A 131668-nucleotide genomic window follows, 5' to 3' on the forward strand; every position below is an offset into this window, starting at 1 on the left:
CACTTTAAACAAAAATCACAAAGTCATTTTCTGAAGGGTAGAAAGAAACTGTAAATTCAGAAAAGCCTTTCCTAGAGTAGCTTGCTCTCCTAAAACACTATATTTAAGATCTTTTTCTTAATGTTTTTGGAGAAATTTCTTAGTCTGCCATGTTCCAGCCTCAGGCRGTTCTGCCTTTGCTGGAAGGGTGTTTGGAGGAAAGGCACTGCATGCTCCCAACTTGCTCTTTCCCAAAACACCTCCCTGGGGTTCCTGTCTGGTGTCCTGTCTGGAYACTGAGCGTTTGATGTGACTGCTACCACATGCCATTGTAGGCCTGGGCCTAGAGATTGTGGCTGCTGGGCCACACTCTTCTCACTTCATGCYTTTCTGGCACTGCTTCCTATTTGACAGTGCCTTAAAGATGACAAACACACGACAAGTCTAACTTAGAAACAAAGTCTCACCTTAGAGCGCTAGAGATAGCGCTGGAYGGACAGGCCTCAACAAAGCCCTCACCTGTGGCAGCGAAGTGGCCWTGGTCTCCCACAAGGCCACCTACTAGATTAACTAAGAGAGAAATCTTTTCCTCCACAATTCAGCACAAAGCTTCCCTGAGGAAGGTACGAGCAAACGATGGGGCAAACCTGCCTATTCGTTTTTGTTTTCTCCTTCCTTTTCGTTCTGTACTTTGAACCTGGAAAACAAACAGCAGTCTGTAGGATCTAGGGACAACAGGTAACAGTGAGATTGGACCTCATTCATTCATGCAAACACGGACACTGGTTTATAGGTAACTTGCTCCGAAAAGGACAACTTCCAATTCCTGGATTCCCATTTCTCAAAAGGAACAAAACCAAAATAAACAAATACTSAAATCACTTCAAGGACCTGTTCATGGAGARAGAGCCCTCAAAAAAAGAAGTGGGATGAGTTTTACAAGTCTTCATGTTTTACACAAAAAAGTTCAGATTATCTGAAGTAAAATCACTCCTCATGAGGATGATACTATGAAATACGTGATTGTAAGCCCCAGAATTACTGCTCATAAGTTAGTTATTTCAAGAAAATATTGACATCCTCAAACATTGTGTTTATATACACTTGTATGTCTGGGCTACTCCAYGAACTTTTCTTTCAATGAAACGCTTTTACAATAGGGAGAAAAACTTTCACAGTTGCTGCTCTCTCACAAGCTTTGATCTTCTGTGCTCCTATTATCATAGGACAAGTGCACCAGAAGTTGAGAGCGGGGCAAAACCAAAGATCTGTTTTCAGATACTTGTAAGAACAGGAAACAGCCTACCACTGCAGGCAGATCCTARCTGCTGATATGCGAGCGATCCTGCAAACTCTGCTTCATTTGCAGTCCCAGGCTGAGTCACACCTCTGCAAGCACAGCTATTTTTCCCCCCTCTCGTTCAGAAAAACAAGCAAGTTTCAAGAAATTTTTCACCAACCAAATATTCCTTGGCCTCAGGGGGAGTTTCCAAGAGCCAGGATGCTTGTGACTCTGCTAAGAGGTTTCTCCACCTGGAAGGATGCCTAGAGGACCATACCCCAAATGTATGGATCATAATTCCTGGCTAGTCATTGCAAGGCAAGTCTGATCTGGCCTGCAGACAATTTGACAAGAACAGGATTGCAAGAGAGCCTACTGCTTTCTACATATTCTGTAAAGACAAGTGAGCACATAGAAAGAAAAAGCATTTTTCTAGGAATGCTGCTCACGGTTCCCTAGGAGGGACATTACAAATGGTATTTCTACTCCTGTACAGCAAGACTCAAGTAGTGCRTGTTCTTGAGCACCATCTGCTGGCTTTTTCTCTGTGAACCAGCTTTTCACACTTCCAGGTAGCTTAGTCAGCCAGAACCACGTGATTCAGGTTGAAGATTACTCACATCACGTCTAGTAACCCAGACACGATACAATGAGAGCAGAATCCCAGAAATGTTGAGATTGGAAGAGATCTCTAGAGATCTAGTCCTGCCTGCTCTAGCATGGCCACCTAAGGCACATTACCCAGTATCCTCTCCAAACAGCTTTTGAACAGCACAAGTATGGACATCTCTGCTCCAGCTGACCTGCTCTCCAGCAAAGCCCATGCTAATGCACAGCAGCTCCATGTGACACTAGCTCAGACATCCAATTCCTCCAGCTCCAGAGCCAGGAAGGTCTCCASAAAAGCCTGTAAGCAGAGGAGGTGATGGGGAGTATCTGACAACAGTAACACGTGGGTGGGAGTGAGGTAGCCGGCATTTTCCCACCATGAGGAAAATCTTAGCAGATTAAGAAATCTCATGTARACAACCTGAGATTTGCTTACTTTGGTCACCTTGTTCCTCAGGCTCTGTATTCATGCAAGTTTTCCAGTAAATAACTCATCACAGCTCATCACTAACTTAGATGAAAAAGGAGAGTACTGGGAACAGTTTGCTTCTTTGGAAGTCCTAARTGCATTTCCAAGTTTCTAGGGTGCTGAAAAGGAGTGGAAGGAGTTTCCCAACAGGGAGAGTTTCACAGTAGAGAAGTCAGACAGGCACAAGTGATCATGTAAAGTAATTCCAGTAGAAATGTCATTCTCTGTTTTTTTTAAATCAAATGTTTCTCATTAAGCTAAGCAAGAAAAGTCTATAGTAAATGTGACACTGAGTCATTTGAGGCCTCCAACTGGAGCTAGGTCTTTCCGGAATATTACAGAAAATGATTCTAAATGCAGTTTTTCTGGGAGATAAATTGTGAGCAATCCTGCATTCCAGGACAAAACTTTACAGCTTAGCACGGACCTCTGGACTAGGGAGGTTTAATAGTGCCAACAGTCTTAAGCAGATTTTCACAGCTTGCAGWACTAGAACAAGAACAGAGGATTTCCCCAAAGCAGCTATTAGTTCAGCAGCATCTCTAACCTCAGTCAGAACATCCGACTTAGTTTCACAAATACAATACTTGCTTGCAAGACGCTGGCAGCCCAACACTGAAGTTCATCCTGTGAATGAAACACTTGAAGATGTGGTAAATGTTTTGCTTCATTATTTTGCTCTCAGTTTGGAGAGAAGTGTCCTACTTAGCGCTGTTTCCTTTAAAGATAATTAGCACCTAGGAATTATGAGACCACATACCTGTACCAGGAGAAAGAAGAGAAACAAGAATCAGTGTCTAAGAGATCCTTGCAGGTTTTTTTTCCTCTCTCCCGGAGAGATGGCAAAAAAATCACTAGCCTACACATTGGAATGCACTCTTCGTCCTCTTGGCTGGACTCACCAGGGTTCTGGTTGCCTCCTTATCCCATCACAGAGTCAAACCCATGGAGTCTGACAGGCAGGTTTCTTATTCTGAAACAACAAGACGAAAATTCATTGACCAGCTCTGAGGTAAAACTCACAAAATGCTAATTCTCAGAAACAGTGAGGGAGGAAAGCCAATCCACCACAAGTCACTCAGCTGAGCAAAAGTTTGGACTATCAGTTCCTGATATGCAGCTCTCCCCTGCAAAGCACTTCCTCGAGGCAAATGCAGAAGTACTGCTTGCTCGAATGGCTCTCTTCCCGGCATTACATGATTTGGGGAGAAATTAGCCCTTGTTTCTATCTGAGCTTTATAGAAACATAAGAGGCCATTACCAAATTTGAGAGGGATGGGCAAGAACAGAGAAACATAAAGGAAGTTGAAAGTAAAATGAATCAGCATATTTATCCGCTAGGAGAAACCTGTCCCTTATGGAAGGAAAGTCCAGGGAKACTTTTCCCTAATGTTGTGATTTTCTTTAAAGCCTAGTGCGAGACCCCTACCATGTTTGAGGCAAAGGSACTCTCCTCATGCAGCTGGCACCCAGGGACAAGGCTCGGGGCAAAGTGCTAGATTTGCACAGGCATATCTAYGTTGGCAGGATCCACGCTGCAGAAGGAAGATTTCGGCAACACTTCTGCAAAGGCAAGGCCCGAATTCAGCTTTGTCTGCAGAATGAGCACAGAAGTGAAGCAAGCACTGTATTTCTTTCTGATAAAACTGAGATAGCCCTCAAGCCCCATGCCCCTCCCCACTTCATACACAAGGCAGATAGGCTTGTCAGCATTCCTGTATTGTCCTCCTTCCTTGTTTTTTGTACTTTCGTTATGACAGAGCCACATTTACCTGCAGCAGCTGGTGGGAGCGGTTGCAGTGGGTGGGAAGGCTGTCCAAAGCAAAGAGCCCRTGCACGAGCTCACAGACCTGCATGTGCATCGTCTCCCCTTCACCCTCCCTGCATCCCACACCGCTGGGCCGGGCTCAGAGGCCAGGTTGAACCAAGGCTCTGCAAGGAGAGCATCTTGCCCTGGTTGTACCATGGACTGTTTTGCTTTTGCCTGCTGGAGGGATAGAGGGGTGAAGGATATTCCTGTGCTTCAAAAAGTACGTTCAAGCAGAGGCAGCAGAGGAGAATTATCATCAAYAGGCTCTTCTGCACAATGGCCAGAGTTAAACTACAGCCGAGCGCTTCCCTGATCCACCCGCAGATACCGGTGCCGCCTTCCAYTCAACATAGCTGCACTTATTAATACTTGTCTTTGAGCCACACTTGATTTTAAGTGCATGGGGTAGAAAAAGAGCCCATCACGTGACTACATACAGGGCGATGCACCGTGCAAAAAGGCTGGGGAATCTCTTCTCTGTCCTTAGTCAAAAGAACCTGGGACAATACTGAAATATAAGCATATTCCTCTTGGGAACAAGTGCCTCACGTTTCAGGAATAAATTGCCTTTGAAATACTACAACTGAGGGAGGGGGGTGGAAAAAAAAGAGGAGTCAGGCATACTGAAGGAGGAAGGGAAGATATGTTTCCTTTCCTAGTTATCTTGAATATTTTAATTGCAATCCTACTGAGATAATTTAGAGCTCCTAATTAGGATATTTCAGGCTGGTAATTTGCACAGTGATTTTTTCAAATGACTCCAACTCATGCAGCTGATTGCTGCCCTTTATGTCCTGCATTCTTCTCTCAACTTACCCCAACCACTTCCCTTCCTACACAACCTTAGGGGGTCTAGTGAGAAGGGGAGAAAAAAAATAGACCTACAAGGTTTTCAAATTGGCAAGTGCTAAAGAAAAACCCAAACATGTTGGTTTTCCAATGCCCAACTTAAGCAAGCGAGTTTTTATCTGAAACAAGCTGAAGGAAGCTGACAAAAGGTGCCAGATTTCTTCTGCTGTTGCAATTCTGACATCTTTATTTTTGAATGATTCACCTCTATCTTCTAAGTGATGCCTTTCCTTGCTTTATAAGGTTACACATCAGGGGCTTCTTTGCATCAACCAGATGCAGAGAGACAGCCAAAGGAATATGTTGGTCTGTGCCACCTCCTGGAACTTGCTAGGGTCTTTTATTCTTTGCTGATTTGAAGCCATGTGAGAAAAGACTATTCAGCAATCAATGATATGAAAAAAAAGTGGAAGGTAGTCGATGAAGAGAGCTCTGCTCGCACTCCCTGATCAACAGCAGCCCTGAGCAAGGCGATCAGCCTCAGTTGCTAAATGATGCATTTTGTTCAGCAGATGGAAGGAGGAGTCGGCAGAAAAACACCACATCAAGCTCATTATTTTTGGGCTGTTCCAGCTGTCATAAAGCTGCACAACATCCTAGTGACCTAAGCTAAGGGTTAGAGAGGTTCAGGTTCTTTAATCATGCAAAGAGGGTCCCCARCTATGGGTGTACGTCCCCCTTGGTCTTCCAAATGGATCACTAAGCAGCATTGTGCTCACTTACACCAAAGCAGTGGCCCGAGAAATTCTTGGTCAGTCTGACACTCAAACTCCTGCCTCTGTGGGTCACAGTTGTAGCGTCCCTCAAAGTCTCAACAAAAATAATCATCAACAGAAATAAGGAAAGAAGGGGGGAAAAAAGATGCTAAAGCAACGCAACAGATAAGAATTTTCCACAAACCCACTATTTTTAGTGGAAAAGGTAAATTTCTCCACTCTTGGTACTGGAATTTAGTTAGGAAGATGAGATGTACCAGGCTCACATGCAGCCTTATTTATTCTTTACAGGCCACAGGCTCTTTGGGAACACGAGCTGCCTCCAGCAGCTGACAGCAGGAGCCCTGTTTTCCCAAGGACTGCAGGGAAGAAAGCCAGAATTAATGCCGAGAGCTTTCCCTTCCCAAAGCTATAAATGTGAATCATTTCTCCATAAGCACAGGCTGAGGGAAGTAAACATGCCTGCCTGGAATTTATGTCCCCAAATCTCTGCACCAGAAAGACTCTGAGCAATCATCTGCCAGGGCACAGGCTGGGAAAAGTGGCATTTGTTTTTAGAAGATGCAGAAGGGGTTGTGTTTGAGGGACTGCTCTTCCCCCCATCCATCCTCTTTGGGCTGTGGTGGCATCAGCCGTAAGATTTRGAAAGGACAGGGAAAGCAGCAATTCCGCAGGATTTTTTCTCTAGCCATGTGATAGATACATAACATAAAGTTCTGGGACGGGAATTGTAGACATTTACCCTTGCTGCTGTTAGGACAAGCCATCTGGAGAAGGGACCTGGATAGCACCTCTCCTGCTTTCCCACAGGACGTATGCAAAGCCTCTTGCTGCCCAGAAGATGGACCTGCCTCTGCACAGCACTGCCAACTCACTGCCAGCCCGAACCCAACTACCTGATAACACAGAGTGTAAAACTGCCTCAGAATCTGTAAAGACATCAGGGGAAAAGYGAGCAAGCAGGGGTAAAAAAAATGGCCTGTTCTTCTGCACAAACACATGCACACACTTACCCCAACGCTTTTTACCAATGAGGTTTCCCCTTATTAACTGTCTTTGTATTTGAGAAGTTTCACAGCACAAAAACCCTCCTCTTTTCTCTTTCCGCTACTGTTCTGTATTCACCCCTCTCTCTCCTCTCTCTTCTACATTTTATTATTCAGTTTTAATCGGCTTGCAAAAAAAATTCTTTGGGGCTCTTTTCTGCAGAGCCCAGGTGAAAACCTTTGCTGGTGTCCGTGGGAAAGGGCTGTTTCTCAGAGCCATTGCAAGACATTTATCTTGTTGTGTACTTCACCCATGGGACAGTATGCAATACACTGAYAGAGGCATTGCAAAAAAGTCCATTGATTTTTCATCCCAAGGCACTTTGCAAGGTGAAGCTGCCACCTGTCCACAGTGCCTCCTGTCATTACCTCARTCTTGGCAGTAAAAGACACACAAAGTGGAAAGGCCATTGAAGCACCTTCTCCTRTCTTTAAGCTGGGTATCACTCCTCRTCTCTCTCCACCTGTACCAGTGATCAAAGAATCCAAATCAAATTTCTGCTTTGACCTGGGACATCTAGGTCCCACGCTACTTTGGTGTCCTTAGCCCTCAAAAGTTGCTCCAGATCAGGCACAGCAGATCCAGACAGCAGCCCAGTGCAACAGAGTGCAACAGTGCAGTATAGGAAGATAAGGGTCAGACGTACCCTTCTCCAACAGAGGAAGAAAACATTTAGCTACACCAAGCCAGGGCAGACATGGAAGAATCAATCCAGCCTTTGCAATTTCTACCTTCATCTATCTTCTCCAAAGAAAAGGCAGCAGAATGGAGGGGAGGCAGCCTGTCAGCGGGTCCACACTGAGGTGACAAAAGCCTTCTTCAGCCACCTGTAAGGCTTGTGCAATGCGTCAGCCAGGACACACATCCAAGCACTTTTGCACTAGTAAGTTTAAGTGACTCASTGCGGGCTGAACCATAACAAAGCTCTCATCTTTTACCTGTTGCCAGAAGCAGCAGCAAGTCACTTGCATCGCTTGCAGTGATCATGGGAAGGAAACACCCTTAACTTCATGTCATGTCCTATGCTCCGAACACTGGTATTTTTTAGCATGCTTAAGTATAGTGCAGCTAGCTGCGGCCTGTCAATTATAAAACCAGAAACTGAATGGTAAAAAAAAAAGAATGGTAAAGTAAAAAAAAAACAAAAAAAAACTTGAAATAGCTCAAACAAAACTGGGGGGAGAGAGGAAATCTATATTTATTTGCTGCAAATGTGTCTCTGAAATCTGCACCCAGCTGTTGAGACCCCAGGGCAGCTGACAAGCCTTGTATTGGCTTAAGAMTAATGTGTACCATCTGTCAAAGATGAGGGAAAATGCAACTTTCTCACTTCCAGCTCCAGAATGCTTAGGGTGGATAACCTGGCCACTGCTCTGCCTGAATTTGTTTGCAGCAGCTAAGTGATCTGATTTCTCACTAGAAAGTCAGGGCCTGGAATTAAGAAGTGTTTTCATACCTACAAGGAAGATGATCCATTCTCTGAACTGGTCTTCAAAGGATGATTCTTATGGAGGACTACCTTGAAAGGAAGGATTCCTGTGGAAAAGGAGCCCACACATCCAGGCACAGAACAAAGCACACACCAACTCCCAATTTCTTTTTTTAAAGATCTGGACGGGAACACGAGCAGCAGTAGCAGGCTAKATATTTTATGGTGTAGAAGAACAGATCAGCAAAATGAAGGACTAGAATTAAAAAGCAAACAAGTAAGGTCTTCAGCTGTCCTTGGGAGCAATGGAAGGTTTCATTGCATAGGACCAACAAAAAYGTTCCTACAGCCCAACTCAGGGAGATTTCTAGGATAACAATCCTAGAAGAGCTTCCAGCACATGTTGCCTTAAGCCATACCAGCAAAAAAGGAAAGCAGAGGAACTGGTCAGGCAGCAGCAAAACCAAACCCTCTCTCCAAGAACTTCCTTCATATCAAAAGCAGCACAGTTTGGACTCTCATATAGAAAAGTGACCCTGAGATACTTTCCTCCTCTCCTCTCACAGATCTGTCCTTCTCTGATAGAAATGACCCTACTTAGGGATTTCATCCAGAAATGGAAACCCACAGGATCAAGCCATCTGTGCCTCCCTGTCTATCAGTGATCACTTAGTCAGAGAAGGACTAAAAGTGTCCTCCACGCATCAGTCACTGGATTACTCATCTCTGCACTCAGACCTGTGCAGCATTTGAAGACAGGCAATCTCCAACCAGGCTGTTCAGTGGCTGAAGCAGGAACTCCTATTCCTGCTCTTGTTTGTGATTGTGCATCAGTGGTGCATTAAGATCAAGGATGCTTTGCTCACCTGCATGCACTTAGAAAGTGAGGATTTCTCCAGAGGGAACTTTTTTAAAAGCAGTGGTTCGTATSGGTCAGAAGCCAGCTCAAGTATAAAAATCTCAAATACCAAGTTCTAAACCAGCAAAATAAAATCTTCTATATGGGGAATYTGAGAAGATAAAAAGTTGCCAAGAGCAGCAGAAACACTTCTTGTATTGGTTGGGCACATACCAAAGTCTGGTTGGAGTTCTCATCAAAGCAGGTTAAAATCCTGAATTCACCATGCAGGTGTGAGGTTGTKGAGGACAGACAGGCCTTGGGGGCCCCTACAAGAACGTCTCACTAAAATTTTTGCATCTTTTTTCAGGCTGAAGAACAGCTCCTCTAGGAAACTGCTTGGCTGCATGAGAAAAGGAAAATTTTAAATAGTGAGAAGCAAGGAATAAAAAGAGGCGGGRAGTGGAAGAAGGAGAAAGAGAAGCCACGACAAATAACTATTCATGTTGCACAAAGAAACCAAGATGTCAAGAGCAACGTTAATCAAGTCACCACGGGATGAACAAAATCCTGTAATTGCCTCTACGCCAATGCTAGGTGCCTGGGTAATAAACAAGAGGAATGGGAATTGCTCATTTACAGAGCATAAATTTGACCTAGTCGGTATCGCTGAAACCTTCTGGGAAAAATTTGCATGATTGGAATATATAAGAGAAGTGAGTGCTCATAACCTGCTTGAGGAGGGGAGGAGCGCTCGGAAAGGGCATTATCTCTACATGCCACGGGTGGCTGGAGGACCGTTATCTCCAGCGCTTGGTCTGGCAGCTCTTGAGCCACTAGGGTGTCTGACGATGGGGTCATTAAGCTCCTTCTACGCGACACATGGAGTAAATTCTTACCAGGGGAGCAGTCAGAGTGATTCATCTTGACATTTCCAAAGCTGCTCCAGGACTGTACGTCTTATCTAAAAGAACTTTCATAATTTACCAAAAGCGTCTCAAATGCAGGGTCCCCTGCAGAGTCATGCTGACAAAGACCTTCATCTGGGCAAAGAAATATGGAAAGACAGCTGAACCGAAAGTCATCCTTTGCTTCAGTACAACCAATCACACTAATCTTTTAATGCACAGATGGAGCAAATGTCAAACTAGTGAAATACTAGCTTGATGTTTTCAAAGGGGAAAACRTACGGAACATAGGCAAGAGAAAAAAAGTTGAGAGAAGTTAACAAAAGTTTGAAGGGGGCTTTTTTTCCCCCCCTCCGAAAAACATAGGTACACCAGACAAACAGAAATCTCCTGACTCAGGGAGAGTGCTATTTTGCAAAGCCGGCGGATGAAAGATCAAGATCAGTGATGAGAGAGATGTAATTTTCTGGAGCGGAAAGGAGAGATGGTTTTGACTGAAATCCATTTCTTTTGAGAAGAAAATGGACTCAAACAACATGCAGCAGAGTTCACAAGAATAGACAGAATCCTTGCAAAGGCACTACAAGAAATGGCATCATCAGAAATAACACAGAGTAATTCCTCGTTCTGGATTTGGGAACAGATGCACAGACATTGAGTTCTACTTCATCTCTTGGCTAGTATCACTGGGAATAGATACTCTACCATGCTTATTTTACACCTTCCAGGAAAAGTCATAAATTTTCCACTTACCATAGGACCATTTGTTCCAAAAGAACATGAAATAGGTTGGTAGGAACCCAAGTTACTTTCTGTACTGAAGCCTTGCAGTCCCAAACCTAGTTTAACACATACCAGTACTCCCAGTTTTTGCAGTTTTTATTAAGTAACTATTAGTGATGAATTTTAATTTCTGGGTGAATTTTCTAGAGATCTAAAGAAGGTGAAAGCTCTCACTAATGTCTTTCATAGGTTGGATGTGACCCTGAAACAACTAGTTTCTATGYAGGAAAGCACATATCCCAGCGAGCCCACCACACAGTTCCCTGTATGCCAATACTGATAAGGCTTTTCTCCTCTCCAAAAAGTCTTCTTCAAAAGACTGGAAGGACTTTTATGTCTCAGAGAAACCAGCTTTTCTAGCTAACTTCAACTCAAATTGATAATGGGGTTGAAAGCTATTGAGGTACAAGGAAAAGGAACAGCTTAATCATAAACCTCATTTCCTTAGAAAATCAGACTAAAAGCAGCATTCAAGTCACGCCGAAAACCTTTCCATTCCAAGCAGTGATAAAAGAGAGGTGGCAACTACTGTTAGATAAGACTGGGAAACGGATTTTTTTTTTTTTAAAGAAACCTCTGACCTGATCAGATTGGCTTTTGAAATGTCTTTGAACTAAGGTACTCTCAAGATAGCTGGAAGAAACGTTCTGCTTCATTTAGGGAGTTCCACAGATTCCAGGGAATCTTGTAGGATTAAACTTTGCTAACTCAATATTCCAAAGTGATCAGCTGCCCAAGACATTTTCAAACATAAGCAAATAAGGTCWTATCTAGGAACGCTCTCACAAATTGAGACTGGACTAGCCATCATAGCTGAAGAACCAAGCAAACCTAAGTTGTCAGCCAAAACCATGTTCTCCATAAAAATCACTAGGTAAAAATAAATCCAGTCATTTGACACCTGACCTCAAGGCAAGGAAGAGAGAACTCTTTTCACTCACAGTCTCTCCTGTTAAGAACCCCTCTCTCACTAATCATGTCAGGGACTTGGTCATGGGAGCTCTGCACCTTACGTTGTTCAGGGGATCATAGTAGACCAGAACGAAGAGCTGCCACCTAAATAGCCTCCTGGCCTCAAAACCTTCACTACTGAGTCACAATAAAGAGAAAGGCAGCAAATACACTTCTCTGTTCTTTTTTACTTCAGTTCTCTTTCATTATACTTTTAATGCAGCTACGTGCTCAATGCTTCATTGTTCATCTCCCAGAAAGAGTACATATTGTCTCTTCACATAACAAGGAGATGACATAAAGGGGGTCTATTACTTTAATGAGTTGCAGGAAAAGTAACTGTACATGCACTTGACTACCCAATTTGTATTAAGCAAGTTGTCTACCAGCTTGATCATTTCTTTCATCATCTCTAAGCTTGTTAAAGTGCTCTTATCTCTTCCACTCCAGATTGTTTGTAATTCTATTTCAGTAACATTGCTGAAGATGTCTACTCACAGAAGGCTTAGCAACTGTTTTTCTACAAAGTAATTCAGTGTTCAGCTTCTTAAGCATGCTCATTCATTGAAAGAACCATGGGTGCAGTTAATCCTGGGCACAGTCCAGGACTGACATATTGCTACCTACAGAAGCCTCAACTTATCTCTTTGTAGAGGACTAGCATATCTTACAGGTGGTAGTCCATCCAAGAGGCACAATCTTATCCTTTCAAATTCTGGCACTGGCTGCTGGGATGTGTTTTCTTGTATTGAACAGTAATCATAAATGKTTTTTTTCAGTGTAAAATAAATAGAATTCATTTAGACAGTTCAACAATCACACCTTTCGCTTTGCATCGCAGGAGCAGTCACCGAGTTGATGACTGTGCTTCAAAGCTGCTGACTTTTGCACTGAGGTAGCAGCTTTTTTCTTTCACTTCAAAAGATTTTTTTTGCAATCATCTGTTGCTCACAAATCCTGCACTTGCATCCATTCCATCACTACAACAAGCAAATTTGCCTTAAAGACTGAACGTCAAGATGTTAAAGGTAGCCCCACATCGTGCTGAGATCTGAGACCGCACTAGACCAATTAAGCAGAAGCCTTGCACGTTGCGCCTCGTGTCAGGAGGACCCCTCTCTCATCCCTAAACAGAAGACAGCAAGGTGATGATGTATTTCAAGTGGAAACACAGAGTCACTAGTAGTTTCTTGTAGCATGCAGATCCAACAGCTTAAGGCAATATATTCAGGGCATGGAATTTTCAAGTACGCAATAACTATGATTAAAGGTGTCACCAGAGCAACAATAAGGTCTATATCATGAGAGACAACAACAGTGCAGCCAGGAGAAGCATTTTATATGTGCTTGTCATGCTTTCTAATTTAGGTTCGGTATTTAGAAGGAAAACACACATACACAAGCCCTGGACAAGAGGCTCTGTATGGATGGAAGAGATCATCCTGTTCTGATCAGGCCCTGTGTTTTATGCTCTTGCAGGCTCTGTTGTGTCAAGACAACATTTAAAGAAGCCTCTTTACAGCAGTCCCTAATGTAGGCCTGACAGACCCAACAGGAGGCTTAAGCTGCATAGCTGTAAATAAAGACCTTAGAGGTGGGGGTGGGTTGAGGAGGGGGTATAAAAAATCCATTCCCTAGTAAACTATCCTTAATCATGTGCAAAAAAACAAGTCAGGGAAGAAGCGAGGGCTGCTAGGAGAAAGAATATAACCACATTCATCTGAGCTCAGTTTTCTTTTGGACACACATTCGTACACAAAGGAAAAGCAGGATAGGCTCTTCTTTGAATGTCATGGAGAGGTAGCAGCCTAATGTCTAGAGGCAGGTTACAGATCTCTGGGAACCATCTCACAACATCCCTTGGACAAGTCGCTGTCAAGAAAGATTCTGCTGATGAGCTTGAGGTGCTTGCTCTAATTGCACTAATTAGCTGCTCAGAGTGAYGTACACTGTGCAATGCAGTCAGTTTCCAGTTAATTGCACAATATGCCCAGTGATGGCACAGAATCCATGTCAGACAAATCGCTTCCATGTAAAGCTCATGGGCAGTATAAGTCCATCCTCTTTTAAACAGCTGGGGAGTGGTGTAGCGCTGAAAGAAGAGGCAGAAGATGGAAGGTCCCCAGCAGGAATGACAGAGCCTTGGCCAAGTCAATGGGTGCTGTGGCAGGGAGACAAGATGCCAGGGGACAGGACTACAGGTGCATGTCCCCTCTTGGCATTTTGCTGGGGAACTACCCAGCACACTCCTCACTGTGCTGGCTCTTATGATGCCAGCTCATGGGCACTGCTTGTGGACTCTAGACTCTGCCCTTAGGGATGGCAAATCCCTGAGACAAAGAGCGGCARTTCAGGAGCAGCCACCTATTTGTGGATTTCTTCCCCAAAAAGCCAGCAAAGAGAATGAAACACGGGCTAGTGCCCCTGTCATCCTGGATGTACTGATTCCTATAGATCCCTAAACCTTGCTGTTGAGCACCTGCATGACGGTTTCTCAAATCCTGACAAGCAGATAAACAGTTACTCTGATGCCTTTTGCTGCCAGTACAGAGGGCATGAGGATGATAAAACTATTTTATTACAGGTTTTCAAGTCAAATTCATGCCTGTGTCAGCAGCTGAAAATTCTGCACCATTCCCCCTCCCAAGATGGTTCTTGCTTGTATATTCATTTCTTCACTAAGGCATCTCAAGCCCTCACTATTTCATTTTACATGTAATGCACGTTGAACTGCTTCCACTGAAATTCACTGCTCTGCAACCCCACTAGATGTGCAGTTTTATGGGGCAATTGCTTCGAGAGATAGCAGCGTTAGAGAAATAGAAGTTTAGGGAAGAGAGTGAGCCACTGAGATTCAGAGAGAGTCCAAAAAATCTCAAGAGAGCTCCTTAGAGGAATGCAATTGATTGTGCAGTCATGCCACAAGTCTTTTAGAGCAAGTATTTCAATTAACATCTACCCTACCTACTTAACTGCATGCATCTGTGTAATGTTAAAACTGCAGAGTTCGACCATCAAAGCTGTTCATCCTGCCTACACTGGCACCTCTTTACTCCAGATGCAAAGTAAAACCTACAGCAGAGAACAGGTTTATTTTGCAAACTTCCACATGTGCTGAAAAAGAAACAACGGCTCTAATACAGCAGGCACTCAAGCAGATAAAACATTATGACAGAGGAAAGCTTCCCACATCCAACACTTTTTGAAGCATTGGATTTGTGCTTCCCACCCCCCCAGCATCTGGAAGAAGTGCCTGCTGTCAGTCTAACAAAAACTATTTAAGTCAGTGCTTTGCAAAGCAAACAGCAGACAGRCCACCAAAAAGCCCTGCTGAAAGATTCAGCTCCTGATGCTCTACAGCTGAACTCAAGCTACATAATACCTAGAAATAAGGAGCAGGCACAATGACACAAACCAGTTGTTCTCAGGGAGTACTGGCAGCTGCCTGCCCATGGTGCACTGGCCGTCAAAGCCAAATCAGATCCAAAGCCACAGTAGAGGTTTCAGCAGAGAACTAGCTCATTTGAAAGACCATGGAACAAACAGACTACATGCAAGGAAGAAGATAGTCATGGCTATACCCAGCTACCAGAAAGAGCAGAGCCCTCCAAGGTCCTCAGAGAGCTGGCAGGAGCCTTCAAGACAGCCACTGGGCCAGAGAGTGTGAGGACCACTGGCCTCAGAGTKGCAGCAATCCCAGTTCTTCAGAATGGCTGAAAGGCAGAAGAGACTGACTGGATCTCTCTTCGGTGGAGGCACTGAAAGGAAATATCAACCCAAACTGCCAGGGATTTAAGCCTCAGATTTGATATGAAATGGAATCCATTCAGGTGTGACCCTTCAGTCATTCTCCTCTCTGCTCCATGGGGCAGTCTCCTCCTCCTGCAGTCTGATAGATTTGGGATAGGAGCTTCGTTCCACAAGAAAGAAGTCTGCACCTCCGAAATGGTCCACACACCACTACCTCAGTAAGGCCAGAAATCACAGGAATGCGCTGTGCTATAGGCAGTGATCCTGCCTAGAGGCAGGATCTTCAGCTGTGAAGTCTGAGAAATTTCACAAGTGAGAAACAATTGAGAGTTCTGCTACATAAAGGCATTTTTGTTGCATTTAAGTCCATATTTCTTCATCAAGCCCATCTCCAGCCAGTCCYATCTGCCTCAATGCAGCCTACACCAAGAGGTGCTCCTCTCCTGGGGGAAGAGAAGCCCACAGCTTAGCCACAGCCTGAGCTACAGAGTGTGAGAAAYTGAAAAATCCTGAGCCGTATCAGGGGGCCCTATTAAACTCATCATCTGCTGTCAGAAAGTCTTCAAGGCTGCAGGAAGCCTGTTCTAAATATAGAGTCACTTAAAGCTCTTCTCAAATGAAACTCTGAGTGGGGAATGGTTTGAAGACAGACCCCAGGAGCAGAGCCAGMCGCCGCCAAGGTGATTTTTAAAAGCAACCTTTGTACCTGCATACGGAAACAGGCTGAGCAGGGCTCCTCGGGGAGCGCAGAGAGCAAGCTCCCTGGTGCTGCACTGCATCCAGCCCTGCAACACTGTCAGCAATTCCTCCTCCCTGCTCTGGCAGACACCGGCCAAATCCCTTCCCAGGAGGCAACCTGCATTCCTTAGCTGCTCTGCAAATAGCTCACCTGTGAACGCCTGTGTGACCTGTACCTTGAATCAATTCATTTTCTTGACTTTCCTGACTCTTTACCAAGGTCTCTACAACCCCATAGGTCCCAAGGGTTGGGTACATCCCTGTTGCAATTGAACTCAGCAGAAGCACAAATCTTTCCAACTGCCCTTGTCTTTAAGGAAACTAGGCAGGTTTTTATAACAAAAGGACAGCAGACTGCACCAGCAGGAAAGGTAGGAAGGTCAAACATAGCAAACATAGCCAGACAACCTCAGTCCCTGCTATTTTTTTCCTGTACTTTGTCAGAGCTCTGGCATAGCCAAGGACACTCCTSCCTGTACAAGGAAAGGCTAAAGGTGTTCAGCGCTGAACAGCCCACTTCCATACACAGCAAACACCTTTTTCTCCTTGTGTAGCTGCAAAACTCAGCATTGCTTACACTGATGAAAAGCATCAAGCTAGCTCTGACATGTCCCTCTGAGGGACAAGCCTGTAGTTTTGGAGAAGAAAGACTATCCCATGCCCGACATGCTGCAAATCCAGCAGCATCCCTGATTTTCTTCTGACCACAAACCTGTAGAGCCCTCCCCATCCTTCCAGGCTGAATGGGACTGTTGAGAGGCCGGGTAAGATCTAGCACAGGCTGTGGAAACCCATCAACGCTGCCATCTGGGCTCAGATCCGGGCTCTTTGGACTAGATGATCTCTAGAGGTCCCTTCCAACCTTGAATATTCTGTGATAAGCAGCCTCTGTGGTCCCCAGCCACACTCTATTGCACCTCTTCTACTTTGAAGAGGCTGGTGTCTGTGGGGGGAGAACTCCCTTCAGTCTGCTAGTTGTTACAGGTGGCAGAGCCCCAGACGTGAGGGCTTAGACACTTTTCAAAACGCCAGTTCACTTTAATATTTACTCGGAGGCATATTATTGTCATTCACCTACATAATCCCTTCGGGAATCCTGAAGCCCGGGCTTGTCAGAGAGCCTCACAGCAATAAATCCCCTGGGTGAGTTACGAAGTGCAAAAGTGCTTTTCATCACGGGGTATCTCCTAGCCTGCAGTGGTGTTTCGTGCCTGTTCTCCTCGCAGAAAGATAAGCAAGGAATTTGCTTTGTCCTTTCTGTGCCAGTCACGGCATTACAGCCCTCTTCCTTTCCTGCACTCATTAACTGAAGGTGCAGAAGAGAGAAAACCTCTGTTTTGAGGCMTTGAGAATGATTCCTATGCTCTCCTTACCTGCAAGCAGAGGAAAACAGCATCCACTGAGATTCAGGGAGCAGCCTTCACCACCTCCAGCATCCCTGGTGAGAATAAACCTGGAGGACAGATTTCTACTTGCATGGTATAATATTGTTAATGATAACTATCCCATTCACAGAGAGGAGGGAGAACTTTTCTTTCAGAATGTCTCTTTCCAGAGACTTTGCTGGTTATGAACCACCTATTGAGAACAGCCAGCTCTGTAAAGCAAATTAAAGGAACTCAAACAAAAAGCTATTCTGATTCCAAAAATAACTAATTTAATGATGTTTAGTTTCCCAAATTAATCTAGGTTCATTTTCAAAGCTGATATAAGATACTATATTCTTACATCAATACACTGTCCTGACTAGGGCAGAAGAAAGAAGATTACCATACTGATGGGAATGACTTTGCTTTTCCTGCATTTATGTAACAGATTCCGAGTCCTCTCTGAGTATCAGGAACTTGCAGACAGGCAAGATGTTTACTGCAATTTTATACTTGTCTCCTTCCATATTGACCATCCACCTAATTTACAGAGACACTGTAAAGAGCTGCATAGCTCCCTGCCATTTATTTTCAAATTACATAAAATYACATGGTACTCTAACAGCTACCTATCTTCTTGAGGGAACTATTTGAGTCTCTGAAACTGAAGCCCACATATATAAACCTCCCCAAATCATCAGATTTGCCTGCCCCCAGGCTAGCAGGCAACTTGGTGAGTGAAACTTGTTCTGAGCTCCACAAGTAGAAATGCAAGAAAACCATCCATCATCATCACCAAGCAGATATTTAGTAGCAGGCTGCAACCTTGSCACTGCCTGCAAAGTCAATGTCAATGCAACATAGATTTGCAGGCAAGATTAAAAATGCACCAGACTGCAGCAAGAAAAAAAGATGGAGTCAGCTCCCGAGTCCTTCTAACAGGGACATACAATCCTGATTTGGCATTTGCTCTTTAATGCAGAAGTCTTTTTTGAGACTTCTGAAGCAGCACCAAATCTTATGGGGCCTTGCACATGCACAGACAGTTATTCATGGCCAGAAAACAGCTTTATACTCTTTCCTATGAAAGATGCTTAAAGCAGCCTTGAATCATTTTTGCATTTGAAGTAACTCACTCCATAAGTCAAAGAGCATCCTCCCCTTTGCAAGGGCACCCTAGAAGAAAAATAAAATCATTGAATCACAAAAAGATATCCCAAAACACTGGCAAAGAACACCCAGTCTCTTGCAAGTAGCTTCACAGCAAAGCTGAAAACAGAATATTGCAAGATCTTTCCTGTTTCCTTCCTCCCGTTGGGTCATAAGCAACTGGATACCTTTCCCAGTCTTAGGAGAAACCTCAGTTACCTCGTTATGTTATAATCACCTGTGCTGCAATAGTGACATTGCATTTCCCAGGTGTGAAGCAAAGGAAAACACCATCTGAACAGACCTCTGCTTGGGTGGGTCGGCAGCGCGGTGGGAGAGGCGGTGCAGGCTGCCCAGGGAATAACCAAGGTTGCCTAGAACGAGATGAAACTTATTTCCTCTTTARTGGAGCTGCTCGAGTCCCAAGAGGTGTCAAAGAACTGTTCTGTGCTGGCTGAACTAACTTAAAGCAGCTGTTAAGGAAAGCCAGGTCTTTGCAGAGTACAGGCTTGGCTAAGGAGGCTGGGCAGCCCTGCAGTGCACCCTTCAAGCACCACTTCACCTCCATCTGCTGTCCTGCACGGGCACAGCTTTCATACTCCTGGGCTCAAGGGGTTAAGACAGCTGGGACTTTTTACACTTTAGCAGTGATTTATAGCAGCACAGAGACAGGGGAAATTTCAAAGACAAAAGAACAAGAACCCAAAAAATGKGCTAAGGCAGTAGGTCCCCAGGCTCTCCTACTGCATGGGGTTATTCCAGTCCAGGGCAGAAGTTTGCCTTTGCTTTTGTTGAACTGCAAGAGGCTCCAATCTGCTAATTTCCTCAGCCAGTCAAGGTCCCACCAATGATTAGCCCAGCCCTCCAGTTTATTCGTCCTTTGGTGTCATTCACAAGTGCTGAGCATGCTCTCCATCCCATGCTCAGCTTGCAGTGATGGAACTTCTGCCTTTTTCAAGACAGAGGTCCTGAAATTTGTTCTGGCAAATAGGAAGCAGTTTGTTTACATAGAGGCTGCAACGTTGCACGTGCATGTCAGTCATCTAATCATAGCATTTGTAATGAAGGACTCTTCCTAGAGCTTGAAAAACAACAARATTACTGGAGGAGCCCCCTCAAACACATCCAAGTAGTAGTAGAACAGACATATTAGCAGAGGTTTATGGCAGAGCAAGGATATTTTAATCTATGCCTGTCAGAAACTACTGGCTTCTTCATCCTTTCCAGTGGAAATAAAAACTTCAAAGTCCCAGCAAGCTCCTGAAAGGATACTTGATTGCAAAGCAGATACTAGCTGAAGCAAAGGAAGAAAGCCAAGTCAGGGCTGCAAGCCCAGGCAGCCTTGCTTTGCACCTTCAAGAGAAGCTGTTCTGCTTCTGACACACAAAGCAAAATAAAGTGGATTTCTTCTAGCAGATGACAGCTACAAGAAAGCCTGGGCTGCAGTCCACCCTTTTTCTGTCTCCATTTACTAATCACATCCCACTGCTCAGCCAGCCAAAGCCTTTCCGGTAATGCCCGCAGGAGTCATCATTCCTGGTAGCTGAGCATCCGTCTAGATGCCTGGAGACTGCAACAAGAGTCAGAGCTACTTCACAGCAGACAGCAAATGGGAGACCTGGCTATCTCCCAAGAGCATTTCAAGAAATCCCACGGAAAATAAAATTAACAGGGAATATACCAGCCCTTGGAAGGCTGGCTAGGTGATCTGTACCTAAATTGGAAGCAAGACTCTGCCCCATCGCCAGGATATTTGGGCAAATAGTGGGACCCTCACTTGGCTGAACGAGCAGCAGCAGATGCTCTATACCTAGCACCGAAGCTTAGGAAGCATCTCTRCGTTCTCCAAAAGCAACCAGCTGGCTCCATAGGCCTCCCAGAAGATCCCGGCACACATTTGCTAGAAGGAGCTGCTTTTCTTCTAGGAACAGCCTTTGGCAAGGAAGCAGGACACCAAGAACACCTTTTATGTTGGGCTGAGGGTAAGTGGAGGCAAGGAGGGTACTGCTTGCTAGGTGACTTACTCAGCATGGTGATGGAGGAAGGAGCAAAATCYGGCAGGGTTTTGGGCAGACAGAGACTGTCCCCATCTAAACAAATCCAAATCTGGCAGTGTTAACACAAAGAGAAAAGGGCAATTTGTCATTTTCATTCCTCATATCAAGGTCTGGAAGGAATCACAACATGCTGCCCCGTGCCTTCCTGCTCCACAGCAGGATCCCTTCCACTTCCGTGACTCCTAATATCTCCCTTTACCACAAAATGTGACTGTGCAAAGCAAGCAGAAGAGATGCTCTCACACTGATGCAACCTGAATGTAACTAGGGAATATCAAGCATCCAGTGCTGATGTCAGAGCATTTAATCTCACTCATGAAAAACCTCARAAAAACTCTTAAAGACCCCAAGGAAAAACAGTCTGGTCATAAAATAAGCTGCACTTTGCCAAGGTTGTTAACCTTGCTGACACTAGAGATCCATCTCGCAGTGGAGCCTGTACAGACTCCTACAGCTYTGGCTCCCACACAGCGGAAGCTATTCCCAAAGCAAACAAGGGCATCCRATTCCACTGCACCCCAACAGTTTCTCTTGGCCATAAAAGCAATTTCAACAGGCACAGTGCCCATCCACACCTACCAGACTTTCTGAGCAGGCACCAGTAATTGTTTGAAGGAAGAACTAGACCATATTTGTCCTTAACAACCTGGACACTTCCACAATTTTAAAACAGACCTGCATAGTGCTGCAAATTAACATAGTCAGGACCAYGGTAAAAGCAGGTGTGATAATCACTGGCCAGCTTTTCCTCACTATCTTGTATGAATTTTTTCAATTAAGTACAGAACAGAATATGTTGCCTCTTGGTTTAAAGGCAAATGCTCTCTCATTAGCTAAATAGAGGGAATAGGGATGCTTCAAGTGATCCAAGAAATTATAAGTGTACATTTCACAATGAGCACCAGTAAGCAAGTGGCAGCTCAACATAAAGGCCATCTGTAACCCACCAACAACCTGAGTTTGAGAGATATGAAGCTCTGTTTCTAAGCCGAGTCCCACAGCAAGGATTTTTGACATTCTGTTCAGCTCTAGAAGCAAAATACTTAATATAACAACTGAAAAAAAAATCCAAACAAATATGGGATGCTTTCAATTGCTTGTACACAAAATTTTTGAAACAGATTAACAAAAGCCATCCATCTTCTTTTAGAAGTCATGGCTTTTGTCTTTTATTAAATTTAATTGCTTCCCCCATGGCTTTAAATCAAGGGCAAATTCTATTTAAAGTAATTACTTTGCCATGCAGCTGGCATGGCAAAGTCGCATGATAAAGGTTAATCTACTAAGTGACAGCAGCTGCTAAATGAGGGTGAAGATTTTTATTAATAACTTCATGGTAAAGATGAAGCTGCAAGTTGTACATACATTGAGATGATACCCCTCATGACAGCACCTGCATGTTGTGTTGGCCAGAAGACACCACACCAGCTAGCCAGGGCTCCAGGACACATAAGATGCTCTTGCCCTTTCCATGGGTCTGCTGGCATCACACAAAACAACAACAACAACAACAACAACAAAATTTTCATATTTTTTCTAATCCCAACATTTGGCAGCTTGACTGGGCAATGTTCTGCTTCTACCACTTACAACCTGAGTGTTCAGTTATGCAGTAACAGCATCAGCAATAATTTCTAGACTAACCCAGCACTTTGAGATATCATCATTCAATCCAAGACAGAGTTATCCACTGTCTACTCTGGCAGTGGACCTTCTGTTTTAGAATAATAATATTCAGCTTCTGGAAACACAGCCTTTGATTTTGTAAGAAAGTTGTAGACATTTCATAGAAAGCCAAACTTACTCTCTTACCTGCAGAGAAGTTTCACAACATAAATCATAAGTGACTCTGAAATCAGTGCTAAGGGGCAAATAAAAAGGTGAGAATTAAAAGCTAAACAGGCAGTAGTTATTTTTATTACAATACCCTGCAAACAAYACTTACACACGTTTGATGAATAAAGCAAAAAAACAGTTTTCTGAGCATGCCTGCCCCTAACTGAACGAAGTTGCAATCTGCATGTTTATGGAAGGATTATTTTCCATGTGGGAGACCAGAAAGAAGGAACAAACCCCCCATCTCTGCTAGCAAACACAGTCAAAAGGGCAGGTTGTCTCCCACTTCAGGAAGCAGAGTGGTCCATGTGCAACAGCTCCAGTAGGCAGGTCTAACAAAGGGACRTGCTGCTTTTTCACCTCTATACCATTAATCCTATGTGAAGGATTATAGGATTGCACACTGCTTTGGGCCCAGTGGGAGTAGGGTCTTCCCACTCCCCCTCTCATGCAGCTATCAGCAGCAAGACCCTGCTCTGAGCCTCTTCTGCCCGACAACGTGACTTGCTGATCACGTCCCATGCGTCTCAAGAAGGGAGGGGACAGCTCATCCCCAGCTGAGAACCACCTACGATCGAGAGCATGGGTTTCCRCCATGGGTCTGGAACACGTCAGACCCTTGTACAGGCTGTCACTTGACACAGGAAGAAGCTGCTCTGAAACGCTGTGCCTGCTCCCAAATGTAAACCAGAAACCACTCGACTGATATCGTGCTCCTCCGTAGTCACTCTAAGGGAACAGCAAGAATTAGAAAGGAAACCTAAAAGTACCCAGAAGCATTTGGACAAAATTAAGCACTCTCCCCGAGTTGCAAGGGTTTTTTTAAGGGCATTTGAGAAGGAGGTGCATGTGTTGTATGGGTCCCGCACCTCAGAGGCAGGGAAGACAAGTGTGCCTCAGAGAAGCAAACACCCTTCTGCTCTGTTCCTGAAAGGCACATTACAAGATTAAGCATCTTCAGGGCAAGGATCAGAGCTATGTCATGATTCAAGGTCTTTGGGAACGTGGCAGTGAGAAAACCCACCGATCCTGAGGGAGTTCTGCATAGGACAGTGCCTGGAAACAGCAGGCTGCAAATGCTTTCCTCCACCCTCTAGGGAGCTGAGGGAGGGAAAGCCAGAAGAAGATGAAGCAGCAGTTAAGTTAATCCTGACACTGCTGTGACGCTTGCCGGTAGAGCAGATCAGAGGGGATACACTGAAAGGGGGTGGAGTGGAGAGCAGCTGCCTGCTCTTTCATGAGCAGAGATGTTAGGTGCTCTGATACACACCCTATGCTGCATCCTCTGCTTGCAGCACCCTTTGATCCAAGTTCTTCTGTAATAAAAGAAATCTGAATTAAATACCCTGCCACAACACACATCTGTCCAATTCCATTTTAGAGGCAGCATCCTGAAAGTTTTAAGTGCAATTTTAAGCCACAACCCATTCAAGAGCCTAGCTTCACACAAAAGAGCGACTACTGGTCTTTGGTTTCCATGCCCAGACAAACCTTGCCTTTCTTTCCGAGACAAGAGATTTGCTGGGAGTTAATACTTCAGTGGCATCAGTTCTCATTTGCAGTTTTCACTCCAGAACAATAAGAATATCAGTGTATCCCCCAGCCAGATGCAAACAAACAWATGGCTACAACCACTTACAAATCAAGTTCTGCTAGGAAGTCATGGGAAGCTCAGTTATCCCTGGGAGTTGAGAAAAAGCAAGCAGTCTGCTATTCCTGCACTTAAATCAAGTGTGAGCTGAAAAGGTGTTACATTGCTGCCAGCTTAGCTACACGTTCAAAAATAAATCTGTTTTCTTGGTGGTGGAGAGAGAGTGCAAAGTCATCAGGGAAAGCAAACTCGAAATGGAAAGCTGTTGAGGAAGAGATTTATCCAGACCACGTTGTCAGGAGGGTCTGCTCCAGATAAGAGCTGCTCTAGTGCCCATAGGCCACCCAGGAAGAGTGACCAGCCTTATCTGCAACTAGCAGGGGCATTTGGGAAAGCCTAGACACTCATTTCTCCTCTCCATGGGTCAGGCACACAACAGATCAGGCCTCGCTGCGCTGGCCAGTAACCGCAGCAATCCCTGGWACAGAGCATAAACGTAGAGGTTTTAAACCTAACTCCAATCAGCCCCTGGAGCCAGTAAAAATGAATGTTTTGAGCCACTGTTTCAATGTGACTGATTATGTGGGTAATAATCATATCATTAACAGCAGGACACAAGTATATCCTTCTTCTYTCCCCACAAGGTTCCTCTCCTGCCCACATCTACAGCATTCTTGCTAAGCAAGTTAGAGCCCTAGATTACCAAAACTGAGAGAAAAATGAGCTGTAAGAGACAGACAGAAGAAAACAAAGGAGCTTAATTGTTCCTGGCAAATGTAAGGACACTATGAGCTAAGGTACAGAGCAACTGAGTTCAATGACTATTTCAATTTCGCAGCCACTTCTACCGGATCCCAATATTTGTACTACAGCCCAGCTAACCATCAGTGACGTGTCTGGGATAGTGACTGCAACACGTGCTGCTCCAGGAGCAAAAAAGCACCTAAAGCTTTTGAAACTGAGAAAGCGCATTGATGTCAAATATGCCGTGATGCCAAAGCCACGACTGTGTCTAACAAGAGCCCTAAAAAGACTGGCCTCCGGGGGAGCCAAGACAAACACACAGCTGTGTCTCCAGGGCATGGGGYATGCACACACATGTCAACACCAAGTCCTTACAAATGGAAACATTATCCGAATTGCAGGCTCATTTCTGTCTGCTCATGATTACCCATCACGGTACATCCTAGATATCATTTGCCAAGAGAACACCTTAAAGTATTCTGAGCACATTCTCAAACTTAAGTTCTATGCGCATGTGTCCTTTAAAGGTGAAAGATTTACGGGAAACTATTCTTAGTGCCACAGACCTGAAAAAATAGTACATTTTAAGGAAATTTGATGTTAAGACCTTCATTCTGGATAAAGGGGGAAAAAAAAGGAGGTAAAACAGAATGTTTCATTACTTATTTTTATGGCCACTTTATCTTTAAAGCTCTTACAAGGGTTGTTAATGAAGAGCAATCACTAGCGTATGAGCAGAATATGATTTCTGTGCACCATTTCCCATGTCCTACACAGTTCTTCCTTCTGTCCTCAAGTGCAAACAACCTTGGTGAGTTTCTATCTGTGTTATACTCCAAGAAGGGAAGGTAAAAGGATTAAAAATAYTAAAATGCAGCACCTCAACCCCCCAAAAAGAAAAGCCCTGCACGGTATTTCTAATAAGAAAGAAATGGCCTTGCCCCAGCCTGCAGAGGCAACTGCTGCTGCCCTCTGGTTCACTGGAGATCCAACTCCAGCGAATGGACATAGCTGGAAGACAAAGCCAGGGAGGAAGAGAAGATCCATCTTGTATTGTAATGGAAAGATGAGCATCATCATTRTAAAAGCTACATGCCAACTACACACTTTAAGCCTAATTTAAGAGAATAAAGCAGTCACCCCAATTTTCACTCCCTAAATTGCCGCAGACTCGTTGCACTAAAGAGATGCTGCATATGAGGAGAGACTCCAAGGATGTGTGTTAGCAGAAGGGTTTTTTGTTTGTTTTCTAGACCAACAGGAGAGCGTGGAGAAGGCTCCAGGCTCAAGGACCTCAGTCAAACCTGCCGCCGTTTGATCGAGTCCTTCAGCCCCTGTTGCAAATAACTTGGCAATCCTTACCCATAGTAAAATAAAATAAATTTTAATAGAAATATCAGCACGTAAAGACAAGAATTTCTGCATTGTAGGAGCGGAATAAGCTTTGTGTTGACTTTAGAAGCAAAAAGCACCTTCTCCAGGAAAAACACTGCCAAGAAAATCTACCTCTTCCCCCACTGACATACACAGAAACTGGACCAAAAGATCCTCATAAAGTTTTAAAGTAATCGTAATCAGCATAAGATTATGGCTTCCACGCTCCATACCCTCTAGGCAGGTGGCAGTGCTAGGCAGAGGTGGAAACCATAAAATTTTAGTAGTTTGTTTCTTAATGTGGAGGAAATGAAGGAACCCATTAAGCCAGCGTCCACGAATCTCCAAGGTGCAGTGAAAAGAACCCTGAGAGCTGGGAGGAACGGGCACGTGGTATCAATGTGCTCTTTGGCATTTTCCTTTTATAGATGTATGTCTGTGTTAAATGCTCTGTTCATAGCAACCAAAGCAATGTCAAAACTGCATCCTGTATTCACAAAGATCTTCTAGGCTAACAGAGGCAGGCTGAAGACTTCTGTAGCCATACATAGGTTAGCAGGGTTGCATCTCCAGGCAGAATTCCTGCAGATGCTAGACCAGAGCATCTGAGGTCACACAGAAACACAGGCAGCACAGCAAGAACTGTAGGGGCAAATCCATTTCTTGACACAGTGACAATTGCCGAGGACTCAATAGAAAACAGCTGGTGATGCCAGAGAAAGAGGGAAGGAGATCAAGGGGAACATGTACACACACTTGAAATAAAACAAAACAAACTGTTTTCCCCACAAAATAGAAAAAAAAAAAAAGCTCTATTTTCTAACACAGGAAACAACTTCAAAACTCTCCTGAAGAAGATGCAAGTCTAACTTACTGCAGCCTAGTACTTTTGCCTCTGGGACAGAGCCCTGGGGCTGGCCCTCACCAGGGAAGTGTCAGCAAGATATGACATTTTAGCAGTGTTAATACCACAATATCAGATAACAACAGAGCTCCCTCATCTTCAGTCTCCATCTAAATTGGAGAGCTCAAGCAGGATCCAACCTCATTGTCACCTGCAAAGCCTCATGCTAATGAACGTCAAGATTTAGAGCTAACTCAAAAGCACAGCCTGATTTTTTTCTGAAATTTAATTGCTTTCAGTCTGCAGAGAAATAGTTCTGAAGCTCTGAGGGACCTGACAGCTATGTAGGGGTAAGAAAAAAGGCACCCAACATTTCTAAAGAGAGATCATGACACTGTAAAACTAAACCTTGGGCACATCAATTGGTTTCTGTGAGAAGGTAGTAATGAAATTTCATGGTTCTTTTACAGCCACAGTAGAGCTGACTGAATTTGTGTAGCCTTCAGTGACAAAAAAAATTATATAAAACCAATCCCTTTTTGTTCCCCTCCAGAAAAAGAGCTTTCCACTTTAAAAATGCAGTTGAAGAAAAATTTTAAAAGAAAGCGAGTGTGCGGGAAAAAAAAACAGCAAAAATATTTTTATTAATCAAAGGGCTTTTTCCTTCCCTTGAGGCACCAGATAGTCTTGGAAAAGCTGAATGAAGCAAAAGTTTTGTGAAGGCTCACGTGTGGACCTGACCTAGATACAACCCCTTTCTTGTGATTAATTCATAGGTTGTAACTTTATACTAGTCTGCTCAAACCCTGGCTTTATAGCAAATTGGACAGAGTGCTATATTATTCTCTTGTACCCCTTAATATATCACTAAATATCTGAARATTATCTTTTTTTGCAATAGCCCATGATTCATTATTTTTCCTTTTAATCCTGCTATGAAGCCAAGCTCTCTTTTACACCCTTAAATCTGCATTAGACTATAATGGACTCRGACAGTAAAGGCAAATTAAACTCTATGCCAATATGTGACAAGCTGTCAGGCAGCCAGGTTAACAGTGTGGGTTATACAGGTTAAACTACACAACCTGCGAGATTATTTAAGGCTCTTAGGACTAAAAAGCAGAACTAGGCGAGCAGCAGCATCACTTCTGAAGACTTGCAGGTCCATGAGTTTAAATAAAATGGAAGTCACCTTGTTTTCCAATGGAGGGATGATTTCCAAAATTAGGAATTTATTTTGAAGATGGTCCCAAAATCTTCAGCCYCATACAGATTACAACATCCCTGGGAAGTCCAAGACATGAGAAGGCAGCTCCTGGAGATCCCTGCACTACCACCAAGGGGCCCAGGGTCATTAAATGCAACTGTTGGCACATACCATGTGGCTGGTACATCGACCTCCCCACACCACAGCCTGGCACCTGAATCTCTCTGGCATCTCAGGCAGCTGTGCAAAACTGCATAGGCAGCTTCTCGCATCAACAGGACGGGCTGCAAGCCAGAGATAAACATTTGCTGTAGACACAGTGGGGAAGAGGTGAAGCAGTTTTCATTAGAAAAATTARGTCTCCACAGATGCGGGTTTATTTCCTATGAGAGACAGTCTCCAAGATCTGAAAGCAGGGAAAATACTCTCCCCTCCCACACAGATTATTGCCACACTTTAGACAACGATTGCACTGAATCAGATGAAAAATAATGTATTGTAACAACTCTGCCAGGGGAGAGCTAATCAGAAGGCTGTTCTGAAGATTAAAAACCCTTCTCCGTCTTGACAAATCTAGCAACTAATCATATCATGATTCTTAACCCCACTTGAACTAGCTACTGAAGCTCCATTCGTTTGCACCAATTAAAGTTTTCCAGCTCACCTTTTCTCATCTTCTGCTGTCTTGTTAATATTCTGCTGGTTATATAGAATCCACAGCTAATGTTGTAGTAATGTAATGTTGTACCAGTTGTAGACTGGGCTTGTTCCTATCTTTGAGAGGAGACAGGAGGGAAAAAGTCTTTCAGAACATGATTTTATGTTAATTAACTTAATGGCACATTTATCATCAGTCTCACTCTGCAGGCCTGCATGCATCTGCAACCTCACATGGTTCTAGGTGTGCTGCCAACATATTGGCCAAGCCATTCCAAAGCCCAGGCTTTACTTTAACCATTTGCTGTATGCAGCATGAGCCAACAAGGACAGATCAAGATGTTTCTGCTGTGAAGGAACAGCACAGTGCCTTCTGTGGGCCCACTAGCTTTGCACCAGTGTTGTGAGCYTGCCTTTGGCAAGCTGCCACACTCCTCAAGAGCATAGGATTCATGTCAGAAAACATGGTACAAGGAGTTCAATCAACTTTCTGACAAGTGGTTGCTAGCTTTGACAGTGCCTTTCCAGGATCTCAAGCTGCCTGCACCAAAGCATTTGCAGGTTCCCTTCCAAATACCCTATTTCTGAGCACAACAGTTTTCTCAAGGCAATTTGTGAGAAGAGAATAAGGTTGATGCAATGTTCTGTAGACCTTTCTTGCAGGAGGGAGGGTAGTCACAGCAGAGRGACAAACAACTGAAGACAACAGCTGGCTCACATCGAGACTTCCATCTACTTCCAGCTTTAGGTTTCACCTGGCTTAAGTTTGTCTTGCACTCCAGATAGTGTTTTAGATAAGCCAGAAGATAGAAGGAAGGCGCTTTTCTTCCTACTTTGTGCCCAGAAAGCCAAATTCAACATATACTTGAAAATAGACYGAGATAGAAACTAAACAGCTCAAGAATGTGGTTCACCCGAGGTTATATATGTCTAAATGGCATTTGAGTCTACTAATGRCAAACTCATTAGTATTTAGAAAAACAAGTGCGGAATGCAAGCTTATTTTGAACAAGATGAGTATCATGGTAGCCAAAGTTCATTAATTATGAATTTTATCAACTGTTCACTGAAATTTGTTCTGCTAGCACAGCATAATTGCCTGCAAGTGATGCACATGAAATACGAAGCTGGAAAATAACCCACATGATTCTCCCTTCCACCTCATTCCTTTTCCAATAGATGGTTTTTATTTGTTCCCAAACAATTACACGGCTGCAAGAATCCTCCAGGTTCTTTAAGCATCTGATTGGAGTCATCATCGTAATGAAAATTACTGAAGGGCATCATTTGGTGAAACATGAACACCGGAATTATCTTTCCTCTGCTGCACAGCTGTACAGGGCACCAAGAGAGAGGAAAGCCAGAGGGCCCAACAGGCTGCTTGGCACAGTCATGTAGCCCAATTAGGATAGGAGGCTCCAGCAAGAAAACTGTCATCAAACCCTCCCTTATCTGAASGGGAAGGAGAGGAACAGGGAAAAGTGACTGCAAGGGAGAATATTTTGTGTTATTCTGCAAGAGTTGGGTTTTGATTCAAAGACCACAGACCACCCCATATCTGATTGCATCAAGKACGCTGTGTCAGTCTCCACTTGGGTTTAATGTTAAAGGGGAGTCTTAAAGGTAAGTGATGAACCAACAGAAAAGACCAACCAAACTACTCAGGGCACAGGAGGTGTTTAAAGGTAATTTATGGCCACTGGTTTTAATCAGCAARCCTGATCCCCTTAATTCCATTTTCACACGCACAACACAGTGACAGATGTGCAGGCAGGCAGACAGACAAATAGCTATACACATGCATGTAACTTTACAAAAGAAAAACAGCTTTTTAATAGCTGTGAAGGCAATGATTACAGCTGAACAGCACCTTTACAGTATGCACTTTGTTAACCAAGGGGAGATGTGACATACACCAGTTTTCATATTATTCATATTCATAACAGCTTTCATCTTGGGATGTGCTGATATAAATATCTCATTTAAATCTGCGTCTAGCTGCACTGGACCAGAAATTGGCAGTTAAATGCAGAAATTGAGTCTTTTACATTTTATTTTACTAAATAACTRTTTCAAATATGCTGGATAAGCATTTCTGTCTATGAAAACAAGCTTTGCATTGAAAAGATTGATTAAAAACACTACCTGCAGCTGAAATGAACCCAACTCTCAAGATCAGAGTTTACAGATTCCAAGAACTGAATTAACTCAAACCAGCTGAAGGGGAAGTCTTTCTGCACTAACAGAAAAGGACTGGCCACTAGGTTACACCTAGGTTAGATGTTCTTCTCTGAAATTGTGAAAGGAATCATTTCGGAGTGCTTTACAATGGGAGAAGTTCACTTCAGGACTGGACAGACATCAGTAAAACATCAGATACAAAAAAAAACAGAAAAAAGTGTTCCAAAATAAGAGAGTTATGAAAAAAATTAGTTAGAAAATTGTCTGAGAAAACTATGAATAATAATTATGAGTTGACCCAGCAGTGTGTGAAGTGACCACAAAGCACAGCTTGAGAGAAGTTGCCTGTAGCCACATGACAAGTGGGAGTCAAGGTCACAAGTGAAAAACGAGTTTCAAACGTGGAGGAAAAGTGTTGCTTACCTTTGCTTTACATCACTTGAGGGAGGGCATTTGAAAAAAGATCTGTGAGTAGAAAGACTAATGAGAAAAATCATTTCCCTCCGATATCAGGCATTGCAAAGGCTCAACAGTATTGCACAGCACTCACCATTCAGTGCTCCACGAGTGCAAGGAAGGCATCATGTCTTGCACTTCAGTATCCCTTGGACCTGGCAAGACTGCTCATCTGAACTATAGATAATTTATCCATATCCAAAAAGCAGGTGTTGGATTAAAACAGCTACTTCCACCGCAGAGTAATAAAATGCTACTCCAGTGAATCCCAATGATTTAAAAGTAGCCTGGATAATGACAACTTGGGAGTCCTACAAAAATTGGTTGAGAACACGTTCATTTTCCATTTAGAGTTTCAACATTAGGAAAATTTCAAGGGTGGAGCTCATTCAGATCCAGCAATTGAGATGACCTATGTAATTGCATTCCTGTTAAACAGACGCACTGAAAACATGCAGTGAGATTTACCTAGCCTCCTTTGTTATCCCAGGGAAGACATGAATATAGTTGATCACAACAAAGTCCTTGGTCAGGTGTGCTAATGACTACTTAAAGACTTTGTGTTCATCAGTGCAACAGTATTTCTAGGACAATTTTCAGATGCTAATCTGTTAAAGAATATTTTCAGCCATGTTCTACATTTCCTCCTAATGAAGTTCCCCGGTGATATTTTGATTGGGGTGAAAGGAGATAAAGGAGCAATACTTGGGTTGTAAGCACCCTATTTCTCCTGCTAAGTGACACCCATTCAAATGAAATACATTTTCAGAGGGTGAGATGCCACTGAGAAGACGACACATCCTACCCCAGTGTGGCAGAGAAGGGCAGTGGAGAGGCAAATTTGAGCTACCTCTTCAGTGTCACAGCAAAAGAAAACTAAAGCAAACCCTGCATGGTAAAGTTAGAAGAAATAAAACCCCGTATAAAGGCACTGTATAATCACTGTGTCCATATTTTTCACATATTCAAAGGAAAAGTCTGTATTTATGAAGAAAAGGCTTTTGAGCAGTGGAAGGAATTAATTTGTTTCCAGCCTTCCTTTTGACAGGGTCTTTTCTGTTGTACTGAGGCCTTTGGTGCCTGGTATATTAATCTATTTTTTTCCTCAAGCTATCAGTTTTCTCAATAGACCGAAGACAGTAAGGTATTCATTCCACCGTAGGCATGACCAGCCACAGCCATGGCAGAAAAGACAGCGTTTAAAACCAACACTAAAATGCCTCCCTTTCTTAAACCACGCAGGTACAACGCACAGCTATTCCCGGAGGGAACGGTCTTCCAAACCTGCTAGAACAAGTTGCACAAAATGCTCCCGAGCTGCAAATGATGGCGAGTTAGCGCTCCAAGGAGGGCTGCCGAACGGGCAACCATCTGTGCCTGGCTTTGGAGCTGCGAGCCTGCCAAGGACTGTGATTARCGCCGTCCTGACAGCTCCTCTCCTGCCTGCTGTCAGCAGCGCTGCCTCTCCCGAAGCCTGCCTGTGGCACTAGGAACAGATGTCTCTGGCACTTCAAAAGCTTGCACGAGGCTTCGAGGTTACATTTCAGTTTTTATGGTGCACACACTATCACTGAAAGATACGAGGAAAAAAAAGTTTTATACATTTTCTTCCATGTGTGTTTTTAAGTAACCTAAATATTGGACCTGGAAGGCCTCCCAGAGCTACCACCTGCTGGGCCACTGAAGGAAAGAGCTGAGAAGGGCAGAGATGCAGCCAGAGCAGAGCTTCCCTYCCAGGAAGGGCCTGACAGGAGCTGGGTCCTCCCTCAGAGGCAGCTGGCTGCAATGTTCCCAGTGCCCTTCAGTAGGACTACAAAGATCTCTGGCTCTAATCTAGCATTTCTTGCTGTCATTCCTGTAAGGTRCCCTCCATTCCACTGTCATTCCCCCCATTTCTGTGTCAAACGCACAAACACCACCTCAAAAATCTCCCAGGAGATAGTTTTCTAGTTGCAGAGGAAGGCATGGTGCTTGTTGGCAAAGCTTCAAGTCCAGTTAGGTTAGATGACTTGTTCAAGGCAATATGTCAAGAGGACCATGGCCAGAACTAAGCTGGTCTCCCCACTCATGCTTTCCTGGTTAACTGTTGAGAATTTCATACCTCCTCCAAGAAAGGGAGATAGARAGGGGGAAAKAGAGAGGGGGAAAAAGCCCACAAACAGATAGTCACGTAGGAARTGAGCAGCCCATAAGCACCACAGTGGCTTATACATATTTACATATTTATTATAATATTTGAAATGCCCAACAGCTAAGAGAACTTAACTATGTGACTTGGTAACACCTCTAAGGGAATGTGCTCAGCTGCATGACATCAGAAAAAGAGTCATCACAGAGGTGTGACAACAAACATGGATATGGAAAGGCCTCTACAGCATCACAGATAACTGTCAAGGAAATAGTTGCYTCCTTTTGAAGGAAAGCAGCACGAAAGCTAGTGGCAAGCTAGAAGATGAGAACTGCCAGATATAAAAGCTGAGTTTCTSGAATGTATTTCAGAACTGATGGAAATAATTACCTTACAGTGCAATTAGCTATTGTTGCCAGAAGTTAATTAATGCTAAATTGTCTGTGCATTTAACTATATATATTTATATAGGCCTGTTTCAAATAGCAAGTCCAAGTGTTAAAGAATCCCTTGACAAATGCCAAAGCATTTCTCGCTACATGCATTTCAGAGGAGTCATTCTTCAGGTATGCAAGTAGGTGGTCAGGTTAATCTCATCCCATCAAGGCAACCAACAAACAATATTTACTACGATGTTTTCCATGTGGCATTGCATTAGTCTTATCTATTACTTCTAGATACACATAAGATCCGTAGCTTTGAGGGGGAGTCAGGCCATACGTTTTTGGAGAGCAACCACCTGTCCATATCTTCTATTCCAAGCCCTGAAAGAGCTGGGACTTTGCGCTACTGTTTTCCTCACCTCAGGTAGAGAAGAGCAGAAGGCAAAAAGGAGATTATTTCAAGATTGCTTGCAGGCCACTGTGTTCAGGATCTGCAGTAATCACTAAAAAACAGGTTCCCACAATTACTCCTGGAAGAAGAGGGAAAAAAATGCTTTCRAAATGGAATCTGAGAAGTAGATTCCATCACTTCAGTTGAGCAGTGCCAGGCAGCAAGCTGATCCTGATTTTGGATCTACAAGTAAAGTTTAAAGCACAAAGCTGGGCGCTTTATTGTGACTTTCTGGAAAAATGCCATTCATGTAACCAAAATAGAGAGTTTAGGTGTGATACAGAGTTGTTTGCATAAGAAAGCTGAAGCATAATTGGAACTGTAGGAACTGTGTAACAAGGAGATTTGACAGGTCACCCCTCAACACTATTTCCAAATAAAAACCACATTGGACCTTATGGCTTGTTAGAGGTTGCCCTGACTCATCCCTCATGCCCAGACACAAGGATGTCAGCCTAGSAAGGTGCTGTTTTCATTTCCCGTGGGCATCAGCATCTCTCCGCCACCACACCAGCCTTAGTGCCTTGCAGTCACATGCCCTAGCATTCCTTAGTTTTCACATGGCAAGCATGGATGACTTTGTGGAGCTCAGTTAAAACTGATGCTTTAAATCAGTGGGGATTTCAGAGAATTGAACAATTAACAGGTAGAAGAATTACCAGAAATCTAACAGGTAAGTAGAGTGGCTCCCAGTATGAGGGTTACTGAAGATAGATCTCATACTTGATAGAATTAGTGATATTTTTGGATCAAGTCCACCTCTGAGCATCTATCCACTGAAGTCACACCATTTACAGCAGCCTCTGTCACCTGCCTCTGAAAGGATGGGCCATTCRCCTGCTTCCCATGTCCACAAGTGTGTGGCAAGCTGCCCTGGTACTGTCCTATCCTGCAATATTCCCATAGCTTGTACACTTCCACTTTTTAACAGRATGCCAGTGATATGGGATATTCATTTACACAGTATGACTAAGGGGAAATTCATTTGTTTTCATTTTCCACATACTCCCAAATGCTGGCCTCAAATTTCCCCATTTTCACCCTGCCCTTACGCTCTGAGCTCCAAGAGCCTCTAGGGGCACTGCCAATTTACAGTGAGAGAGTGCAAAGTGAGAGAGTCAAATTTCCAGAGTCAAAAAAAACCCACTCCCTAAAAATACCAAATCTGATAGTGATTCAGTCAAACACTTTGGGTTCAAGATTAAAAATGAAGCACTTCCACAAATTAGTACAAGTTTTTGAAGAGCTCGCTGAAAGTTTTTCAAATGCGAGAAATTTGTCAGAAAACAAAATTTCAAGTGAGTTCATTCATTGGTGCATATCTGAACAGAGAGCTGCCAATTCCCAGAAATGACCTAGGAAATAGAAGAGTTTAGGAGAATCTGCCCTCCCGTAAAAATCTTCCTTATAGTGAGGAGGATATTTATACTTTCATATCAATTCACCAAATAAAAGTGATCATTGTGGATTTTAGAACAATCAAAGTTAGACTAAATAAATCAATAGCAAGGCATTACTACAAAAACTGTTAAACTGCTGTTTAACAGATTCCTGAACAGATACATGAGGTGTAAACYTCATTGACAGGTAAATCTGTTGGGGAAGAAGTTCTTGTTTAAGATCTGGGAATCAGAAACCAGCCAATAAAGGTGATCTCAGGAAAACCACAGCCGAGAAGCTCTGCATAAACAGGAGCTATATTCCATTACAACATGCAAGTTTGAGATGCACAATCCCTGTTGAATTAAACAAAGTCTACTTTTAACCRGCATGGAGGTCATTCCTGCCCACCCCAAAGAAAAACCAAGCCTGCCACAGATTTCTCTTCCTCTCCATCCCCTACACCCTGCTTTCCTATGCTGTGTAGCCCAGGAAACTAGGACATCTGCAGTAGCTTCAGGTTAAGGGTTAAAATCATGAATACAGTTATACCAGTGGTAAAATAAACTTAAAGTGACAACCTACAAAGCTGCCTCAGAGTGCTGTAAAGTATTTATTATATACTAAACTGCACATTGAGAATGAACTTGGAAACGGGTATTTTAAATAACTTGGCAGACTCACTACACTGTCAAGTAGGACAAGTATCAGTGGATCTACAAGTATTTCAGAGAGGATCAACTTTTTTTTCTACATTTGCTATAGATATTAAAGCACCAAGGAGAAATCCATTTGCCCATGGTCCCTTGGCTGGACAAATTTCTGATGTTCTCTCCCCTTGTAGCTACTCTGATTCCTCTGTCCAAGTTGCAGAGAGTTCAATTAGGGAAGCAGTGCCTGGAGCAGCAAAGCATCAGAGACCCATGTCCAAAAACGCTTTGTTAAGGCTGAGAAGTCACAACTGATGCAGCTATAATGGGGAAACATCCAAGTTACTGTTGCAGGTAAAAGAAGTCATAGAAAAAGGGACCTTTTGGTGAGAAAATCGCTTTCAGAGGTAGGGCTATTTTTGGTTTAGGGTCAGCTTTTACTCTATCACGTGCTTCTCATTTGTTTCCGTTAGCTATTCTGCAAGCTATACTTCTGACACTTTGCACAAKGCCTTTTACCTGGGAACCAGCGGACAGCAGAACCGGCTTGTTCACTGACACCTACAGAGGAGCAGTCACCACCACCTTTCACTGAAAGCAAGACAGGACAAGGTGCAATGTGCCTCACTGAAGACATGTTGTGCCTGGAAAGCTATTTCTGGACACCAATGTATTTTGTTACTGTGAGAACAAGCTGCCACTCCACTGGTCTCTTTCAGTATGCCATTTTACTTTGCTCTGCACCATTCCCTTTTTATATCCTGTCCTTTAAAAAGGAGTTACCTCCATCCTTCCATTATTCAAAGAAACCTCAAAGCAACTTCTGAAATCAAATCCTCCCACTGGCAGGATTCCCAGTGGTCTGAGACGGGAACACCATATCCAGCATAACGAAAGGAGCACACGCATGGAAAGGCTTATCAAAGGAAACAAGAGCAGCTCAGCTTTGCCCTCTGTGTTCCTAGCATCCTTGGGAACCTGCACAGATGTACTTTTGCAGGAGCATGAGAGTGGTTGCAGACGAGTTGAGGAGAGAAAAATTAGGGTACATTTTCCCTACAGCTTTGCAGTTTTACAGGAGAACAGTCCTGTAAGAAAAAGAAAGATAACTGCAGCAACTCAAACCCTACAGAAAACATCCGAGAAGAAATCAGTGCGCACTTGGCTTCTCTGCAACTCTTTCTCCTCTCTGTCTTTTGGTAATGACAAATCTTAAGAGAATGCTTTGGCCTCAAGGGCATTCCAGCCTCCTAAGCAGAGTGAGAAAGCTCCAACATTAGACAGGTCTTGATGTCAGGACACCTGGTAGCTTTTCATGCACTGGAGGTTTCAGTTGAAGGTAATTACCTGGTTATTTTGGCAAAGGACATCTTTTTAGAAGAGAATAGAACAAGATTTAGAAGAGAAGAACAAGATCTGGCTTGCTCAAGAACTGAAGTCCCAYGATCCTTCCGCAGCATCAAGATAGTACAGGTTACCTGGGGTGATCACAAGGAGGTCTCAAGAAAGCTGGAACAGCTCCTTGTTTTAATACTTTCATTTAAATAAGAAGATTTAGAAAGTGCACATAGGAAAAACATCATGACATCTGGATCTGAATCTCTTGATTTTCAGCCAAAGAGAGCCATAGGTASTGTGCTCCACTGGTATTAAACGTAACAAGACCCAAGTGCATGGCAGGAGCTAGAGCACATTCTCAGAGGTGATCATTACGGGAAGGGCTTCACAGATGTCCCATGACCGTATGCTACAGAGGCACCTCAGCAACYGTGTTCTCAACGGGAGCAAGAGAGCAGGCGAGCTGTTGCATAAAACTCTTCAAAAACTCTGCAAGAGGTTCTCACTTTGTGACATCAATGCCTTCGGCATGGACCAGCCCAATTCACTGCCTCATTGCTTCATGTTCAAACCGACAAGTGCTTGAAACCCAGCATTTGAACAGTGAAGTCACCCCGGCCGAGAGCCCCACACGGCCTCTGAAAGCTCCTGCTTCCCCAAACATGATCCCGATGAGCTGTTCTAAACAGCCGCATTCTGACCTGGGCTTTACACCACGCGCTGCAGGTGTTACAGCAGCAGGCCCYGTTACCAGCAGGGCCATTTCCCCATGCAAGGGAGCAGACCTGACTCCTGAGGAGCACTCGGAGGACAGAGCTGACACCAGAACCTTGGTTGTCTCTGGCAGAAGCAGCTTTGCAGCCTGTGACCTTGCTTTGAGGAAGACATTCCTTCAGCCCAGGTGAATTCCCAGAGCAGTGGGGTCCCTGCTCCAGTACACTCACATCTGCAACCATTAACAGTTACCAGTAAGGGTGGTTCAGAGAAGCAGTGAAGAAATACAGTTGTGTGCTAATCCATGGGAAGCTCGACAGCTCCATGAAATAGAACTGGAAAGAAAAAGAGGAGAAAAATCTTCYGGTTTTAAAAGCTGCATTTATCTTCATACGTATGTGTACACACATACATATTTAGTATCCAGCTGTCAGCTGGTGTGAAATAGCCAGAAGGTGTTGCAATTCCTGGGAGAAAGTGCATCTCTGTGGTGCAACTCAATCCATTTTTGCTGTAAGCTCCTGCAGCGGGAGGTAGCCGCCTGTTAGGACAYGCCAGCCATGGGAAGCCAGAGGATGTGTTTGCTCTTCTGGGAACCAAAAGTCATTCGATARGCCCTAGGAGACTGGTTCTTCCAGCTAGTGTCTGATGAGCCAGGGTTTGATTGGCAGCATTTTGCACTGTAAACACTTGGACCTGAGCAACAGTGATGTGTTTTGCTGGGGAAAAAGGCTTCGGGGCACAGCTATGTCACTCTGAAGTCTAGAATGATTAATCTAATGACAGATGCAACGAGTTCCCACAGTGGGAACTCTGAGCTCTGACATCTTCCCTCTCCAAGCAGTTAGAGGGGTAGGAGGAGGGATCTTGATAGATGTCATCTTTTGACTACTTTGATGCAGTTACTGGTGTCACAAATTAGCCRCTGTTTGGACAACTCATCCCATTCTGCTTTGCTGAAATAAGAAGCAAACAAAAGCAGAAAATGATCTGAACCCCAGGATTGCTACTGCTCCTATCCAGAAAATTTTATGAAGTAACCAGGATACCAGATATTCCTGAAATACCGAAAAGCCTTCTCTGGTCAGGCAGATGCGAGCAAATACCAGAGCATAAAACAACATGCCCTCTTTGTAGTCTGAATCACTTAGGCAGAAATAGAAAAGCTGTGCAGACAGCAAGGACCAAATGACAACTYAGTCCACTGAAGAGGGTAGTAGCAGGGGGCACATTTGAGACCCTGCAAGGTGCATTAAGGCAGAGGTGAGGTTCCCCGATGGACTCGCTTGCTCTCTGCGAAACACGTGCTTTTCTGCAGGKCCTGATTCGCACCCACGCAGCTCTTCCTTGTTTTTGTCTTGAGGATCCAAACAGTAAATGTGCTCCCATGATGGGCTAATCACACAATTTCATTAATCATTTATTTCATCAATCGCTTCCCACCATTTCCCTAGGGCCGCCCAGCCTTGCCTGCAGCTGCCAAATTTCAGGCTCATTTCATCTCTAACCTAGTTTGAGCTGCCTCCTCTCCCTGCCTTTCATACTTTCAGCTCACGTTTTCCTCGTGCGTTTGAGCTGACTGTCCCTGCTCAGTGAAGAGCAGGATGAGCAAGAGGGGAAAGAAGGGAGCCAAGGCTTGATTATTGTTTTTGCTAAACTTAGTGTCTTGGAACCAGATGGTCCTCAACTTATTTGATTCGATTCTAGAAACAGTCTCAAAAAAACAAGTAACCACAAACTGGGCAGTGCTCCACACCAGCCAGCATCTATAGGACTCTGACATTGCAAAGCATTTCTTCACTGCATGAAACAGCATCTTCATGCAACAGCATGCCCTGCAGTTACGTTATATGGGATTCACCCAAGACAAACTGGCAAAGTGTACTGGCCCACACTACCCTCAGCCTTTCAGAGCATCATTTACCAATTTAATCACAAGCAGCAGCAATGTTTTGCAAAACATCAGGGCTGGGGWGGTAGTTTCAGGACCCAACAGCACCAAGGTAACGCTGTGTGCTCACAKGGAATGCAGATGAGGGAGAAAGCATTCAGTGAAGGGCAACAGAAAGTGCTTACCAAACTTGTAGTTTTGGTTTACCCTTTGCTGARCTATGCTCTTATGTCAAGGACTGCTCAGAAGTATATTTCCTACTCCTGGAGAATCACACACAAGGGTAGAGAAAGCCTCCAYGGGGTTGGAAGCTAAAAACAGCTCCTCCAGACACATAAAGAACCTTTATTTTCCCCTATCCAAAAGGGGACGACATACCATTGTGAGAAATCCCATCCTTCACCAAAAAGGTCCTTAGCTCCTCCAGCTCCCAGATGGAATGAACCCACTTCCACCACCGTACGTACCAAGGCTGTGTGAAAGATGGCAGATTTGCACTGCTTAGGGCTGGATTGAAAACATTAACAACCGATCTTATCATTAAAGTAAAAGCAAGGTTGACACACTGACATCAATACTCTATACACAGCTTCRAAACTCAGAATTGATGCAAAATTGAAATTTGGTGGGGAGCTCCAATGTGCATGTGGCCAGAGATGCTGCTCTGCTCTCCTACAACACAGGCCCTTGGACATACCAGCCTCTTGCCAGGCCCAGAGCCCTGCAGTCCACACGGATCACCGGAACGAATGCAAAACAGACGGCGCTTCCCGCRTGGCAGGCAGTGTCCACATCAAAACCATGACAGACTCTGTCTACCAGCACRTTCCCATGGAACATGCAGCCTTCCCTCCAAGCTGTTCTCCAGCAGCGCCAACGCCACAAATGCCAAGAGCTTAGAGGCAGGAGCATGCACYGAGATCTGGGCTTTTGTGCACAGTGAGACCCTTCAACATCTTCAATAAACAGCAAGCTCTCCTCTAAAAATAGGTTGTAGAGGAACTAGATTATTGGCAAATTTGAGCCGAGTCGTTTCAGCCAGAGAGGAAGGCGGAACTCAGCAGCGGAACAAAGGCAACATATAGCCTGTTGCACAAGGGCAGATTGCAGAGAAAGGTCAAGCATTTTTAAARAGGATTCGCTAATGTAACTGGGGCACAAAGCCAAAGCACAATATTCCAGTACAGGCTTTTCTCCATCGCTTTCACCGAGAGAACTGAATCTGCAAGGCTCCAAACCAGAGGCAAACAGCACCAGTACCCAACGAGACTCCTCTGAATGCATTCAGACCTGTTTCAGATCAGTTTCCCTCTCTGTGTGTGGGCAGGAATCCTCCAGTCTTCCTACATACTGCACAGGCTTCAAGAGAGACTCTCTGCTAGTCTGGCTTGCAAAACACCCTGGGTATGCTCACACYTTTAAAAGTGATCTCTGCCTTTCCCCAAAGTTAAGCAGCCAAGAGCAGCAGCTGCTTCAGCTCTGCATGGTCACTGCAATTGGAGATGTCTATCCACACACTTGTGGCTTGTGTTCTTTTCCCAAACATTCCTACTTCAATATCTATATACACAGACTTYAGTGCTGAAGTTCTCATGGAGGAGAAAAAAAAAACTTTGCTCTGGCTTACCAGACCCACTGGAGCTGCACAGATCCACTCCTCCAGACCCTCTGAACAAGGTGGGCTTTGAATGCTGCTTCTGTCTCCTGTTCTTGCAGCCGTCTTTCTAGATGCAAAGGTGTTACATACTTGGAAGGTTTTCTTTCTGCTAGCAGAGAGGGTGTGAGGCTTGTGTTATTTTTTGATACTGCTTGTTCCCGAGCTGAAAATTCAACACTGAGGTGGGTGATTCCATTAAAAGCATTTACAAGTTAAGAACAGAGCTTAACTCAAGAAGTTAAGCCAAATGTTCCATGGACGAATGTTTAGTTCACCTCCTGCCACGATGATAAGACTGGGCATTAATAAGACACCATTTTTAATTAGCTCAGAGAATCAAATTAACACTTCTTGCTATCTATTTAAGCATTTCCTGTATTCAGTGCTTCTTCCTTTCAAAACACTCTGCCAAATTTTTYCACTAAAGAGGGAAGGTATAAAATACTCCTCCCTAGTCTGTGCATCAGAACCTTTCCCAAGTTTTTCTGAGCTTTTCTCCTTTAGATCTCACTAAGTAACTGGCAAGGCAAGCACAGTAATGGTTAGTATAGAGACCCTGAGCAACCCTAGCCCACTAACCTGCAGGTGTCACATAGCAGTTTTCTAGAAGCATGACACTTGCGAGAGCATCAACAAAAYTGTATGTACTGTGCTCCAGTATATACTGTGCTCCAGTCAACTGCAGAAACCTCCAACCTGCCCAAGCAAAGCTCCCACAGGCTTGTATGAAACTTGTTGCTCTGGAAATAACTCTGAAACTAAACCTTCTCCACAAACAGAATCGCTCTTTCTGAGGATGCCTTACAGCTTGTAGCCCAARGCAAGGACTGGCTGGAAATTTGATTAAAAGCTATTTTATTAGAAAGTGTCAATTTTTTTTTTATGCACAGGAGGGGGAAATCTACTGTCCTGAGAACTAATAAGCAAGAACATTTTTGTGCTTGAAGCAGAATTTAAGCTCTGGGCTCCCAAGTGTAAAACAAGCACTACAGCTTGGCCAGGAGGTTTCTTGCCTCAGGCCTTTCTCCTCCTTCTCCCCTAATCTCTTCAACCTTTAAACAAACTGATTCCCTTTCCCAACAGTTTTCATTTTATGGCACAGGAGGAAAGAAATCACAGAGAGGGAAAAAAAAAAAAAAAAAAGCCTGACAACTTGAACCCTTTCCCCTTGTACCAGCCTTGCATTTACTCCATTCTGACACCTAGCCACACTCAGAAACAGCAATTTTATTGCCCAAGTGCACACTGCCACCAGAGATGTGGTGCATCCTTTGCACAAATGGGTCTGTTTAACTCCTTCCCAGTCTTGGTGCTGAATTCACCCTTGGAAATGCACTGACAGTGGAGTCAAAACTGGAAAATGCTCAAGTCCTAATCCCAACATCGAGATACTCTATCAAGAAAAAGGCTTGGCAAGTAATGCCTATCCATTTTGGGGAGATCATCCAGGGGTCAACCTGGTTTGTCATCCACCTGAGATTAAGCTGCTGACAGGAGAGCATGTGCCAGGAAGTCTCTGCATTCCTTCAGGATSAGCAACAACCTAACATCAGTGAGGCTCCATCAGCTTTTGCTCAACATGATCTTCATCCTTGGAAAAACATAGCTTGGTTTTACTTAGTGCTAAATCCCTCTTAACTTCTGGTAATTCTGTTCATAACCCAACTAGCCCAAGCAAACAGGATTGCCATGAGGCTGACAGAGGTCCACAGCACTTACAGTGCAGGCAGAAACTAAAGCAGTGTCCAGCCCAAAACACACTACAGACATCTATTACCACCGAGCAGCAGCATRGTGGCAGTAAGAGTATCCAGGAAGGGAAATCCTGCACCATTCTGGAACACATYTATGCCTGGGTTTACATAAAAGCTGATGGAAGGGAAAGAAAGGAATCGAGCCCAGTTCTTCCAGAACACTGTGGTGTTGTGTGGTCCTTTGCCAACACAACAACATGGGTACTCCCCAGACATCATCAGCATAAAGTGTTATGATGTGCAAAAAAATGTGCATAAACAGACTGATTCAGCCGTGAATGTAGATTTTGCCATCCTTTCAGAGGGAGTAAAAAAACAGCAGTTTTCTTGCTTTCACAGAGACAAAAGAATGCACTAAATTTCTTCACAGAACAAAAAAAAAGTCTGTATGGACAGATCTTTTGGTACCTTCCATACAGCAAACTGAAGTAGAAGCTTCTACACCTCATTGCCCAAATTATTGCCTCATTCTCAAGTCACAAACTTGCATAAATTTTTTTCTTATGACTTCAGCTTCAGCACTCCAAGCAACAAAGCAACTTCAAATTTACTTCTGAGTGGAGAAAAGTCCAAGTCACCATAAGTTCTTACTGTTTCTGTCATCCTCCAGCTACCACAGAGGCTCTGAATCAAAGGGTCACTACTTGTTCACTTTCCATGAAACAAAACTGAAAGCAACTGCTGCAGAGTCCCTGCATGGAGCAAACCCCAGSCTAGTATCACATGGCTATGCTGCCTCCCTTCAGACATAGCTCTGTTGCGCTCTCAGTTTCTCAATAACCTCACAGTTAATAAAAGGACATTTTTCACTCTGTACATTCCTTCATTGCAGCTTAGCCTCTCTAAAGAATTGCAAGGGAAGCTGCCTCCCCATTCCTGCTGTTCTGCAGACCCTCACTTTCCAAGTAAAACCCAAAGACAACATCTGTCATCTGCTTATGCATCTGCTCCCTCCCTCAGTGTGCTCTACTCTGCACCTTGCTATTCATAATATACTTCCTCTCTGTGCAAAACCAGAATGTCATCTCCTTCCACAACATAGAAAAAAAGTAGCATCTTACCTCAGGCTTTCAAAGCTAACTAAAACTCCCACCTAATACCTTGGCTCTTCTCATTTATATTCTGCAAAGTTATTGCAGCTAATAAGTTGGAGAGGGTGGTGGACACCTGGAGAACAGAGGATATGAGCAGGCACTGTATCAAAGCACTGCAGGAGTACAAAACCAGCTTGATGATAAAGTTCTCCATTGCAGCTTGGTCCCTCTTAGATAGATAGGTTTAAAGTCAATAAGGATAGAGARGCTTAGAGCTCACAGGTGTGAGGATGCAGCTGAGTGGTAACAGAACTAGGATTTCAGGATGATTTCATCCTTCAGTTACCATGAGGGGATTCGCTCTTGGATGCTGTTACAGTATTTCAGACCAAGCCCTCAAAAACATGGGAGTTGGAAGGGAACATCCATAGTAACTATCACTAGCATGTTGGGATAACAAGTGCTCGAGTCAGCGATCAGAGCCCACTAAAGACTTGAGTAATGCAGAGAAAGAAATTATTACTCCCCAGCCCCAGAGAAACATCTGCACAGCAGACGTCTCCACAGCCTCTAGGTGTGAAGGYATTTACATACATGTAGCAAAGAGTCTAGAATAGCTGTAGTCCATTTYGCCGTGGAAAAAAAATAAGTGCTTGCTTTGCTTTTTCACGAAGTAGAGACCTGCACATGGGTAACCAGCATAGAGGCATCCCGTGTAAACTGGAAAGGTCTACTATTTTTGTTGTATCTACCAAAAGAGAATGCTGAATGTGTCCATACTTCCCTACGGACAAAGCACTTGTCCTTGTTCGCAGGCAACATGACAGCAAAGCCCTACCTTCAGAAGTGTTTTTGTTACACCTATGTAATCAGCATTAAAAGAAGAGCTTTTTCTTCCTATTTAGTACAAATACCACATCTGGAGGTCATAAGCAACTAGCCATTTACCAGTTAACTACCACTAAGCTTGAAGACAAGTTTTCTACCCCAGGTTTTGAAAGAGCCACTGCCAAATTCATTGATCTCTTCCTCTCAGACATGCCTTCCTCCTCTTCTGCCACCACAGTGACCTGTGCTCCTCAAACTGTTTTCAGCCTGAGAACTGCCTGTTAGGAACTGTGAAATAGGAGAAAACACAAGTATGTAAGAACAACTAAAGCTTGTTCATATGCTAAYGCTCCTCATCCACCCCATCTCATCTCATAGAAGCAGCTAAAGAAAACCTGCTGCACTTCCATGCTTTTGATTAGTATCAGAAGATCTATCTGCCTTAGATCTTAGTCAACGACCACAATCACTTGTGCTCAGCAGTTTCAGAAAGCAGCTAAGCTGCTTCTTTCTGCCAGCTTTTAAATGAAGAATCATGGTTATACCTAGAAATATCACAAAACTGTGGAGTCAGAAGATGCTTAACAAAAATGACTCAACTGCAGCAAAGAAACAGACTGTGCAAGACAGCTGGGGCCCCTACATTTGTAATGAAGGAAGGGGTGACATTTCCAATCCTGTTGGCACAAAGTAAAATCTCCATGAGAAAACAGCCCTTCCTTTGATAGGCCCCTCCTCTACACCTCATCAACACCTTCTGCCACCTCCTACCCCCTGCTGCTACTACTGCTTGTAATCATAGAGGGCTCTGATTACGTGTTGTCATGCTTATGAGACAGAAATCCCGGCAAATCAAGTCACTTCCCTGCAATCCAAAAAGAAAATTAACTGCAAGTCAACCTAGATGAGAGTGTTACTGTAGAGAACAAATCAGTCCGTTTGGAAAGGGAGAACATTCACAGAGCCAGCAAGAAATTCTGCAGCTACCATCATCATCGCTTAAAAAGAMGACCATAGGCAAAACAACAAAATTGTAAACTATATTGTGCATAATGAAAATAAAAGATGATAGAAGCAGACCTTAAAATTCAGGACATCCTTTCCTCAAAAGGCACAGTTTTGTTACGGTTTGTTCCTTTTAAAGACCACTTCATTGCTAACCAGCAATCCTGCACTCCAAGAGATACCCAATCAATTTGACTGTTATTATATAAACGAATTCACCTGTTAAATCAACCTGGTTTGGCACAAAGCCATGATGAGCAGTTACAAAAACCACCTAAGCTGGATCTCCAGTGCCATGAGCTGTTCTTAATGGGGGCAGATTTATACTTCAACCTGTCTCTAGTTAATTTTATCTTTTGCACAATCTGAACATATGCTCTGATGGACCCTATGCATATAACATGCAATTCTCCAAATATGCCTGCAGGGTCTGTAGCTATAAAAATGAAGAAAATCACAGGACTTTGCCACAACAGAGTATATGAAACCCAACATGAACTCAACTGCTGCTTCTGGATGCACAAGGAGTTACCAAGACAGCCTGAGCATCCCCAGCRTGGTGCTGCTCACAGGCACGCCCGGGCAGAGCTATTAAAAATGAAAGACTAGTTCACTAGGATCTTGGCATTGATAATGATGTCATGGAGAATCAAATCTCTCAAAAAGGTCTCCGCCGGCTGTTACCATGCCCAGCCAATACAGGTACCATCACTCCAGGTAATTGAYTCTTCATTTCTCCTGTCCTTCTAAAAACGTAATGCTGTCAATTGAGTTGGGTACTCAGATGAGCCCATTTTCTGCTCCAGTGCAACAGTTCAATTACATTTGCCCTGCACTCCTGAATTTCCACCTTCCAGGGTGCCTCCAAGGAATAAAAGCTTGAACRTTTTGCCTTATTTCTTGGTGAACATCAGTCCCACCCCGGACACAGAAAAGGTCCCCCATCTATCCTTCCTCAAAAAAAGAAATAGGTTACTAAGATCCCAGGGAAAAGACCCATCTGTTCTTAAAAAAAAAAAAAATCTATATACTTCCTGAGATTTCATTGCCCTGATCTTCCTCTGCTTCCCACATGAGTATACTGTGACGTGAAAGAGAACGAAAAGGAGCATAGAAGGCTTGCTAAATCAAGGTGCAGACATACATGAATTTTCACTAATGGCACAACTATCACACAGCGACATCCTGTTAACTAATCCACTCTATGCTCCTGTCAAATGGGAAGCAATGCAACTTAGCAGTTTGCAAGAGGTTGTATCACACAGGCTTTCCTAAGGGCCAAAGCAAGCGAGCAAACAGCTGTCACAGCTCAAATGATGCATGAGAAGGGCACATAATCARGCACAGGATGCTGATTATTTGCTTGAACTTTATTCAAGTCCTGTCTGTCTCTCACAAATTTGGAGCTGTAAGTTGCACCCTACTGTTTGGGAGGCAGCAAACAAGCTTATGCCTGAATCCACCCCAATTTGCTTTCCTAAGTTACAGAAGACAGATGATTAGGAAAATACAGATCCTCCCTTCTACATAATTTGGTATGGACACCAGAACCCTCCCTAGTGTTTTCCAGGAGGGGCACACATCCCAAGCCTGTTCACATACCTCAGGTCTGCAGAGCTAACACAGCCTTGGTCCTAGAGTCATCAGCATGTGAGGAAGAGCAGTTCTGATCTAGCTTTTCATTGACCTGCCATAATAGCAGTTGGGTGCCTATACAAAGCTGCATTTGGGGTCAGTTAACACTCACGCCTTTGGATCCATTGCAAGACTTCATCCATAGCTATTGCCCTCCAGAGAAAAAGGAATGAGGTGCTTTATTAGTTTGAATGGATCAAAAATTAGCTACAAGCATTACAGTAAATTACAGGCAACTAAGCAACCAGGGAGCAACCCAGAATACAGATGGAATAATCATCCTTTAATGGCATCATTAYGAGATGAACCTGGATATAGTTATGCTAGGTGTGCAAGAGCTCTCCTAATGAATCCTAACATCAGAATACTCTCCGGTGCCAGCTGCAAATGTTTAGCACCTTTCAAGTTCATCCAATGGACTTCTGGCATTAAAACAGGAATTGAGTTTGGAAGAAGACTGCTGCTTCGTTACACAGTTGATTTTGCTCAGAAGGCAAAAGAAATTGTATCRGGTCCTTTTTCCACATGCTGCATCTTTGAATCTTGATTCTTCTTATTCTCCACTCTACTTTGCGGGGGGCAAAAAAAAAGATGGGGAGGGAAGATATATCAGCATTTGTCTCATACTTAACAAGTAACCAGCCACCCATAGCCTAGGAAAAAAATATATGCAACTATAGCATCAGATTCATAGCCTGGGGATTCTGTAAGGAGAAGACTACATATGCAGAATATTTAACACATGCAAAAATGTGTGTATATGAAGCAGGTTGCTGTAAAATTAGCAACAGTGAAATAATTAATGCAGGAGATACAAATCAACACACGCCAGAAAGTCTCTAAATCAGGGAAGGTTAAGGTTATAAGCTGGTGCATGGTCTTCTGAGAAATGCATTTCAATTAAGAGCTACAATATGCACAGCAAATTTGAGCCGTGCTTTTTCTGAGAGAACTTGCAACTGCCTCGACAGCCATCTGTAGCCTACGCTGTATTTTCATCAAGCTGGTCACCATGGCAACCTGAAATTTTCCTGTAACACAATTTTGTTAATAAAATTTCATGGATAGGTTTGTGCCAGAAAGGAATGTCCACACATGGGGCAGTGATAGAAACAACAACATCCTGAGAGGTGGCGTTTAGCTTGCTTGGGATCACCAAAGGTCCTGTCCAGCTCCCAAGGATGAGGGATGCAGGCCGAAGAACCGGGACCAGTCGCTAAACTCGGCTTTTGGCAGCAAGAGATCCTTTGTGCTACCAGCCTCCCATCCAGATGGGAGCRGTGTCCTACTGCCTGAAGAAACAGGCAGAGCCGTTATATTTGTGCAGGGGTGAAGCCAGCAGGCTGAGGGAAGTGCTTCCTCCTCGCTAATTGACACTTGTGACACCACATCTGCAAGGTTGTGCCCTATGCTACTGGCTCCCCGGGAAAAGACAAGCATGAACGAAGCGCAGCAAGTCCAGCAGAAACCACCAGGATGATTAGGAGGCTGGATTAGAGACAGATGGATTTGCCTGGAGATGAGAAGGAGTAGATCTCCCTGATGGGAGAACGTAAGGAAGATGCACCCACACYGTTCTCATAGGTACACTGGGAAAGGATGAGAAGCACAAGCTCAAACAGKGGAAGCTCCAGCCTGATATATGAAAAGAGCTTCTTCCTGAGAGTGCTTAAGCAAGCAGATGCCAAGAGGGGTGGGTTCTTCATCCAGGGATATTCAGACCTCAGATGGAGGATCTAACTGGCCCTGCTTTGAGCAAGGGTTGGTGTAGAGGTTTTCAAAGGTCCCTTCCCACTGTTTCTCTTATAAGATCATTCCTAGTGCTTGCAAAACACTGCACTGAACAGTGGGCTGACAGCTACCAGAGCCCTTTCTGGCTCTCCACTGAAGTAGTATTGGCTTTCCTCAKCAATAATATTAAGGGGATCTTAAAATGACACAGCAAAGTCAGAAGAATCATCCAAGCCCTGCAGCTTCTAGAAGCAGGAAGAATTTCCTCGGTGCAACAGTGGGCTAAATMCTCCAAAATAAACCTAGAGGAAGCGGGCAAAGGGGGAGACAAAATCACTGCCACTCAGAATAGCAGCAAGAGCTGGGCAGAACAATTCTCCTCTCATCTCAGTGTAATACCTCTACTTCACCCCCATGCTGCGATCTGACCTGAACATCATGAAAGGTCCTCACTGAGTACAATTAAATGCCAGCCCTTCATTTCTGAGATGAGAGCCCCTGTCCTCTCTGCTGCAACGCATCACAGGTGCCAGGTGATGCCCAGCACTCCTAGCTGTGATGCTCAGCTATCACAGACTCGCTGCAAGGAAAGGGAATATAATGGTGTCCTGTCATTTCCTCCCCAGTGCTTAAGACAGATAAATTGCTCTGCTCTCCCTCTCAAAGCTGATCCGGATATGGAGGCTCATGCATTATGCAACAGATCCCATTCTGCAGGGATTTTCCTTGAGGCCTCGCTTCCCCCCTCCCCAGAAAGCTATAAGCTACTTCCAGAGAATCGAGACAGTCGGGTGGGCGAACGGAGGGAGCAGCAGGAGGGGAGAAGGGAGACTAATGCGCAGAGCCATGAGAATATAAAWGCAGGACTAAACTCCCAAAGGCAGCAGCTTCTTAATGAAGTCACCCAGGATAAAAGCTAAGCTTTCCATGCCCCAGGAGGGCAATGTGCCCTGCTCCATTATTACTTTTCTGGAATAAGAATAAACACAAACCATCCAATCTGCTCTGAAATTTGGATCCTGGATTTCTCAGGCAAAACAGCTCCAATCCTACCACTTATTCCACAATACTCAAGGAYGCCAGGCTGTTTAGTTGTGTTTCAAGCAGTTTAACCATATTGCAAGGATGCCAGTCAGGACATAAGAACTGCCCTRACCCCATTACAGCCACCAGGGAGCTATGCCAGGTAAGCTCCTTCAGAGARTAGTTTAAAGACAACAATGACTTGATGAGGAAATCACAGCCCCTTGGCTTTATACAAAAGGAACCTGATCTTCTGTTAGAAAACACTTTCCCCAYGTGATTAATGGCACTAAGAGAAAATTAGTAATTGCAACCTACGTGTATAGTGCAAGCAGAGACAGGAGTCGTCTTAATTTTCCTCTTCAAGGAAATGAAGCAATGCTGTTGACTCCAGACAGAAATAAGTCATAGGTTGGACCCCACCCTTTGCAGRAGAGTTGCCTTTGGCAGTTGATTTTGAAAGAGCAGAGCATTGGGGACCTTGTCCCTTGGCTTTCCGAGATTCAAGATGCTCAGCAAACTTGAGCCTCTTTTTTTAAGAAAAAAACTTTCCTTGTGATTCAGAGCCACAAATATCCCTTAAGCTGGTCTCAGCTTAATGGAACCTAGAATTCCACATAAAATCTCACATACCTGAGCAYATGCAGAAAGCTTTTAATCTGCTCTGTGATACACAGCATCCTTTTCCTGAGCAGGAATCCCTCCTCCCCAAGGGTTTCAGCAGGGGATTAACTGCATTGCTAACATGCCCTTTGCTGACACTGTGGCCTCGAACACAGCTCCAGCAAGCTCAGCACAGATCCTACAGGCCAAACTAACTAGTGACCTTACACTTGTTGCAGGCTGAGGTTGTTAATCAGTGATCAGCTGTTGCAGAGCAGCTGGCTCCCCTGCTGTTACTGGCTCACGTGCCAGGGGTATTTGGTGGACAGGCCAGTCCATGGCCTGACAYGCGATTTGTACAAGCTCCCCAGGTCCGGAGGTACATTAGGAAATAAATCCACAAAATCTGATTAGGATTTGTCACTGAAGCAAGCTCGTTAATCATCGATGGGGTTCTCACTGTGCATCTAGCTGGCTCCTGCAGGTGTCCACAGATCGACTGGGTCTGAAGACTGTGGATTTGACAAAGTTTTGCTTCATATAAGAATTGCACTTCCCCCCACTTCCCCTTTGAATATCTAGCACATTCTAATAAATCAAAAAAAAAAAAAGAGCCATAAGGGATCAGTGAAATGATTTAGACTAGCTTCTTGCATAAAGCCAGGCACAGGATTCCCCTGAAATAATTCCTGTGGCTGAAGGGAAATATCACGTTCAGAAATGCAAAATCCACGATCAAAAATTTAACCACTCGTCTCAGTAATCTTTGCAGCACTCAGTTTCCCACACTGTTCAATAAAAAAGAATCACACTTTGTTTCTCACCTGAACTTGTCTAGCTTTGCCTGTCAACACCGGCTTCTTTGTCTAAGAGATAAAAGTCTCATATCAAAATGCTGCTTCCCTAACCTCCTCCAAAATCTTCTTTCAGCTACATTAAGCCAGCTGAATTACTGCCATCTCAAAACATAGCATTTCCTATGCTTCATCGTACCCTGTCATCACAGAATGAATTGTAACAACGCCAACCATAATCATGCAGGTGCCAAAACGCAGGAAAATAAATTTGAAAAAATAAAACAAAAAACATGACTTTCCTGGCCTCCAACACATTAAGTAATTTGGATACTGATTGTTCCAAGTGAAGCTCACAGATGAAATCCTCAGACTTTGGACATGAGTGAAATTGAGAAGCAAACAGCTCCAGACCGCAGCTAATAATATTTCTGTTGATCAACATGTATCAACAAATGGAAGAGACAAGCACTTTCGATGGGCTTTGAACATCTCCTTCAATCTCCTGATGCAGCCACAACAGGACCAAAACAAGGGACTCTCGTCCTTGCAACCTACCTTCAAGAGTGAGCAGAAAGCATTAAACTGGCAGTGGATAGTGTCTCAAAACTATGAATTTATCACTTTTTTTTTCATATTCTCTCTCAAGAAGGTTTTATTTCTTGCTTCTCATTTAGAAGTTTGTCAGGCACTAAGTCCAGCAACAGAAACCATTTGTGACTGCTGTTTTATTAGGATGGCTCCTCTGGAGGACCAAAGAACTAGTTTTAGAGACACAGCATTTCTGAGACGCAAGGAGAAGAGATGACAGCACATTTAAAGARCATGAGGATCCTTCTCCACAGCTTCTCTAGAAGATGGTTTGAAGATGCTTCAATGCAAATTCACTGAGCCAGATGGGCAAAGTTTGGTTCACAGAAGCCAAAGGACAGGCATTTACAAAATTTCTCCCACTCTTCTCTGAAACAGAAAATCAACAGCATGTTACTGTTCAATAAGTCCCAGCCTTTCCACACTAACACCTCAGAATAAAACTACCCAAAAGGACACAATTCACACCAAAATGCCACTGCAATATGCTCTTAAAAGCTGAAAGACATAGAGAAAAGTCAGAAATCCCTCTCAGAAAAAAAAAGCCCAAATTAAAGCTGCACTTCACCTTGCACTGGCTTATGGATAAACTAAAATAGCATATGGATTTAACAAAAACATTTTTATAAGATCAAATAAAAGCCTGACTTAACAGAATTAATAGGCTTTTCCTTTCATATCTAGCTTCTAGGAAAGCGGGGAGTATATCTCCTTCAGCTCATATATGTTTATGAGGAAGATACTTATGAGTAACAACTGTTTTGGGTGACTCATTGGTGCAATCTGCATCTAAAATTGTCTTTTTTTGCAAAAATGGAGAGACTGAATCAAGTGCTACAAAGACACAGACTTCAGTTCTGGCCCTGCCACAGGGACCCAGACCTGCTGTGGGTGGGTAAGCAGAGAGCCCTTTCTACAGCAAAGGYGTAGCACTGAGATCTTTGCTCTTCCTTTCCCAAATGTTTTAGTATTAGTTAACACACTAAAGAACCATCTCCATTTGGTGTTGCTAGAACTCGTAAAAATATCTCCTTTCAGATTAACTCCATAATACAGCAGGTAAAATATCAGCAGCAATTACAGCTACTCCCACACACATTCTCAGAAGTAGGTCAGCAAAGGTGGTGTGTGCAGCATAGGCCTTGGCAGATCCAATGAATCATGGGTCTCTGTCACTATTATTCCCATTACCTGGGCTCCAAACATCACCTTCACAGGTTCTGAGACAACAGCTGCCCTGGGCAAATTGCTTCTTTGTTCTGTCAGATACATTATTAGTGCATTTATTTTCTGTTTGCTAGACTGTGTGGCCTCAGAGCCCTGTTGCATTAGATTGTGCACAGACTTGGCCATTCCTTCAAGCATTTGGAGGAAAAAGTGATGCATAAGTAGACTCTACAAGTTGTGGGCGAGAAGAACTGGCAGAATGGGCCACAAGCAGATTAYCTGAGAGCCCTTACCAAGACGCTATAGAAGGGGGCAAGGTTCAGATTCCAGAGGCAAGTGCCTCACCCCTGCTGAGTGCAACACACCTGGGAAGTTACAGAGCATCCCTGAGACCGTAGCACTCACAGAAATACCTCTCTGTAAACCAAGACAAATGGAGACAGAAAGCTTGATCCTTAAGCACCTTGATTTTGTTGGCCACTGTTTTCACACCACCTGTACACTAGGACACTAGTGTTTATGTGAGCGTGAGACAGACTGCTTAAGAATGAGCTCTGTAGATATATGTCTTTTTGGAAGTGAAACGGGTAGAAGACAAGTAGGCAGCAAAACCCTCTTCTGCTGTCTTGGCCACCCACTGAAGCCTTCTGCAAGCCCTCCCTTAAGCACCAGAGACACAGAAATATAAACCCTGCCCGCAGACTATTGATGGCATCCCAATCTGGGACAGTTGACAACATGGAATAGAGCAACTCCCACGCCTACGTCACAGTAATAGTATCTTCCATTTCTTAAGCTGGGAACTTAGTAGATATTTGGACCTCAGAGGGTCTGAATCCCCATATATCCCTCCTACCCATTTACTTCATCTCRCAGGAAAAGAGAAAAAGTAATTTTGAATTATTCTCTGCACTGTATAAAATGGGAGAACTGAGGAAGCAGAATTAMAATCCTTCAGCTCTTTACACCAGTTGGCTTTACCCTATGGTTTAGTTAGGGTTACATTCCAGGCAGAACCAGGCAGCTTATCAAAGTGCTCCCTCTATTTGTCCTTTGAATTACAAGAATTGCATGGGTTGCCTCACATTTCAGCAACATTTGGCAAGTGACCAATTGATAGTGCTATTTGTCTTCCTCCCATGCCTCTGCATTTCCCCATAAGCAAGTCCTACAAACGCCTAGGACAAAATGTCTTTTAACACGCTTGCAGCCAAGAAGCACATTCTCCCAAGAGATCCTGAGCAGCTACATTCCTGCTCTCCCCAAAACTCTGCAGCCTTAGCCTGCCTGAAAGCCATCCTTTCAAGTGTACTTACCCAGATCACGTTATTCAGTCTTGTCAGAGCTGACATAGCTGCGTTTACGCCAGTTTCCATAACTGCTGCTACCTCTTCTTGAAGGGAAGGTTTCAGGAGCAAAGAGACCTTTTTAAAAAKAGAGACATGCATGGGTGTTGCGTGCTTCCAGGTCAGTGTTCATTTGACATTCTGTGTCATCAGGACAACTGCAAGGATGCACACAAATACTAACTGGGAGAGCCCAAGTCCGGCAAACCAGAAAGCGGCCACAGAGAGCACACCAGCCTCAACATTGCCCCATGCTGCAGTCCAGCACCCTCAGTACTTTCTTAAGGAAATGGCCTCACAAACAGGGAAAGGAAGCTAGGCATGATCTGAGCAAATTGCTGGTCTCCCCATTTCCTCTAACTGATGACTTGCTCGCACTGAAAAGGCAAACCCACATGTGCCTGGGGAGTCCAGCATGGCAGAAATCCCTTACCTTCAGAGAGACTGCTGCCTCGCCTGGAGGGGTTCATTATCTGTGTGTACATCATCTGTAAATTAAAAGAGACTTCTTTAAGGAGCATCCAACTTCAGGTCAACATCGTGGGTACCCAATACCTTGTCTGACCTGACTGTAGTGCAGATACGGCCAAGCAACCCAAAAAGCAGAGTCATTCTGTTGTGCTCACATAGAGTATCTTCTAGACCCCAAATAACTCTTTTAAAGCCCTATAATCTTATTTTTAGATCTTTATTCCACTACTATAATACCAGTCTCAGCCAGTCATGGATATGACTAAATTCTGCACTACTGAGTTTAGACCAACATCATTCACAGTGGGCCAGGCTGAGATCCTTTGAACCCAGTTAAAACCTCTAGAGCAAGAGCTGCTGCGCACCTGCTGCAGCCCTTYGCAGAAAGAAATACTTTCTCTTTCATGTGCAATAATTCCCTTTGGCATTTATTCCCCATTAACATTCTAGCAAATATATTCCCTAACAGGAATATTGGCAGGAATACTGAATTTTAAGTGATGGTTAAAAACAACTTGCAGAAAGAACACTGCTTGTAAAAGCAAGTGTTTATACTGGGTGTCCAATTAAGAAAGAGTTATGYTTAAAGCACAGAGGACAAACCGAACATCCAAGACTACCTTACTATTTCATTGCTTCACACACAGTTTTTCTGCTCTGCAAATCAAAAATTCCTGTGGTGCATTCACTAGCTAGCTCTGAATAGAGACACTGAACAAGAAAATCACAAGCTATTTTGGCAATTCAAATCAAGGGGTGATGCTGAATCCTATATGCTTCAAGTTATTCATTTGGCTGCTTGCAATTCCCAAAAATAAAAGCTGTCCTTATCCTCTGGCACTTTGCCTTTGGAACCAGCTTCATTCCCAAACAATCCTCAAGCACACCACCCACCACTGATTTGTAAGTGCAGGCACCCAATTTCAGATGAGCTCCTGTTAGTTCAYGCAAAGGTGCACACTGGAAGGAGTTGAAAACAGCTAGCTGGAATCCACAGATTGGGAGCAGCATTTACACGTGCCTTAGAAACCAAATGAGACAGCTCAAAACCACATGGAACACACATCCCAGCAGAGCAGGCCTTCTTCAGTTATACTATGATTAAATGCTCAGTTGAGGGCTGGATTTAATAACAGTCACAGTCATCAGATGTGTCTATAAAGATGTGCCTATCACTGTTCTCCAGATGCAGGCACACAATGTATTTTAATTAAGAAAAAACATCAAGGTTGGTAGATCTGCCAAACTATCAGAGATTTACACTCTCTCAAGGCAGCCATCAAGCAAGGTCAAGCCTTGCAACTGATGAGAAAATACAATATGACAAGAGACAGCTAAGACTTCTAACCACATAATTTTCTCTTTGAAACCTTCAACTGCTACTAAAAGATCGCAGGAGCTTCTGCAGCTCAGAACAAGAGGGTTAGCAGATATCTGAGTAAGGAGAGAAAAAGGGCACCAGAGGAACCCCAGCTGGGATGGGAAGCTCTCTGTCCATGTGGTAGTGCATAAAAAAAGATAACTTTGAAGTGGCCATTGTATTTGGAGTGGAGGATCTGGGGCCTAGTGATTAATCATGGACAAATTCCATGTCCCACAACACCTCAATCTCTCTACAGAAAATGAAAACATTAAGGTAGAAAAAATCTCTGTATTGACCCTCAGTTTCAACATGCATGATCACAGCCAGTTATGAATCCTGCCTTCACACATACTTACCCAACCTCTCTTTGTTCTCCCAGGCTGCAAAAACAGGTTGTCTCCTTCCTTACCTCTTCACTGCTTATTGATTCTGAGCTGAACATATCCTGATGGCACTGGACAACCATGTTTGTGATCTGCTCTTCAGAGACTATCACAACACTTCTGCAGAAAGCACTTGGCTGTAACAGATTCAAATAAGTCAAATTTGATGGAGCAAGACTATAAGTGCAATCTCACTTCTAGAGCTTCATGGAGGAGGATCTCTGTCTAGAGATCTATGAACCAKTTTCCAAAAGGAAAAGCTCAAGTTTACACCTCTAAACTAATTCCTGGAGCAGTCTGAGGCCTGAACAATATACTTYGGTTGCATGCAACTCCACACTACCATAGCCCCAAGTTATTGCTCTACTRTTGCATGTTAATACATGAAGCCAGAGCATACTGCAGATGAAAATTCCTAAATCCTTTCCATGCCTCTGGCTTTACCAGCCATGAACAGAAAAGGCATGAACAGGGCTATGCTGATGCAGCTTCCACTCTGGAAGTAAAACTCCCTATTAAAGAAGATGCCTTCATGAYTGAGGGAAAGCTTGAGTCAAATTCATATCCACATTTAGAAAACTGATAACCTTATATGGTTTTTCATACCCCTTCACRTTAACAGGAAAGGGGTGGTTCTTCYCAAATGTTCTCTCTCTATATGCTCCATCTATACTAATAGTTGTAACATAAGCCTGATRTGTTTATTTCAAATTGAAAACAGAATTGGAAATCTGATAGAAAAGCTTAGCACAGCCTGTTGACAACAAAGGTGGATCTGCATGCAGTAAGTCTATATATGACACCTTCTTCGTCTCATCCAAGAGCAAAGTCAAGAGCAAAGAACAACTGCTGGCTTCAGGGACCCCCTCAGGTGAGGAGACTTTGCACTGCCAAGTGAGTTTTGCTTCTTTCCAAAGTTAGAGGTGGATTCTCACCAAGTCCATGAACAAGTGTACTCACTGTTCAAACCTGCCAGGAAAAATGTACTTGACTTCACTTTACAAGTTTCACTTGACTTAAGACTGCCAAGCTCCTTTCTCATTCTATCTTGTCATCCCCACATCTTTAGCTCATGTAGGACTCCTTTGTACCCTCTCTGAGGATGTTYCCACATGTCACCCTACATTAATTACAAATTCTTCATTTGTACCTACTTTCTTGGCTTCTTACCCCTTACCTGGATGGATGATAGACAAAAGCTGGTCAAAACCTCAGTTCTCTCCCTCACTTCTCTTGGAAGGAAGCCGTACCCTCCTTCCAGGACACTTTCACTACATGCTGCTTTGAGACAAACATACTTTCTATTTAGCTCTAATACTCACTCCCACACTCTTCATGGATCAGTCAGAAGAGTTTCCAAAGAACCACCTCCCTACTCCATGTAACTCTTGTTCCGTACTGCAGGCTGTGTTTGTTTTGGTTTGTTTGGCTTTTCAGGAAATCTATCACTCATCAGAGCATGTTTCAACATGCTGTGTGAACGACTTGTACCAGGGGGTGTTTTCTGTACCCTTCCACTCCCCCCCATCCAAGGGCACAAAAGCACTTACCACAAAAGGCCCTATTTTGAAGTCACATGTGAATGGGTCTCTCCCTGAAATTTTGGTGCATACAGTTTCACGGATACTGAACTGTATCACCAGCTTGTAATCATTGCTGTTCCACATGTCAACCTGGTAAAAAGATTAGCAAAATATATAATTAGTGCCTGTTAGTCTTCCATGTCCACTACGTGGCAATCATAGTTCTTTATCAAGCAGAGCCAAGAACTTAAGCAGAGAGACACAAGCACACTTAAGTGGTGTGAGAAAAGGTGTTTTCTTATATRTTTGTAAGAAAAGGGCATATTTTGTTCTTTCAAGCAGATTTGGTAACAACCACCTAGTACAGCTTTCCACACGTGCTTCAGATGAAACACCACAGTCCATTGCAGAGCCTCGGGTGGGTTTCCAATACTGCTGCTACCAACACAACAGCAAGCCAGCACTCCTGATRCTCCCACCCTTTCTGCAGGAATCCAGGTGATAACAGCTCTGCTTTGGCTGTCTAGGCTGCCAGGAAGTATATTGAAAACACGYGAGTTGTAAGTAAATCAGAAGATGGCAAACAATTGAATTGACACAGCTTGGAGAGAGACTCTTTGATAGCTCCAATGCCTCAGYAGGACATGTGCATGACACTGCAAACTTCAGACTGCTTGGCTGCTTTTGTTGAAATACTAAGCTCATCTTTTCTTAGCCTCACAGTCTAATCAATGTTTTAGCTTGGTAAGGGAGACTTAAACAAAACCACTCCTTTCAAACACAWGATTTTCCAGAGTAAATCTATTCAAATGCCATTTGCCATTCATCCTTGCAGAAGATTTGATACACACCACCTAGCAGAAACAGTGATTCTCAGGTTGTTCAGGAACACAGGCATGCCAGCTTTATAATATAGAGTTAACTCCTTACCTTTGGGAACCCAATACAATTCTTAGCAACATAGGCTAAAACAGCCAAAGGTTTCCAGATTGTACTGGTGTTCAGAGACAGGTGAAGTAAATACAGATTGAAGAAAGACTCCTGTGTTGGTAGTGGCATCTAATTAGCATTGCATTCAGCTGAGCCTGTGAGAAGGCCCCAGTGACCCTGTGCCCCAGACAGAAAGCAGTTTGATGGAGGTATTTGAAAGCACCAGCTCTTTTTTGAATAAAGTTTGGAACAAAGTCCTATGAGACCTCCCTTACAAATTCTTATTTTGGGAATGCAGAATTTGAATTCCTAACATCATTAATTAAAAAAAGCAATACACAAAGACCATTCAKGTTTCTAAAGCTACAGCCTCAGAAAAATTCTTTGAAGAAAAGCATATTTCTGTATCTGAATCGTCTACAAACTTACACTTCTAACGTGACTCCTGACAACACCATACAGGTTTGGCCCCCGTGACTGAGAATTGATTCTTGCAATGGAAGCATTGAGAGCCTCTTCTGTGACCGGCAGTTCATAGTCATACACTGGAAACGCTGAGACAGACACACAATTCCATTAGAGGTTAATCTGCTCTCATACCACTTTTCCCCCCAAATCACAAGAAATAGGACATGGATCCATTCCGAGCAGCTTACCTGAACATGAGAAAACACCCACTGTAAGCACAAAAATTAAGATCCTCATAGTGTATCAAAATCCTCTGGTCTTTACCTGCTTTCTAAGCAGTGGTTTCCAGATCATGTTCCTGTCTTTATATAAATACAGCCCTGATATTACACCTGACCTTCCCGTGTCCGAGCTCTGCTACAAACATTGCACTTTAAACAGAATTGATTGCAGAGTAAATATTTCCTGTCGCTTTTCTCCATTTAGCAGTAATTCTCCATTAAGACATGCACTGTAGCACTTTTTTTTTAACCCTAGCACTGTGACTAAAAGGAGGCACTGAATTTCTGACAYCTCCATAGCCAAAGGCAGGACCCAATTCTTTTTGCTCTCTTCTAGATGCTTCTTTTTTTCTCCCATTTAAATCTGTCAATTCTTCTGTTACTACCTTTGTGTCCCTATAGTGACTGAAAGCAGTTTCACACCCATGATCCCTGAGCAGAAGATAATTCCCCGGAACTGAATGGGAATTTTCCTACATAGACACATCTATCACCACGACCCCGTTGGGCCACAGCATCAAATGGAAGCCTCTCAGATACAGGCACAGTGTGAACCCTTGGGACAGCCCAAATCCTTTTGCCCAGCAGACAAACACTACTTGGGCCTGATGGCCAAGTCTGGGTCAAGCTGACCACAGAAGTCACTGGCTGTGGCCATTCAATATCCTCCTCTAGATTCCCTCTACAAYGCTCAAGCCTTAGTGTCAGCACAACAATTAACAAGAGTTTTGAAAAAAAATTATGGCTTGTCATTACTGAAGCTCTTAGCTTATTAGAGCCAGAGAGCAAATGGACAAAGGGATCAGTGACCATCCTCTCCATGGCTGCATCTGGAAAGCTGCTCTTGTCACATGCAAGCAACATGTGTTCTAACTGTATGACAGCAGACACTCCGAAATGGTGTTAGCAAGATTCAGAGAAGCACCTGTGTTTTACTGCTAATAGCTCTCCACCAGAGTCAGGAGAAGAGAGAAAAAAACTGCTCAAGAGATTCAGTAACTGCTTTTGAACAAGTTCACCCATTCCTGACTGTTCATAAGGCAGAGAGATATCTAAATCCCAGGTATAAATTTCCTCCCTTAACCTTCAAATTGCAGCTCTTCTTGTWGCATGGGGAGTGAGGTCACTTTCAGAGCTGCCTACATGACAGGTACTCAAGGAAATCGAGAAAGGACRCGGAGCATGCAAAGTGCAAGGCTGATATGCAGTAAGAGCACAAAGCTGCTACTGGTTGTTAGCTCTTAGGGTACGGAAAGGCATGGGCATCCTATTAGTGCTCAGCAATAGCAATGCCATGGCATCTTGCCCATTCCTCACTGCTATACTCAGATACTGTTGCCAGAARGAGGGCTACAAATCCTAGAATCCTTAAGGTTTGAAGGGAYCGTYAGAGATCATCTAGTCCAMCCCTCCTGCACACACAGAGTCACCCATAGCATGTGGCACAGGACTGCATCCAAGCAGGTTACTTATCCAAGGCAGAAACCTCCAAGAATTTGCAATCAAATGGGACATTTCACCTGTATTAAAAGTAATAGTCACATCCTGAGCAATATCAAYAAACAAGCAACCTTCCTCCTCTTCATCCTCAGCTTTGCACTGCAGAAGTGGTACAGGACGATGAATGCAAAGCTAAGGCAAGCCAAGCCATCAGACCAGATCCCGCTCGCGGTGTGCCCCAGCGAGCCAGCTCACGTGCCAGTTGGTAGCACTCCATATGAGCACAAACTGTGTCTCCACTTGGAACCAGGCAGGCCCGGGAAGACAAACAGACACGCGGCCAAGCAGGGAACGCGCTGGGGCCACCTCACCAGCTCGCAACACGCCACGTGTGCTGCCTTCAGCCACACGCGTGGGAGCGTGCCCTGCAAAAAGGGGTGGGCGTCTCGGGAGCCAAAGACAGTCAAAATGAAACTACAACTATTTAGGAGAAAGAATTTGGATTTCAGCACTAGGAATATGGGCCAAAATGCCATTTGAATCTTTTCCCAGTGGAAAAGTAGAGCCTCTCCTGCACTTTGTGCTCATGGCAGCTGTGGACAGCCTCTCCCTGCCCCTGGACATCCCCATCTGTAGAAGGACTGCTGGCCGTTCCTGCTTCCCTTTTCTTACAAGCTGCCTGTGCCCCAGGCAGGCTGGCTAACACTCTTACCTGCTGCAGCCAGGACAGAGCACCACAACGCAGAGCTTTTAAACTCAAGAACAGAACCTGGTGCATTACAGTGACTTCTTCTGCAGCCCCAACCGTGAAGCCTCAGATCCAGGAAGAATCCTTCAGATAGACCATCCTGACCTGCCACTTCAGTGCTTTCTCTGCATTCAGCTTTACTGCTCCTGTGATAAGGAAACAAGACAGTTCTTAACACATGGACACAGTGGAATCTGCATTCCGACCTCCAAGGACTTTACAGTTTATTCCCCACCAACTTGCTACAGTACCTTGGACAATACACAGCTTTTGTCTTCATCCCTATAAAAAGGGATCCTTTGCCTCCTCTGATAGAAGCATTTAATGTTTTATTAGGACCTGAAAATACAAAACTGCTTCCTAAYTGTCGAGCAAGAGCATTATTAACAACCCCATAATAATTTTAACTAGGGACCTGATTGTACTTCTCTGACAGTAGCTACGAGGTGACGCTGCCAGCAGGAATGTAGAAGAGCTGAGCAGTGCTTAAAAATAAAATTGTTTAATGAATGAGAGGTTCTCCACAGCGCTCTGGCTTTGCTTTGCCATGTCCAGAGAACGGAGATGTTCATTATTCCATCTYGCTAAATCTTGGTTCATTAAGCCTGTAATGAACTCGGTAAATATTTCTCCTGTGTCTCCACAGATACATTATACACTCCAGTAGATTCATGTTGTTACAACAAAATTAACTTCATTCACCATACATGTCAGAGGAGCTCTCGTGTTGAGGGCAGAAAAGCGAGCGCTACCTTCCATGGCTGTGGGTATGGAGGATAGACAGAGCTCTCCCTCCCTGGTCTCCCCATTTGGTCTCACCAAGACAGAGAGTGAGGAAGGAAGCAGATGGCTTCCTCCTCCTCCTCCAAACCATCTGCCCACCACTAAAGGCTCTAGTGCAAGAATCCCTCTGCTGCAGAAGCAGGTCTGGCAAGTGAAAGCAAAGAACAAAAATAACTCTCAACTTTGTTCCCCAAATATCAGGGCCAGGTTTTGAGGAACCAGGAGCCAACAGAACATCCAGTCAACCAAGAAGGGGCAGGACTGATTGAGGAAGAACCACAAACATGAACAAGCTCATGCTTATTTTCCAGCTATTAGCTGGGTAGGACATCTTTTCAAAGGAAGGTTGAAATGCTTTACCATCCTCTCTTCTACCTCTCTTCCTTCTGGAGTGGTGGAATGCTACCATCCCTGGCAGTATTCAAGAAATGTGTAGATGAGGTTGAATAGGCAAAGTCTTGAAGGGCTTATGGTTGGACTTGATCTTGAAGGTCTTTTCCAAACATAATGATTCTGTRATTCTAAAGCTGAGGAGGTGCTAAAACAAGACAGGCATTTCTGAAGTGTTTTCCACAGACTACCACCTTCACAGGAACTATACAAACCTTTCTGGGAAGAACATCCAAAAACCATAGAGTACTAATCAAATTAATGTAGCAGACAACTTCCAGGAGAGAGCTTGCAGAGCTGGCTGCAAAAGCACATGGGTTCACACTTATAACCTTCCCTCCTTAGAAAGCGTAAGAACAAGTATTATGGGATACGATGAAACCTCATGAAACCTGAAATAGTACAATGGGGAGAAAGACAATCTATGGTAATTTAAAGACTGAACTTTGGCTTCAGTATCAGCAAGTTCCAGCTGCCAAGCACTTTGGAGAAGAGGAATGGTGGTATCCAATTTAATTTATGCAGCAGAGATGTGCATCATTTAAGAACACAGAAAATTAGAGACTTTAATAGCTTTTTCTGGATGGCTATTTTCAGACCACTTCCACTCCCAGCAATCAAGTTAGCTCTGTTCCCAGATGATTGAGAACAATAATTTCCCTTTATRAGTAAAATTGTGATAATTGCAAGATACATTTTCATCAAGAACATAAATCACACAGCATTGCCACATGTCCATACTCTGGGAACAGTCCAAACACCATTGCAGGAGCTGAGGAACTATTCCAGGTTTGTTTGTTTCCTAGTCATTCAGATCACATGGGAAAGTCAAGGATGACCCTACAGAAAAATGTTTCTCAGGTTAACACAGATTGAGACCTGATCCAAAGTTCACACACACCGGAGACACTCAGCTTTGGCTCCCTTTGGACCTTGTCTGCATGTCCCTGGAGAAAGCGGCAGGGGTTGGGACAGCCACCACAGTGACTTAGCCCATGGACTCTGGAATGGCCCCCAACCCAGGGGAACTACCTTGACATCTGGGATGAAGAATACATCTTTGTTCTTACAATTTATCTATTTTGCTCTCACATCCTGACACTATCCCCTACGCCCTTTCTCAGCAAGAGGAGAGGGTTCCTAAAGCCCTACTTTGAGCTTCCCGCAGTTCACCGTCAAGGATACTGAAATATTTCCCCATCAAAAGAGAAATAAAGTGAAAATAAGTGAACACAGTGACATCACAGTTTCCTCTGCACAGAGGGTATTAACAAAGAAACCAAAAGCACTTCACAGATCTGGAGTTTATACCACAGCCACTCCATACCCCACAAGGTTTACACATGCTCCAGGTAAATTCACCTAKTTCTTCTATAGCAAGACTTAAAACTGTTGGAACTGATCTCTTAATATCATTTTTACAGAGATTAAAGAAAACATTTCAATAAGTGTGTAGAAGTCAGGGCCTGCCTCCTCCTGCACTGCAGTTCTTGGGCTGCACCACATTCTTCTGAGAAACATAACCCAAGCCTACACAGTTCCTACTGCTGTCACAAGAAGTGGACTTTGAGAGTGAAGCAACAGAGGGCACACATAAAAGCAAACAAAACCTTGGTAACACACTGTATAACTGTTTTGAAACATCACAGGTTGCTGGAGAATCAGAGAGGTCTCACTTCGTTCCTTTGAGCCTTTGAAACTAAATATTTATATTTATTATTTCTGCCAGTTCAGCAGTAACCAGCTCTGATGGAGGTGCTGGCACATGTTTGTAGCTGATGCAAAGCAAACATTAGCTCAAGACCTAAAGACTGTCACCTGGAAAGCCAGAGATGACTGTGCTGATTATTTTCAAGGTCTTCTCCTAGTCCTAAAGACTGTAAAGCTACTCAAGACCACTGGCAAACCCAAACTCTCGGAAAATATGAAATCCTAGATGAAACCAGGTAAAACATTCACCTCCCACTTGTGAAGCCACAGGCTATCAAGTGCAGCCATTAAGCGCRGCACATTAGACCTGGCTTTAGTGCCTGTATCCGGTTCATTGAAAAACTAGAGCAGAGTGGCATCTTTAAGTATGGCTCACTTAATTACTTGGAGCAATTAGCTTTATGAGTTAATTCCAGGGCTGTGCCTGGGCATCACAGCCACTTAAATGAAACAGTCTAGAACAAACTTGCCCTGCATGTCTGCTGACACTTCTCCCTGTGAAGTGCTGAGGGCCGACAGCTCAACTCCAACGCTGCTGCTCTCCTGAGGCACCGTCGGCAGGATCTTATCATTCCACCCGGGGTATCCAAGTGAGCACTGCTGCTTCTGTTCCCTAAACAGCCCCGTTTGGCAAGCACATCAACCCGAGTCCAACGGCCATCTCCAAGATGAAAAACCTTGTACGTAGTGCAATCACATAGCACTGGCAGAAACACAAAAATACCCTTACAGACCAGCTCCTGCAGTGCCACAAGCAGTGCTCCTGAACCATTTTCTACAACATTTAATATTTCCTAGCTCAAGCTCGGAGTCTGGGAGTTCCTCTGTCTCTGGAGAGCTCCATGGCTGGAGGAGAATCAAAGTAATCACCTACACAGTGCAATTTCCTCCCATTCTGGAAGGCCAAAACAGCCACATATTTGTGCATCAGATCCCAAAAAGGCAGAAGATTGAAGATGATGATAGCATACATTAGGAATGATGTTTGACTTCTGATTTATGAGGCTTTACAGTTCAAGTTTAAGGTCTTGCTGACAATTTTATAGGCTCATAGCAAGTACTTTTTTCCTCCTCCTCCTTTAAGCAGAGGTGCACTACAAGAAACAAGTCCTAAGGAAGACATGCTGTGTAACAGGACTTTGGGAAAAAATCCTTCAAAGYCACAAACTACTCAAGCTCAGCTGTAGTAAGGTGCAACACACAAGGAAGTGCCTGCTATAGTATATAGTAGCAACTACATAGCTGCTACTATATTTTCCACTAAGTATAGTTGCTACTATATGCTTTCCTTTTTAATGATTTCATCTTTATATGTGTATATGTACATACACATTTAATAGTTTCATGCATCTCTGATCAAGCTTCATTAAATAAAACATTTACAGGAATCCACTATCAAGTGTTTGCAACCTAAGCCTATCAGCAAGCATTAGCAGAGATGAAGTTTTACATTCACACTCAAACACAGCAACTAAAAGTCCTATTGGCATACGTATATAACCAAAGAAAAAACACCATACAACACATATCTGCTGCCAGAGAGCCACCTAAGCAAACCCTTTTGACCTTCACTTACTCATATCCTTGTTTGAGCCAATGTTTTTAACCATCACTTGAGTCTCTCCCAGACCATGCCCATAATGAAGGTGAAAATGTTTTTCAGCTATCTGCTGTGAAAAGCAAACCTACATCTAAGTAAAAGAGAACTTCCTTTTAATCGTATTTTATACATTTTCTGTAATGTTCCTGTCCTACAGCAAAGATTTCCTGATAGCAGGAAGCCCACGTCATTAATTAGGTGGAAGATCATTAGATTTATTCCTTAGACCATGGTTTTACAATGTTATTAGAAATATATTAACATCCTACACACACAAAAATAATAGAATTGGCACAAGCCAACAGCTACTACTGAGATGTACTAGAGATACAGGAAAACAACTAGACACAAAGTTGCCTTGAGACAGTATTATATCAATGTTTTAAATCAAATTAGTAATGAAAAAGTGGGAGACAGCCAGGGGCAAGAAATGTAAGCCACCTCCTCTGTGAGGAAATACAAACTGGCTTCTTTGCAACACCCAGTCATTGCTCACACGCCAAGACTCCTGCGGCAGGCTCCAGCCTGGCACCAATGTCTCTTGRYCAAGACACAGCCTCAGGCATCTCCCTTTCCCCTGAGGGCCCTGATCAGCCACAGCGGGTCATGCTGCATCCTCTTCCTCCCTGCAGTTCTCCCGTCTTATATCAGGTCCCCATAGACATGACAGAACCCACTCCTGTTCTTCAGCTAGGCAGAAACCTCCTGCTCAACACTGTTCATGAGCAGAGGGCAAGAAATGAGGGGTAACATCTAGGCATGCTAGAGGTAGCCATGTGCACCAGGTGTTATGGGCTGCCAGAACACTTTTCTGCCCAATTTGGGCTGGAAAACAGCAGCCCTAATTTTGCCTCCTGCATACAGATATATTTCTGCTGTCTTCACACCTTTGCTGCCTCAAGAGGCTGTTACTTCCCAACTGCAGCCTGGCTGTGCTGCTGTAACAGGAGACCATGGATGCGGGYCATTTCCCTGGAAAAGCAGCAAGTACCACCAGATGCAGAAGATCCCCCTCAGGTCAAGGGAGACACTGCAGGACAGGCCTATCCTGAAGGATACCTGAAAGAATACTGCTGTCTGGTGCAYTGGCAGCTAAGCAAGCTACCTCCATCTCCAGGACAGCTCAGTCCTGGCCAGCCATCCACACATGGACAGAGAAGCTGCTAGGTGTTTTGCTGGAACCCAAGGTGGCAGAACTGGGTGTCTAAAGGTGAACCCATGTACCTAGAGCACTGTMATCTCACATTCACACGAGTCCAGGTCCAGCTGAACCTGTGAGGGACAAAACCTCACCTACTTCCTTGAGTCTTCCAAGAGGATGCTTAAGCTGTGCTTGGTCAAGAACACATTTCTGCTGAAGTTCTAGCGACAGCTCCCAGATATGCCTCATTCTTTCCAAGACCCACAGAAAAGGCCAACTAGCAGATTTTTCCATCTCTTACCTGGTGCCAAAGAAGGAGCCCCCATTCAGATGCCACATCCATGTGAGGTTCATGCTGCCTCTGGCCCACAACAGATTACACCAAAGAGGCTCCATCTGCCTGCAAGCATCTGCACAGAAGAGGCAGCAGAGGGCAGGAGGTATCRGGCACTAGAATATCATGGCACTAAATTTATGCACAGTAATCTATGCTGGGAATGCAAAGGCAGCGAAAAGCAAGATAGATTCATCACCTCCTGGGGCACAGCAGCAAAAGCCAGGCAAGCACAGATTGTCAGGGACTTAAAGAGCCTAAATAGAGATGTGCCTGCGTGCTTAGGTGCAGGCCTTTTAACCCACAGCTCTCCGTGCTGCATTAAGCTGGCCCTGCCACCCTCCCGCTGCGCCTGATGCAAAGTCCCCTGTGGCACAGCCCTGTCAGCAGTGCRGACAACCGTGACAAGCCAGCGGAGAGGGGAGAATGGTGGTGGGCACAGAATTAGCAGAGAAAAGGTACAGCACAGAAGGTTGATCAGAGCTATGCATACAGGACCCCGGGAAGGAAAGACTTTGCCTGTGCCCAGCTGCAAGGGAGAACGTGAACCCAGCTTTCACAGGCAGGGCCTGAAGGACCCAGTTCTGGCTGGTGGTGATCACTCCTCCTCCCACATCCCTGCTCCTCTCCGAAATGCAACAGGCCAGAGGAGGTGCAAAGACCCCAGAGAGAATGGCAGAAGACACTACAAGTTGTCAGGAACTTCTGGGAAACCTTTGTCAGGATGCTCTTCAGCCATCACAGTCCAGGGTCACAGGGGCTGGTGCCGGTGTCCGATACCTGTGCAAATGACTCAAGGTGCTGAAACAGCCCTAGAGCAACAGAATGGCCCAGGCTGTGCTTTAACTGAATGAGCACCGAGAAGGGGACCTGCCTCTGGGTCCCGACCAAGTCCTCATTTCACAGCAGCTGAACCCTGGACTCCGCAGGGAGTTGGCAGATAACAGCCTGGGTAACTCAGGAAGAAAGGTCAAAATTCAGTATTGTATCTCACTGCCATAAGCCCCCTGCTTGCTATTAAATAGAAGCTGCCTTTCAAACATCCACTATCTGAATTCCCATTTATACCTTACCAGGGCACCACCTTTTTGCTGCAGTAGTTGAAGAATTGTTGGTTCTGTCAAACACATCAACCATTTAAAGCAGCACCAATATGCAGCCRCCCAAAGGCATCACATTTGTTTTCTCTGGCCTTATTAGAGGAGCCCTGGGTAATTTCTAGCTCTTAATGCAAGGCACTTTCCTGAGCAAGCTGAAAAAGCTCATTTCCTTTTTTTATTTTACTTTAGATTTAGACACAGCTCTAAGGGCAGGACTTTTACTCTATAAGCTGCTTTCCACTTTGACTTTACTGACATGTCTTGCAAATATGAAGTTTCCTATCAAGCAGGTAAATCTACTCTACAACTTAACTTCTCGGAAGGCCTCATCATGAAATATTACTTCTAAAGTTCTGTTATTTCCCTAGAGAAAAAAATTCTTGATATTAAAGTGACTCCTGCTAAGTGACTTTCCAATTATTCAAGAATCACTAACACAACTGCCATGGATATAACACAAAGCCTGCTCATTTGCACTGTACCTCTGTCAGACAGTGACAAAGCTCACCACGRTAACAACTTAGAAGTATAAAAGTGTCAGAATTGTCACAGATGGAGCAGAAATAGAGAGCAGAAAAAGAGAAAGCAAGAAGCCAAAGTAGTTTTATTGTTTAAATTGTAAATACAACCATAAGAATGCTTTTGAGTTTTCGCAACACAGCTCAAAGCTACATCCATAACAGTACAATGGAACAGATCACTGCAGGTGCTGGCAAAATGTTACAGATTTCATATATGAAATGGAATAAAAGCACACTTTCCACATTCAAAGCAGACAAATGACAGGAAGATTCACTCCTAGAAAGGAAGCTTATCTTAATCATGATGCAAGCCAGCTGCTGAAGTCAGTGAATGGGAGTCCTTCATAATCTTTCCAATGGGTGAAATAGGGAGAGCTTTTCATATATCAATGAGTTACACTGCTAGTGGGAGCACTATACAGCCTAGGATCATATAATGTACTGCATACAGTAAAACTGGGTAATGTGAAGCAGACAAAATCCTTCTCCCACCCCCTCAGAGAAATACAAAGTTTAACTAAAAATATAAGCACAACAGCAGCTTGAGTAAACAGAGAAGATAAATCTTGGATATATTCTGGACGTGTAAGCAAAAGGGGTATGCTTAAAAGGTCATCCTATAGACTCCATGCATTTGTTGACCTCCTCTCCAATAACAAATGACCAGTCAGCTACATCTCCCAGTAGAAACATTCCCCACTTGCATTACTGCTTCACATCCTTGAACKTAAGCATTTGCCAAGACATTAAAGCACGTGAAGACACATATAGAAACATCTTCACCCCCATGGAGCAGCACATTTTCCCAGCACACCCGGGCTGGAGGATGCTGCATGCACAGAAGCAGCTTGCACACAGGTTTTGGTTTCTAGCCAGGAAGAACTTGGCTTCATTTGCACTGCTCATGCTGACTCACCTGGGCAGCGTTAACCAATTAAGCTACCACAGAGATTCCCTCTCCATCTACCTAACTAGGCAGTTCGGGATCTCACATGGCCATTTTAAGCACATATATATATTCTACCTGACAACTCTCAGACTAAGCTTATCATTGCGAGCCAAAGGGAAATTGCTAAGCATTCAAAATCAAATACAGTGGAAGACTCTTAGCTATTGGGGACGAAGACAAATACGATGTTTTGCAGTGGAAATTAATACCATTTGAGTGACTTCCCTTCMGTTGTTAATGCACTCAGTTATACGACACAATCTGCCACAAGATGCAACTGCTATTTTAGAGAACAAAACAGCAGCAGAAAAACCYACACAGGAAAAGGCAGCCTAACTGTAACAAGTATCCAAGTTTAAAGATGGCCAACAATCACTTCGCTATTTGATAGCCATAACACAAAACTCAGGTATATTTGAAAAAGTAAACTGCAATACTTCAAACATACAAGTTGCCACTATAAAAACAACCAGGGATTGCACAGAAACCCTTTGGAAGCTGCTTGTGCATGAACTGCATCACATCCAGTTCCCTCTCCCGTCCGTGCAGGGTTGCAGCCATTGAGCTTCCACATCACTGTGTGGTTCTGGGCACAGCCCACGCTGCCCGCCTCAGAGTCCAAGTGGGGGGTGCATGGCTGGACCAAGAGCCCCATTTTGCCCAGGGGTGATGCAGCAGTACCTTGCATCCTGGCATGCCAGCACCTCGGGCTTCTGGAGCTCTTATAGATGGACTATGCAYGTAGCTGGCTAGATCTGGCAATTATATAAAGGGATAAGGGAGGAAGATTCATTAAGACAAGCAATTAGTAGCTAAAGGAAACCCACGAAGAGGCCCATTTGATGGAAATTAAGAAGCAAAATGCTTTTTACAGCAGCAACATTCTTGGAATTAAGAATGCATTTTAAAAGCAACTGACAAGGACTACCTGCTGAGAGCAATCACCAGGAGAGAGAAAGAARAAATGAGAGCTTGGTAATTTGGAGTTCTACCAGATGAGATATCATCCCCTTAGGGTTTTACCATCTTCATGCAACAAGCAGAAAGAATTATTTTCTCTTAAGACCAACAAATAAATAAATACATTCTAGTAACTCATGGTTGGACACCGATACTGTGCTGGATCAGTTGTGGTTACTGTCAGCTCTGGGAAATTATTCTTCATGTATCAGTACCTGTGTGAGCAAAGGACAAATATTTAGAGTTGAGGTCCCACCCCAGCTCCACAATTTGCTCTTCTCCTCTGTATGTCCACTTTAAAACCGAGATGATCCATGCAACACCTGGGTTGAAGTAGCTATTTGCAGCAGCCATCCAACACCTTGCATTAGCAGGGTAGCAGTGCTATTAGTTGCCAGAACATGCAAGCAAAAATAACAGTCCAAAACGAAGTGCCTGGAAGGGCCAATCCAACACCGCGTGTTGAAGGCGGCGCAGATGTTTAAGTGCTCCCTTTCAAATTAGATGCCATAAGACAAGTTAGCTTCTTGCGAGACACCAGCCCCTCTTACTGCTACCCTAACACTGTTGACCTACCAGAGACCAGCTTCATAGCCCAGGCAGCTCACRTGAAAGGCAGCTCGGTCACAACATCTACCAGGACTCAGCAGCTTTACCAGCCATAAACTGAAAAGGGGCTCCATCTTATCCAGCCACTGATTGATCTATAATGCAGAGTGAAACAAGAGGGCATTTCTGCAAAGTCCACCATGAATAGAGAGCTGGAGGTCTCCAATGTCCATTCCTGTTCTCGCATCTGCCTACCCCAAAACAGGATCAAAGGTACCCATAACACTGAAGACAAGTTAGCTAAACAGGATTTCCAAGATCCATCATACAAGCTGCTTGAGTGTTTTGTTACCATTACYGGTCACAAACATTTCCCATGATTTAAAACTACCCTTACTGTGACCTGGCCCCTAATGTGTGCTCCCAGTCTAGAAGGGCTCAAGAAATCTCTTCCAGCCTTTGTTATTCTGGCATCCTACAAGCTGTCTGAAAACCACTGCTTCCATCTCAGTTCTTCCTTCCCAGGCTATTTCACTCATTTCTTTCTAGAAATTATTTTCAAAACTTCCAATGGCTCTTGTTGCTCTTCCAAACACTTTTCAATCACTCTGCATCTTTCTCAAAGCTCAATCTTAATGCTGGGTRCTGTATCCAACTGACAATTCATCATGATCTAAGGAGTATTACTTCATACATCTCAGACAAAATACCAGCTATTTATATTCCATTTCAGAAGAGCTACACTCCTCAGACAATCTTCTGCATAACTGCTGTCTCATAAGACCTTGTTCTTACACAGGTTGTTCTATTTTGCTCTTGCATACATAGCRACTCCTTAGAAAATGTAAAATTTTTGCTCGTTCTTACTGAATTGCAACTTATTTCTCAAGCAAACAGGAAGCTGCCTCTCTTACCTAAGCTGGCCATGCTTGGAGCAGAGGTTGTGCTAAACGACCTTCAGGTTCCACTTCGCCCACTTCCAACCTCAATTACTCTGCAGTTTGGTGGCCTGACCTTTAGATGATTAGAAATCTAATGCAACCAAGAAAATACCAGGTATCTAATAATCTAATATCTGCAGAATTCATTATGGGGCTCGAGTTAGTCATAACTGAACTGGACCTCATTGGATACGAGATCACCGCTGGAAAGAAAGTGTACCAATATTTGGCACAGGTAGAAGCTACTTGCAAACAWAAGAAAACTTCTAAGGAAGTTTCTCTTCTAAGGAAGAAGGAGACAGGCTCTCAGGGTCAAGCTGATTAAGTCCCACCATATAACCCTTCCTTCTCAATAGCCATCCTTCTTATCCTCATGTCTTTTTTAAAAGCAAGACAAGAGCTCACTGCACACAGCGATATTATGTTTGGCTTTCACTTTGCATTAGAGATCATGGCTCAAGACCAATGTTGACGAAGAAGGGCACGTGGATTACAACCAGACCCTGAACTGCAGCTCAGGAGATCTGAGGTCCACTTCACTCTACGCTTTATCCTAGATGACACAGAACAGCTATAGTGATCTACCATAACACCCCATCTTGACAGTGGGAAAAATAAAACTTGCTCTTACCCTCAAGTCTTTTCTTTTTGTTTTTTAAATGGTGTTCAGAGTTAAAAAGAACCAACTACAATGAAWCCAGCACAGCAGCTTGTAATTTTACAGAGTGCCTCCAGCACAAAGCCAGCTAAAATAACTTTGGGTCATTCACAGCTTTGCAAAGGCAAGGGAGCAAAATAAGATATTTTAAGCCCTGCCAAAAATTATTAAAAACACCAGCTGGAAACTATTTGTAGAAAAAAGACAAAACAAAAATCAAGCAAGAGAAATTAGTTCTTATAGTTCTCTTCTGATATGAGAAAATGTCAATATAAGCACTAATTAACACCAACTCTTCTGCCAGTGCCATAACAATTTAATAGCGAAGATGCTGCTAACTCTTTCAGGTCAGGTAACAGATACAAAGAGGGCTTACCCTGCTCAGGTAGCTACTCTTGGATTTCAGCTGCATTCATTTCATTTTGCCAGCAATCTCTTTCAGGAGGCTTTTCAAATCACAGAGCTTAAAAGTATAAAGAAAGGAGCTTTGTATATATAAATTCAATCTGACTTATTCCAACAGATGATTGAAGCAGGGAATGTGGTAAAAGGAGAATAGAAGCAGCAAGCAGTAGTAAGAACCTTAAAATACCCTAAAGCATCTATACAACATCAGCAAGGACTGGCAAACAATCATTAAGCTGCACTGCACTTTCCCAGCTACCCTGTAAATACCAGTCATTAGTTAGGAAGCAATAACTTAACTGTTATTCATGTGCAGTAATCTCCCTGGCAGCAAATGAAGCAGTGCTAATACTGTTTTTTTTTTTTTTAGGGAAAGCAATCTGAATAACACAAATAATAATTGCCTTGCTAAATATTATCCCAGATATGACAATATTTGAAAGGACATCCTCAACGACATCTTTCAGCAGCAATTAATATGGCAAGTCCTAACGCATACATATTTCACATAGTTAATGAGCAGGCATCATGACAGCTACAAGCTCCAAACCATGTTCCATCTCCTTTTGCTCCTGCAAAGCCAAGATTTTAGTTCAGTGGAGTAAATGTGGAGTCAGTCCACCACAGAGGAGTGTTTTTTAATATTTGCTTCCTTGCACATCTAYTTTATGCATGTACAACAGTGCAAATCCAAGGAGAAGCTTTAATTTTGTACTACAGGGAGTGCAAGCTGTTATTCCACTGGAAAGTCACTCTTCAGAGCAGGATGCTTCGGAGACATCCCATGCTTGTATATGAATTTAGAATTAGATGGAATTAACTGGACAAGCTGTTTCTAATGATGACCCAGAGAGCTGCTGCCTTCAAAGTCCAGACACAGCAGTGTAGATGCAGTCACAAAAGCAGCAGCAGGTGGATGTGACTTTACAAGACCGCCCATCTAGAAGTGAACTAAAAGTGCAAAGGAGCACGTTAACAAATCCCCATGAAAACTGGATCTTGATGATGAGAAYTGCAAACAGCTCCCAGTGATACCCAGGTTTGTGCATTACTACCTGCTTTCCCACACAGACCCAACCCCTAAGGCAGCCCAAAACACAAATACCTTTGCATCCAGTTTCCTGAAGCGATGTACTATCCTGGAAAAAAAGATATAGAAAAGTGGTAAGTCTGTGCATTAAAGAAGTTACAGCTGACCGCTCTTCCTTTGCAAAACTATGCAGAATTGCATTACAGAAGTAACACCTAAAGAAGCCAAGACACGTGCAGAGTGGTGCCCCTTGCATGCCAGTCAGAGGTCCCTTGCAAAATAGGTTGACTGCAGACATCCTTGCTTCAAGCACAATTATTTCATCTTTCCAAGCAGGCAAGTGGTTTGGTTTTATTACAGTTAYAAGCTAATATACAAACTACTGCTAGTACTGCTGGTTTTCCATTTTCCTTATAAAAACCATTCTGCTTCCAAAATGAAACTTTTTTTTCCTCATCTAATTTGTTCAGTTGATTATCCAATGTTAAGTGCCTCTGGGCAGCCTTATAAGCACTTAAAACAGCAGTGGTCACAGCAGGCACCTTAGAAGATTCTAGTCCTTCTGGCTCAGCCTCATCAGTTCTTCCATTACAATTGATTTAAGGAAATTTCCAAGCTGTTGGGAACTAGCAACAAAATGACACCACTGAATGCAACAAACACCAGACAGGTTATTATTGCTCTTTAGTATTTCTCTTTGCTTTTAAAACTGTTCTTGTGAAAAACACCAGAACCAAAGTTTTCTGATGTGACAGCAGTCCAAGTCACCAAATCTTCAAATCCCTTCATTACAAATAACATTTTCCCCATCCCTAGAAGTCTTTGCTGCTCATGCGAAGCAGAGATCTGAATACATAGATACTGGCGGCATCCTTGATTTCACAGRCTACATTTTAATTCTTCTCTAGTAATCATATAACTTCAAAAAGCTCCATGTTAAACTGCTTTCCACCACAAAATAAATTGCAACAGGAATATAGGCTCTCCTGAACAAACTGTAAACAAGTTCAAATACAAAGTTATCTGAGAAGGATTGTAAGTTTTGCATTAAGCGTGCTTAACACATGTACCCAAATGCTCTGTGTGTGTATAATATATCATTAAACACCTGCAGCATTGGCATTAACATCTTACCGTCCCAATGAACTATTTTCTGAAGCCAGGCTACAGCAACTGATAAAACAACTGTTCAGTTCCAAACAAAACGGGCACATTTAGGTTGAAGTTTAAGTGCTCATTAGTTCATGAGCCTTTAAAGCTGCTGTAAACTTGCTTTTATTAAAAAAATACTTGACAGAAGGTTAAAAGAGTAAAGATAAAGGGCAGACGTACTCTTCTGAYGAATCGTTCGCTTTGGTATTGACTTTGACAAGGTAATTTTCTTTCATGACAGCTTCCCATGACAGAGTTTCATTGTCCTCATTTCTTAAGCCTAGAGAATGATAAAAAACACACTAGATAAGCTTATTTTTCTTCTCTGTGTGTAGATGTGAAGCAGCTGGGGTAGGGCTTGCATTTGCAGAGACTAATGATTCCATTCTCCGTATACAAAGCATTCGCAGCCCTGCTTCCCAACTGTAACAGAGCTCTGATATATGTGACATTAACACATTTTGCTGCATACTCACGACCAAATAAATTGAAATTGGTAAGAAAAACATATAAAAACCTCCCAAATTCAGAAGACTGATTTGTCTAGACACTTGCTTTGTAAGATGGTAACCGTTGACAGAGCTAAAGCTTTCCAGTGGATTTCAATTTTACATGAATTATTTCAACATTACCACAGGTTGGGTCATTAAGAGCAACACAYATTAGAAACCACACTGTATGTCTTATCCAACTAAAACATTTGAGAGCATTTTCTTTTCTAGAAAGCATCTCCTGTTGATGTTGAGAGCCCTAGAGCAAGTTTCGCTGTGAGGTGTCAAAGTGCTCCAGGAAGCCCCTTCCACACTCTGCCATGTTCTAATGCAACAGCACAGACCCAACAAGGAGGTCTGGCTCCAGAGGCAGCTGATTAGATCTCAGATCTTCAGGCATCTACACTACAGGCAGAGCAGCCTTTAGCTAAAAGCAGTAAAAGCAGGCAACTTAGGCAGCTCCATAAGGAATAACATCACAAGCATGGAAAAGATCTCCAGCACTTCCTCTGGATTCAATAACTTGACATTTCAAATAGCACATTGTTCTGCCATGTTAATGTATTAGTGCTGCTTCCTCCATCCAGGTCTCGATTCTCTTCAGCACAGGCTCAATGATTTTCTGATTTTATTTCTTTCCTTTGCTTTCAGAACAAGATCACTATGCACCACTTAGGAAGGAATATCTGCAATTAGGACAGCTCAGCAAATTGAGTATCAAATCTTGCTTYAGAAAGCCAGGATAGCTTTGTTGGTGCTAAGGCACTTTATACTCCAAAGCAAGTGTCTACTGAACTAATAACACATCCAGCCAGTGCTGCAGGGCAACAGGCAGGTCACTGATAGATGGGAATACGTCCATCAATTAACTTACCCTCTCTCGTCTGCCATGAGTGGTACTTAAACAGCAACAAAAGACTATTCCAGAGAAAACACTCCATTTTGTGGTGAAAAGAAAAAAAAATCAAACGTGTTAAAGCAATTCATATCTGTGCCCTCTGACAGGGTAAATAAATGGAAAATAGCTATGGGGCTGACTCAGCCACTCTTGCATTTTTAAGGATGGTTTCCTGACACAGTTTGCTTATTTGGCTATGCCCCTAGGGCCAGAGGACTCTTTCTCCTTCAATCAGAAGAGCCTCTAAAGAAGCTTCTCTATCAGGCTGCCCTGGCRGCAATGAGCTTCATTAGCTGGAAAACTGTAGAAGAAAAAAAAAAGAAATAAAAAGGAACACAATTCCAGAAGGCACAGTGGCAGGCAGAGAATTAGGGCACTGAATAAATTCATCCAAAGCCCACAGCAGCTGAAAGTCATCTTCATGGTCTGMATGGGAAGTGTAAAACATCCCATTTCACTTCTCATCAGCATCTGAATAGTACATCCCTCCTGCACAGTTCCCAGGTGTCAAGAAATCCTTGATCTTGCATGCTCTATGTGTTTGGGTAACTTGCAGCAGAGGTGATCGAATGTAAAAAGCTTCAGAGGCAGAAAGTAGCACAGACACCTCTAAACAGATGGGATTAATTTTAAGACAAGTCATTTACATACATGAGCTAATTATGCTTTGAAATTGCTTGGGCAAGGAAAGCACTGCATGATTCTGTGCATTACTGAAGTGCAGCAGGTCTCATGGTAGCAGCCAAAAGCTGCCTAACCAGAGCGAAGCCAAAGCCACTTAGAACGGAAAAGTTAAACAAAATAAAAAGACAAAAAACACAACAGAAGGAGCAATTTTCAATGCTCAATTGGAAGCTTAACAAAAGAAGTTAACAGTATAACTCCCCACATCCCAGAGAAAGTGCAACTTGGAGTTCTCAAAGGAGATCCTGTCTGAAAAACAGCCAGAGGCTTAGATGTGAAACTCCCCAGAAAGGGTTGAAGCAGCACTGCTCTTGCATTTGAGCTGCTCCTCGTTTCCACCAACACCACTTCCTCCAGGACCTACAYTGCCCTTCAGACCCACCCCTGTCCCCAGACACTAACCACCTGGTCTGAGCACAGCACGTCATGAAAGAGCTGCAATGCACTTGTCACAGAGCCAACTCTTAAACGATGAGAAACGATCCTACTCACAGCAAATAGACAGTTCTTTGCTCTCGTTCTTACAGCAGCATTTAAAAAATTTCCTCATCACCATGAAAACGTAGGCAAAGATGACAAAAGGGAAGGGGATTGTCAAGCGGCTGCAGTATTCCTGGACCAAGAAGTAACGCTGGAACTTCCATACTTGGTCGTTGTTCTCTTGTACTGATCCAACCGTGTATCTAAAAGAAAATACATAACCCTTTAGTTATTTACCAAGGAAGTCCGAAGTCAGGTAACATGGCCTATACCAGAGAGTTTTTGCAATGTCATTTTCACACTGGTCATTTTTACTGACTAGGGAGTTCCTGAGTTTATCTTCCTTTCTAGAGGGAAACTTCCAATGGAAGAAATTACAGTACAGAAAAAAAATCTTGAAGTTACAAATAAACTAAAAAAAGAAAAAAATGCTACACACAGTTTTACTACCTTAACTATAGGCAATTTTCTCCTAGCATAGACACATGAGAACAGGATGCTACTTTGCAAAATAACATGGCTYGTTAATTCAGCAGGTAACTTGCTAAAAATAGACCTTTTACAAAGAATAGAAGTCTCCTGAGATTTTTAGTAGAGGTAGTAAGAGAGCTGAAGTCGTGCATCAAACCCACTGTACTAAAAACTGCCCRAACTCAGCAAAGCAACAGCCACAACAGCAAGCAGCTTGTGGACTGCCTGACCTTTCGCTGCAGTTATTAAAGTCAGATGGTTATTCTCAAAACAGCCACGTTCAGATCCTGATGGGATCCTCACAGGAGATAAGCCAAGACCTTCACCTGCAAGTATTCTGGTGGAAATTATCATTTTAGAAGATAAATGAAAATCTTGATTTCAGAGGCATCTAAAGCATGCAAAATGTAAACTAATACACATCCTTTTCAGCAGATGCCTGCTGGGTGCAGAGCTGTCTGCTGTAATAGCCATGTATTAACTTTTAACAGTTTAGGGAGACTGATCGGACTGATGTCAAAGCCACCAGCAAGGATGAAGAGCAGTGAATACCGTGCACACACTGGCCTTGGGACAGGGCACATCTCTAAGTGCCTCAAGAGAAAAAAACATCTCAGGTTGCTGTTTGCCCATGGACTTTCTTGAGTCCAGTACAAGTCAGCACTGCTGCTTCATTAAGTTGCTCAGTCTATTGTCAGAACGTACCAAGCAAAGCTCAGACTGTCATTAGCAAACACACACCAGGTCCTTCCACAAAATGAGCTGAACTGGCAAAATGGAGGTTTTTACTGGCATAACTGTAAAAATCAAAGTTTTTACTACCAGGTACTGTTAAAATAAGCAAAGTTCTAAAATATCAAAAGCTTTGAGAGCAGACCTGGCTTGCTGCTACRTTTTCCTTTATTAATCTGAATTGATTTTACCCTTTCTAGGGAACATAAGCGTTATCTCCTGTTCCAAGGTCCTGAGCAGGTTAAGAAAACACAGGTACAACAGACAGATGTGTTCCGACAGTCTTTCCTGGCATTCATTCCAATCACCCTGCCAAAATTCACATTTATGGAGACCAGGTCAGCATGGGGGGAAAGGTTCATAGCAAAGGGAAGAACTGAGGGACTTRCAAGTTATGACACTAATGAATCTCATCTCAGAGCAGCCAGGAGAAACTAGACAGGCATCTGGAAGGCAGCTTTTCCTTAGGCAAACCAAAACTCCTTAGTGGCTCCTGTATATACACCTGTTGCCAAAGCAAATTCCTGCCAAGCCTGCCACAAGCAGGGGACCATCAAAACAGAGAATTGCAGCAGACTGAGAAATCTATTTACCTGATTTAAAAAAAAAGAAATGGAAAGCCTCAGAATTGTCCCCTACAAAGCATATGGGGAAAACAGCAGATGTTCCTCCAGAAGGCTGACTCCCTTATGCCTCCTCCCTGCCACTTCCAACTCCCATTGTAGCTCAGAGTCCTGCCAAGCATATACTCTACTAGACCCATCTCTGCTGAACCACTCTCCTCGAGCAAGATGTGAAGGGCTTTCCTTATTTAACTCACCTCCATGAAAAAGCCCGCAGTATAAACACCAAAGACTTGTGGAAGAAGCTCAGGAAACTCTTCCCTGAAGACCAGCTTTGGTTTAGGGCTGCTGGTTCCAATATATTCGGCGATGTGCATGAGTGTCATCACTTATTTCACAAATCAGTACTCAAAGGATACGTGATAAGGTCAGCAGCTACAGACAGATGTCTGCATGGACTCATCTGCATGGGCTACCTAGCACTTCACAAGGTGCCAGAATGGGTCTTCTGACTGGCAGACCCACAGACAAATAAATTACCATATAAAAACAGAGGTGAYGCCACTTTTCAAGACAAAGTCCTTTTATGTGTCCTGAGGAGATGCGGCCTGCTGCCAGTGGTGTAAATCAGAACAATAAAGAGCAGGTTCAACAGAGCAGTAACACACTAAAGCCTCAGTACCCATCATGACCAAGCAGCAGTTCTGGTTAATAAAACTATAATGTCATAAAAAAAGACAGCAGTAATAACTCCATTCAGTCCAAAAGCAAGGTCAGCTGTGCAGGAAGTCATGCTTCATAAAGCACTGACCCAGACATCACCCCCTGGGTGAACCACAGGGCTTTGGACAAGGCCCAGCAGAGATGTGCAGAACACCTCCAAGCAGGGAAACTGAACCACAATCATGCAGAGCTTTGCCAAGAAGATCAAGGCATCTTATTTGGTATGTACGTTCTTCCTAAAATAACCAGCATCTCAAAGCGTTTTGTAGGCATTTTCATGACAGCAGTGTAGAAGTACTCCCAAGTGCTTGTGCATGCATGTGTTCTTAGAGTGATGCAATATTAAGTAAATGAATCATGTATGTCCCTTGACTTAATGTGTAGAACAAATTTGTTTAACTTTGCCTTGCAAGCACATGGTCGGTGACCTTCCAGGATTACTGCTCCTTGGGCTGGAGTTAGCAGCCAAGATCATATAGCTAAACATTCATCATCTAGGGCTGTGTCTGTAGGCAGATGGTTTGCACATGTCTACTCTCCATTTCTTCTGCAGCCAGCGAGCGTGTTGAACTGCATATTGGAGCAGGGCTGATCCAAGCATTTTCTTCAAAGTGGAAGGAGGAAAATCCTCTCTTTGGCAGGCCTGATCCAAAGGCTATAAATGCAGCTGATGCTGCAGAATGAACAAACCTTTCAAGTCTCACGCTCACTGCATGTATGTATTCCAGAGGTCACTGTACTGAATCAGAAAGTATTTCACTCTAACAACTCTGTTGCAACATAAACCCAGAAAATGACTATTGAAAAAATACGTAGAAATAAATAACAGGAAGGTCAATTTGACTAAGAAAAAATGAACTGAGCTGATAGGAGAAGACCAAAAAAAGCAGGAAGAAAGTCTGACAACCAGAGGATATAACACAGGGTRGAGAGCACAGTGAAGACAGCCTAGAAGGGCTAACTACTGCTTGCACCTGAACCTGGGAGTGTGCTGCTAAACCCCTAACTGAGCTGTCAAGCACCTCAAGGGCTTTGCTACACTAGTTAGAAGATAAGAGAAGACACGAGTTTCAAGCATTCAAGTTCACAGACTTCATCTCTATCATTCTAGATGATTTCTTCTCATATCAGTCAGCTTTCTGACCTAGAAAGGTCTGAGCTGGTTCATTACCATCCTCAAACTCTGCAACCATGGAGTCAGGCCAGATCAAGAAGCATGCGTCTAAAAACCATCCAAGGAGACAGCTATTAGACAGTTGGGTACTTTTAGAGCTAAGTACATGACCTGGGCTTGTGGGTAAGAGATACTTAAAACTAGCTTGAATATTCTTTTGCAGTACTTGTTTGTTAGAAATAACTTTTCAGTATCAATCTAACACCTTAAACAAAGGACCTTTCACTCCAGCAAGTCCTCCACAGCCCCCAATAAAAGCCAAGAATTTGAAGATGTCACAGCGCMTCACAAACACACAAAGCACCGTTCTCCAGTTTCCTGTCCAAAATATCTATTATGCCAACAAGTCTCTTAGCAGGGTCAAGCCAAYAGCTCTTCCCTGAAGCTGTCCCAGGCAACGAGTCCTGAAAGATGCATTTTGTGATCACAGCTTTCTCACTATCAAGGCAGATTTTCTATTCATTATATTATCCATACTTGTACAACTATAGCGCTTCAGGTGGTGATGGGCACCAGCCATTTAATTGTTTACCATCTAAAACTAAGCCTGTAAAATATCTTAAATGTATAAACTAGAATGGAACAGGGCTCCARACTCACAGGTTATGGGATTTTTTCCTTACCATAAAGCCAAGCTCTCAGAAATTCGCTTTTCTTTTCCAAGGCTTACTATGCAAGGATGACCAAATGACCAAATCATTTGGCCAGGCCAGGCCATTGGCCAGGCAAATCTCATTTATTTCAATGTCCTCTGTTAACAGCATACAAACAATGCTTAAAGAAGTAATAAAAGGTCAGAGAGCAATCCATCCCCAGGACACTATTAATTTTGATCAAGTTACTATGAGAAATACTGAATAATCTTACCTTTGTTCACCTTCCCACCCAAGCCTTAACCTCAGAGGTCTCTCTTGAGCTGGGAGCCCTGGCCAGCCTAGTTGCAGGATATTCTCTGCTAGGAACACACGCAGAGGTCAAGCCCTGGCTTCTTGTAGGTTTTCAGGACTATTTCCTTCCTCAGGCACTTAGCAAAGGGACCACAAGTGGACAACGACTCCTTCATGACCTACCCAAACATGGCCACCAGCAGGTTCACAAGCAAGATGTTAGTGGAGAGCATGTAAATGCACACAAGGGGGATGGTTATCCACTCTGGGAAGCGGGGTTGGTTGTTGGCATCCAGTTCCACACACAAGGGCTTGGACTCATTCCCAGTAAAGGTGCAGCGGTCAAAGTTGTAGGTGGTACCTGAGAGGAAGAGAGCAAATTGTGAGCCAGCCAAGCACAACACATGTTGTCTCCTCCTTCCAGCTCTTCCTGTAAGACATAAAACTTTGTTCTGCTGCCGCTTGGAAGGAAGGGGCCAAAAAGGTTGGAGCAGATGCACCATATTGCTACAGATGCTGTGACTCAAATATGGAGAGCTATTTTAGCTGTGAAAGGAGAGGAAGGCTCTAAAGAGCATCTAGAGAGACAGCTTGCAATGGAAGAGGGCTGAATTGTTACAAATGACATCAGATGCGCAGGAGAAACCTTTTCTCTTGACAGGCCTCCTTTCAAAGGCCACCATTCAGCTGCTGATCCCATGAACACCAGAGCTGAAGAAATTCCCATCCCATACGAGCATATAACTAGACAACCCCTGAAAGAACAGAGCTTTCCATCCTCCCAGGAACGCTTCCCAGGTAAGACAGGTACCATCAACATCATCAGGGTATTGGCCAAACATAGCCAGGTAGGGCTCATAGATGACGGAACGAAATATCCACTCCCAGCGGTGCTCGTTCTTCCTCAGGATGCCTTGCCTGGCCACACCAAAGGCCACCATCCACACAGCAAAGAGGAAGAGGAAGAAGAAGACATCTATCATCTGGGAACAGACAACAAACATACATAAGTGCCCTGTGTGCCTGTTGCAAGCTCTGCAACCAACCTCCCTAATCTGATATGAGGAAACAAATATCCAGAACAGTCAGCAACATTTCAGTGCAGGCTTTYAGGTTACTGCTCTATTGACTTATGGTCACCAGCACACACATCTCATTGGCCATTCCTCATCCTGAAATTTCAAAATCATCTAAGCTAACCTATGAATATGAAACCTTTCAAAATACAGAATATTCTACCAGCAGACAAAATCCACCCACCCAATCCATATGTGAAGACTATATTCCTTAGATAAAACTATGGCTGCAGACCTGGCAGTTGACTGTCAGGTGAAAGCAGCTGCCACTTCTCAAAGCTTCTGCCACAGCCTAATCAGCTCCTTGTCTCTTTTGAAATAGGCCAAAATATACATATACAGCAATGTCCTCAATGTTGCTTCCTCATCATAAGGAACTCTCAACATAATTTCTAGATTTCTACTTTACAACAGTGGCACAAGACAAAATAACAGCTTTCTGGGAAAGCTGCAGTCCAGGTTAACACTCCCACTGTTACCACACAGTTATTTTAAATTCCGTGCATACAAATGGGGAAGAGAAGAAAGCAAGTAAAACTTTTCTTAAAGGTATCTAAAAACTCTCAGTTTACCTGCTCTCTGTGTCATTCCCCAAATGCTCCCCCCTGTTCAGGGCCCTTCAAATCTCTTTTGTGGACTTTATGTATGTGTGCATGCAGAAGCACTACTGAAGAGCATCCCCAGGTTCCTGAACAGGCCCCGTTTGCACACCAAGGGCAAGCTGCACCTCGCCACATTTTGCCTTGCACTGTCTGCAACTCCAGGTTCTTCCCTATCCTTTCAAARTCTGCTAAGAAGCAATTGCCCACAGCGTGAAGGTCAAAACCAGCCACATTACGCCACACAGAGGTTCCTCACAACCAGCAYCTCTAATTCTTTAGATGGTAGATGTGATGAAAGAGAAGAAACCTTCTCCTATACCATTTATTGTTGCTGCTTGGTTCAGGGAATGCTCACGTGAGTAACAAAGTGACTGAATATACCATGGAAACATTTGAGAGACTTGAGACAAAAGCTAACGGGAAGCAAATTTCTTTCCTATTATCCAGCCTGATCTTCATTCAGAATGAAATGCAACCCCGTGCACAGGAAAAGGCAGCGGCTGTGCTCTTAATTAGGTCCTATTAAAATCTTAATTAATCCTGTTTAATGGATTTAAGAGAAGGAGAGAACTTGCTGCCATCATCAGAATAGTGCTCAATTTCACTCTGGAGGAAAAACGAGGCATCGCATCATTTATTTAGACTCTCTTGAACAATTGCCAGAGTCTTACCATCCTCTGCAGCATAATAATTTTGGGTCCTAGGTTCCTGCTAACTGTGAAAATATGGATCAGCCTCAGCGTAAAAACTATGTAGTCCAAACAGAAAATGACTCTGCCAGTGTACCAAGAACTTTCATTGGATGAACGAAGCCTGGTGGAAAGAACAAAAAGAAAGAAAATGAAGAGAATTGGCCAACAAAACGCACAAAAGGCATAAACAAACTGAAACAGTCCCTGGGAGGCAGAAAGTAAGCAGGAAACAGGGCACAGAGCCTCATGGCCCCTTCCTCTCACCCTCCCACTCCCATGTGATGACACGTGGTAAAACTGGTTAATCTGCAGTGTGTTTACACACATCCATCTCAGTTAAATCACTGCTTTGTCTCCCCTCCTCCTCCTCTAACTAGCAACAGCAAAGAAATCTTGTACTTCTAGCTACTCCCTAGCCCTCCAGAAACACCACAGCGCAATGACCACTCCACTGCACCAAGGCAGCAAGAACCAAGTTGCAGCTGACAAGTATTCTGTACAATGTATTTCCACCATGTCTCTGTTGTGGCTAACTGACCACTCACCTAGAGGAGTTAATGACATTCTGTTAGAATATTAGAGATGAAATTACAGTCCCTCTTAAGTACAGGCTCTTTCAGCTTTGGTGGGTTGTATTATCCATACTAAATAGTAATAAGAGACAGGAAAATCCCAAAGAACTTTAGACTTTGAGATCTTGTCATCCCCTGTAACTTGGTCTCAAGCGCTCTCTATGTCCATATAGTCTTGAAAGAAAARGCAAAACCTAACGTTTCCTCACCTCTTTGAGAAAATGCTCCTACAAAGCTAATATTTTAACAAAGTTTAACAAAGATTATTTCTCTGTATCAAGAGGTTGTAGTCAAAGCCTGGAAAGCAAGCCACATCGTGACCACAAGACGCTACTCACCTAAACACAATCCCTGATATGAAGTAGAAGATCGCCAGCGTATCCATGACGTTCCACAGATCCGAGAAATATTTACTGCCATTCATGTACCACTGGAAAGGAAAGAGTAGAAAGTAACCACCACAAAGCACTGGCCACTCCTTGGGGAGCTCATCTGGGAGCACTTCCCTCCCTCCCACATCTCCCACTGGAGCTTCTCATGGGTAAATACTCCATCCACTGCAATAGACAGGATTGTCTTCTTGCCCAGTTATGGGTTTTTGGGTTTTTTTTGACTAATACAGTGGGTTCAGACAGCTTGCAATTTCTCTTGAGAGATTTTTAAAATACCTGAAATATCTGCTAACTTCTAGCAAGACTATAGGCAGAGTTTTCTATATTTAGAGTTAATAATTTTTCTCCTGCAGTCCAGATGTCCTAGACTAATGCTCCTGCACTAGGACCAATTAAGCACCTTGGTGACACCAGCATGCAGGTGGGGTCATCAGTGGGGTTTATTGAGCCCAAAGGGCACAACTCAACAATACAGAGGTGTCTGCCCTATGAGAGATGAGACAAACTGAGGTTATTGCACACAGAGCACACGCCTCCAGGGGACTTYAGGGTAGATGGTAGCATGTTCCTGCAGAACCACTGCCAAATAGGTTAAAAGAGTCTTCCTTTGATCTACCAAGAGAGGACCACACTGTGGTGTCACTGATTCTGGGTTGTTGAACTATTCTGCATCACTCATTCAGTATACTTTCCATTCAAATATGCAGATTTAACGTATGCTTTTTATTACCTGCCTCTCCATTTCTGAGGTGCAAGGCTGGCAAGAACATCTGCCATTCACCAGACTACAGGTAGAGCACCCTGGATCCAAAGCCTGCACAGGAACCAACATCTGGATCCAAGTCAGAAGAGACTGAGCAGCTTAACCAGGAAAAAAAAATCTCCACCAAGTCCAGAACTATAGACAGAGCAAAACAATCCCACCACAAAGCCTCTGCTGAATCCATTACATTAACTCCACAATTTTGTCAATGTTTGGAATGGCCTGATCCTTTTAAACAGCAAGTCTGGCCCCAAATCACCTCACATTCAGTTGCTGAAAATAATTTCATATGTGGACAGATAATTGGAGGTGCATTAAGCCTTTAAAGTGTCATAGCCTAGCTTGCCTGCCACTTCCTAACTCCTGGAAAGGGGAGAAGAGCTTCTGCAGCAGAAGGCTGGCACCTAGTGGCTGAGGATGTTAGGTTGGGGGTTTCTCTAGGCATTCCTTACGGAGCAGGGACGGCATGTGTGACACCACAACATGAACATCAGGATGTCCCTCTCTAGCAACTCCCAAAATTAAACAAATTGCTTTGTCCTCAGTAAGGTGAAGCAGCTAAATATGGCACTGAATGTGTGTTCTAGGCAAGTAAGCCTAGAGTATGTTACTTGTTCTAGCCTAGAACAAGTRTGTAAGCCTAGAATGATGGGTGTTCCAGGTAAGCAAGCCTAACAACACTGAACTAAGACTGTATTAATGCAGCAGGTTTATTACTGATGCCTTTTATCAGTAGAATAGATGGAAAAGAAACAGCATTTGATCTATTGCAAGAGCAGGGAGAAAACAGGCAGATGTGTAAATGACTAAGACCTGCAGTGAAATCCAATTCTTTCAGCATCAAGCAGATCCCACTGCTAAGTGTTAGCCTGCAGGTGCAGTCCATCATCCTTCCTTCTCTGCTTAAGCTTTCTGYTTGTGGTTTTTTTTCCCGCCTTGCATTTTCTACAACTCTACCCACTCACCTGCCTAGAGGCTACATCCTGATAAGATGATAGCAGCAAAAAAAAAAAAAAGGCATCTCCAATTTCACTATTGCTATGACAAGCCAAAACTGATGCCAGTGCTGGGGTTCAGATGCTGATTGAACCAACCTGTCAAAATGTTATTTAAAAATACAAGACTATTTGGTGGAGCAACCTGCTTTAAAGTTGAAGCAACTTCTCGCAGCTTTCACCTCCATACAACAAACATTACTTTATAACCAGAGCTCTGACTTGTCCCCAAAMCCAGTTGTGCGACTACAGCAAGTAGAATAAGATCCCATACAACCTTACTCCTTTACTCCTATTTCCATTTGAAGCAAAAATGCAGTGTGAACTATCCTACCTTCTGTAAACACGAAGGGCAAAGGTGTTATTTGGACTGCAGATAGACTGAGGCACTCCCAAATCCCCCTCGGACAAAGCCAGGAAGGAAGTTTTCTGAGAGGCTTAGAGAAGCAGGGCTCTCTTTTGCCTTTGACTTTTTAGCAAGTTCTTTCTGAAGTCAGGACACTGGCTAAAAGATAAGCCATAATTTCATTTCTTAAATAAATTCTATATTTTAACTGACTCTGCTCCTGCATTCAGAGTGGTGCAGTCTGGTCACTAGTTACAAAAGGGACCGTGGGTACCTGAAACTGTTCTGCCTGCTCAGGGCAGTAAGAGATAGTGACATCAGCAGGAAAAAGTTTCTCTCTGGCTTTCCCCAGGGTTTTGGCTGAGCACACACAAAATGCTAGTGTAGGCCCAGAGACACCAGAACCTAAATCAGCAGAAATAAACCCTTCAGTGTTTTCATTGAACCAGAGGGTCTTCATTTTCCCCTGTTTTCCTTAGCAAGTGAAGGTACCTTAAATTGCACCTTCAGGTGCCTTGACTATTAAAATTTTAAAGAGACCACGCAGTGAGCAGAGCATTATTAACATTAAGACTCAGCAATGTCTTTTGAGCTCACGTAAGACATTCAGARGCAGCGCATCCTGACATAAAAACTCACATATAAAATTTTGTAGCAGGGTGTCCTGATCTAGCCTATCCCCTAGAAATGCTCACGCAGGCTACTGCCACACAACACCAATGCAAGTGGTATAAGAGTCCAAAGCTGATCCTGGGGTTTATAATAAAGCAGCAAAAACTGCTATTTTTGATTTAAAAGGTGATTAGAGATAAATGCTTAATGATATGCAGTGAGGAAGTATTGACTCTGGCCCACTGGTCCCAAACAACAGGTAGGTGAGGAGACAGCAGGAACCAAGGATGCATGCGGATGCAGCTTCTTATTTAACCTCTACATCATCAACCACTTTGACAATCTGAGCCAAGTGGTCTTGAGATACCAGAGATCCCTCTTAGGGGTATCAGCTTATTCACACAGCCAAAACAAACCAAAAAACACACGCGCACAACACACCCAAAAATCTACAAACCCACCCAAACACTACAGTACACCAACAGATATATTCCTCTTGGCCCACAGACAATGCAGAATCTGTAGCATAAGTAAGAATTAAACATCAAAAAACATAAACTGTTCCTTGACTTGCCCAAATCTCTCTCAGAAGGTGGTTCCCCTATAATTTAGAAGCAGCTGACACTGCTTTAAGCAAGTACAGTGGGCAGGGGGTGAACCAAGGCTTTTTCAGCATCTAACATTAAACATTTTTGGCCTGCAAGGGCTGCCTACTTGTCTCCCTTCATCACAAAGCAGAATGAAGACCAGCACATAAAGGATTATCTCCAGGACAGTAGGTTCCTTCTGGAAATCCATGAGCAAGACGTAGGCAAAGAGCAGCAGGAAAGCAATGTAGAAGATAACATTCCAGGAGAAGACCACAAACGGGGAGGTGAAGAAAGACACGTAATACAACAAGAGCTTCTTGCTCTTCTCCACAGGCTTTTTCCTAGGGAATTAAAGGTGGGAGATACATCAACACAGAGCTTTTTACACTTGGAAATATGTATTTGCAAAATATGTATAAAGACTTAAAATTGAGACATTTTAGTGATTGAATTCTGGAACAGRTTGCAGAGAGGCTGTAGATTCTCCATCCCTGGAAATATTCAACACCCAACTAGAGACTGTCTTGAGCAACCTGCTAACCTGGTTACAGCAGGGCCTAGATTAGGCAACCTCCAGAAGTCCTTTCCAGCTACAATTCTTCCATGATTCTAAAACTATATTGACTTGCTTTACTTCTGCTAATGAGAGCCCAGGTACTTACCTGAATGAGATGAAACCACAGCCAATTAAGGGGAAAAAGAACAGACACAAAATAATCTTCCAGTTCTTGGTATCTCTTGAAATTTCTCCATACCATTGCTTGGAGAGGAAATTCTGCAGGGAAAAAGAAAATATTCTCATTTTTAACAAGATAACCCAGGAATGCTATCAAACAAGATTTGATTTAGAGAAGTCTTGAGATTTGAAGCTAAATTTGGGATTACCAGTTCAACAATGCAGAAAGCTTTCCGCATCAGAATATGCTGGTTGCTTAATCCAGCTATCCTCTCTATAAGGCAGTTCAAAAGTAGAACTGAGCCCAGCTTGACCAGATTTGCACTGTACTTCTACACCATATGGTGAATCCACACTGTGTGTGCACAGGATCTGCACCAAGGGCAGTCAGCTCAGACAGGCTCTACCATGTGACTCATTATGATTTGCAGCTTGGAATCAAACCTTCCTCTCTTGACGTAGCATTTGTTGACAATTCAGCTACTTTCTAGTTTAGTAAGAGGAGCCAGGCACCTTGTCCAGCCACAATGTTCTCTGGGACATGTTTCATAGCACTGCAAACATTTCTTTTCATTTGTTTTTGAGGATACTGCAAGACTTCACCCCTTCGCAAAGCTCAATGTTTGCACTCAGGGCAGACAAGTGCCTGAGCCATGGCTTTCACAAACTATTCACATGGATGTAGCATTTTCATACCAAAAATATTCACTTTATGTTCATTAGAATGACCAGAATCATAAGTTGCAGAAACCCACGTGCCATCYTTTCACTGACATTACCTGCACCCCTGGCTGTGCAATGAATTGTTGGTCTTTAGCTTCCACCGCTAGTTTCAGGCAGTTGCTCCCTCCCCAGGCTTCACAGGAATAGGTCAGCAGCTGCTCAGCGAGGTCTTCATCACTGCTGTAGCACTCGGTGAACAGCTCTGCAGGAAAGCAACAGCCCCGCAAGGGAAGAAAGCAACTTTATCCAATCTCTCCTTGTACCCCTTTAGCCACAGTTGCACAGCTCAAAATACAGGGATTCCCCAGCCCAGTGCTCCAGCACTAACACTCAATTGTCTGGTACCTGCTGCRTTTCATAATCATTCACACATAAGCTACAAGGTTAGATTTCCACCAACTTGGATGCATTTGTCTTCAATGCCTTTAAAAACATAATATACACACAAAACTTTCCACACTTTTAAAGCATAATATACATATTTACACACACACAAAAAGCCTCTTTCCACACCTTTACCACTGTAAAGCATTATGTACATTGCTTTGCAACTYCAACTGCACATACAGAGCGCATACAGAGAGAGTTAAACAGTTTTGGCCCTGTGAAGTATGAGATTTTCTATATGAGACATTTCCAGTGTAGCCCTTCAGAGGGCCAGCTGCCACAACTAGACCCAGCCCAACTACTTAGTGGATAGTGATAGRGCTTTGCAGTCATTCTGATCTAGCCTTACTCCTCTTTGTGGGGATGTAAGCTCAACAGGTCAGTTTAGACTCCATTACTCCAGAACAGGAGCAACCATGATCTGCTTTTAGCAGCAATATAACAGTATTCACGCCTAGAGATTTTCAGGATTCAGCTAAATACAGCCGGGGCTGAACTGTTCTGGTCTACATGATAGCTCCACCTCAAGCAAAAAGCTGGTCTCCAGGGGTCCTTTCAACCAACATTTTTTATGAAGTTTCCTTATTCAGCCTATTAAAACTTTCCTGTCATGTAGTCTGACTTTTAGCAATGATAGCAAAGTATCTGGGAAGCCATAGCAATTCTGGAGTCTGTTTTCCACCTGCCGATCAGGCAAGAGAAGGCCATAACCTGCAATAAAGCTGCAGAGGCTGCACTGAGCTGTAGTTCCCTCCTAAGTCCCACATTGAGCTAAGGCATAGATGAGCATGAGTTTCTTAAACTGGGGGTTACTTTGAATTAATTCCCCTTTTGGTATTTATGTTGACTTTCATTTGCAGGTTTCTGAAGGCTAACTAGGCACCAAGGAAACACCAAGAGTGAAACAGTTCCTCTCCTCTAACTCCTATTCAACTTCTAAAGGACTTTGGAAGACACTTACCAACTGCTCTCGTCTCATACTCATTTGCAAGTTCCTCAGATTCACCAGCAGCATTAATATCATTCTTCACCTTGGCCAGGCTTTTCAGGAGCTTACTAGCCCCAAGAGCAGCCAAAGTGCAGCCTCTGGTCTATGGAAAGAAAGTGGTCATGCAAATTCTTTGCAAAGAATTTGGTACTTTTTAAAAATATTATGTCCCTTTTGCACAGCTGTTCAGTGTGTTGTCAGTCAAAATCAGCAAATGAAGATCCATGCTCACAAAAACAGTAGCTATCTTTGTACTGGTTTAATAACAACTTTGTGATCAGTCTGTAAAGGTCACATTTAGCGCTTAGGCATCAGCTTTGCATTTCTGCCTGGAGATTCACAGTATCAAGTCTTTCTTCCTGATATCTTTTTTTCTCTCCACTGTGTATCATCTTCAAGACAGTTGAATCTACCCAGACTGCATTAGTCTGGGTAGATTCTGTGCAAAACGTGTGAAGGAGGATGCACTCCCTTTCAGGATAGCAGATAACCACAAACAAGAGCTTACTTTAGCTTTGTGGGCTAATTACCCTAACATTTGTGGCCTGTGAGTCACCCACATCTTTCTGAAACACTCAAGAATGGAGAGATTATTATGTATGTTATCACAAAATGTGTAGTCTAATCAGAATTCTAAATGGATCTAACCCAAATACCTGGGATCAAAGCACATCCAGACTGAGGAATGGGAAGAAGCTAAGCCTCCAGGCTTGAACACAGGTGCAGAACACACAGCCATACATACATAAATACCAGCTTGGTCTGCTGACTCACACCTGATCTTAGGAAAGTCAGGTATGAATTCCACACCCAAATACAATATGGGTAATATTAAACCTACATGAAAACTATCACTTAGGATTTACCTATTGTGGTTTTATATTCAAAAAAGGAACAGAGCCTTCGAAGTCCTATAAACCAGAAACAAGGAATACCACTGTGCTGCGTGCAAAGGAGACCAAGAAAACTCACTTGTTCCCAGATGACTTTGGACAATTCTTTCTTGTTCTGAAGAACTGACCAAATAAACAGAGCTTGCAACGGATGCCTTGTGATAGGACATTCATCCTGAAAGAAAAAGCAACAGCTCCTCAGACATAAGCTCAGTAACCTGCTTCCAGATGGAACAAATTCTTTGCCTGACATCCTCCTCCATATTTTCTTCCAATTACAGACAACCCGCTTACCTCCCCCCCCAACCTTGGTTATCTGGCACTTGTCTCTCACCAACTTATTACACAGCCTTGCATTTTCCTATTTTGTGGAGCAGAATCAGTCCTAAGTTTTTCCTAAAGTGGACATCACAGGAAATTCAGGGCAGTCGCATTCTTTTTCCCACATAGTTTAAACCATCTGCTTCACAGCTTGATGTTTAGACACCATCTCTGAATAATCTCTAAAAGAAATCCTAACTTTACACCAATGGACTTTCGTGCTTAAGCAAGACCAACAACTTCATAAAATCATATAAAACCTCCACTCTTTTTATTGCCACCTTCCCTTTGAGCATTTTGAACCCAGAGTGGTAGAGTTCTTATGAAATGATTCCCGAAGAGTAAAGCCTTTCAAAGTGCACAAGCTTTGGCGAAAGCTTGCAAGGTGAACAAGAAGTTTCAAAACAAACTTCCCTGAATTTCACATATGTTGCATCTCCTAAGTCTACAACTGATCTCGGAAGTTTAAGTGGTGCCCAAACTCCAGCTCTGTAACTCAGGTCTAGAGGAGATGCTTGGATCTACTGTGCTAAAATAACTATGGAGTCTGGTTCTACCTGACAAGGAAATAAAGCTCAGAAGGTGCTTGACATCCTTGCAGCTGTCAAGATGTAATTTAATCTTGCCATTTAAAAGTATTAAATATGAACCAAGATACCAGAGTCCAATTTCCTCAGGTTCATCTGACATCTCCATACTGGACTCTAAATTTCACATTGCTGTAAATTACAAGCATAACTAGAGCATGCTTTCTGATAATTCTGATGTAAAAACAAAAAAAAACGCAACACTTTCAACTCAATATCACTCCTATAATTAAATAACCCTGTCCTAACAGGCATTTGTAAAATAGGGTAATAGTTAAATTTAAAAACAATACTGATTGTTAAAGTAAATCCTGCTATATCAGCAACTTTTTTCTTTTCCTTCAAGGGAACTTGCAGTGGAATCAGCTGGTACATCACTTACTGAGAGCTGTATCCCTGTCTCATCCCTGCTGTTCTTGTCATCTCTTTTGAGACCTCTTCGGAAGTCTTCAACCATCTTCCACACAAATGTGAGGAGAGCATCATTATAGGAATTCTTTGCAATCTGCAGGTTCTTAAACACCAGGCTGCTGAAGTTGTTGGTGTACAGCTTTGTGAGGACCTCTGTGGTAAGGAATTTCCTCAAGTTCAAGCCATTTTCCACAAAGAGCCGAACAAACTTGGGCCTGTCTTTCACCAGGGCTGTGAACATGACATCCTGAAGGTCAGCTGACTGGAAGGAATAGAAGGACAAGTATTAGAGAGCATGTGATATGTAGGTAGCAGATAGGACTCTCCCAGAGTACACATAAATAAATAGCTTCCCTGTCCTTGTCTACTTCAGTCCGTCAGCTACCAGCTTCTCAAATAAGAAATTTTGGCTGAAGTAGCAGTTTAGTTTTCCTTCTGGGCCCCCTCCCCTCTCTGCATCATCAGATGCTGTTTTTCAAATCTACACACAGCCTCCAAGGATAACAGAGCTGCTCCCTTCAAAATCCATTGAGCAGGTTCAAAATTCTGGAATAGTGGGCATAAACAGAAGACTTCACACACTACACAAACATTTCTTAGTGCTCATTGACCAGACTTTGCTGAGTATTTCTATCCTGAAGAGACTAATATCACCTAATGTTGCCTTCTGCTCAGATCCAGTTTGCCCTTGCTCATACCTTCTGCTTACATCTGTTATATTTTACCCTTGTCTTGCTAATGGGACATACAAACAAGGCCTGTTGCCTTAATACTGCTGGGGGGGCAGTATTTTTTCCTGACTGCTCCACCACCACTGATAAGATACGAATTGGTGCTCTCTGAATAAGATCTTCACTTTCTAGCAAACAGATGCTGGAACAAATAGGCAGTTGAGAATTCACACGTCCTTATGGCTCATCAGCCTGGGAAAGCACCCAAGGGAAGTCTGGTGGGACTGCTCTATACAAGTAGGGACCCCATGTCCTTTCCAGTTTGGGGCTCTGCTCAGACAGCACACAGTAGCATTACGTATGATTGACTAGAAGATTACTCAGGGGGCTGACACCACATGTGCTGCTTGCCCATTTTCCTCTACGCTGCCAAACCCTCATCAGAATCCTTCTTTTCCATATGCAATTGTTTTTGTAGATGGCCTAGATTCCGGCATGGTCACAGAATCACAGGACAGTTGAGGTTGGAAGGGACCTGTTCAAGCAGGGCCACCTACAGCACACTGCACAGAACTGCATCCAGACAAGTTTTGAATATCCCAAGAGGAAACTCCACAGCCTTCTGAGCACATAACTCTTGCAGTTCGTTGCATCAATTTAAGGAAGAAAGCTATTGCTTATCCTCATGAAGATTTGAGATGCTGAAGGAAGGGCTGTTGTTATAATGCCTTTCTCTTCCAGCCTGTCCCCCAAACCATGACTGTGCTCTGTGCTGACAGAAGTGGTCTGTACCTCCCAGTTTCGGTCATTGGTGAAGATCTCATCACTGGCCAGGTCCAACTGGTTCCACTCCAGCAGCAGCTTCAGCTGCCCATTCCAGTTATCTCTGTGATGTTCATTGGTGCTGAAAGCTGCAATAGGAAAAATCCTCTAGGTAAAAGATCAAAGAGGGAAGAGCTTCTTGGCATGCTTCTTAATCCCTGCTCTTCACTTTCTTTCCAACCATGAAGACCTCTATCCAGACTCTTTCCCAAGACTCACCCACCTTCATAACTGGGTTTTAGACCATGTTGGAGGCTTAGAAATGCATTTATGTTCCAGATACATGACATGCTCACTTTTATCCAGCATGAAAACAGCCTCTACTGCTCAGTGGGAGGAAATAAGCACCAAGCTCTTGACATCTCAGGTTAGCTGCCCTTGAACTGGCATGACCAAGCTGCTCTGAACACCACATCAATGAAAATAGCATAGCCTTTCCCATGGAGTCCTCAGAGTCCTACAGTCACTACACAGATGAAACTCTGCAGGATTCTCAATGAGGTCTGGCAAAAGCAATGGCATTGGGGCTGTAATGGTCAGGAGTTTTCCTCATGTACAGATAGGAAAGCAAGATCAGTCCTGCAACCTCTGCAGGGAGCCAGTTCTGCTCTGCTCCATCAGTGGAGAGCTCAGGCTTCTCCAGTGATGGGCTACCCTGAGTCACTGGGGTCTGCAAAAGTTGGGAAGTAGCCCTACACATTCACTGTTTACTAGCTAGCAGCTCCTCCCAAAGACACCACATACCAACCATATGATCCCCGAAGCCTTGTTGGCCTTGGTAATGATTTAGACTGAACTTCCATCTTGCCCATGTTAACAGGTCCCATAGTGGTGCAGGCTGCCCACATGACTGCATATGAAGCCAAGCTCTGCTCTCTGGCAACAGCTTTCATCTGCAGAGGTGGCACAGCTCTGAGAAAGGCTGACCTCAAAAGCTAGAGTGCCCACAATGGGTATAAACTGGTATTTCTCAAGTTTCTCTGCCCCCATCCACTCTTTTACATCACCAATAATAGTTTCAACAAGGTGTTATGCAGGAGAAAAAGAAACAAGAACGAGTCAAACCAAGTGTCACAAAGCTACAAAAAGCAAGTGGTTTCTAGGCCAGTGAGGATTAAGTTTGTAACACACAGCGGCAGCAGCTAACAGCCTACATGCATGTTCTTTTTGCTCTATTTCAGGGACAGTTTGCATCAGGTTTCCAAAGAGGCTGCCAGTTCCTGCAAGGGTGCTAGTGTGTCCTAGATTCACAGCACAGCTCATCTCATGGATTGAAGAGCCTGATGCACTTGCCGAAAGCTGAACCCCACTATTCAAAACACCACAGACAAATCTTTTTTTTTCCCCATCTAAGAAAAGTGAACAGAAAAACAATTACTTGCCTTTGTACAGAGCAAAAGAAATGGCATTGCTCACGATTTCATCACCAGTTTCTTCTGTTTTGATAACTGTGAGTAAATGAGGGCTCTCAAGGACTTCTTTGATCTACAAAAAGGAAAAGTTAGATTTCATAGCAACCATGCTGATTATCCAAAGTATCTTTAGAGGAAGCTTCCCATCACATTGTAGCAAAGCTGCTTCTCATTAGGTCTATTTCCATGTGCAGTTAGAACTTAATTCCAGAAAGTAACAGTGAAATTTATTTTGAAAACAAAGTACGGGATTAATTATCCCCTGAGCATGCAGCAAATAACTGATTTCTCCCTATGCAGGGCATTAAAACAAGATATAGTCTCAGAAGTTAGGAACTACTACTAAGGAAAAAAAGTTTGTGATTATGCGAGGCCCAATAGATGTCTAACTATCCTCTACTGGAGGACAATTTCTACCTCCTCATACTCGGAGACAGAGGTTGATTTCTCTCTAGAGATTTCACTTTTATTCTTGTGAAGAAAATATTCTAGCTACTCTTAACCGAAGAATGAGGTATGCTCCACAGGAGCAGTGAAGAGTGTGGTCAGTTGACCGTACCAACCAGGGAAAAGTGCATCCAGAAACTTCCCACTCCCCAGTGCTGATTTCTGGAATTCGCGGGCTCATAGTCTGCTCACAAGGCAGCTCTTCCTCTTCAGTTCTGGAGACCACGTCTCTCAAGTTCAAAAGGCAGCTTCCCACAAGCTTCTTTTGGCAGGCTTCTCTCTGAATGACCATATCCTACTCCTGCCCTGACTCCTCTAAACTTATCAGATTCACAGGATCACTGAGTTTGCAAGGGACTCTGGAGATCTAGACCAAACTGTCTGCTCCAAGCAGGTTGTGCAGGGTGAACTCGCAGGATGCCCCAGGGATCTTTTATGTCAAGCTCTAACAAAAGATTTCAACTCATGACTTATTAAAAATAATCCATTAAAATTCAACAACAGGAGATTTGTTTGGTTCAAACGAAAGGAAATATATACTGATGTTTGAGGGCTTGAATTCCTCTGGGGCCAATAAACACCCTGCAGTAGTACATTCATTAAGAAATAGCCTAAAGGGGAAGAAAAGCTAAGACAAGGAACCTTATGCATGCAGAAAGCAACATAACATTTTCCATGTGCCATTGGGAACTTCAGCAGAGGTTCAAATACACAATCCCTCCCTAGCACAGCAAGCATGGGCAGGGGATAATTGACCAAGGAAAGAAAATGGAGCCAGACCCCTGGATAAAGCATTGGGCTAATTGAGAAAGTCAATTAGCACAAGTTAATGGACTGTTCACTGAAATGAAGTGCTGCTAGAAAGAAAACTTCTGAAAAATAACAGAACATTACAATTTTCCTGAGCTCAGTTTTTTTCTGCCCCTATTAAGGAGGGCAGAAACACATCTGAAAAGAGGTCTACCTGAAGGCCAAGTAACCAGAGAGTCCTGAGGTTGGCCCAAGCAACTCAAAACAGGAGGTGCTCTCTTTAGCTCTCCAGCTTCCCCAATGTCTGAAAAACTCTCTTGTAGGTTTGTTGTGATTAGTTTCTGTAACCAAATCCTGGGTGCTCTCCCTCTGGCCAGCCTAACCCTCCTCGCACAGGGAAGCTCACTGGCATACGCACAGCRGTGAGGCTTGACCTGGGGTACGTGCAGGGTTTTCCCTCCAGAGGAACTGAGGGTGCAGTTACAGAACATCCAACCTTCACCCTGCCCAGAGCCAAAACCAGACCTGCACTCCCCTTCTCAAAGCACACAACCACCCACCTTCTGTTTTCACCCCTGTAAAACAAAAGTGTTTAGGATTTTCTTTCCTCAATCGTGTCAAATGCTACCTCACAGGTATCTTGCAACAGGAACTCCTTGCTAAGACCTACAGGGCTATTTAGCAGATGATAACACTAATCAATTTGAAATCACAGGATGCTCCTGGCCTCTTTTTCCACCCCCTCACCACCTTTCAGCCCCAGCACTTCTGAGGTAACACACTCACCCATTTGATCCAACTTTCAGTCTCCTCTTCTGAGAGCCTTGAAAAGGTACGAGGCAGAAACCTGAGCAAGCTCTCCTTGACAAAAGAAGAGGCAAGAGTGCCTTCTGCCTCCAGCAAGCTAGCTATCACATCAGCGATCCGGCCAGAGCCTTCCACCACAACACAGGGGATTTTACTCTTGATGGCCACATTGATAGACTAGGGAAACAAAGAGATACAGATCATCACTTGAACCATGACTTGTTTTTGAGGCTAATACTTGGGAAGAAAGTCTAAAAATTTTAGATTTGGCTTAGACTGAATAAAACAAACCCATGGCCCACAAGATTTTCCTTAGTATCAAATTACACCTTCCAAGGCTAACTGCTCAAAACAACATGCCTCAAATGACACAGGGCTTCAAAGAAGTCCTATAGAGCCTGACAGACAGACATTACAATCTGCCAAACATGAGAGCTGATCAGGAGACCAGGAAAACTGCCAAGTGGAAGAGGCATTCAGATGCACTGCAGCCCTTCTTACCTACAGCCACTTCCATGACATAGCACTGCTTAAGAAATACCACAGCTGAATACCAGGGCTCCTACTTTACTTGTCTGAGAAGAAATCAGCAGCCTCATAAGCAAATAATTTCCTTAACATCATGAGATTTTTGGACTGACATAGTGTTCGAATATCCAAGTAGCCATTCAGTTTCTAACACATACCATCATACAGTTACATAATAAAAAAAGATAGAAGAAACATTAACTTGTATGCTGCAAAGACCACAAAACCAGACATTTTTCCTTTGCCTCACTGCAGAAAGAACAATCACTGAAATATAAGCTGCCTGCCAATAAACTGGACAAGAGAAATCAATGCAAGTGATTATCAACAGTAGGGAAGACACAGCATCTATCAGCTGTCTGAAGAAAGAGAGTTTGTTTCATGAGAAAGAAGTTAACTTGGAGCTGTGAAATTACAAACATATTACAATTATGCAATACGTGAAACAAGAAATAAGTTCTCTTGACAACTGGATCAAAGAGGTTTTCTTGAGAGGCCCAGCTATAGTGTGCATCACACATGGCAGGGATTTTATAACAGAAACATTTCACTTCTCTGCTGAAGCTGATTCCTGTTGTCCAACTTGAGGCACAAAAGAAAGAGGGAGCCTTTCCCGGCTGACACTGCCAGGACTAAGGCATGGCAAGGAAAAGCACCTGCACAACAGCGTTCACTGCATTGCTGTGGATTGATCAGAGACTCAGTTCAGTTCCTAAGATGGCTTCACCTCCAAGCTATTAGGAAACCAGATACCCACGTCCAACTGTACCTGCTGCACTGAGAAATAACCAAAAGACTGACAGGAAGTCCCATTTGAACTGTCATCTGGTTACTTGTTGATGGGAGTTTATACATTCAATTTGATGTAGGTTTTATTCATTCTGATTAGATGATTAAGAAAATCTGTGTTATGCATCATTTGCTAATAGTGGCTTTGAGGGCTATTATATACATGCAGTCCATAAGGCTTCCTGCCTAATTATGCTGCATGGGATGGAGAAACAACATGCCGCAGTGATGGCCAAATCCTCTCTCAGATGCCAGCAACTGGGAACCAAGAGGAAGTCAACATGTTCAACATGTCACTTGTCACATCACCAACCCCTGAATGGATGCTTTCCATTAACCTCTGATTAGCTTAACTCAGGATCTCTTTTCATCCATGATCGTACCTGTGGGCAAAGTTAAAATTGAGCATGTGAATGGAACTGGAAAATCGGGGAAAGCCACAGAGAGGCTGAGGTCATGATCTGATATTTCAGAGTAGTTTACACTAATTGATTAGTGCTGGCAGTGAGGCAATGCCAGGGACTGTGCTTAGAACTCAAGCTGTTTGTCATCCTGACAAAAACTGGTCTCATTAGCATCAATATTAAAAGCATACTTCTGGTCAGAAGGATTAGTAACCAAGAACTCCTCTTAAAAAGGCAGTTATTAAAAATTATTAAAAATCATTCTGCTTCAGTTCCACTAACTCACAAATGCTATAGCTCTCAGACAGTACCAAGTGGCTTCAAGTGAGCTCTAAATCAGGATATTTCCAACATCAGCTGATTTTCCCAGAACACTATAAAGCAAACACTTACCTCTGCTGCACAGGTCCAAGGCAGCTTTTCCAACCCAAAACCTGCACAAAAGCATCAAGAGCTACACAGGTGACAAACTGTCTCAAACAAGTTTTCCCAGAGTGTAAGCCTGAGGCAGAAATTTTGCACAGAAATTTTGAACAACAATAGAGCTTACATGCAAGTGCAAACAGTGTCTCTCTGCAGCAAGGGCCAGACAAGTTTCAGTGAACAGTAGAACTGGCCACTTTATGTTGCTTGTGGAATAAACACATCTTAAATATTATAACAATGTCCCTGGTTTTCTCAAAATAAATGAAGAGAGAAACTTACTTTCAGAGTTTCTTTTCCCCCACCTTGGGCGAAACACACAATTGGAATCTTCCCACCATAATTAGATTCTGTTAAACAAGCCAAAACAAAAAGGGAAAAAGAAAAAGATTCAACCAAAAATGCATACAAACAACTCATTTTCCTCCATACAATTAAAGAATTTCCAAGCAGTCTATGGATACACTTTGATGCCAGTCTACTGTTGATCATCAACTCTATTAGCAGTTTTTCTGTATTTTAAATGGAAGTTCATTTTTTTTTCTTAATGCTTTCCTAAACTGGCATCAATTCTAATATCATTCTCCAAAAAAGGCTTTTTCCACCTACCAGTCACAATTGCTACAAGTTCTCTAATCCCCCAAACACAATTTTGTCCTGCTTACCTACTGGTTTGAGCATTTTGAATTTAGATGCAAAGTTCTCACTGCAAGCTGAAGATTAACAACCTCTGACCCCTTCTATTGTCAAATTTATAGAAGAGTTAAGAAGCCCATGATTCTAGAAGCTGATGTTTTTAAGAGATATACTAAATTTTCTAAGTCTGAGTGCTCTGTCCTAACTGGCAATAAGTATGCTTCAGTTGAAGCAGGTAGTTAAAAAACTTAAGAATTTTCTGCTAAAAAGGACAAATCAAAGTCCTTGACAAAGAAGGGGCAGAGCAAGAGAAAGATGATTTAGGCCTAGGCTGCTCACGGATCAATTGCCCTCACAATTATTATTTTGGTAAAAGCTTAGCTTCAGCTCCTGCACAGTTGTGCTTGAGCTACCTGGAATTCAATCCCAGGTGGAAAATAAGCCAAAGTCGAGGGCCAGTTTTCAAAAATATCGACAGCCAAGCAAGAGGAAAGGACTAAAACACTAAAATAAACAGTTTGCTTTGCCCTTGAAAGGACTGCAACAGGCTACTGGCACAAAAGAGAAGGGGAGAGGTGTTGCTGTCAAGAGGACTGGTCCTCCCTGACAGCACACAGTTCCCTTCCAGCTCCACATCTGAGGGCTACCACATACTATTTGTTCATTTCCAGAAAAAAAAAATCTAAGAACACGCAGGATTAAGAAAAAGCTGGTCTGCAGCCTGACACCCCCACTTACCTGGGATAACCCGCTCAGAAATGTACTTTTCTAACTGAGTTCGTACTTGTGCCTCTGTTGCTGGCTGCCCGTGGGTGCCGTTATCAACCAGTAAGAGATGGGTGTGATTATTATCCAGGCAATAGAGAGGGTCTCTCTTGAGATCATCCATTATATAGTGGGCCAGATAGTACCCCTAGAATCAGAAACAATGTGTTTAATAAGAGATCCAATGACAGGTGGACTCATGGTGATTTATTTCGGGTTATTTAGGGGTCTATGAATTTCCTGACTCMCTGGCAGTCATCATTCCAGGATGCTTCTTTCATCCATGAGAAGCAATGGATCTGTGCAAACAGACTTCCATTGCCCCTCAGTAAATACAACCATCTTTCTTTAGCTAACAGGATGCATTTTTAGACAAGCTCTATAACATCTAGTAAAATAAATATAACGGAAACACCACCAATATGTCCAACAGATGGTACTGATACCATTGGATGAGCAGGATCCTTAACAGGAAAGGCAGATCTAATACTTTTAGCTGATAAGAGACTGAGGGCAACTGTGCAGACATTTCACAACAGCTAGAATAACCTTGGAAATGTCCCTCCATTTCTGGGAAGAGGCACACAGTGTTTTTCATCTCACTGGTATGTTTGTTGAGGAAAARCTGACCTCCAATCGAATTTTTAAGGACACAGCAGGTCAGGCTGAATAGACTCACCTCTACAGCAGAAGCACTGCACTGGCAAAAATCTGCCTAGCTCTGTGTTACCAGAAAGTACAAGCAGAGATCTCAACTGCCCACTCAATTCAGTCATCACATGCCACTAGATATTGTTAACACTGACAACAGCGGTCAGGAACAGCCTATACAATTTGAAAAGGAACCTTCTCCCCATTTCCCCACCAGAGAACCCTACATGTAGTTTCTTACATCGTTACCACTGCTGCGAATCAGGCTTTCACGGTTGGAAATCATGCCCCAGGCTGCTATGCCAATGGCCACCACATTTTCCTCTGAACTCCGACTGATGGTGTTGTCTCTGACCACCTCCCCGATGTACTTCATCAGGCCGTAATGCGTGCCCCCGGTGAAAATCCAGGCCCCTGGGGACACACAGGATAACAAGCAACAACATGAGATGGGACAGTAGAACATTACCATTGAGATACCACAAACCCACTCCTCCTGAGGCCTCAGGAGAGGCATTGCTTCTCCAGTTAAACACAAAAGACATGCTGCACAACTTACTTGGCATTACCACAAGCACTCCTGATGACTCTCAACCCCATTGCTTCCAAATTGGGAAGTCRCATTTGCCTGAAGTGTACCAGGCAGGCAGAAACAAAGTGGACACTCTGCTTCCCTACTAAGCCCTTGAACTTCTTCTCCAGCAAGCTTATGCAGCCAAGGCTGCTGAAACCAGCTGCTTGTATCACAGATGAAATGCAAGCCATAGTGCTACTCAGTAGACCATGCCTTTCTTTCTCCATCAAGCAGAAAGGCTATGGCAACAGACCAAAATTCACTTGTAAGTTTAGCATAGGTCATCATGGGGTCCATGGAACTCTGCTACCCTATGTTCTGAAGGATATAGTTAAGCTCATGGATACTACTTTATCCAGAGACTTGGAGAAGCTGAATGTATCAGCCAAATAATCAGCAAAATARACTTTCAATAAGGTACTTCACCTACCTGGTAGTATTATTAAAACCACAGTCATTTAGGCAACCAAGACAATAGAAAAGGTCCAGGTGCCAACTACCCAAGCTTATGCCTAGATGCACCTTCTTTAGTTACCTGTTTTCTCTTCCTATTTTGTCTTACAACAGCTAGAAGCAGTGAATTAATGCAGACATKTTTGCAGGTCTCTACCTTTGGATTGGGCTATGTAGATCAGCCTGCTGAATATCTTGCGCATCCTGGGCTTCAAGGCAAAGTTCTTGGCACCACCAGTGACAGAAATGACCAGGTTGGGGGTTTTCAGGTGCCAGTGCTGAGTCATGAGATCATAGAGCGTTTCAGAGTCTGTGTCGCATGACAAACGGATGTACTTCATTGAGAAAACAACAAAAAAAATATAAGTAGTAAATAGTGACAGCTAGGAACCTATCAGGAACTACATTTCTTATATGAAGCCTAGAATTTATCATGCATGGTGTCCTTAATATAACGTATACCCTTCTAGCATATAACAGCACTTTAAGCATAATGTATTACAATAAATTGTAAAAATTTGTAGTGAAGCTTGAACACTGTTTGGGGGGGGGGCAAGGAGGACTCATGGACCCATTGCCACCCCACTTATAAAAGACTCTCTAGCTTTTTGCCATGTTATTCAAGCCCCTCATCCCATAAACTAATAATAGTTTAGCCTTAAACTAAACGATAGCCTTTTGAAAGACATCTGTGGCTATACAACCCATACCAGGAATGAAAAGGTTTACCTTGGACCTGAATCACAGTGCATTTTGTGCCCAATACCTGGTGTTCACAGCAGGGCAGAAACAAGGGATCYATTTGAAAAACAAATGCCTGTATGCCAAGAGGTTTTACCCTGAACTAAAGAAAATACCTGTTCTAGGAAGGGTTCCTAGGACTATTCAGTTACCCCTCAGTCACAGTCAATGCACCAGCAGGTGTAATTCCTGAATCTCCTAGCTCTACATCCCTGGTGAAGCTTTACAAGCTTCGGTGAAACYCTCAGCTCAGCCACTTTCTAACTGGATGTGTTTCTCAGATACAATTGTGCCATCTCCTGGTATGCCCAAGTGATGCACTTCTCAATTCACACAAGTAACTTGCATTATATTCACACAAGCACCACCTGATAGTAATCCAGTCTTCAGAAGAGGGGATGCCACATGTTCTTTTGGCATGTGAAATCAGTAAAGCATCAGGAGCAGCACATTTCAGATTGCATGGAAGATGCAACTGAAGTGTTCTTGCACACTGAAAGTCCTGAGCAACACGGCAGACATGAGAGCATAAGACATGTCTAAATCTCACGCTTAAGCCACTGCACTCATCTCTCCTCTGTCCTGAAAAATGTGCTGAATGTAGAAGTTCCTTTATCTACAGCTAACCATTTGCAATGCTCCTATTAGCTCAGGTTTGAGATTATCCCCTTTATAAGAAGCTAACAATATATTTTGCAAAGTTGACAGCCATTATTTACACAAACATGACAATTTCCTGGAGCATCAGGTAGGCATGTGTATTTAATATTCACAAGAGACAGATTTTACACCCCTCTAGATCTGAAATCCCTTGCACCTTATATATCCTTATGTATTACACAGGCACATGTAACATGCACCAGACCTTAGAGCGGCACTGCTGTACATCCTACTACCATTTTCTCTCCCAAGCACAAGTTACTCCACAGTGAAACAGAAATAAATGACATTCCAAGAAACAACCTTGTCTCGACACTGAAATCTAAGTCAGGAACAAAGCTTCTTTATCAGGAGTCGATTATTTGAGCACCTGAGCTTATCTCATTGGCTTCAAGTACAGGTACTGCTGCAGAGAGCTAAAATGGTGCTCAGTTCTTCCTCACTGACTTCAGATTACAGCATGAGGACCACAAAATGGCTACTGCAACTGTACACTGATATACCTGTGGTGCCAAATCCCATTGGAAAAGTCATCACAGGTCTAGTTTTAATTATTTTCCTTTATCATCCTACCCCCAAACACTCCAACTATATTATAGGGCAAATAAAATACAGCTAGGTGCACAAACAGAGCATTACCCTCATTCACCCATTCTTAYACCACCTCTGGAAACAGATAACTTCTTTCCAACCCCATCATCAGCTTCTGAAAGAAATAAGAAACTACTTTTTCCTACCTAATATCAGGGCTTGCAAAACCAGTTGCACGTCTTTGTGGCCAAATTCTTTCCACCTCCATTAAAATAAAATCTACTTCAGCCTCACCTTACCCACATTCCTAGAGAATTAAATTGGTTTCAGGATGCTGAATAYGGTACACACAAGAGGGGCTTTAACACATATCCTCAATGCAACCACTTACCTTTCCTCTTTTCCCCAAGTTTTCAAACTGAATGTCCCCAAAAGCATCAGTGGGCAGTTCTTTGGTGTGCTTCTTGTAATTCCACTTGTCACTGCTATTAATCTCTGTGCCCTCTATGTGCTGATCCTCAGGGTAGCCACATTTACACAAGTTATCCCTAGTAGGAGAGCAAATGAGCATGAAAACCCACAGTGAACATCTTGAGCACAGAAGCAAGCTCTTGTTTCTGGCAGTGCTTGATATTTTATTAACAAGTGACAGAGAATTCACACCTGGTATGACCATCAGAACAAGTGCAGTGTCTTTCTGCTTCAGCAGCACAGTATATAACCATGTGACTCCTCCTCCGAAAATCTCTTTGGTAGCTCACACTGGGAAGTGGAGATGAACACACATTTTGTGCTGGGAAACCAGATGACATTTTTGGGTGAACCTTTTCTACACAAGCTCTTTCATTATCACAATTCAAGTTGGATCACTAGCAGCTTAGAACTTTCTGTTCAACAGAACAGAAAAAGGATGCAAAGCTACTGCATCTGACAACCAGCATAAGTGTTTTAGTTTCCTTTTTGCTCATTCAACCAAATTTTAGCCCGAGGATCCTTTGTAATAGCATTTCTAGGATGCTATAGAATCCACACACAAAAAAGCAGAGAACGATAGTCTCAATGCTACAAAAGGACAAGAAGAGTTATGTGGCATAGCAGACTGCAATAAAAGTTCAATACTTAGCACAAAACAGAATGCTTTATAAATGATCCAGTCATACTCRCTTAAAGAATACCAAGGACCTTCAGACACCAACTTGCACCATTCCTTGTGTTTCTTGTTCGTGGAGAAGATTTGGTCCTGCACCTGCTGCCACCTAATTGCCATCTGAAGGSAAGCTGAGGGTTTCAAGTATAAATTTGTATACTGAGAGATAAAACTGTCTGTCCTCCACTGACCCTTTTCCAAATCTCATCTTTAATGGCAAAAGGGGACAAAGAAAAACTGAGATGAGACCAGTTCCCCTCCCTCTGAGGCATTTTTCCTCAGAGGTTCAGAGTTGAATGAAGATGCAGAGGACAGGAGTATAAGGTATCCATAAAGTATCTATGTATTATCACAGTTATGTTGCAAATAGGGAATTTGATGTAAAAATTTACACAGTTGCTAGAAGGCACTCAAAGTTGGCTCAAAGTTTTTCTGATTTTGCGTGAAGTTACTCGCAGAGTATCTTTCCAACTGTTACATTTCCAGTTTTTGTATCAACTACAGACACAGTGTGGAGCTTGGAGAAGCACTCTGTGGTGCATGTCCCATCAAACCTCTTTCCATAATGGCTGAAGAACATTTCAGCCCTAAGCAAAAGCATTATAGAATTGTACATGCAGGACAAATGATGTTGCATTTCCTGATTCAGCCTGGAAAAACTAGGCCTCCCTCACCTCTCAAACAGCCTAAAAGGTAGAAACACTCATTTCCCAGTCCCAAATCTTGTAAAGGAGAAGTGTCCACTTACGCTGACTTGGTGTCTTTTGTAAAAAACACACATTCTCTCTTCTTAAAGTTTTCTTGAATGAAGCTGACCAAATCCTTGGAAGAAAAAAAATGACATTTTTACTTCTAGGAAAACATAGACAACTTAACAAGTACAACTATTGCAATTGCTCCAAGTCTCTTTTCTCAAAACAGTTGGTGAAGAGTAGCTGGAAAGCACTAAATGGATGGAACACTCAGGTCACAAAAGACTACTGAAGTTACAGATAGGAATTCCAAAACTACATCTGATATCAAACAGGACAACCCTCTTCAGATCTAAAGCAGATTAAGATTTTTAAAGACAGATTTTTCCAACACAAAGCTTCTCAGTGGTTTCCAACTATACCAGCTCTGCTAATAAATCAATCATTTCCATCCACAAGTCTTATCCAGGGCATGTGCTTATACCTTTCCTATTTCAGTGAAGAGCCATTACAGCTTGAGGGTTGCTAGCTAGATCAACTCTTCCACAAAAGGGGAAATTGCCACAAATCAATTAGTCTGCTCCCGTCTGCACATGAGCAAATTCATTACCACTGTGACCCACTTCCAGGAGAGTAAACCCCTCATCAAGGATGTTCCTGATACTCACACTGTCGCCACAAGACACATCTATGCTGCGGGACATGCTGGAATACAGGAGCCTGGAACTCTCAAAATTGCCATTTCTTCGATACCGCATGGTGCCCATAGAAACCTGAAACAGCACAGGAAAGGGGGAGATGAAGGCTCRGAATAACAGCCATTACTTTCACCAGACGATATGATAACTTGGGGGTTGGACTAGATGACCTCTGAGGTCCCTTCCAACCTTATGCATTCTATGATTATATGATTAAGACTTTTCCCTTCCCAGTCTTCACTAACCCACTCTTCCACCCTTAACCCTTTGGAAAATACCCACTGCCCTTCAGTGTACAGGATAGAGCGTTCTCACCTGCAGAGCTGCTGCTCAACACTCCCCTTGGTGCTGGGCTGGGCTGCAGGCAGCGCGATGCACGTGGCAAGTCCGAGCACACTGCTCTTTTCAAGCCTGGGGAAGAGAAAGCAAAGGGGAGATCTTAGTGCCATTCCCTACTTACTATAATTATTACTATATTATCATCATCTTGATGGGAACTTGTAAATGCAACAAAACTCCACTCTTCTCAGAAGCGCCCAGGGAAAGCAGGAGAGATGATCAACACTAAGGTGGAAAACTCCAACTCAACTTATATTAAAATATTTTTTAATCACAAGGAATGTCAAAAATGGGAAAAGAGCCTAGAAGTTGTGAAATAACTCCTTYCTAGGAAACACTCCAAAAGAAAAGGCCTGGAGCAACCTGACCTGTCTGGACCAACTTTGAGGAAGGGATGGACCACAGGTCTTCAGAGTTATCTTCCCACCTAYGCAACTCTGCTTCCAAAAACATAGTCATTATCAACAACTCTGGGCAAATAAATCTTCTTTTATATGGCACTGCATGATAGATGTGTTCTAGAATACCAAGAAAAAGCAATCCAATGCAACTTACCTTTTACAGATGAGAAATTGAGGCTAACAGAAGAAAGCTGATACCACCAGAGACATTTGCTATAAAGAAACATCTGATTTTCACATGCCAGAGCTCCACCAGGAGTAYGAATGCTGGAAGATGTCCAAGTACACTCAAAGTATTATTTCTGCTAATTGCTATTCCAAGAGCTTTGCAGCTATCATTTTAAGGCCAGCAGAGGCCAAGTGCTGGGCATACACAGAGGGATGTCCAAAGAACCACCAGGGAATTATTTGGACATGGACAAAATGTTGACATGAGTACACATCAAGATAAAAGATGATTGAGATGTGTCCACCATACAACTTCCTCCACAAAACACTTAGCTACACAAACATCCCCTGCAAGAGCAAGGAAGTTTGCTGCTACTACTAAATTAAAGCTTTACAGAATAAGATCAGTAATCGTGTGTTGGGAGACATGTTTCCTAATAAACCAGTAAGCAAGTAATTTTAATTTGTTATGATGCTTGATRTAAATATAGATGATTAAAAAGCTAGAATGCAAGGTAATGGTTCCATGGGGAGAAAGATGTTTTGGTCTTGATCTGTGCAATCTACTTATTGGCTGAGTTTTATTTGTTGATGCGCTTAGTAAGTTTAACAACAGAATAGTGACCATGCACATAACTATACAGAGAAGAGATTAAATGGAAACAAGGGCATTAAATTATTCATTGAAAACACTAAAGAATTTCAAGTCTGTCTCACTGCATCKGTAAATAATTGATAAGAATGAATGTGCTGCAAACAAGTTGAAAAAAGTTCGCAGGAGGGCAGAGAAGCTCTGAAAAGCTTAGGCATTATTTTTAACTTTTTTTTTTTAAGTTTTGAATAACTTAATCAGTAGCATAGGGTTGAGTTGATATTTATGAAAGAAATCCAATAACCCTACAAGTGATAGAAACAGCACAAAAACTGTACATGCTTTAAATAATGAATTGAAGAACATAGCTGCAGTCTACATAACAGGCAAAAAATTATTTTCCATCATTTTGAACCTATTAAATATGGAGAAAGGCATACAAAGTACAAAATACTGTATTAAAGCATTGCTTCCTTGACACATTTTTATCACTGGCTAAACACTATAGCAGTCCTCTAAACRGTCTACGATGACTCCTATAGCACTTGGAATAGTTTATTCCAAGAAAATCTTCCACCTGTCAGTGACTGAAGGAAAAACATGCAACAAAAAATATTATTTTTTTTTTTAAAGAGACTTCAGTTTTTACAGCAGGCTTTTAAAAACCAATTCCAGCTGGAACCAAATTGGCTACAGCTAAACAAGACCAACTTCCATGCTCAGAAACATCTTAGATTCATTTATGCCTCTAATCATTATTGCCATCAACCTAATTTTAGCCCCTGGTTTAAAATAAAAGTTTCCTCAGAAGATGCGAGACTCACCTCAGTTACAGACTTTTCAAAGTATATAGTCTGACTGCAGAAAATACAAAACCTAATCACATCCCAGGGTGAAATACTCTCCAAAATCTTCACAAAATGCCCCAGCGATCCTGCTGGACTCATTCCTTGAAGAAGGTTTTGATATACTTCAGCTTGCAAAGCTCCACCTTTTCTGATTGGTGTCACACCTTCCTTTTAAGGGAGGACGCAAAAGAGGAGGCAATGCACAGGAGAGAGCAAGAACAGATCATTTAGCAATTGATAAYGAAACAAGACTAAGTACAGCAGGATACAGGAAAAAAGTAGGTTACTGCTAAGTGTCTGAAAACAGCAATGTTTCTGCTCCATCTTCTATCATAAGAAAACTACAGTATTGTTATTTAACTTAACGCTATTAAAAAGCCACAAGTATGACAAGAAAATGCTTATGGGAATCAATATTCAGTTTTTAATACACCAAAAGAGAACAAAACAGTCTTAAAGTCAGCACTTAAGGAACTAACTTACAGAAAAGTTGCTGACATGAGTGACCATACAGAAATCTACAACTGATTATTTAAACCGGATATAAAATTCCTCTGAGCTTCTTAAGTTTTTCAGCTGCAAGTCTCTCTCACCAGTGTAAAGTAACCTGGTTCCCTTGTTCCTTTGAATTAACATTTCACTTTGGAGARAATAACTTAGATCATCATGAAATTCATAGCTACTACTACTAGCTTCCCTACAGTAGCATACACCAACAAGCCAGATGGGATTAAAACATGCTTTTGCCTTCCCCACCACATGTGTGTTCAGCTCAAGGACATCATTCATCCAATCCATCCACTTCAGAGATCATTCTAAAGCAGATCTTGGACTCGTAACTTCCACACAAGGCTCTGGGAACAACATTTCTCAAAGTAATTCCCCATGATACTCTGGATTCACAAATATATTTTAAAAGAACAGCCTTTCAGAACCACCAGGGAGAACAAACCTGTTTCAGCACGTCCTGTTCAGACACTGCACCTCTGAACAGCATTAGAAGGGGAAGAAAGAAATAAAAATGACTAAACATAAACTAGGGGATAATACTAAACACTTATCCTCAAAAGCACCCCAAATACAAGTGGTATGAACTACACAACAGACCTGAGGAGAAGTTAAGATAATTATCGGCCTTTTCAGCTCAAATCCCATCTCCCTCCTTAAGTGCTCAGCTGTTCTCAGCAATGACCTAAGCTTCCTGTTCATCTCTCACTACTTTTCAGCTGTGAGCAAGGACATCTGAAGATGCTACACAGATGGCAAGGCAATCTTCTAGCAACAGGCACCCCACAAAAGCCCTAAGATTGAACACACAGTTCTTCAGATCAAACAGGACAAGGACAGTCTAAAATAGATACAGACACACACGTGCAAGACTATGTGCACAGACTACATATCACAGCAGTAGAGAGGAAAATTACAGAATAAGCTTCCAAGTAAGACTCTAGTTAGTGGTCCAGAAGGACCTCTAGTGACCCAGAAGATCCCTTGGATAACAGTGGTCCAGAAATGGGGCATCCCTTGAATAATGCAGCTTCCCCAATGGCACGGGTAATGCAGGAATTGTATCCTATAAAGCTAGTAACTCCAACTCAGGAAACATGAATTCTTCACTATGGGAAATGTTTCAGAGAAGTCTTTGTATGACCTCCTATTCTTACATTATTCTCTGGCTATCAGCTGTTGATCTCTCTGGAAACCAAAACAAAACGTGGTTTCCCTTTTTCCTATGTCTACTTTGACAGGACAGGGAAGTGCTTTAATGGGACATGTGCACTACACAAGGGTCCTACAGAGAATACAAAACTTTGTGACATGCTGTAGTCATGCACTGATGTTAGACCCATACAATACGTTCCAGAGACCCAGAAGAGTCATGTGAGCTCCTAGTGAATATGTCTGAACATTAAAACCTGCTTAGTCATACACTGATTTGCATGGCATCTTGCTTGTATGCAAGGTCAACTTTCCAGCTGCAGCAGAAGATGACTTAGGTAACCAACTTATGAGCATACAAGTCTCAAAAGATAATAAGGCACATGATCATTAACAGCACAAGGAGTTGGTGAGGAAAATGTGCTGCAGCTACTCATTTCTTTCCACATGCTGCTGTATGTGTTCATACCCTTTAGGAGAAAGAGGACTGTGCCTGAAGCCCTRGATGCTCCATGCACCCACCAGCCACTGCAATCAGATTCTTTCCTCTTGCCCAGTACAAAATTTGACTTTTTGTCAGTACAGTACAAAGCCTGACTTTTGAACTTCCAGGTCATATTAAAACTCAGTAAACTAAGCCTGTGTTCTTCACCCCAACTGCAGGTGTTCTTCATTCCAAGAAATGCCAAGGAAACTAGTCAAACTATAACCAAAGCCTTACATAAATTGCAGGGTTTATAYCTGGTTCCAGTGAAACTTTGGTATGAAAAACAGATAACAGTTTGGGGGGATATTGTGTCTTGATGGAGAAGAGCATAAATTCCCGGAGGCAGGGCTCAAAAGAGAAATATCTGAGAAGGCAACACTTTATGGCTGCTCTGCATTGATGTAAAGTTGGGTAAAAAACAGCTCTAAACAGTCTTATTCCTCCTACAWGGAAAACCTTGTAAAAATCATATTTCTGGCTAGCAAACTGCTCACGTCACAAGGATTTAATATTTATTCCTGAAAACAATTTTGTTATTTTTAGCTGTTTGTCCTTCCAAGCTACATAACATCCTATCACACCTACAATGAGTAGTAACTGAAGAGAACACAAGCCAGTGCAAAACATTTAAATTCCGGTAATTATAGGGATTTCAACCATTCAAAAAGAAATTATAATTGTTCAAACCTACTAGAAGCACCTTTCATTGGTCTGAATGCCATGGTCATCCCACTTAAAAGGGACAATATCCTGGACAAGTGTCATTTGTGGGGCAGAAAGCCTCAGTGCCACAGGAGCCTTGAGAGTCACACTGGGACAGAACAGAAAGCTGCAGCCCTACCTGCTCTTCCACCTGGCATTTTATTTCACAAAAATTTCAAATCTCTAACAATATGAATTCCTGAATGCACACACTAGCTTGGTTTGTGGTGTGAAAAAAAACTTTGCTTTTGGAGAACAAAGGGTGAAATCTTTCTGATTTGCATGTTTGTACAGAAAGCTTTAAAAGTACATTTTGATGTGAAATATTAATAGGTATGGCTAGAACACTGTGTCAAATTTTCTCTGTAAAAGCCTTAAAAATAAAAAGATAACCACCATAAATAATTATGCAATTTTCAGCTTATGAGCATTTGGAGTGATTTTCAGAGATGACTAGAGGTTGTGGACCTCAGGCTATTAGGCACTTAAGAAATGTTCTGAGAAAGTGTTGATCAAGCTTCAGAAAAAAGTATAAAATATTTTAGATTACCTCAAAAAAGGCAATCTCAAACACTATTCAATTAGAAAACTGAGACTCGCTTCCACCAATTTCAATGCAGCAGGTTCACCACCTTACCCTTGCCACAACTATATCAATCTCTGAATTTAACCAGGATCAAAGCAGAATTAAACTAGAATAATCCAGTTGATCACAGCAGAGATACCTATAGATCTAAGTAGCAATTCTTTAAGACAGATTAAGCAATGAAAGTTTTGTAAGTTGAAGACCAAAAAGTTAACAGTAGTAATAAGTCATATTCCTATTTCACCAAAACTAAACCTATTCAAAACCACTTTAMAAGGAACATCTTGTACTTCAGTAAGAGTACATACAAATAACTCAGGAATTACTTTAAATTCTTTTCTTTTTGAGGTTTAGTATAATAACACTAAGATTCGAACTATTCTTTATTAATAACCAAYGTCACTCCGTTGTAAAGGTTGTAACTTAGACATGCTCATCAGTATTTTTATGGTTTSAGTTCTTTCAGTGCATAAGATTGATAAGCATACTTCACATGCACTGAGATTGTATTCATAAATCAAAGCTGTATGACACACAGACAAGTAGTAACATAGAAACAAAGTGCTACAAAAAGCCTTCACAGATTTTAATTTAATCAAAAGAGACTGCTCCTGTGAAGAAATACATCTGTTTCTACAAAATATGCTGTGAAAATGAGCAATATAGATTCAAGCAAAATTAAGCTCTGTGTGTGATTATTTTGGTCTCCTCTCCACAAAGGGAGCACAGCATGCGTATCTCATACAACTATTCAAGTTTTACAACATGGCTCAGAGAATAGTGTGCACCATGAGCAGTGACTCATTTATTGTCCCCTAGAGGTTACCTCCTAATCATATCTCCAATGAAATCACCAATTAAMATGTCCTTAATCCATGGAAGTCATAGGATTGGAGTCTATAGGTTGGCAACTATCTCTGGAGGTCCCTGGTTCAATCCAYTACAAGAGGATTGCTTTGGGCCATGCCCGGTTGAGTTCTGAGTATCCCAAAGATATATAAGAATAGAGATTCTCAACTTCTTTGGGAGGTTTTTCCAGYATTTGACCACCCAAAGACAGAAAAATCTTTCCCTACTCTAACTGTCCTTTCCTACAGAGGCAAATTGCCTTTTTTTCCCTCCTTCCTTCCCTAAAGACACAAACAGGTTTACTTCATTCGTGGCAGATGGTTCATGAAATTGTCCTTAAAAAGCTCTCGTGATTGAGACTCCATACCCTCCTAAGTCATCTAGAGTGCTTTCCATGCCAAACTCCTCTCTTTACTTCAGAGAAAGGCCATGAAGCACTGGACGACTCTGCTTGTGGACCACACTCACATGAAAGAAGAAYGGTTACCAGTATCCTCTGATGATTTTGTTCAACTTCGACGTGTCACCTGTAGATAAAAAAGAACAAGTTGCTGTCTTACAGAGAAATCTGTTCTACATAATAGTCATATGGAAGTAACAATAAGCAATTGCAAATGCAGAAAGGATGATATATTTTCTGGCCTTATCAGACAATGTTATGTTTTTACAACCCAGATGAGAAATGACTGCAGCTCCCTGATCTATTAATTATGAAAACATTTCCTCTGTTCTTCTGACATGTCAACAAATATAGTCATCTAACCTACTGCTGGCTCCCTGTCAAATACAGCTAATTAAATTACATTTAATTAACCTAGGATGGGATTCATCATGGTAGGAGCCAAATGTGTATACAGTTGGTTATTTTTATTTCCCTTGCAAACCTCTGTATAAATGCAAGCCTAAATCCAGGAGGACTATGGTAGGATAAATGRGGTCCTATCTGCACTTTCAGATTCCCACAGCTAACAGTTCTGCTCACAGTCATTTGGGACCACTGAATAGAGCCAAATTTCATCACATTCACCTTTAGCTTCTGCCTTGAAAACTTCCAGGCTCTGAATTAGATTTCATTTCATTTTCATGGGAATTACAAATACAGAAATTCTGGTGCATTTAGAAAATGTCAGAATACRTACATGGAGAATTCTTCATTCTTTCATTAAAAGAAAGCAGGTTTCTTTTAAAGAAAAAACAGGTTTCTCTTAAAGGTGTCATGAAAAGGAATGCYTTTAGAAACATGTTATTTACTATCTACCCTGTAGAAGTGACAGGTCAACTAGAGAGAACTTGTCCAGATTCCACTGCTATCTGTTTCTTGTGTAAACATAAACCAGAAAGAAACATCAGTGAAGGAAGTGCCAGGAATACAGTGTTGCTAGAAAGTATCATCAAAAATGCAGGTGACATTTAGGGTGCTCCAACTTTGAAAGCAGCATTTCTGGCAGCAGATACCAGACTACTGCTCTAAGAGCCCAGAACCATCGTAGGCATGGGCAAAATTCTCCTATCAGGCTGCAGGTCCTGTTGGAAACAGCACAGATGTGAGAGAAAACAGAACAAAATGCCAGAAATGGGACCTGCATCACAAGACAGTCTGACCACAGCATCACACCCTCTGCCCTGCCCCGTTTCCACACAGACCCCCTGTAACATTTCCCAGCAGGGATCCCAAGCTCCATGTCTGCAATGCTCCCATGTGAGTATTCCTGATCTGCACTTGGACTCCTTGCTCACCAGTGGCTCCAGTTACAACAYGATGACTTTCAAGCACATCTCAAACTCAGGTGGACTCTCTTGCAATCACCCAGCCAAGCCCTGCACATTTCATTGGAAGAAAAAAAAATGTGACAATCTGTGCTTTTCACTGGGTCTGTGAGCTCCTATTTCAGCAAACACCTTAGCTGGTACCTACCACAGTCTTTGCTSAAAGGATTGGACTCTGGAGCTATAAACTTCTCAGGTCAAGCTCTGCCACTCACCCCAGGGCACTTGGAAAAACTTGTCCCAAAAGGAAAGTAGGAAAAACATTAGAGACACCTTTTCCTTTTTGCAGCGGAGACTTTGGATGCACACAAGTTCTATGAAAAAGAAAGACCTCAGTCCACTAGAAAAGCTAATAGCCTCCTCCAGCTTTGAGAGAGGAGAAAGAGCACAGACACCATCACCTGATGGATGCAACCTGGGTGGCCGAGCAAAGGACTGGCCTCCTCCAACTTTATGAAGAGCTTTGCATTGCACAGCACCTTGTTCTCCATACGGCTGATACTAAAAAGTCATCTTCAGAAAAGGTGGAATAGACGGAAGGAAACCATCACCAAAAACAATTTAGTTTGGGCRGTACTCTGCAAGAACTCCTCACTCCAGGGACATTCAGAAAAGTTTCTAGCTAAGAAGAGCCTTGAAGTGAGAAGCATTAGAGGCTACACTAATAGAGCTATCAGCTATGCCGAGAATTTCAGTACAAAGGAGAAGCAAAGAGTAAAATATAGTCAAAGGAGCAAAATCTCCAGGGAGCAGAGGTCAGACCAATCAATACAAAGATGTAGTCAATATCTGCTGAAAATGATGCTTGGAAACAAATGCTAAATATATGTATTTTCCAGAATTTCACAAAGAAAAYAGTCTTATGGAAAATGCACAAGGAAGCTTCCAGTAATTACGGATATAATGTATATTTCTTTCATTGACCATTAATTTCTATTAATTATTAAYCAGCCATTGCAGTCAAGACTATGGCTTACAAACAATAAATGATAGGGGTAGTTTATAGATTTGATTTTACATCCATCACACAGCATGCTAATGAATGATAAATGACCTAGACTAAACCAGGAATTTGATCCTCTTATTGTTTCATCGATTTCCTGAGGCCACGGGGAGTTTGGGATCAGGGAAGGTCAGTTGCTTTGATGGACACAAGTCTAAGGTGAGGCCCAAAGGTGACACTCGACCATGCTATAGTCGCWCTCCAAGGAGCTTCCACCTACAAGGACACCCATAAGGACACTCCTGATTCCAGGAGATCTCAGATCTCACATGCAGCAGCAGCAGGGCAGAAATCTTTCACTAAACCCAGAGCCTTCACCTCAAGTTCTTCTGGTTTTAACCAGAAGCAGAAAGAGGTGGAAAGTCTCTCAGTTCACCTTCACGTCTCGCACCTGCCCAGAAATACCTCTATTCCTCTCCTCCTCTTTCTAAATCTCAGCAGATACTGCCTATCCTAATATAGGACAATATTCTCTATTCCCTATACAGAAGCCATCTAAAACCCAATGGCTTTTAGAATTTCCACATGACCGGCCACACTCACCTTGCATTCAGGATCTCTTTAGCAAATCAGCAGTACAAAGCATTCATAGGCCACAGAAATATGTCCAAATTTGATGAGTAACTGTAAATATCGATAATAAATGGGTTCCTAGGAAGCAGAGGAAGACTGCAGGTACACTGCCAGACAAGGATCTCTATCTTCAGGACATCCTGAACAAAACTGTGAAAATAAGGAGAGGGGAGATTTTAAAGCTTGAAATTATATTAAAGATAAAGTATCTGGATTGTAACAATATATGCTATCTGCTGCAAACTTTTCACATCTCTTAAAAACAAAACCCTTACTTTGAATCAAGCACCATTCAGCTTTTCACATTGCAAATAGCAGTATTAGAAAGATCCATCCGGAACTTTCACACTTTCAACTCTCCAGCTTCTCCGGCCTACAAGAAGGGCAAAACCGCAAAAATAAAGCATGTTTTTGGAGCTGACACTCCCCATTTGTGAAAGCACTTTCTCAATCAATTGGAGAAATAATGAAAACATTTATGATTTCCATTTTTTTCTGAAATTGCTGAGAAAGGTTTTCACTGCAGGAACTTGTACCACATAGCCTGGAATCCACAACCAGTGACATTTAAAAATTAATTTAAAACTGAAAAGGTAATTTTGGAGTAGTGTCTCAAATGTCAGATGGATCTATTAAAACAGCTCTTGACAGACTAATCTATAAGTCCTCCTCTTTWAGCGTGATATTTGTATTGATTTTTAAGATAGCAATCCCATTACTACACATTAACAGCATGGACAAGCACCTCTCAGCAAGTATTTAGTGTTACAACAGAGCAAAGCAAGAACATGAGGGCAATCATTTTTTCCATCACAGAAGGTGAGGTTAAATGGTGAAAGGAACAGCTTAACACTTGCCATCCTAAAATCAAACCTATCTCTAAAGCAAGTTTTCAGTACAGCACTTCTGTGCTGAAACTGCTCTCCAAATCCATTCCATGTAGGTATTTTGCCCCCTTCCCACCAACTTTAACATCTACCTTATTTTTTAACCCTACTCCGAGTAGGGTTAAAGCAGTTAAGATACTCAAGCACTTCAGATACCAGAAAGAAGGTAGAAACCACAACACCAAAGCAGGAATTTAGACAGCCACATTGTTCTACATTACACCCTAGGCTGCTATGGCATCTCAGATTGGTCCAACTCCATCAAAGGAGATAGTTTGTATTGCCCTTGCCAAGAAGGGAAAACCACAGAAAGAGCAGAAAATCCCACCATTTCCACCACTCTTTTTGCAGAACTAGGAAGTGGAGCTGAAAGCCACCTAAGAAACTTGTTGCTGGGCATACCTATTGCCCTCAAGTTGCAGTCTATCCTTGCTGCTTCCAAACATAGTTTTGGAAATTGAAAATCCAAATTGCTTTTAAACATCAGCAAAACTCAAAGTTATCTGCAACTTATAAACCAATAGGTAGAGGAAACTAATCAGCCTTCTTTTCTTAAGAAGGCTGAATTTCTCGTCACATTTCTAAATACTTTGATTTCCCAGATAGCGGTCTCCTTTCTGCCACTAGATGTCCCACAAGAACAGAACCTGTACAAAGCAAGCTGTGAGCACCTATACCCTGCAAATCATTTCTRCACCAAGACCCAGCATGCAGCTGCTCTATTCACGCTATTTGAATCCTTAGCAGCTCAGGCACTGCAGCAACAGAACATCCACTGAACACGGCATGTGCAATTCTTGCTTTGGAAACCCTCACAAACACATGTACTTTTTAATAAAGACAGTGTCAATGATCCTCCTAAATCTGTATATGTGTGAGCATATATACATATATACACAGTGCGCTAAAGGAACATCAGAATGACTGAACAGTAACATAACTGTATTTTTTTCCCCTCCAGTCAAGTGCCTTTATACACAAATCCATAAAAGCTTCTTCAAGTTTTGGCAACTGCAAAAACATAAGAAACATCATTCATTATGTAAGTTTTAAGCATAATACAGTTCTAGCAGGGAAGCACTATAATGAAAACACATTCCCTGTGGAAACACTGTGCTTTGCTAAAGTATGCTTCATAAAAAATAAATCATCAGGAACTAGATGGAATTTCACCTGGCTAATGCCAAAGATATGATCCCAAACAATCTGGGGAAGTCTGTCCAAAATACACCACCTATCAAAGACACTTTGTATTTAACTGCTCTGCTATTCAAAATGCACAAAACAAACCAAAAGCGAAGACAAGATGTACTGCTTTAATGCCTTGCATCAGTCTCCAGAAGACACCAGCCTCTACTAACCTTTTTCAAAAGATCCAGCAGGGAGGAAGAGAGGAAGTTCCTAAATATTGCTTGTAACAGGGCTTCTGACTATGGGAACACAAGTGAGATGGCTCTAAGACTAATTTTGTAGCCTCCCTCACACTCATGATTGACCTGCAAGAGAAGACTTAGGCTGGAGAGCTAGTCCTGCACTTTTTACTCAGAGAAAAAATTAGTTTTGAAGACAAGACTAGGGCTCAATACCAACTGGAAATACAAAACACCACAGAGAGCTCTACTAATTCAACTGGCTGAACTTTCCACAAGAATTGAGAAACTTCAGTTGAGTTTGAAATTGAGAAACCAGGCCCTTGAGAAACTTTTGCATCAGGGTTTTCAAACCAGCACAGCACCACCACATACTCAGTTTCTGCATTTCAAAGCCTGTCACCAAATGAATAACCTACTGCTAAAGCATAYTCCAACTATCTGCAAGAGTAAGGAAAATAAGAGATAGATGAGAAAGGTGGGAAGCTGTGTAACTGCTAAGCAACATGGATACCTGGACTGCAGGGGAATTGAACCTCCTGATCTGTGCAATAGTATTTACTTCTATCAGAAGGACCTTGCCCATCTCTCAGTTATTTCCACACTCCCTTCCTGCTGCAGAGTACCATAAAAACAATGTTTAATTTAAAAGTGATTGCTCCTGCAGTCTTTCCAAACCAGGTCTACAGCTTGGTGAGAGCAGATATCAAAAGGTAATGCACCAGGTAAGCTGGGAGCCATAAYCAGCTCCCAGGGGTGAGCAAGTCCTAGGGCTTTCAAGAAGATATTTTTGCTCCTCAATCTCTTTCAAAGAACAGAGGAATCTTAAAACACATGTCTTGGCAAAATCACTACCTAGAAAATAAACCAGTCCTTACCTCACACCTCTCCCATACTAATGAGCTTTTTTCAGTAATACAAAAGAAACATGTGTGAACAGGGCCCATGACATTCACAATAAATAGCTCAGCTGTTCTCCTTATTTTAAGCACATACCTATCTCTAAATTGAATGATAATTACTTATAAAGAGCCRTATTAAAATTCAAGGCCCTGCTAAGCAAGCATTTCTGAATCCTGCTCCTATGCCTGCTACACCTACCAACAGTTACAAATCCTCCTCAACTACTATCAAGAACAACACATTCTGCTTGCTTTATACTCAGTCACCACAAGAACACATTTAAAATTTCACAATCAGTGCTATCACATTTAAAAATCAACTAGAAACAGCAATCCAGGCAGATCTTACCTTTCCCTCTCTCAGAAAAGAGAGAAGTGAGGCATGGGTCACTCCTTAAATTATGTCACTAACTGGCACCACCTGTTTGCAATTAATTGTTCACCTACCACCCAATTAACACACCAACCCCTCAGAAGGCAAAAACGTTTCTGATCTGGCCAGCATTTACAAATGCCAGTATTCATGCTTTGCTGTGGATATGTCATGTGGAAAAGAGGTGGCAGGGCAGTAACTGCAGGGGAACCTGCCGCAGCACCAGCACTCAGTGGTTCGAAGCCCCTACTCATTTTAGACATCTAGTTCTCATGAAAATACATTAAAAAATAAAGCGAGAGAGAAAAACYTGCTTAGGATGTTTCTAGACTACATTTATGGTCAAAGTGTCCACATTGAGAAGTGGCAATCAAGACTGCCTTAAGCCCAAACTTCTGTTTCATCAGGTGTTGTCACATGCAGCTCCCAGGCCCTGGCCACACACTTTGCCTCCTGGAGCTCCAAGGTCAGCTCGAGGTTTGGAAGTGTCATGGCCGCCAATTGCCGGGACAGAGCTGCAGCCTTGCACCTAATTCCTCAGTGACCGTTATGCCTGTGCTTAGCTTCAAATATCCACGTTGTTAGAGCACCTTGGTTTCTCTGTGATGTTCCTGCAGCAACAAGACTGCTGCTCAGGGAGTGCTTCAGCAAGGGCGTTTTTTAGTTTCCATTTAGGAATCCAGAGCAGACTGGGCCACACAGTCATTTTGCCGATTGGAGTCCTGGCAGTTGAAGGACCCTGTCTGCAGAAAGCAGTATCCTGCTTACAGCTTTACTGCAGGCAGCAGGTGCAGCAGCAGTCACCCCTCCTCCTCCGCTCCCCCGCAGCCCTTCCTTTTCCTTGAGTTACAGACAAGTTTTGAGGCCGACTTTAAACCATGTTGAGCTTGTCTGTGCAAACGTTGGTGTTCTCTCCAGGAACTTTAATATAGCCAAAGCCACACACGTATGAAATCTCTCTCAGCCGTTAATAAGAAACAATAAAAAAGAAACCAATAGCACCTGTATCCCAAGTTACTTTATTGTAGATGCAGTGAATGTTTCTGGTGGCAGAATGCTTAAAAGGATGGTTGGAATCATGAAATTTTCCTCACACCAACAATTGGACTGACAGAAAAAAAAATATACCCGTGGCTCCTTCTTCGCTGCTGAGAAGGACTTGGGGGCAGCTGAGAAATAGCTGTGCAGCATCCCCCAAGACCTAGCATGCAAATATCCTTTTAGCAGAGCTTCTAGAAACAGGCAAAGCTTCATTTATCGAGCATGGTGGTGGGGACGCAGGAACCTTCTTTATACAGGGAAATTGGTCCCCAAAGGGAAGGATGAGAACCTGCACAGCTGCCCTTAACCAGATGTCAAAATTTCTTGCCCTGAGAATGTGCTTGAAATGAATTCCTGCCCTGGCATCCCATTCTCATTTTAGATACCTCGTACCTCAAAGGCCGTAAGACTGAAACTAAAAGCGATTCGTAAGTGTAAAAATTGAATTTATGCTTCACACACTGGGATGCTGCTGGGGACCGATGCCGTATGTGTGCACAGCGCACACCAGCCAACACATCTGTGGTTCTGCTCCACAAACACCAGCCTGGGAGCTGGGATTTCAGCGCCGAAGGCTGCAGGCAGGGGAGGGCAGGCAGCAGGGACCCCCTTGCAGCAGCCGAAGAAACGCAGTTTGCCGTTACAAAAKGATCAGGGACGGAGGGAAGACGGAGGGCCCTGCAGGAGACCGCGGCGAGCGAGTGGCAGCCCCGGCGGCCGGGCGGGCAGCAGCGGCCCCGCCCGAGCCGCGCGCCTACAAGAGGCGGCCCCAGGGCGCGAGGCGCGGCCGTTGGGCGGCCGTTGGGCGGCCGTTAGCGCAGGGCGCGGCCGTTGGGCGGCCGTTAGCGCGGGCAGGGCAGCAGGCAGGAGCTCCGCACCTGGCCCCACAGGGAGCTCTGCTCTCGCTCGACCCCAGGGGGAGGAATGGGCCAAAGCCAGGGTGTCCACTCGGTAGAAAGCCGGTGCCAGGAAGGCTGTGGTGACACAGACTGAGCTGCCACATGTACCTGCAGCTGTCCTGGTCTCCGTCTGTAGGGAGCACCTGAGCTCCTCAGTGTTCCCATGGGGGTAGCAGGGACAACGCCTTGCAGGTCTGGCCACCTGGAAGAACTGTGTAGCCTGGTGGGGTTGATGAAGGAGGAGCTAGAAAGGCTAAGGACCCTCAGAGAATGTGAGAGATAGATACATAGGTGGGAGTCACAGCCTGCAGTCATCGCAGCAAGTGTGCGGGGGAACACTCCCAATCTAAGGAGGATCTATCCTCTTACCTTAGGGCAGAAGAGCTGGAATTAAGAAAGAGGTTCCTGTTGGAAGTGGCAGGAGAATCCCCTCCCGGGCCACCTGGCCTCCTCAGGTGAGTATATGCAATAGATATGGAGTCCTGGAACTTGAGGACATGGACTGAGGTACATCTGAGGGTTGTCTAGAGCAAGTCAAGCACACACCTAAAGACTGCTCCTACTAAGAAGAAAAGAAGGGTAATTGTTGTGGGTGACTCCACTCTAAGGAGAACAGAGGGCTCACTATGTTGACCAGACCCTTTCCACGGGAAGGTATATTGCCTCCCAGGAAGCCAGGTGAGAGACAAGAGACATCCCAAAGATCTTATACGGCTCTCAGACTATTATTTGCTACTGTTCTTCTAAATTGGTGGTGATGAAGTTGCCACGAGAGGCCTGAAGTCTGTGAAAAGGCACTTCAGGGCATTGGGGAGACAAGGGAGCGGGTGCACAGGTGATCTCCTCTATCCCCTCAGTGCTCTCCCAGAAGGATACTGGGAGCAACAGGAAAAGCCAGCTGCTCAACAGCTTACTAAAATGCTGGTGTCATCAGTCAGAGTTCTGTGACCGGTCATGAATGGTGTTCCTCAGGGGTTGATCCTCTTTATTCTCTTTATCAACAATGTGGATGAGAGGATTGAGTACATGCTCAGCAAATTTGCAGGTGATGCCAAGCTAGGAGTAGGAGTTGATYTGCTTGAGGGTAGGAACACTCTACCAAGGGAACTTCCCAGGCTGGATGGATGTGTTGAGACCAACTGTATGAGGTTCCAAAGGGCCAGTCCTGCCCTTTGGTCCCAAGCACCCCATGCAGCGCTACCAGCTTGGGGCAGAGTGGCTGGAGAGCTGTGTGGCAGAAAAGGATGTGGGGGTGTTGGTTGACAGCCAGCTGAGCGTGGGCCAGCAGCGTGCCCAGGAAGGCCAACAGCTCCCTGGCTTGTATTAGGAACAGTGGAATCACAACTAGCTGAAAGGAGGTTGTAGTGAGGCAGGGATCCGTCTCCTCTCCAGCATAACTACTGCTAGGACGAGAGGAAATGGCCTCAAGTTGCACCTGGGGAGATTCAGGTAAGAYATTAGGAAAGCTTTCAGCACGGAAAGAATAGTCAAGCCTTGGAAGAGGCTGCCCAAGGAAGTGGTGGAGTTGCCATCCCCGGCAGTGCTGAAGAGATGCGTATGTGAGGTGCTTAGGGAGATCGTTCAGCAGGTGTGGTGTGGGAGGGCTTATAGTTGGACTCCGTGGTCCTGAAGCTGTTTTCTAGGCACAATGATTCTACCATTACTCTACTTGTCCAGGTGGGAGTTTGGCGGTGAGTTGCCTTGCTTGGGCAGTGCCGGACTCGAGGGCTGTTCCTTGCAAGTGCAGCCAATCCAGGCCTGAGCAGGGCGTCCCCCAGGGTGTCTGCGGCTACAGAGATGGCAAGGAGAGCCAGCGGTGTAGATCTTGTATCAGCCCTGCAGGGACAGCCTTAACACCTACTTTCCATGCAGATCTGCAACTGGGAGGAGGCTGTGGCACCTGCCAGCTCCCTGTGAGGCAAAGCACAGGGTGCTGTGGGGGCTCGTGGAGGTGCAGGAGGACAGGGAGCAGTGGGCAGGGGAGCAGACRAGGGTCAGAGCAGCCCTGAGGGGAGTGGGGGTCTCACAGAGGCTTAGGGGCACCCTGAGGGCCAAGAGGTGTCATGAGCAGGGGGACGAGTGGGGCGTGCGGCCCCTGAAGGTCATCCTGCCCCTCCCCGGTGGGTCACAGGCGTCCCTCTGTGACTGCACTGCTATGACATCCTGGCCAGGCGGGCTCGGCCTGCAGTGTCCGGGAGGACGGCAACAGGAGAGGACGGGAGCGAAGGTGCTGCTGAAGAAGCGCACTGAGAGCACCCAGAATTATCTCTGTTGTCCCCGGGCGGCTCCGCGGAGTTTGGCCACGCGGCCAGGATGGCGGAGCGACCCCCCAGCCAGCCCTGGATGGCTTGGGAGGAGGAGGAGGATGGGGCGGTTGCATCGAACACCTGCGACCCGAGGCCCCACGCATGGTGTGTGCACCAGAAGGTGCCATCAGGTGAGTGAGGGGCAGCGCTGGGCTGGGCAGGGGCAGCAGCGGGCGCAGGGGCAGAGGGCTGGGCTGCCTCGAGCCCTCTCTCCACCAGCCCTGCAGCTCTGCCCGCTCTTTCTCCATCAGCTCCTGGCCCGCAGCTGCCTCRAGAGGCAGCAGAAGCCCTGGAGCATGTGCGTGCCTTCCTCAGCTCCGGAGGGCAGGTGAGTGTCCCCAAGGCGCTCGGGGCTGCGCCGGCCTCTCCTGCTGGGTCCCTTGGGGTGCCCGAGCCCTGAAGGGCGCGCAGGGCAGCGGGCTGTGGGGGCAGCCCCTGCGCTGCTCTGGTGCTGCTGGCCCTGCCCCTCTTACGCTCTCTGTTTGTCCCTCTGCTTGTAGCAGCAGGAAGAGGCCAAGAAGCTCCAGTTTCTGGCCTCCATCTGCACCCTCTGCCCAGCAACGCGCTTGGYCACCAGGCCCGCGCGTCTCCTGCGGCAGGAGCTCTGGCGGTGCAAATCGGACCTGGCCGAGTTGCTGGAGGTGAGGGGAGAGGGGGTGGCCAGAGGCCTGGTGGGGTACAGGACAGGAGGGCTTGCGTGAGCACCGGGAGGTGGGGGGCCCTGGCTGGTGGGCACCRGTGTCTTGCGGGGCCYTGGCAGCTCCCTATGGYGTCTCCCGCCTCTGCTCTCCAGGTGCTGCTGCGAGAGGAGCCCAGCGACCGCCTGGGCACCGCGGTGCGGCAGCAAGTGCTGCTGGCCACCAGTGCGATGAGGTAGCTGCCCCAGCGCCTGGCTTGGCCAGGGCCTCTCCAGCAAGTGGGCGCGAGGGCCCCAGGCCTAGCGGGGAGGCTGCCCCAGTGCTGGGCTGTCTCCCAGGGGCACCTGCTGGGCCCGAGAGGGTGGAGATGGGAGGGCAGAGAGGGTCCTGGGAGTCCCGTGTGTCCCCTGGGCTTTCCCCTATGGGAGAGGCAGGAGGTGGGCAGGGCCCTGGGCCSCACCTGCCTGGCCGGGTCTCTGTTCCTGGCCAACAAGCTGGGGGGAAGAGGAGGTTCCTCATGGGGCTGCCCAGGTAGTGCGGGTGTCGCCCGCAGGCCTCCCACCCCCAGGTCTGCATCCACCTTGCCAAGACCTCAGGGGGCTGCTGCCAGCCCCGCCACTGAGAGGCCCTCTCTGTGCTTGCAGCAAAGCCCRGCTGCTYKTGRAGGAGAAACGGGAGAGCCTGCTGCAGGCGTGCTTCTGCTCTGTCTTCTCCCTGCCTCCAGTGGAGCACCTGCARGRCSYRGATGCTGTCCTCTACGGCAAGGTAGGTGCTGGCTGCGTTAGGGAGGCTGGCCAGGCTGCCTGGGCTGTTCCCTGGCCCCCTTGTGCTGAGAGACAGGAGTGGGGTGCAAGGTGGGCAGGCTCCCAGCTTGGCTTTGCCACCAGCAGCCCTCCCTGCCCTTGGCAGGGTGACAGGCAGTGCCTGTGYGCTGGGTCCCGTGCAGCAGCAGCTCCCCTGCCCTGGGACCTCCCCCTGCTCTCAGCAGGACCACAGATGTCCCCTGGGGCGGGAGGATCTCAAAGTGCTCTGTGGCGGGAGAGGGGCCACGAGGAAGAAGCAGCTCAACCCTCTGTGTCCCTTGCAGACGCTGGATGCCATGGACAGCCTGCTGSAGGTGCTGGCGCTCGGTGGCCCTGCCTCCAGCCTCGAGGGCACGCAGATGATCCTGCAGGTCTGGTATTTGGTGGGAGCAGTTGCCAGGAGCAGCCCCTGTGGTGGGAGGGCAGGGCTCCCCTGTGGAGGGATTGCCCCGTGGCCACAGGGGAATCGGGAGGCAGGATGCCCTTTCCAGGCGTAAGCCTGGCCAGGCACCGAGTAGCGTGCCAGGACACAGAGCGGAGCAGCAGCTTCTCTCCCTCCTCGCAGGTCCTGCTGCCCTTCACGGAGAGCCGGGAAGCAGCGGTGCGGGAGAGGGCCGTGGGCCGCGTGGCCAGGCTCAGCGACCTCCTGGTCAGCTCTGCCTCGCTGCCGGTAAGGAGCCTGTGGTGCCTCAAGCTGCAGCCCCGCGGGCCCCTGTCAGCACGTGGCCGTGTCCTGCAGCTCCAGGCTCCCTCTGGGGAAGCCACCCAAGCTCTGGCTGCCCCGGGATCCCTGCGTGGATGGGGCTCAGGGCTTGGGTTCTGAGAGGCGCCCGCAGGCCGGGTGTCAGCAGTGCCTCCCCTCCCGCAGGTCTGCAGCTGGTATCTAGCAGATAGTGTGAGCTGTGCCCGCCTCAGGCAGGAGCATGTGCCAGTCCTGGGGCAGCTGGTGGGACACCTCGCTCTGTGCTGCACCCTTGAGGATGAGGGGAGCAGTCACAGGGCAGCAGATGCTCTATGGGATCTGTATGGATATCTCTGCCAGCAAAAGGGTAAGAAGCTGCGTTGGGCTGGGTCCTTGGAGATACGGGTACCACAGAGCAACCTCTCATCCCTGTGCTGCTGAGCCRGGAAAACTTGAGCAGCAGCAGCTGCTCTTCTGTGGCCTCCTGTCTTGCCTACGAGCAGAAAGCCAGATGGAAGCCACTCTGCCTTTGTGTTCTAGAARGCCCTTTCCCCTTGCCAGGCCTTGCAGGAGACCCAGAGCTTCCCTGGGTGTCCTGYTGYCTCTCCTTGGCTGGCATGGTCTGCCAGGGGAGACTTCTCCCTGATGYCCTCAGTGGCATCTCCAGCTCTGCAGCCTTCCTGCTGAGCGCCGTGTGTTTCCGCTCCTGTGCAGGCAAGGAGGTGTCAGGAGATATGGACAAGGATGGGGAAGCTGCAGACACCTTGTGGCTTTCGAGGTGCAGGGACACGAGGGAGATGAGCAGGGTAAGGAGCGGCTCCCGGCTGCACTGCCAGCCGTGGGGTCACAATGGGAGCTGGCTGAGGAGAGGGGTGGCTGCCGGGTGGGGCTGGTGGCCCTTGCGGGGACTGGGGAGAGGCCTCGCGCTGTCCGTGGGCCGGGAGTAGCCAGAGGCTCCTTCGTGCGCAG

General features: G+C 43.9%; 2 protein-coding genes and 2 long non-coding RNA genes across 12 annotated transcripts; 1 reads left to right on the forward strand and 3 right to left on the reverse strand.

Annotated features, from left to right (window-relative positions):
• Window positions 1–48449: 48449 nt before the first annotated feature.
• Window positions 48450–61160, reverse strand: SPP2 (secreted phosphoprotein 2). Of its 3 annotated transcripts, none has more exons than XM_026033723.1 (7): window positions 61051–61160; window positions 60824–60948; window positions 59492–59614; window positions 57968–58078; window positions 56158–56212; window positions 55695–55802; window positions 48450–49034 (listed from the first exon to the last, which is right to left on the reverse strand). In XM_026033723.1, exons 1-6 carry the CDS (start codon window positions 61097–61099, stop codon window positions 55705–55707), a joined length of 561 nt encoding a protein of 186 aa, XP_025889508.1. In that variant the 5' UTR covers window positions 61100–61160; the 3' UTR covers window positions 48450–49034; window positions 55695–55704. The 3 variants fall into 3 exon arrangements, with proteins under 3 accessions (XP_025889508.1, XP_025889510.1, XP_025889507.1); XM_026033725.1 differs by having other exon boundaries at window positions 48450–49037; XM_026033722.1 differs by lacking the exon at window positions 48450–49034 and adding an exon at window positions 53331–53580 and having other exon boundaries at window positions 61051–61158.
• A 2106-nt stretch (window positions 61161–63266) lies between these two features.
• Window positions 63267–110905, reverse strand: TRPM8 (transient receptor potential cation channel subfamily M member 8). Of its 5 annotated transcripts, XM_026033747.1 has the most exons (25): window positions 110795–110884; window positions 110183–110256; window positions 108679–108835; window positions 106513–106690; window positions 105570–105742; window positions 104651–104825; window positions 103559–103626; window positions 101112–101309; window positions 99099–99201; window positions 97687–97805; window positions 96195–96485; window positions 94984–95079; window positions 93985–94114; window positions 92693–92838; window positions 91900–92012; window positions 91362–91578; window positions 87878–87969; window positions 86947–87088; window positions 85409–85580; window positions 84781–84958; window positions 80060–80250; window positions 77675–77774; window positions 76418–76451; window positions 75284–75370; window positions 73266–73463 (listed from the first exon to the last, which is right to left on the reverse strand). In XM_026033747.1, exons 1-24 carry the CDS (start codon window positions 110882–110884, stop codon window positions 75320–75322), a joined length of 3288 nt encoding a protein of 1095 aa, XP_025889532.1. In that variant the 3' UTR covers window positions 73266–73463; window positions 75284–75319. The 5 variants fall into 5 exon arrangements, with proteins under 5 accessions (XP_025889535.1, XP_025889534.1, XP_025889532.1 ...); XM_026033750.1 differs by lacking the exons at window positions 73266–73463; window positions 75284–75370 and adding an exon at window positions 63267–63417; XM_026033749.1 differs by lacking the exons at window positions 73266–73463; window positions 75284–75370 and adding an exon at window positions 72722–72974.
• Window positions 110906–111158: 253 nt separating this feature from the next.
• On the reverse strand, window positions 111159–120944 carry LOC112942751. 3 transcript variants are annotated; one of them, XR_003248444.1, is made up of 3 exons: window positions 120769–120944; window positions 117924–117982; window positions 111159–111235 (listed from the first exon to the last, which is right to left on the reverse strand). It is a non-coding gene; the product is annotated as an uncharacterized LOC112942751 (long non-coding RNA). The 3 variants fall into 3 exon arrangements; XR_003248445.1 differs by lacking the exon at window positions 111159–111235 and adding an exon at window positions 113160–113340; XR_003248443.1 differs by lacking the exon at window positions 111159–111235 and having other exon boundaries at window positions 117297–117982.
• Window positions 120945–128810: 7866 nt separating this feature from the next.
• Window positions 128811–129201, forward strand: LOC112942722. Its single transcript, XR_003248434.1, has 2 exons — window positions 128811–128904; window positions 129077–129201. It is a non-coding gene; the product is annotated as an uncharacterized LOC112942722 (long non-coding RNA).
• The last annotated feature ends 2467 nt before the right edge of the window (window positions 129202–131668 follow it).

The sequence above is a fragment of the Nothoprocta perdicaria genome, unplaced genomic scaffold (assembly GCF_003342845.1).
Source record: "Nothoprocta perdicaria isolate Ctin4 unplaced genomic scaffold, notPer1 scaffold_132, whole genome shotgun sequence".
Classification (NCBI taxonomy): Eukaryota; Metazoa; Chordata; class Aves; order Tinamiformes; family Tinamidae; genus Nothoprocta; species Nothoprocta perdicaria.

Excerpts from the sequence above, each read along its gene's own strand:
- SPP2 (XM_026033723.1), bottom strand. The coding sequence starts at position 61,099 with ATGAGGATCTTAATTTTTGTGCTTACAGTGGGTGTTTTCTCATGTTCA. Across the intron at positions 60,949-61,050 it reads GGGTGTTTTCTCATGTTCAG|CGTTTCCAGTGTATGACTAT; the intron begins GTAAGCTGCTCG and ends TGTCTGTCTCAG. Across the intron at positions 58,079-59,491 it reads TCAAAATAGGGCCTTTTGTG|CCAAGTGCTTTCTGCAGAAG; the intron begins GTAAGTGCTTTT and ends AATCTGTTACAG.